At 33.6% G+C, this 144,179-nt stretch overlaps 6 protein-coding genes, 2 long non-coding RNA genes and 3 pseudogenes across 8 annotated transcripts in view; 2 read left to right on the top strand and 9 right to left on the bottom strand.

The window, feature by feature from the left end:
* The window catches only part of LOC120138158, a 12,745-nt gene extending 2,304 nt beyond the window's left edge, over positions 1-10,441 (bottom strand). The window contains exons 1-2 of the long non-coding RNA XR_005517498.1: positions 10,297-10,441; positions 9,960-9,961 (exon numbers count right to left, since the gene is read on the bottom strand). This is a non-coding gene — a long non-coding RNA (uncharacterized LOC120138158). The remainder of the gene's footprint in view (positions 1-9,959; positions 9,962-10,296) is intronic.
* A 12,863-nt stretch (positions 10,442-23,304) lies between these two features.
* On the top strand, positions 23,305-25,727 carry LOC120138214 (annotated as a pseudogene).
* Positions 25,728-42,097: 16,370 nt separating this feature from the next.
* Positions 42,098-42,800, bottom strand: LOC120138166. Its single transcript, XR_005517500.1, has 3 exons — positions 42,656-42,800; positions 42,417-42,458; positions 42,098-42,179 (listed from the first exon to the last, which is right to left on the bottom strand). It is a non-coding gene; the product is annotated as an uncharacterized LOC120138166 (long non-coding RNA).
* A 4,650-nt stretch (positions 42,801-47,450) lies between these two features.
* LOC120138055 (putative glycosyltransferase 7) lies at positions 47,451-48,914 on the bottom strand. The gene has a single exon (XM_039153665.1). It carries the CDS (start codon positions 48,814-48,816, stop codon positions 47,455-47,457), a length of 1,362 nt encoding a protein of 453 aa, XP_039009596.1. The 5' UTR covers positions 48,817-48,914; the 3' UTR covers positions 47,451-47,454.
* Positions 48,915-75,273: 26,359 nt separating this feature from the next.
* On the bottom strand, positions 75,274-80,194 carry LOC120138213 (annotated as a pseudogene).
* A 98-nt stretch (positions 80,195-80,292) lies between these two features.
* Positions 80,293-82,639, top strand: LOC120138212 (annotated as a pseudogene).
* A 5,684-nt stretch (positions 82,640-88,323) lies between these two features.
* Positions 88,324-109,455, bottom strand: LOC120138238 (adenylyl-sulfate kinase 3-like). The gene is made up of 7 exons (XM_039153775.1): positions 109,227-109,455; positions 108,338-108,478; positions 107,867-108,016; positions 89,115-89,233; positions 88,905-88,989; positions 88,775-88,821; positions 88,324-88,466 (listed from the first exon to the last, which is right to left on the bottom strand). The coding sequence occupies exons 1-7, from the start codon at positions 109,450-109,452 to the stop codon at positions 88,368-88,370; spliced, it is 867 nt and encodes a 288-aa protein (XP_039009706.1). The 5' UTR covers positions 109,453-109,455; the 3' UTR covers positions 88,324-88,367.
* On the bottom strand, positions 104,349-120,434 carry LOC120138237 (mitochondrial outer membrane protein porin 2-like; the record flags this gene model as incomplete). Its single annotated transcript, XM_039153774.1, has 8 exons — positions 104,349-104,360; positions 113,011-113,016; positions 118,345-118,717; positions 118,821-119,029; positions 119,110-119,196; positions 119,288-119,398; positions 120,114-120,181; positions 120,275-120,434. Coding segments are annotated over 6 exons (942 nt in total), but the record flags the coding sequence as incomplete, so codon positions are not given.
* On the bottom strand, positions 113,414-116,916 carry LOC120138236 (BTB/POZ domain-containing protein At3g49900-like). Its single transcript, XM_039153773.1, has 4 exons — positions 116,541-116,916; positions 116,374-116,443; positions 115,408-115,923; positions 113,414-114,305 (listed from the first exon to the last, which is right to left on the bottom strand). The coding sequence occupies exons 1-4, from the start codon at positions 116,678-116,680 to the stop codon at positions 113,568-113,570; spliced, it is 1,464 nt and encodes a 487-aa protein (XP_039009704.1). The 5' UTR covers positions 116,681-116,916; the 3' UTR covers positions 113,414-113,567.
* Positions 120,435-120,635: 201 nt separating the features above from the next.
* On the bottom strand, positions 120,636-121,013 carry LOC120138211. Its single transcript, XM_039153765.1, has one exon. The coding sequence runs from the start codon at positions 121,011-121,013 to the stop codon at positions 120,636-120,638; it is 378 nt and encodes a 125-aa protein (XP_039009696.1).
* Positions 121,014-132,751: 11,738 nt separating this feature from the next.
* On the bottom strand, positions 132,752-134,560 carry LOC120138126 (probable N-acetyltransferase HLS1). Its single transcript, XM_039153713.1, has 3 exons — positions 134,110-134,560; positions 133,810-133,985; positions 132,752-133,717 (listed from the first exon to the last, which is right to left on the bottom strand). The coding sequence occupies exons 1-3, from the start codon at positions 134,482-134,484 to the stop codon at positions 132,850-132,852; spliced, it is 1,419 nt and encodes a 472-aa protein (XP_039009644.1). The 5' UTR covers positions 134,485-134,560; the 3' UTR covers positions 132,752-132,849.
* Positions 134,561-144,179: the final 9,619 nt, after the last annotated feature.

The following is a 144,179-nucleotide window of genomic DNA, read 5'->3' as shown; positions in this document are numbered from 1 at the left end:
TAGAACAAAGAAAAGAACACTCAAAAATGAATACAATTGAGCACAATAAGTGTTCTTGAAAGCAAGATGAATAATGAATGAAAAATAGGCTTGAAATGCTCAAACTTGAGGTTTGATGCTTTCTCTTTGATTCTCTCTTGATTCTAGTTGCTTGATATTTGTTGTTTTTGATCAATGGCTTCTAAGCTTGCTTAAATACACCTTGAATCACTTCTTAACGTTGGGGATGATTAGAGAAGATAATATAGCCGTTTTAGTGTGAAAACAATTAATAAAACAGCTTGGAGCGTGGGGGAAATCGGTACCCCCTATGGGGAATCGGTTCCCTAAGTGTAAAATTCAAATATTTCGACCGTTACACAGGGGGGAATCGGTACCCCTGGGGGGGAATCGGTTCCCTCCGAGCATACTGGAATTCTCGGAGCCAAACCATTAAGGGGGGAATCGGTACCCCCTTGGGGGGGGAATCGGTTCCCTCTGAGCAATCTGGAATTTTTGGCTTTGAAATGGTTCGAAATACGTTGTAAAATTAATTTGAAATTTTTTTAAGATTAAAACTTAATTTTACACTTGAGTAAGGATTAAAAATGATTTTTAAAAGATTTAGAGTAATGTTTTGATATTCGAATAATTATATCGAATATACTTAGAAAACCTTTATTGCACAATCTTAAAATTCATTTAACTTAATTTGTTATATCGAGATATCAAAATGTTTTCAGCAATCTCCCCCTTTTTGATATAACAAAACATTTTAGTAATTTTAAGATTTTGAAATCAAAAACCGACGTTTTTGAAAATTACTCCCCCTTACTTTAACACTTACTCCTCTTTTAAAACATTTAACACTTCTCCCCCATTTTGTTAAATCAAAAAGACATTTGTAAAGAATTTAAACAAGGTTTTGAAATCATTTAGCCAATTGAATATAATTTAAGCTGCTAAGATCACAATCAAGAGAAATGTTAGCCATTAGTTTCATAATCAATATTCATAATTAATGTGACATGGAAAAATTGGTCATATTGCTAAAATAATGTAAATGATGCAATAAATTTAACTAAGCCAAATATATAAGCTCAAACGTCCAAACAAATCCAAAGTCTAACAATCCTCAAATTCAAACATTCCAAAATATTCAAAATGTTCAAGCAATAATCCTTTAGTTTAAAGTTTTAAAACTAAGCATAGAATCAAACATCCGGATCGGGAGGAGGAAAACGAGCTCGCATAGCGGCCATTTCGTGAGTGAGTTCATTAATACGCGCGTTGGTTGCTTCGTTGTTTTCGGCTTCATCGATGTCTCGCATTAATTGTTGAAGCTCGGGATCATCGTCAGCTTCTGGTTGAGCTCGTGAAGAACTAGCTCCTGGAGTATGTTCAGACGATCGAATCCATTCACCGGTTTCCTTAACCTTTATCCATCCTTCTCTTGTAAGGAAAAAGATTAATTTGTTTTCTTTAGAGGAAATGAGGCATTTAGACCAACTCTAAGCCCGCTTTAGAAATAGGTTACTCAAATGCAACCGTAAACTAGAGATGAACAGAGTTTCTTGTTAGGTACAAGGTTTACGGTTTCAACAATTTCAGCAAAATGATCTGAGGTAGGTTTATTTTAATACCGTTTTCAAAACAATGTAACCACCAAAGATCCAGGCTCTAAGAGTAGAATAACGACATCCGGATGGTCGAACCACCAAGAAATCATTAGATGAAGAAACGTTCCATGAAGGTCTAAGACACTTGCACTATCCCTTCTTTATAACGAGATCCTAAGATTTGTTTCTCATTTGAAATACCATCATTATCTAATCCGAATGCATTGGCTATGTAAGCCAAGTCAATATATAAGAATTATCCTAGGAGGTAGGAACGAATTCCTATGGTTTCGGTTTCAGTTCGGTTTTTAACACAAACGGAATTAGAATAGAAAATACGAACAAGTTGATGGTAGACAATGGGTTCAAGATCAAAAAGTTTATCAAATTTCCACTCCTGTAAAAGAGGAAGATATTTAAAATTAATATCTAACATAGCTTGACGAGAAGGAATACGTTCTTCTCTAATTTTGTAAGAGTCGAAATATTGATAATACCAAAAACGATGATTTCTAGGACCAGGATGATTAAAGCACGAATTTTGGATAGTCAAATTAGGATCAATGGGATTAGGATTAGGAATTGGATTTTCAGGAATAGGAGGAGGATTTGGAGAAGGATTTGGAGGTGGATTTGGTTGACGGTGTGAGCGACTAGATGATGACCTAGCACGTTTAGGATTGGACATGGTTTAGAAAATCGGAATAGAATGGATAACCTGCAATTTAGAAAATACATGTATGCAATTCAATCAATCCCAAAACTGAATTGAGTCCTTAATATTTCAAGGTTCTCTAAATCAATCCTAATGGGCAAGGTTTTTGAAAACTTTTGAAAAATACGATTTTGAGAAACAATATATGTATAGTTTCAACAACATAATTCAATCAAAACACAATAATGTGAAAACATTGTTTTTTCAAAAATTTCAAAATTATTGAACAATTCTTGTGTTTTTGATGAAATTAGTTGTAATACCTAGTTTCTAATCACTGAACACTCAATGCCCGATCTAAAGTTCAACCTAGAACTAATTAAAACTAGTTCTATGTTCATAAATTGATGAAATAGAAGTTTTGGAAAACTACCTTGAAGGATTTCGGATTTGAGTGAGATTAGATGAAGTTTGCACGTTTTTTATGATTCCAACAGGTTTAGAATATGATATTTGAAGTGAATTCCGATTAAAAACGTTGATTTGAGGCAAGAATGGAGATTTGAGAGAGTAGAGGGAAGAAACGGCGTGAAGAGAAGAGGATTTGAGCAAAGAAAATGAGGTTCTGCCTGATAAAACCAAAACCCCATGGGGGTATCGATTCCCCTGTGGGGAGGGGGAATCGGTTCCCCTTCAAAGGGGGAATCGATTCCCTCATGGGGGTATCGATTCCCTCTGCACCAAAATGCTAAAATCCGATTTTAAACACACAAAATGCTAAATTAATTTTCTCTAGTGATATTGGCAACTCATATATTGAAAATTAATCATGTTCAAACAATCAAATTATTCTTTAAACGATATTTGAACATAAAATTAATTTTTCATCAAGAATCCTAAACTCCCCCTAACTAATAGCAATGAATGCAATTAAAAATTAGCATTTTTCATTTAGTCTTAAAAGTGCTAAAATTATTTTAAACACTAAGTGAAGATAGGTTGGTTAAACCTAATTCTCTCCTAAGTGTCCAAAATCTTTCCTTGTCTAAAGGTTTTGTAAAGATATCCGCTAATTGGTGTAAAGTATCAACAAATTCTAGAACTACATCTTCCTTAGTGACATGGTCTCTAATGAAGTGATGTCTTATTTCAATGTGCTTAGTTCTAGAGTGATGGGATTTTTTTAGTGAGACAAATAGCACTAGTATTGTCACACTTGATAGGATGGTACCAACTTCAATTCCATAATCAAAAGTTGTTGTTTCATTCATAAAACTTGTGCACAACAACTACCAGCTGAAATGTATTCGGCTTCAGTGGTAGATAATGATACACAATTTTGTTTCTTTGAAAACCAAGAAATCAGCATATTTCCAAGGAATTGGCAAGTACCGGAGGTGCTTTTCCTATCTAATTTGCATCCTCCATAATCCGCATCAGAAAAAGCATGCAAGTTAAAGCTAGAGTCTCTAGGATACCAAAGACCTAAACTAGGAGTGTCCTTAAGGTATCTAAAGATTCTCTTAACAGCTAGTAAATGTGATTCCTTAGGACATGATTGAAATCTAGCACATAAGCAAACACTAAACATAATGTCCGGTCTACTTGCAGTTAGATAAAGTAGAGATCTAATCATTGACCTATATAATTTAATATCTACATATTTACCTCCTTCATCTAAGTTAAGCTTTGTTGAAGAGCTCATTGGAGTGTCATGAGGTTTGCCATTTTCCAGTCCAAACTTCTTGAGCATATCTTTGACGTACTTAGCTTGATTGATGAAGATGCTATCTTTTCTTTGCTTGGTTTGGAGTCCCAAGAAAAATGAGAGCTCCCCCATCATGCTCATTTTGAATTCACTTTGCATTAGCTTGGAAAATTCTTGGCAAAGAACATCATTAGTAGAACCAAATATTATATCATCAACATAAATTTGAACTACTAATAAATCTTTACCTTTATGCTTTAAAAACAATGTAGTGTCAACCTTCCCTTTTGAAAAACCTTTTTCAATTAAAAAATTTGACAATCTTTCATGCCAAGCTCTTAGAGCTTGTTTTAAACCATAAAGTTTTTTTGTCAATTTAAGAACATGATCCGGAAATTTTGAATCTTCAAAACCTGGAGGTTGTTCCACATACACTTCTTCTTTTATAAAACCATTTAAAAATGCACTTTTAACATCCATTTGATATAATTTAAATTCATGAAAACATGCAAATGCTAGTAACATTCTAATTACTTACATCCTAGCTACGGGAGCATATGTTTCATCATAGTCTATGCCCTCTTCTTGAGTATACCCTTGAGCAACAAGTCTAGCCTTGTTTCTCACTATATTACCACTCTCATCAAGCTTATTCCTAAATACCCATCTAGTACCTACAATAGATTTATTACTAGGCCTTTCAACTAATGTACATACTTTACTTCTCTCAAATTGATTTAACTCTTCTTGTATAGCCATAATCCAATGTTCATCATTTAATGCTTCTTTAATATTCTTAGGCTCTATGCATGAGATAAATGCAACATAATTACAAATATTTCTAAGAGAAGATCGAGTTGTTACCCCTTTGGATGGATCACCTATAATTTCACCATCCTTGACATAGTTGTACTCTCTTGGATAAGATATTTCCCTTTCTTCAATGGTTGGATTCTCAAGAGGATCATGAGTTTCCTCATTTTTCGTTTCTTCCTTTGATGATGGTTCTCCAACGTCATGTCTAACGTCATTTGTATTTATAACACCTACATCATCATTCACACAAGAATCCTTCCTCGGAAGGGGATTATCATCGAAAACAACATGTATAGACTCTTCTACAACTAAAGTTCTTTTATTAAATACTCGATAAGCTTTAGAATTTAAGGAATAACCCAGAAAAATTCCTTCATCACTTTTAGCATCAAATTTGCCAAGTTTCTCTTTTTCGTTGTTTAAAACAAAACATTTACATCCAAAAGGATGAAAATAACTAATATTAGGCTTTTTATTTTTGAAAATTTCATATGGAGTTTTCTTTAAAATTGGCCTAATCATTACTCGATTTATAACATAACAAGCGGTATTTGTGGCTTCCACCCAAAAATATTTTGGCAAATTATTTTCACAAAGCATGGTTCTAGCCATTTCTTCTAAAGTTCAATTTTTCCTCTCAACAACTCCATTTTGTTGAGGGGTTCTAGGTGCTTAAAAATTATGGCTAATACCATTAGAATTACAAAACTCAATAAATCCAAGATTTTCAAATTCAGTGCCATGATCACTCTTAACACTAGTTATAGAGTAACCTTTTTCATTTTGGATTATTTTTGAAAATGTGATGAAATATTCTAATGCTTCATCTTTAGTACTTAAAAATAGAACCCAAGTATATCTAGAATAGTCATCTACCAAGACAAATGCATATTGTTTTCCACCCAAGCTTGTAGTCTTAGTTGGCCCAAAAAGATCTATATGGATCAATTGTAATACTCTACTAGTTGATACATCATTAATGGATTTAAAAGAAACTCGCTTTTGTTTTCCTTTAGCACAAGCATCACAGATTTTATCATTATCAAATTTAAGCTTAGGCAACCCTCGAACTAAATCACCTTGAATTAGCCGTTGCAAAATACTCATACTAGCCTGTCCTAGTCTTCTATGCCATAACCAACTATCATGTTCATCCTTAGCCACTAGGCACAAATTAGTCATATCAATAGAATCTAAATGCACCATGTATATGTTTCCTATTCTATGACCAACAAGTATAATCTGATTAGATGCAATGTCAATGACTTTACAACCATTAATATCAAACATGACATTGAATCCTTTATCACAAAATTGACTAATACTCAATAGATTACGCTTTAATCCATTCACATATAAAATATTCTTAATTTGTATGGTAGATGTATTACCGATAGTACCAATACCTTCAATGTGACCTTTTGAATCATCACCAAAAGTCACTTCTCCTCCATTTTTGGCGTTAAGCTTAATGAACCAACTTTTGTCTCCAGTCATGTGTCTTGAGCATCCACTATCAAGGTACCATGAGTTTGAATTTGTTTCTTGTGCCTTGTAGCAATGCTCCTTTTCCTACAAACATAGATTAATTTCTAATTTTTGGTACCCAAATTCTTTTGGGTCCATATTCATTAGTTTCCAAAATCCTAGTCCCCTTAGGTATCCATTTGTGTAGGATATCCTTATCTTTAGTAGTAATGAGCTCCTTAGGAACCCATATACTTCTAACGATTTTTCCATTAGAGGTTCTTTGGGGACCTCTATGATTGTAGTTTTTAAAACTTTTTCTAACAAAGTTGGATTTTGAATTTTCTCCACTTTCAAAACGTTTTGTTCAAACTTTATCAAAATAAGCTTTAAGATCATCAATTTTCTTTTGATGATCATCATTGACCTTTGAAAGTAAATTTTGCAAATCTAAATTTTTCTTTTCAAACTCTTCTAGTTTGATTTGCAAATCTTTGATTTTACTTTCAAGATCGTTGTTGGTTTTGGATATGAGTTTATTTTCATTTTTTAATTTTGAAACATCATTTTTATATTTTAAAAACAATTTCTCATAATCCGAAGCCAACCCATTATATTCCTCTAATAGCTCATCATAGGATAAATCATCAAAATCAGATGAGTTAAAGGTTACCTTAGAATCTTCCCCGAATGCCATTAAGCACAAGTTTGCTACTTCTTGTTCCTCTTCATCGGAACCTTCTTCATCGCTCCATGTAGCCATATGAGCCTTGTGCTTATTATTTGATTGACCTTTTCTCTTTAATTGTGGGCAATCATATTTGACATGCCCCGGCTTTTTGCATTCATAGCAAATGATCGGGTCATTCTCTTTTGGTTCATTTTTGAGGCCTTCATTTCGTTTGAATTTTCTTCCTCGGTAAGGTCTCATCATTTTTCTGAACCGTTTGGCAAACAATGCCATTTCCTCGTCATCGTCATCTTCATCTGAATCACTCTCATTTTTTGTGGATTTGAGAGCAACTCCAATGTTTTTCTTCTTCTCCTTCTCCTTTGGTGTCTCTTCAATCTTATCAAGGTCCACCTCAGCTTCAAGCATCTTTTCATGAGTGAGGAGTGAATCGATTAGCTCTTCAAGAGTTAAGGATGTTAGATCCTTAGACTCGATGATTGCCGTCTTCTTTGATTGCCACGATTTTGGGAGGGAGTAGACTAACTTCCTCACAAGCTTTTCATTTGAAATGATCTCTCCATATGATTTGAGACCATTGACAATCGTTGAAAATCTATCCGTCATAGCTTTGATATCTTCATTTGGTTTCATCCTGAAATTTTCATAGCTATGCGTTAGAATACTAATTTTAGATTTCTTTACCTCATCGGTACCTTCATGAGTGACTTAAAGTTTGTCCCATATTTCTTTGCCGGTTGTACAAGATGAAACTCTTTCGTATTCATCTGGTCCAAGAGCACAAAATATGATATGGATGGCTTTGGAGTTGAGCTGTAACATTTTTGTCTCTCCTTCACTCTATAATCTTGGATGAGTGAGAGGCTTGAAGTATCCTTCTTCTACGACATTCCATGCTCCCATTTCACTTGCTTGAATGAAGTACATCATCCTATTTTTCCAATAGGCATAATTATCCCCATTGAAGAAAGGAGGCTTGTTGACGGGCATCGAATCGAGACCGGAGTCGAAGTTTGAAGTAGAGGCCATTGATGACTTTGATTATCGATGTAACTCTTTCCCGAATTGACTCAAGAGGCGATTAAACCTTCAAATGAGTTAGGCTATGATGCCAATTGTTGAGTTAATCGATTGACGGAATTGGCCAAGAGGGGGGTGAATTGGCAAAAACAATTTGGTGGAAGCTTTTGCAGAAAATTGAAAGAAATTGCACAGCGATTTAGAGTGGTTCGACTTTCTCAACCAAAGTCTACGTCCACTACCTTAGCTATCCACACTAAGGATTTTCCACAAATTCACTAATTTTTCTTTCTTTTGAGGACAAAGAGTAACCTTACAAACCCTCAAGAATTATACCCCAAATTCTTGAGAACACTCTCTTCCAAAGAGAACAATACAAAATTTGCAAACTTACAAGGAAATCCTCACAAGGTAGATTGTTTGCACAATTCTAGAACAAAGAAAAGAACACTCAAAAATGAATACAATTGAGCACAATAAGTGTTCTTGAAAGCAAGATGAATATTGAATGAAAAATAGGCTTGAAATGCTCAAACTTGAGGTTTGATGCTTTCTCTTTGATTCTCTCTTGATTCTAGTTGCTTGATATTTGTTGTTTTTGATCAATGGCTTCTAAGCTTGCTTAAATACACCTTGAACCACTTCTTAACGTCGGGGATGATTAGAGAAGATAATATAGCCGTTTTAGTGTGAAAACAATTAATAAAACAGCTTGGAGCGTGGGGGGAATCGGTACTCCCTATGGGGAATCGGTTCCCTAAGTGTAAAATTCAAATATTTCGACCGTTACACAGGGGGGAATCGGTACCCCCTGGGGGGAATCGGTTCCCTCCGAGCATACTGGAATTCTCGGAGCCAAACCATTAAGGGGGGAATCGGTACCCCCTTGGGGGGGAATCGGTTCCCTCTGAGCAATTTGGAATTTTTGGCTTTGAAATGGTTCGAAATACTTTGTAAAATTAGTTTGAAATTGTTTTAAGATTAAAACTTAATTTTACACTTGAGTAAGGATTAAAAATGATTTTTGAAAGATTTAGAGCAATGTTTTGATATTCGAATAATTATATCGAATATACTTAGAAAACTTTTATTGCACAATCTTAAAATTCATTTAACTTAATTTGTTATATTGAAATATCAAAATGTTTTCAACATTCTAGACGTTGGATAATGAAATCACTTATGAAAGACTTCGCTTGTCGAAATTTTCACAAATTAATTTATGAATATTTAGGGTTTTCGAACATAATTCTGATTCTCTTAGCCATTAGAGAATTCAAAGTTATTCTTGAAAATTTAAAAATTCTTTATTAATCTAAAAGCACATTAATTGCATACATGAGTCGAGATGAAATACTTGTGATCAAGTGAGCGCCATTTTTACGGGCGTGGTGAGGGTGCTAACCCTTCCTTACACGTAATCGTGCCCCCGAACAAGATGTTGGTTTTCGTAGACCCTAAACGTTTTTGGTGATCCAATCACACCTAAACTGATTGTTGACGACTCTCAACATTTCTTTAAGTACGAAACCAAATTTCTTATTCTCCGGGTAAAAGATGGTGCGTACAATTATAATATGTTTTTTATTGAGTATTTAAATTATAAAAACATAGAATGCTCATTTGAGTTAAAAATAGGGTAAACTACACCAATGGTCAGTAATGGTTGAGTAAGTTTTTCGTTTTTTCCACTAAAGTTTCAAAAGTAACAAATTGTTCACTAACATTATCGATTTATAAGAAATCAGTCACTCGTCATTAAATGCCGTTAACATGGGTATGGGTGACTGAAAGCTTATGTGGCCGTTAACCACTTACCTGGAAATGTTGAATGCCATGCTAGAAAGTCATTGGCCCATCTAGAATACATGTTTGGAAATTCAACAAGCTTTTGTTCTTCTATTTGGAGAAGCTTGTTACTATTGGAAAATTTGTTAAATTGAAGACATTTAAGCTTCCGTCGAAGAAGACAACTCATTTTGCTCTAATGAAGAAGAAGCTGACTGCTACTAAGGTGAAGTCTAAATCTGTTGCCAAATCCGAGAAGAGTTCTAAACTGACTTCTAAGGCTCTGGCGAAGACAAAATATGTTTCTAAGCTGAAGTCTAAAGCGGAGGCAAAAGAATTTTTTGGATTCTTCCCTCTATAAATTTCTGCGTTAAAAAAATCTTGTCTCGTTTTCTCTATATTTCTGCAATATTTTTTCATACATGTTGGCTCTGAGATAAAATTTAAATAATTTGTTACCTTAGCTTTGCAGTGGTTAGAAAAGAGGGAAAGTGGTAACTGAAATTGTATGCTTTGCTCTGATGATGGCTGCCATTTATGATCTTTCTACGACACTATTGTACTGAAACATTTTACGAGTTTCTATGCATCAAATTATCACCTTATGCTTTTGTAAGGTTGTATTTATGACTCAAATGCTTCTAACTCATTCTTTCAAAATCCTTGATATATATGAGTTCCAGAATCAACATGCTTTGTAAAGGATTTTTTTTTCTCAGCAGGGGTTGATATATATGAGTTCCAGAATCAACATTTATAATTCAAGGATTATATATAATTTCAAATCGATTTTTTTAATTTAATTAATAATTTTATTTTTTTATTGAAAATAAAATGTAAATCATTTATATTTAATTAATTTTTTTATCAAAGTTTAACAAAAATCTACTTTAAATCACATAATTTAAATAATAAAAATGAAATTATTAATTAAATTAAAAAGATTCGATTTGAAATTATATATAATCCTTGAATTATAAATGTGAAAAGAAAAATATTAAAATTATTTTAAAAATAAATAAATAAATATTAAATTTAATTTTTATTTTAATAATGTATGAATCAATTTATAATATATATAAAAAATCTAGGTTCAATTATCACTATGAGAATATTTCTTTTTTTCTCTGGTATTAACTAAAATATATAGGGTATTGTGTAAAATATAATACAAACCTAAAGAGGCCAGTAGTAAGGTGTGTGCAAGCATACCCGAGGTCCCAAGTTTGATTCCTACCCCATGCATCCTTTGTTCTTTAGCCTTTATTTCCCATTTGAATTTTGTCGGCGTCTGATTGGATAGAAAAATAATTTAATTAAATAAATTTAAATTAATAAAAATATATCATCCAATCATTTATTGACAAGTGTCACTAACGTGACATGTCATTTTCCTATTCTGACACATGTCAGATCCTGATTGAATGATTAATTTATTAAATTATGACCAAATTGAGTGAATATATAAATATTAAGGATTAAATGTAAAAATATACCAATTCTTTTAACTGTCACATTAGCATTTTCATCAAATATTAACGACTAGTGGTCTAATTGAACAAATTAAATAGTTAAATGGATTGATTGATAGAATTGAAAGATCGGTGGCAAAAGTAAAAGGGCTACATAGTGAAGTGGTCAACTGAGTAGTTTACCCTAATAATTAATTAAGATTTTAGGAAAACAGAAATTAATGAAAAATATAACATTGAAAAATAGAAAAATTTGTATCACACAAGATAATTTTTAACTACTTTTATAAGAAAAAGGAAAATACTTTGTTAGAGTGTGATTCGAATTCAAAATGATAGAAATTAATTAATATTTAAATTTAGAAAAGTAAGAATCCTAGTTTGATTAAAAGTAGATAACCTTATTAAAAGTAGATTTCTAATTTATTTAGTTTTCCTTTGTAATAAACTATCTCCTTATAAATAGATATTAAGGGTTAGAGTTAGAGATTAAGTTGCCCACAAGGACTCCTCTTGTATTCTTCTTCTCTTGACATTAATGAATTTTCTTCTCTTTTGCATGTGGGCTTTTTTTCTCCCTTTTCGACTTTTCACATAAAATCTTGGTATCTATTTTTTTGGGCGATCATTATGCTTGTCGTTTATTTTATAACAAATTGATATTAGAGCATTTGGGTTGTTTGACTTGATTATGATAATGAAATCTTCAGAGTATTAGAAGTCATTGTTGGATCGCAACACCATATTCAAATCATGGAACGTAGAGGTACGTAAATTTGTAAGAGTTCTCTTATTTTGATGAAAGGGTAGAGGAAGATTGCCAAGTTTATATTCTACAGGGTTCAACAATTATAGAAGATGAAATATTATTTTTTTCCTTCGTGGTAAAGGATGATTTTGTGTTGAACAAAACAACCATGGGCATAACGGTTTAGGGAGCAAAAAAGTGGTTCATTCCTTGGACATAACGGATTTGAGAAGAAAAAATAGTTCAGTTTTGTGGGCATAATAGATTCGAGAAGAAGAAAATTTAGTTTCATGATTATATAACAGAAAAAATAGAATTGCCATTGATGATCGGAATGGTGTTATGCATGATATTGCTTGTAGTAAACAAGTTGTGAGCATAATTAGCATTTATTATTTCCTTAGCGATGTGAAGACTAAATCCAAGTTTCGGTAAGCTATGGATTTAGTTGACAATCATTATTGAAGGATAATCCTTTAAGGGATTTCGTGGAAGAAGTGGAGAGTATGTTCTCAAGGTGGAGAACTTGTTCGTTGCAGTGAAAATTGTTTTTTTGTTAAGTTTTAAGTCATCAAATTTGGGTGTTTTGTCTCAAAACATTTGCACTGTCAGAATTCACGTCAAGGTGGAGACTTTTTAGAGTTTGACTTGAATTCAAAGTGACGTAAATTAATTAACATTTAAATTTGGAAAAGTAAGAATCCTAGTTTGATCAAAAGTAGATAGCTTTATTAAAGTAAATTTCTACTTTTTTTAGTTTTTCTTTATAATCAACTATCTATCCCTATAAATAAATATTAAGGGTTAGAGTTAGACATTAAATTGTCCATGAGGACTCCTCTTCTATTATTCTTCTCTTAACGTTAGTGAATTTTTCGCTTCTTGTGCCCGTGATTTTTTTTCTTTTGAAGTTTCCACGTAAAATCGTGGTATTTATTTTATTGAGCAATAATTATACATGTCATTATTTTATAACATACTCATTAAACAAAGAATTTTAAATCTACAAAACAAATCATAGATCTACAAAAGAGATGTTGATGGCCGATTCATCTGCGGATTTGCCAATATCAATAAGATCGACATCAACTATGGATAAAAATACCTTTAAAAAACCTATGGATAAAAATGAGAAAAGAAAGAAAACAATGAATCAAACAAAAGAAAATATTAGATGAAAGATTAGTTGCGGATGGATAACTATCTAAAAATTTTAAACAGAAGGGAAAAAAATCCAAGAAAAATATAAGAGTTTGTTTTCATTAAACAATCCTACCCCAAGATTATTATTATTTTCTCATTGAAAAAATATTAACAGAAAAATGGAAGGTCCAATATTTGAATGACTTATCTTAATCAATATTGATTGGTTGAATCAGAAATGAAATGCTAAAGAAATATTATCTTCAATTAAACCAGTTTCAAATTTAACCTTTGAATAATTTTTACCCTTTCTCTTATTAAAAAAATATTTATATAAGTTCTAAATTTAATTGTAAAATAACTAGTAAATATTCAAACTTATAATATATCACTCTTCTTCATATTTGAATGTAAAAAAATTAAAATTTATGTAATTATTATGCGAACTCTTTCATTTATTCTAATTTTAATTTTATTGTATTAAGAAAAAATAGTTGAGAAGAATATACATGAGATAATAAATGCCCAATAAGGCACCTTTAAATCTGGAGGGCATACAATTATTTCATGTTGTATTTCATGGGCCACGCCTCAATGGCTAGATTGAAACTAACAACTTGTGTGGATGTGGTTTCTCCCACATTTATGTAACTTGGTATTTTCGTCATTATTCAGAGAGAAGGATAGTTCATAGTAGTCACTACAGTAAAACTGTCTTTTTGCGGCGTTTTTTTACCTATAGCGGCGTTTATAAGCGCCGCAAAAAACACCTGCGGCGTTATGACAAATGCCGTAAAAAGCGTCGTTGAAAATAGCGTCGCTAAAGTTTGAGGCGTTTGTGAACCAAAATATCTTCATCAACGTCCTCTCGAACCCATTGAAATTGTGTTGTATTTATGATAGTTTCATCTAAGTTTTGTGGTAGTAGAGGTAAACATTCTGATCTTGTTTCAATTTCATCTCTTCTTCCATCTTCGATGTCTATCACGTCTCTGGGAGTATTTCGGAACACAACATACCAACTGTTATCCATTGGATCCTGAGAATAAAATACTTGTTTCACTTGAGAAGAAAATACATATGGTTCATCCATCAAACGTTGACCCGTATGAATTAATCAAGAGAAATTCACCATTGTAAACCCAAATTTATCTCTTTTTATGCATCTGTTTACATCAACCCAGTCACACCGAAACAACACAACCTTTCGTTTTCCATAATAATCTAACTCAATAATGTTCGTAAGATTTCCATAATAATCGACCTCTCCCTCCTGCGAATTATTGTCCCTGACAGTAGCATAACTTGTGGTTGACGAAGTAACTACGACTCCATAATTTTGTGTCCTCCTTAATCTTTCACGAGATTTTGTGGAACCTGAACCCATTAATGAGGAAGACATTATATCTTTTAATTATTCTATTTGGACCTTGAGAAAGCCATTTAACATCTTCACTAATTTCTCTCCCACTCCAAACATATTACAAATGAATGGTGAATTAATTGGCATTGATGTCGATATAAAAAGCAAGACATATATTATGTATAAGTATTCCATAAGATGTAGTTGCTTACCGTCTGGCCTAACCATTCATGAAAAGTTTCTGTGAATAACTTATGTAGCTCTCGCTGATTTAATCTTCGGGACCGTGCACGAGATCTCAAGACTTCTTTAAACTCACTATAAAGTATATTATGTCGTTAAAAATTGATATATATAAAAGATTAAGAGATTTCATATAGCTTGGGTCCGAAAGACTTACGTGCGAAATGGATCTATTGAATCGTGATGGAAAAGAACATATCAGTGTGCTTGTGCCCATGACGTGTCATCTAAGTGTGCAATGATGGAAAAGAACATATCAGTGTGCTTGTACCCATGGCGTGTCATCTAAGTGTGCAATTTTAACTTTCCCTAATGGTTGACCATAACTTCCAAACAAATAATGTTGAGGTAAGTCATCAGTACTTAACACATCATTTCAATTTGGTCTATTCCATCTTGTTTCAACATCTTCCAAATATCTAGAGCAAAATTTCATACATTCCTCTGCCAAATACCCTTCAGTAATTGATCCTTCTAGATAACGCTTATTACGACAATAAGACTTCAACTTGCCCATGAACCTATACATAAAACAACATACTACGTAAATACATTTTATTAAAAGGTATAATAAGTAGTAATTTGAAACATGTAATTCAATTAAAACCTCTCTATAGGGTACATCCATCGATAGAAAACTGGTCTACCAACTTTTGCTTCGTGAGGAAGATGAAATAGCAGATGCACCATAATTGTGAAGAATGAAGGCGGAAATATCTTCTCCAAGTTGCATAAAGTCAAGGCGACTCGATCTTGTAGTTTATCAAGTTCTTCAACCATTAGAACTTTCCCACATATGGCTTTCATTATATTAGAAAGTTCAATGATAGAAGACGTCACCTTACTCGACATGCAACCACGAACAGCTACTGGCAGTAAATCTTGCATTAATATGTGATAATCATGTGACTTTAAACCATAAAGTCTTCGGTCTTTAACACTGACATATCAAGAAATGTTTGATGCATACCCATCTGGGACTTTTATATCCTTCAACACCATGCAAAACACTTCTTTTTCTTTCTTCAAAAGAGAAAAATAGAAGCCGGTAAGAAATATCTTCCATTCGGATGTAATTGCGGATGAAGATCATGTCGAATTCCCATCTCCACTAAGTCAAGTCGACTCTTAAGATTATCTTTAGATTTTCTGGCATCATTCAGAATGGTCCCAATAATATTCTCACAAACATTCTTCTCAATATTTATTACATCAAGATTATGTCTCAAAATTTGTTTTTTCCAATAAGGCAACTCGAAGAATATACTCATCTTTTTCCACAAGTCTAGCTCATTTAGATCATCCTCTTCATCAAACTCATCATCAGTTTGTTCGTCAACTTCAACCTCTTCATTTACCTGCTTTGCCTTTTTCTTTGATCGTGTACTACTTTGTTGATTCATCTTTCCATAAGTAAAATTGATATTTTTCAACATTCTGAATATTTCAAAGGCGGTTGTTTGCTCAGGAGCATTTCGAAACTCTTCATCACCATCAAACATATTCTTTTGACATCTAAATCTATGATTATCAGGTAACCACCGATGATGTCCCATATAACATAACTTCTTTCCATTAACCAACCACTTCGAACATGTTTGTGCAGCACAACAAGGACAAGCATAATGACCTTCGGTACTCCAACCAGATAAATTTGCATACACAAGAAAATTATTAATTGTCCATAATAAAGTCGCATGTAAATTAAAGTTCTCATTCATCAACACATCGTACGTTTCAACCCCTTCCCATAATTGTTTCAACTCTGCAATTAGCGGCTACATGTAAATATCAATATCATTTCTGGGGCCTTTCTCGTCGGGGATTATCATGGATAAGATGAAAGATGATTGTTTCATGCAAATCCATGGAGGCAAATTGTATGGAACAAGTACAACAGGCCAAGTACTATACGAAGTACTCATGATTTTGAATGGATTAAACCCATCAGTTGTAAGACCGAACCTGACATTTTGAGGATCTCTTGCAAAACTTGGATACTTATTGTCAAATGACTTCCAAGCTAAAGAATCCGCAGGATGCCGTAATAATCCATCATCGGTTCTGCCATCATGATGCCACCTCATAGACTCAGCAGTCTTGGAGGACATAAACAATCTTTGTAGCCTAGGTATGAGAGGAAAATATCAGAGAATCTTTATCGGTTTCTTTCTTGATGGTGCTTGAGCTTCATCCTCAGTAACATTTTCTGCCTCCTTACTCATCCATCGAGATTTTCCACATACATGACAAGACTCCTTATTTTTTCGATCACCCCAATACAACATATAATCATTCGGACAACTATGAATTTTGTCATATCCAAGACCCAAATCTTTTATCATTTTCTTCATATCTTTGCATGATTGAGGGATTTTTGTAAAAGAAAACATTTCTCCTAGTAACTCCAACAATTGCGTAAAGGAATTCCCAGTCCACCCTCCCAGGCATTTTAAGTGGAAAAGACGAATGCAGAAAGAAAGCTTTGAAAACTTTGATCCGTCATAAAGATGTTCACTCATTTCATTCAGCAACTTGTAAAACTTTGCCGCTTCTCCATTTGGCTCTTCATCGCATTCAATTCTTCCCATCTCAATGGAATCATTAACATCATTCTGCCAATAATTTTCTGTAACATACGGCTGACTACTGTGCATATTAAATGCATCTCGTAACATTCCTTCCATGTCATCTTCTCTAAAAGTTGGGTGGTGAGAATGAGCAGGATATGTCGAATAACTCGTGGAAGCATATCTATCTAATAGAAACTCTCCATGAAAGATCCATTTTTTATACCCCCGAATAAATCCAAAAACAACTATATGCTCGTACACAACTTCACGAATATGCCAGTTAATGTTAACACAATTCTTACAAGGGCAAAGAATCATATTCTCTTGGCTTGCATTCAAAAAAGCTAAATTTAGAAAGTTTTCGACTCCATTTTGATATTCGACGCTCACCCTTGAGAAATCCATCCAAGTCTTATCCATTTTTGTATTTCTTGAGTTTCAATTTCAAATGTGAAATGCTAATATTATAGAAAAAGTTAGAACCTAAACATAAGCATTAAACTATCCGATTTAGTGCATACTAATATTTTCATAGTATAGAACTAATTACTCCTAAATTATAAGACTTTTAAAATTAGAAAATGTTATGGGAGAAATTGTATCTATGATATTTTATAAAAATTATAAGGGTGTATATATAAAAATACATAATATAGAACTAATCACTTTCACAGATGTTTCATCGAAATCAATATGCATTTATATCTAAACAAACTCATGTTTTATTCTTAAAGAGAGAAGATTACCTTTGTTTCCTGAGAAAAGTGTTCCTCATAATCGAATTAAATTTGAGCTGCTCAATTCAATTAACACCTATAGAGAGAATTCAAACCGATGAAAGTGTATAACAAAATATGCAATAAAATATCGACATTCATCTTATGCAAAAAAAAACCAAAAAAATGGTTTATTTTATTGCAACATCAGATTTCTTATTGAGAGGGTAGAGCCAATTATATTTTGTGAAATGATCAACAAAAATAATATAAAACAAATACCCATCAAGAGAGCGTACATTCATTATGTGGAATAGAAAGCAAGTTAATGCTTACATAGAATTTAAAAATGAGCTAATGATATTTTGTTGTTGCCTTTAGTTGAGAAATGACATGCATACATTCATTACTGAAGTGAAATTGAGTATGCTTTCGCTTCCTAGTAGAGTAATTATGTGGACTAAAACTTAATATTTATATATGTTGCTGTAAATTGGAGCATAAATGTGCCTAGGCTCGTTGCATTTTTGGAACATGTTTGAAAAATAGAGTTATGAACTGCTCCATGACTGTCTAGCTATGCATGGGCATGGATACAGGGCTAGGGGTGTTTGTTTACAAATGTTAAATCTGCTAGATTATAATTAAAAGAAAAACTGGAAAAAGTTTGATGTTTCTTTAAGATGCTAGATTAAGGTTGGATGAAGAAGTTCAGTACAATGAACAAATTTATGGATGATAGCTAGCTTCCTTTTTGGTGTTGCCTTGCATGTAGTGGGAATTTGATTGTTAGGTAGGTATTGTCGCTGACTAAGTTATTAGGAATATTTATAAAAGGTTAATAGTTAGGAATGTCACATTGATGTATTTGGTTGACAATATAGATAAAGCAATTCCATGGTTAACTTCCAGCAATATCCTTTAGTTGAAAATACATTTTGAAAGAAACAATGGACAAGTCCGAATGAAGGCATCTTAACAATAATATAGTAGTACAATTAGCATAATTTTTTTAGCTAAGTTATAATCAAATTATAATCTTCGTTTATTCATCTATTCGTACGTGTGTGGGTGTATACAAGGTGATAGAAAATTTCCACGCATTTGAAATGCATTGCATGCAATTTCCTAATCATCGAGTGGTTTTAATTGAACAGTTATTTAGGGATAAAATGATCAATTATTTCTTTTGTTTTGATGTTATGCTATATTTTTGCTCCTATGTTAAGGACTAATGGATCTCAGTATGGATGTTAATTTCAACTATGCAAGTACTAGGCAATATTTATTTATTGTTTAATCAGCTCGATCCCCATTTAGTTTTCTTTCCTAATTGTACAAGATGAGGAATCTAGTGAACTTGTTTCTTGTATTGTTGCTTATTGTTAGTATAGAATTCATATAGTAGCGTAGTGGTATATTAGTTTTATGTATGTCATGTAAAGATATATCTGATAAAAACCAAGAATCAAAGCAACACAGTAGGAAAACTAAGAAATGCAGAGACATTCGAGTATTTCTCCATTACAACATCTGAGAAGAAATGGTTAATGGATATATATCTATTGTAGGAAGTTCGAACTATGACCTATAAAATCAACCAAGATACAAAGTCTCAATATATCCTACTAAATGGCAAGCAAATGGAGAAATGTGCACCTTAAAACAACAAAGTAAAGCAAACCGATCTATCAAGACAATCGAGTCAGCATTGCAGAAAAGTGTTGGAATAAAGGAAATCCGAGGCAGATTAACAATTGAAGCCATGGCAGATTGACAGCATGATGATGAGAATCAAGGCAATGAGGTTACCCAATACAATCAATTTTATCTTCATATTCTGAAGCCACATCTTTCTTCTCATCTTCGTTCCCTGTTGACTAAAATCTTGGGCCTGTAATCCAATTTTAAGTTCAATGCATCATACTTTTTGCATTCAACATTTATCGGAGTTAAATGCATTATATGATGTATCAAAATAAGAGGAATAAAGAGGCCATCATAGACAATATTTATAATGGAAAACTTAGACCTAGAAGTATAATGATTTCTAGAACTGAAGAGGAAACAACTTGATCAAAGCACAAAGAAGCCATTGTTTGGTCACCCATTAAATGTGGTTTGAATAGGAGTATAGGACTAACCTGTGAGTGAAGGTTCTCAGTTTTATCCACCAGCAACTCAATCTTCTCACCACGATCAAGGACCTGGTCAAAGAAAAGTGTTATTAATGAAAGAAAACAGCATGCTACAAGCCACCAGCAACTCAATCTTCTCTGTTATTTTGTGCATGTCTCCTTATCCTCTCCTTCCGAACAAAATAAATAGAAAACTTTATCCCTCTGTTTCAAAATAGGAAATGCTCACTTCTTTTCAGTTTTGGATCTTTTTTGTTTTTTTATAATAAACCCAAAAAGGCAAACATCAGCTTGGATAACATTGTTTACATATCTTCTGAAAGCCCTATTTTAAAGAAGGAGAAGGGGGAGGGAAGGAGTGAACTTTTCAAGTTCAGTTACTCACTGGTCACAATGATCAGCTCTCCTCCTCCGCCACCGTCAGCACCGACGCCCGCAGTGTCGCTACAACCACTTCAAAATAGTAGCTCCCATTGTTGCTTTTGAAGTTTGGTTTCAAATATTTTGGAGTTTTGAATGAAGAAATGAAAGATGGCTTGAAAGAAGGAGAATGAATCCGAAAGAGTTGGACATATAGAGATTTAGGGTTTTGATCTGAGTTTGCGGGTAAAATTTAATTTAGGGGTGTTAGGGTTCGCCGGTAATCTATAAAATGAAGAGGGAGATGAAAATTTGCGGGTTTTGGGGTTTTTTTATCTAAGTTTGCGGCGTTTTAAAAAAACGCCTTTATACTTCCGATATATTGCGGCGTTTAGGTAAAAAACGCCACTATTGTTCAACTCTATTGTGGCATTTGTACAAAAACGCCGCTAATGTATAAATATTTGCGGCGTTTGATAACCAAACGCCACTATAGATTACACCTATGGCGGCGTTTGTATAAAAACGCAAGAAAAGTAAAAATATTTTGCGACGTTTCTTCATAAAACGCCACTATACAGTAAACATATTATGGCATTTATTGATATAAACACCGCAAAAGTCAAGTATATAACGGCGTTTATTGATACAAACGCCACTAATGACCTTTATTTTATAACTTGATAATTTAAATATTTTATTTAGGCTCTACATAAACTAAAGTTACTATTATGTAGTTTTATGTAATTACCAAAAACCATACATTTAATTTTAGGATACAAAAGTTATGCATAAAAATACTTAACAACAAAATACATTAAAATTTAGAAACATTAAAGTAATGCATAAACAATCTTCACCATATTGTTTACTAGAATTTATTCTTCATTGCTCCTTTGTGGGGAAAGGACGTAAGAAAGTTGTTTTCCTTGTTTGACGACGCATCGTTAACTTTTTCCTCTGTGTAAACTCTATATGGAGAAACTCGTCATCCATTTCATCAATTAAATCCCTTAAATCCGGTTCACCAAGAACACTCATTGCTCGCTGCAGTGCTTCACTTGAAACAGATAACGACCTTCCACCTACAATAGAGTAATCATTGGAGGTGGCTTTGAAACTGAAGCAAACATTAAATAAATTTAAATAGAAGATAGAAATGTTTACTTAGAGTATCAGTAGAGCCAACGTCATCTTCATTGAGGATAGATATTGCTTTTGCAATTGAAGATTCTTTCAATGCCACTGAGTTACAAATTTCGGTTCTTAATATCCGGTATTTATCCACTCCTCTATTATCGTTCTCAATAAGCTTTGAACATCCTACATGCCTGCGATCTATGAAATTTTAGAGTACAAAATAAAAATATAGTGACATACAATTTCAGCGATTAATCATTACCTTCACTTAGCAGATCGGCCATGGAAGGGTATTTTACAATAGGAGGGCCTTTCGAGTCATCATCGAGTTTCGACGGCAAGTTCGGACTGATAGCCTCCCAATGATAATTTGATCCATCATCAGAGCAAAGACGCCACGTAGACATTCCGACTATATTTTCTGTTACTTAATAACTTATCCTGCTCTTCCTATAGATATTCACGTTTTCAGAAGCTATTATTTTCCTATTCGAAAGCAATTATTTTTCTATTCGAAAGTAAAAAAACACTTCTCCCAAGCAGTAAACCAGTAAAGCAATATGTATAAATATTTTTTTCCTATTTGAAAGCTATTATATTTCTCCATTACGTAGCTTTCTGAGTTTTCCCCATTTTCAGCATACCAACAAAAAATAAATGAAAAAGTTCAGTAGTGAGAGAAGGGATCAAATCGTGCAATTGTGCGATAATTGTTCGCTAGTGAGAGGGCAAATTTGGTCGCCAGGACATACAGAAGATGACGTCGACTGCAATTGTGTGAGGGTCGTTGTTGTACGAGAGAAATCCCTTTTAGGGAAGTAGCACTGAAATGAATTTAGGGATTGGGCAGGAGAAAAGTGTGGAGCATATATTGACCCTTTTACGGCGTTTTTAAAAAAAACACCACTGTAGTTCATATTTTTGCGGCGTAAACGCCGCTATATTATTACTCTATTGCGGCGTTTTTCGCACAAACGCCACTATAAACAATACTATTGCGACATTTGTTTAGTAAACGCCGCTAAATTACTCCTCTATAGCGTCGTTTGTTGAAAAAAACCACTATAAAAATTACCACTCTATTGCGGCGTTTGTTGAAAAAACGCCACTATAAACATATCTTTTGCGGTGTTTTAGCTATAAACGCCGCTAACTTACACTCTATTGCGGCGTTTGTTTAAAAGACGCCGCTAAAGTATCATTTTGTGGCATTTGTATTGTAAACGCCGCGATATACTTAAATTTTGTGGCGTTTGCTCTTAAAACGCCGCTAAAAACGCCGCTACATAACACTTTTGATGTAGTGAGTTCATATTTAAGACTACATATATAGGTTTGTTGTGGAGCAGAATAGCTGCAAAGATGTCGATAAAATATTTGAAGGCTGTATGCTTGTACTTGGTGTTTCTAAGGATTTGGTGTAGGCCTGCAATTTCATATTCAGAGGTCACCTCTCTTCCTGGTTTTAATGCTTCACTTCCTTCCAAGCTTGAAACTGGGTAAGCTTCTTACATCCTTCTGCTAATCTTTTCCTTTTATTCTTTGCATAGGTTATGATAATATTTCAGATATATGAAACTGGAATCTGGATAACATGGAATTGTTTTCTTCAACTCTTAGAACTGGTCATAACCAGTTCGATAATTTAACGTGTCTCAGATACATAGGGGTGGATGATTCGGAGCTTTTCCTATTTTATTGAATCAGAAAGGAATCCAGCGGAGGATCCTCTCTTGCTGTGGCTCACTGGAGGCCCTGGCTGCTCTAGTGCTTCTGTGTTGTTCTTTGAAGTAGGTAATGTGATTCTTTGATTCCTCTTATTATGTCTTAATCCCAGCCCAGGGGAGTCTGCAATTTAGTGCACTAATATGTGATATGGTGATAACTTAGAATCCAAATCCATATAGGTCCCTTGAAATTTAACATGGTGGAGTACAATGGCAGCTTACCAACTTTTTCGCTGAACCCATATGCATGGACGAAGGTGAGATCTAATTGATTTGAAGCATACTGTAGTATTATGTCTCGTTATTTCCATTTGGTGATATTTGATTTGTGAACATCATTGGTAACTTTATAGGTTTCAAGTATAATCTTCTTAGATGCCCCTGTTGGTACTGGATTCTCTTATTCAAAGACACCGCAAGGTTTCAAGACGGGAAACGAAACATGCTATTAGTCGTTATAAATTTTGAAAAAGGTCTACACTAATCTCAACTTCATCTCTTGTACTTAAATATGCCATATATATTTGGATAAGTAATATGCCATATATTGTTCTTACTGCAAAAACGTCAAAATTTTATATTTCCGGTAAAATATAAACTTTATAACCATTGAAAGGGTATGATTTTCTGTTCAGTGGTTGGAGAGCCATCCCAATTTCATCAACAATCCACTTTATATTGTCGGTATCTCGTAGTCGGGCTTGGTTGTACCTATAATTACTCGAGCAATAGCAGATGGTAGCTACATGTTCATCCCCATAAGATTTGCATTTCATATATAAATTGTTAATCAAGGGACAATAACCAGGTTACTCATTCTGCTTCAGATATTGAAGAGACAGGCGTAACAGCATTCAATCTCAAAGTAAGTGCTCTACTTGGTAACTTCTTTCACTTCAAAAATTTCTTTTTATCCTACGGGGTTTTAGATTCCAAGATGCATCAACATTTCTAGCAATTTTTGCAGGGTTATTAACGCAAGGAGTCCATATTATAATCATATGGCACTTATCTCCGATGAACTTTACAAGGTTATTGGACGTAAATCCCTTCTTTTAATGCTTCTAATATGGAGTAGCATATACGGATGACCACTTATATTGAAGCATACAGTTATCTATACCCTTAATTCTAAATGATTCTTCAAGAAAATCGTATATATTTATGCTGATGTTGTTGAGAATTTTTTGGCTTTGCAGTCAGCCAAAAGGAATTGTAAAGGAGAATACACAGAAGTAGAAGTCGGTAACAAAAGGTGTGCAAATGATCTTCAGGCTATCTCAGAGGTAGAATTGCAACTGAACCTGTTTCTCATAGGTTCATTTTTTGGTAATGCCTTAAATCTTTCTCCGTGTTGACAAGACATGATTAATAACACTTTTGGCTTTTTCCTTTCTAGTGCACTGCACAAATATACTCGAAGCATATCTTGGAGCCTATATGCTGCCCTTCCGAACTTTGAGATGTGGATGTTTTTGAGAATAACCGAAAATATCTTTTAGAAACTAATGAAAGCTCTTGGCCTTCTGAATGTTTTGGATGTCGCGTAAATCTTCTTGCTCTTTATCTCTCTCACTCCATAAATGTTTTTACGTTTAGATGATTGAGCTTCTGATTCAGCCATGTTACAGAACTATCCTTCTTACCTTTTGAAAGTTTGGGCAAATGATATCGGTGTCCAGAAAGCACTCCACGTCAGAATGGTAAGAATTGAAGCTTTACGGAAGAAACAAGTAACATATCTGAGTTAACATTAATGTAATGTTGTTGAATACCAGGGAACAATCAAAGAATGGTTCAGATGTAACGGAAGCCTGGATTATGACGAGGATCTTTAGAGTTCTGTAAGCTATCATGTCTCAATACTAAAGGTTACCGAGCTCTAATATAAAGGTTATACTTTTGCTTGCTAACCTCTCTCGGTTCTCGCTTTCCTATTTCTCCTGTGCTGAATCTTAGTTTCTTTACAGTGGCGACTGGCGACCATGACGCAACGTTTCCATAGTGGGGAACGGAATCATGGATTAAGTCCCTGAATTTATCCATTGCTAATGATTGGAGGCCAAGGTTTGTTAATGGTCATGTTGGATATAAACAGATGTTTCCCATATGCATAGGAGTTTCTCTGATGCCTTGGTTCTTACAGATACTCGAGAGAATATGAAAACAAAGTCACATTTGCAACTGTGAAGGCAAGAGTTGTGAACGAAAATGTTACTTATTGACAGTGATTTTTTGAAGAAATTACATGTAATGGAGTTTGGGTTTTTGCAGGGAGCAGGTCATACGGTTCCAGAGTACAATCACAAGGAATGTTTTGCCATGTTCAGTGATGGACTTCCCAACAGCCTCTGTGATTAACTGCTACTTGGAATTTCCCATAATTAAGTTTGAAGTTTGGTTTGTGGAACTCATGTTCAAATATGGAATTGATTTTCCATGTTCGTGGAGTTTGGGAATTCCATATTTGCCAAACTTTGAAAATGAATTCCACTAAAGAATTGATTTTCCATGTTCGTGGAGTTTGGGAATTCCACAAGAAATTAAGTTGGCAAGTTGGAAATTTCATCTTGGTTGGTGGTCAATTTATTAGAAATTTCATCTTGGTTGATGGCCAAACTTTGAACATGGGAATTTCATATTTCGTGGCTAACTTGTACACATTGGAAAATTCTTTGGTAGGTGGCCAAACTTTGAACATGGGAATTCCATATTTGATCCCTAAAATATTAGGTTATTTATAAGTTTAGTCCTTAAAATTCAACTATAAATAGGCCTAAGTATTTCCATTAGAAATCATCTCAAAACAAGTTCTCTCTTCCATTTGTTTTCTTCATTCTCTCACTTTGGGAATTCTAAAGAATTCCATTTGTTGTAATATTTTGTTTATAGTGAAGTTATCATCCAGTGTGGTGCTCGAGGAGTAGACAATATTCTCGTTGAAGCTCGTAAATTTGGTGTGTTCTCTCCTTTATTGTTTTTTTATTCAGTTTTTCCATTGTGTTTCAATATTCAATAGTTTGACAGGTTTATCCACTGTGCAACCTTTGGTGGTTTTGATCTTGACATTTTAGGTCAATTTTGAAACTAAGTTCGTGTGGGAAATAACCCGATTTCCCTAACAATTGGCATCAGAGCTTCGGTTGAGGTTATCCTGGTGGTTCCGTTGCTGAAAAGATATAGTTTGTGATATTGAATATTGTTCGTTAGAATTAAAATGCCAAAATACTGATTAGTTGAGACATCAAGCTCTTCATCTGGACCGGTGAGGAGGGTGATGTCAAATACAAATTTCTCGGTGGAGTTGTTCGATGAATCCGGTCATTTTGGCATGTGGCCAGGCGAGGTGTTAGACGCTTTATTCCAACAAGGTCTAGACATCGCCATTGAGGAAGAAAAGCCCGAATATATGGAGGAGAAAGAATGGGGAACAATCAATCGTTTGGCGTTCAGCACGATTCGATCTTGTCTTTCCAAGGAGTAGAAGTATGGCTACAAGAACGAGACTTCTGCAAGTAAGATATGGAAAGCATTGGAGGAAAAATTCTTAAAGAAAATCTCTCAGAATCGTCTCCACATGAAGAAAAGATTATTCAGATTTGATTATCAACCAGGCACCAGTATGAATGAACACATCACTGCATTCAATGAGCTAGTGGCAGACTTATTGGGCATGGATGAAACCTTCAAAGATGAAGATTTGGCCTTGATGTTGTTGTCATCTCTTCCAGATGAATTTGAGCACCTTGAGACAACGTTACTTCATGGTAAGGATAATGTTACCCTTAAATATGTAACTGTTTCTTTGTATAGTTATGAGCTCAGGAAGAAAACCAAGAAAGAGAGTAAGTACGAAGCAGTGGAGGCCACGGTGGCAAGAGGTCGCTCAAAAAGTCAAAAGTCAAAATGGAGAGGGAGATCAAAGTCGAAATCCATACTGGGAAAAGATGAATGTGCCTTTTGTCATGAGAAAGGCCATTGGAAGAAAGATTGTTCGAAGCTGAAGAATAAAGGAAAAGTTGCTCCAGATGCATGTGTTGCAGAGCATGATGCAAATGAATCTGACATATCATTGCTTGTTTCATCAACAACATTCCATTCAGATGAGTGTATATTATATTCGGGTTGTACCTATCATATGTCCCCTAATCGAGAGTGGTTCTCCGATTTAGTAAAATTAAATGCAGGAGATGTTTATATGGACAATGACAATGCCTGTGAAACTGTTGGGATAGGTTTAATTCGATTGAATAATCAAGATGGATCAACCAGAGTTCTGACTGATGTCCGATACGTGCCCAGTTTGAAGAAAAATATCATCTCGTTGGGAGCCTTGGAATCCAAAGGTTCAGTAGTCACTATGAGAGATGGAGCTTTAAAAGTCACATATGGTGCACTTGTGATGATGAAGTGTAACACCCCAACCCATATCCGAGTCCGAGGTGTCACATTGACCATTCAAAGCATATACTTTTATAAAAAACATAGAAAATTTAAAAACTTCTATTCTATAAAGTAAATATTTTACATAAACATGTTTAAAACCTTAACACACTCCATCAGAGCGTACATATATAATGACTTAGTTACTTGCCAACATACTAAATTATATGAAAAGACATACTTTACAAAATATTTCTGATCTGAACTTTGCACTGGATATGCTGCTTTACGGATCCGAAGCTTGATCTTCTGACTTATCCACACCTATGTGTAAAACACTTAGACGCTAAGTCATAGACTTAGTGAGACATGTGTTGAAAACATTTTGATGTTTCGATATAACAAATTAAGTTAAATGAATTTTAAGATTTTACAAAAGATTTTCTAAGTATATTCGATGTAATTATTCGAATATCAAAATATTACTTCAAGTCTTTCAAAGTTCATTTTAATCCTTACTAAAGTGTAAAATTGTGTTTTATACTTAAACTATTTTTAAAACAATTTTACAAAGTATTTCGAACCATTTCAAAGCCAAGAAAAATTCAGATTGACCAAGGGGTACAGATTCCCCCCAGGGGGAACAGATTCCCCCCCAAGGGGTACCGATTCCCCCTAGGGGGAACAGATTCCCCCCCAGGGGGTACCGATTCCCCCTAAGGGGAACAGATTCCCCCCAGGGGGTACCGATTCCCCCTGTCTAACGGTCAAAAATATATTGCACTTAGGGAACCGATTCCCCGTGAGGGGTACCGATTCCCCCATGCTCCAAGCTATTTTATTAATTGTTTCTCATCCCCAAATGGCTCCAAAACATCCCCAATGACTATATACGACTTCAAACACATTCTAAGCTATAAATACAAGCTAAGGACACTTGAAGAAGCAAGAGAACAACCATCCAAGCAATCAAACACAAGAGAATAGTTTTTCATTCTTATTTTATCTTTCTCTTGCAAATATTTTGTTCTTGTGAGCTTAATTCTTGTAAACACCTACCTTTGAGAAGTTTTCTTGTTTACTTATTTTATCCTATTGTAAAGGAGAAAGGTTCTAGCTTATTCCGTGTAAAATCTAGGGAAAGGTTCTAGTTTAGCCCGGAAAAACTAGGGAGTTTGTAAGGTTACTCTTTATCCTCAAAAGAAAGAACAAATTAGTGAATTTGTTGGAAAATCCTTGGTGAGGAGCTAAGGCAGTGGACGTAGACTTTGGTTGAGAAATTCGAACCACTATAAATCGTTATGCAATTCTCTATCTTTCAATCTCCTTACTCCCTAAACACAAAATCATTCTGAACCCTCTTTGTAAACCGTTCTGGTTATCAATTCGAGCTTCCGAAAATCCCAACAATTGGCATCAGAGCCTAACTCGTTAAGAAGGTTTAACCACCTTGAGATGATCCTTGAAGAAGCCCTACCAATTCCCGACACAACCGAGAAGATGGCTTCCACCTCCGGCTCATTCCACATGGAAGACTCCCTACCAACGGACAAGCCTCCATACTTCAATGGAGTCAACTATCATCATTGGAAGAAATTAATGAAGGTATTCATCCAATCCAATGATCTTGATGCATGGGAGATAATCGAGAATGGTTACTCTTCTCCAAAGAAGAAGGAAAAGAAGAGGAGTGACAAAGAACGGAAGAAAGCTCAACTTAATGCCAAGGCCATGCACATGTTGTTTTGTGCATTTGGTCATGAAATCTATGAAGGGATTTCTTCATGTTCAAGTGCCAAGGAGATTTGGAACAAGCTTGAGGAAATCCATGGAAACAAGAAAGAACAACCAACAAAGTTGGTGTCTCTAATGGCTTGTGAAGAGCCTGAGATATCTTCTAACTCAAATGAATTTAATTCATATACGTTTGATGAGTTACAAGATTCTTTTAATAGGTTATATTCGGAGTTTGAGGCCATGAACTCCAAATATAAGAAAATGATTTCAAAATTTAAAATCGAAAATGATTTTCTTTTGAAAACAAAAATAGATTTTGAAAGCCAAAATTAAATTTTGAAAAAGGATTTAGAGCTTTCAAAAATAAAAATTGAAAGTTTTGAAAAAGAAAATTTTGATTTAAAAGTTAAGCTTGAATGCTTAACAAAAGAAAAAGAAATCATTTTATATAATTCATTTAGTTCAATAATGACAATATACTCACATTGTCATTATCATGGTCATAAGGAACATACTTGTCCTTTGAAGAAAGGAAAACGTTTTAAAATTAGACAAGTGTGGATTCCTAAAGGAACAAGGGGCATTGAAACTAACGTCCAAGGATCCAAAGCAATTTGGATACCAAAATCAAAATGAATGTCTCTTGTAGGTGTGTGGAAGCAATTGTAATGAAAATGATGATATTCAAGATGCTCTAGCCACACATGAAAAGGAATGGGTAACCTCTAAGTTTAATGTTTTTAATTTTAGTTATTTGGTTGCACATTTGATTTTAAGCATGCATGAGTTTTGTTTTTAAATAATTATACATTATTGTTTTAATCTCATGTATGTTAAAAATGTTTTATGATGAACATTTTAAAGTTTTAATGATTTTTTTAGAATTTTTAGTTCATCATAAGGAATTTTGGTCAAAATTGGTTTTAATGCAAATGATATCTCTCTAACAATTGATATCAACTTTTCAAATGTTTTGATTTTATAAATTTTAAAATTTTTGACCTAAATTTAAATGTTTATGCATGTGGTTTAAATGAAAATGATATCTCTCTAACAATTGATATCAAAATTTTCAAATGCATAACATTTTTGGAAAACTTTATGCATATGCACTTAATTTCAATAATTGATATTGCATAAAGTATTTTAGACTTGGAAGTATTGAATTTCATGTGCTACTAATATGTTTGTTATTCTTTGTTAAAATTCAATTTTGTTTAAGTGTCAAGATCATAAAAGCATAATTTTATTTGAAATGCATTTATTGAGGGGGAGCTTTGATTTTTTCAAATGATTTTTAAAATGTCAAATTTACTACTTACTCTCCAAAGTTATTTTGAACTTCAAAGATTAGAGACTTTTTGATTTAACCAAAAAGGGGGAGAAGTGTTAAGGTGTTAAAGGGGAGTAGTAAGGGGGAGTAATTTCAAACTTGATTTCAAAATCTTAAAATTACTCAAATGTTTTGTTATATCAAAAAGGGGGAGATTGTTGAAAACATTTTGATGTTTCGATATAACAAATTAAGTTAAATGAATTTTAAGATTTTACAAAAGCTTTTCTAAGTATATTCGATGTAATTATTCGAATATCAAAATATTACTCCAAGTCTTTCAAAGTTCATTTTAATCCTTACTAAAGTGTAAAATTGTATTTTATACTTAAACTATTTTTAAAATAATTTTACAAAGTATTTCGAACCGTTTCAAAGCCAAGAAAAATTCAGATTATCCAGGGGGTACAGATTCCCCCCCAGGGGGTATCGATTCCCCCTTGTCTAACGGTCAAAAACAGATTGCACTTAGGGAACCGATTCCCCGTGAGGGGTACCGATTCCCCCCACGCTCCAAGATGTTTTATTAATTGTTTCTCATCCCCAAACGGCTCCAAAACATCCCCAATGACTATATACGACTTCAAACACATTCCAAGCTATGAATACAAGCTAAGGACACTTGAAGAAGCAAGAGAACAACCATCCAAGCAATCAAACACAAGAGAAGAGTTTTTCATTCTTATTTCATCTTTCTCTTGTAAATATTTTGTTCTTGTGAGCTTAATTCTTGTAAACACCTACCCTTGAGAGGTTTTCTTGTTTACTTATTTTATCCTATTGTAAAGGGGAAAGGTTCTAGCTTATTCCGTGTAAAAGCTAGGGAAAGGTTCTAGTTTAGCCCGGAAAAACTAGGGAGCTTGTAAGGTTACTCTTTATCCTCAAAAGAAATAACAAATTAGTGAATTTGTTGGAAAATCCTTGGTGAGGAGCTAAGGTAGTGGACGTAGACTTTGGTTGAGAAAGTCGAACCACTATAAATCGCTATGCAATTCTCTATATTTCAATCTACTTACTCCCTAAACACAAAACCATTCCGACCCCTCTTCACAAACCATTCTGGTTGTCAATTCGAGCTTCCGAAAATCTCAACAATTGGCATCAGAGCTTAACTCATTAAGAAGGTTTAACCACCTTGAGACGATCCTCGAAGAAGCTCTACCAATTCTCGACACAACTGAGAAGATGGCTTCTACCTCCGGTTCGTTCCACATGGAAGACTCCCTACCAACAGACAAGCCTCCATACTTCAATAGAGTCAACTATCATCATTGGAAGAAATTAATGAAGGTATTCATCCAATCCAATGATCTTGATGCATGGGAGATAATCGAGAATGGCTACTCTTCTCCAAAGAATAAGGAGAAGAAGAGGAGTGACAAAGAACGGAAGAAAGCTTAACTTAATGACAAGGCCATGCACATGTTGTTTTGTGCATTTGGTCATGAAATCTATGAAAGGATTTCTTCATGTTCAAGTGCCAAGGAGATTTGGAATAAGCTTGAGGAAATCCATGGAAACAAGAAAGAAGAACTAACAAAGGTGGTGTCTCTAATGGCTTGTGAATAGCCCGAGGTATCTTCTAACTCAAATGAATTTAATTCATATACATTTGATGAGTTACAAGATGCTTTTAATAGGTTATATTCGGAGTTTGAGGCCATGAACTCCAAATATAAGAAAATGATTTCAAAATTTAAAATCGAAAATGATTTTCTTTTGAAAACAAAAATAGATTTTGAAAGCCAAAATGAAATTTTGAAAAAGGATTTAGAGATTTCAAAAATAAAAATTGAAAGTTTTGAAAAAGAAAATTTTGATTTAAAAGTTAAGCTTGAATGCTTAACAAAAGAAAAAGAAATCATTTTATATAATTCATTTAGTTCAATAATGACAATATACTCACATTGTCATTATCATGGTCATAAGGAACATACTTGTCCTTTGAAGAAAGGAAAACGTTTTAAAATTAGACAAGTGTGGATTCCTAAAGGAACAAGGGGCATTGAAACTAACGTCCAAGGATCCAAAGCAATTTGGATACCAAAATCAAAATGAATGTCTCTTGTAGGTGTGTGGAAGCAATTGTGATGAAAATGATGATATTCAAGATGCTCTAGCCACACATGAAAAGGAATGGGTAACCTCTAAGTTTAATGTTTTTAATTTCAGTTATTTGGTTGCTCATTTGATTTTAAGCATGCATGAGTTTTGTTTTTAAATAATTATACATTATTGTTTTAATCTCATGTATGTTAAAAAGGTTTTATGATGAACATTTTAAAGTTTTAATGAATTTTTTAGAATTTTTAGTTCATCATAAGGAATTTTGGTCAAAATTGGTTTTAATGCAAATGATATCTCTCTAACAATTGATATCAACTTTTCAAATGTTTTGATTTTATAAATTTTAAAATTTTTGACCTAAATTTAAATGTTTATGCATGTGGTTTAAATGAAAATGATATCTCTCTAACAATTGATATCAAAATTTTCAAATGCATAACATTTTTGGAAAACTTTATGCATATGCACTTAATTTCAATAATTGATATTGCATAAAGTATTTTAGACTTGGAAGTATTGAATTTCATGTGCTACTAATATGTTTGTTATTCTTTGTTGAAATTCAATTTTGTTTAAGTGTCAAGATCCTAAAAGCATAATTTTATTTGGAATGCATTTATTGAGGGGGAGCTTTGATTTTTTCAAATGATTTTTAAAATGTCAAATTTACTACTTACTCTCCAAAGTTATTTTGAACTTCAAAGATTAGAGTCTTTTTGATTTAACAAAAAGGAGGAGAAGTGTTAAGGTGTTAAAGGGGAGAAGTGTTAAAGTAAGCGGGAGTAATTTCAAACTTGATTTCAAAATTTTAAAATTACTAAAATGTTTTGTTATATCAAAAAGGGGGAGATTGTTGAAAATATTTTAATGTTTCGATATAACAAATTAAGTTAAATGAATTTTAAGATTTTACAAAAGATTTTCTAAGTATATTCGATGTAATTATTCGAATATCAAAATATTACTCCAAGTCTTTCAAAGTTCATTTTAATCCTTACTAAAGTGTAAAATTGTGTTTTATACTTAAACTATTTTTAAAACAATTTTACAAAGTATTTCGAACCGTTTCAAAGCCAAGAAAAATTCAGATTATCCAGGGGGTACAGATTCCCCCCCAGGGGGAACAGATTCTCCCCTGTCTAACGGTCAAAAATAGATTGCACTTAGGGAACCGATTCCCCATGAGGGGTACCGATTCCCCCCACGCTCCAAGATGTTTTATTAATTGTTTCTCATCCCCAAACGGCTCCAAAACATCCCCAATAACTATATACGACTTCAAACACATTACAAGCTATAAATACAAGCTAAGGACACTTGAAGAAGCAAGAGAACAACCATCCAAGCAATCAAATACAAGAGAAGAGTTTTTCATTCTTATTTCATCTTTCTCTTGTAAATATTTTGTTCTTGTGAGCTTAATTCTTGTAAACACCTACCTTTGAGAGGTTTTCTTGTTTACTTATTTTATCCTATTGTAAAGGGGAAAAGTTCTAGCTTATTCCGTATAAAAGCTAGGGAAAGGTTCTAGTTTAGCCCGGAAAAAGTAGGGAGTTTGTAAGGTTACTCTTTATCCTCAAAAGAAAGAACAAATTAGTGAATTTGTTGGAAAATCCTTGGTGAGGAGCTAAGGTAGTGGACGTAGACTTTGGTTGAGAAAGTCAAACCACTATAAATCGTTGAATTGTATAAATCGTTGTGCAATTCTCTATTTTTCAATCTCCTTACTCCCTAAACACAAAACCGTTCCGACCCCTCTTTGCAAACCGTTCTGATTGTCGATTTGAGCTTCCGAAAATCCCAACAACATGTAAATACATAAAGTATACTAACAAATGCATGAACACCTTATGTAATACACATTATACTTATATACCTATTGAACTCATCACTAACATGTTTATCTTTACTTATTTCCTTGTCATTAATTCACTTCCATCATATGAGCATATATTGAACATAAACGTATAATGTAATCTCAACCACAACAATACATGAATAATTGCTATGATTATATCCTACATAACTATATAACATCTCATATTACCATTACACATATGCACTTGTTACCATTATTATCATATGATTCTAACTTATCACTTATACATATCACATATCACATATCACATATCACATATACCATTTCACGAAAAATACACATAGCATTATATCAAATTATGTTTTCTTTTCAAAGCCCATGCACACTATTGAGAACTTAAGGTATGTGAGTACATAGAGGTTGTGCACAATGCTATCACCACAGCTCGTATAAATCCCACTAGGGGCGCGTAGAATTTGTCCCGAATGATCACTTAGATGTCCCGAAGGACCACATATAACACATATATCCCTAAAGACCACTATATTCCGAAGGACCGCGTAGACCCTCGACTCTTTGCATGCCAACTATACCTATAGCTCTCATAACACATGACATGGGCATTATCTTTTACCTCATTACACATTCACATATTCATATGACATAGTTCTTTCACATAGCTCTTTATCACATTTCATATGATCACATAGTCACGTAGTTTACTTTCACGTAGCATTTTTCCATGAAATTCACATTATTCATCCTTTTCACACATAGTCACATCACATAGTTCTTTATCCCATTTCATATAGTTCACATATATCTTTTTCTCATATGCATATAACATATTCTTTCTTATTTTTTAACTTATATTACATATGCATGTAATCTTATGACTTATTATCAATATCTCCTAGATCACTATCATACAACACATTTTCGCACATACATTTCTCATACAATCCCTTCATTCAATTATAACATCTAATCTATCTTATTATACTAACATGTATTCATATCATCCATTTCACATACATAACTGATCATATAGCATTCTAATAGAAACACATATGAGTCATATTATTTTCACATATATTTTATCATATATCTCATGATCACATGACCTATTGTCATAAATACAGGCATTGACATAGTTCACCCATAAAGATGCATTCAACAATTAGACATATGAATTTACTCATATACCATACATCTAACACCATATCACTACATGTTTATGCTTTAGTACTTATATCATATAATATCAGAATTAGACTCATCGCAAGTCTTAATTCCTTAACATAATGTACACTTATTATCATGTACTCACCTTGTCTTAACGAACACTCTTAAGCTCTTGTTTTCTTTGTGTATCTTACTCTGCCGACCTATTCGAACTTTGCTTTCGATCGATGTCTACACAATTTGTACTATCAGTATCCCATTGATATACTATAATCTATAATTTCTTAGACTGAAAGAAAGATTTATTTCATATCCCATTGAAGTGCATCGGTACATTCTACCATGTATCGATGTATCCCTTAACATGTGTATCGATGCACTACCCATGCATCGATACACAAATCACCTTCGATGTTTTCATTTTAAGGGGGTGCATCGATACACTTCTTATGCATCGATGCACTACTTATGCATCGATGCACAAATGGTATTCGATGTTCATTTATTTGAGAGTGCATCGATGCACACAGCCCAGAACTTACATCTTGAGCACGAAAATGTCTTGTTTTGACCCTAAATTCTACTTATTAATCCCTCCTTATACCTTAAAACTTATTTATACCTATGTAAACCTTCTTATAACACTATAACACTTTACCATCTCTCATAATTCACCATAATTCTTGAATTAAAGAATTTTATCAAATTTTCCATGTGTTCTAAATTCAATTCTATCACCTTTAACTTCTCAATTACCCATTGACCTTCGATGTTTTCATTTTAAGGGGGCATCGATACACTTCTTATGCATCGATGCACTACTTAGCATCGATGCACAAATGGTATTCGATGTTCATTTATTTTGAGAGTGCATCGATGCACAGCCCGAGAACTTACATCTTGAGCACGAAAATGTCTTGTTTGACCCTAAATTCTACTTATTAATCCTCCTTATACCTTAAAACTTATTTATACCTATGTAAACCTTCTATAACACTAACACTTTACCATCTCTCATAATTCACCATAATTCTTGAATTAAAGAATTTTATCAAATTTTCCATGTGTTCTAAATTCAATTCTATCACCTTTAACTTCTCAATTAACCCATTGACAAGTCAAATCCATCCTTAGAACTTCAAAAACCTTTCTATAACAAAAGTTCATTTCTAAACTCTTAATAGAAATTCCTTTCTAATTCTTTCCTCTTGGTGTTTTAATGTTATATAAGCTTTCTTTAAGCTTATATAACACCTAATTATTCCAACCCAACCCATAAATTCCAGAAATTAACCAATTAAATCAACTTACCTTTGGGAGCTGGAGCCACGAGAGGAAGAAGAAGAAAAAAAGAAGATAAGCTTCTGAAGTTTTTTCCTCTTTCACACGTGTTATCTCCCTAAATAAGGGAGATAAAATATCTTCCAAGCTAAATTACCATAATACCCTTATAATCATCTCATATTTACCCTTTTATCCAATAATAAAATACTCCTATTTAAATCCTTAAACTTTTAATTTTCCTAAATTAATCCCCAAATTTTAAAAATTCTCATTTTAGTCACTAACCCGGATTTCAGGATGTTACATGAAGGGCATCAGGAAAAATAATTTGTATTACTACCAAGGTAGTACAATTATTGGAGCAGTTGCAATAGCTTCCGGAGGTGATGATTTGGACGCAACCCAGTTGTGGCATATGCGATTGGGACATGCTGGTGAGAAATCCTTGCAAATTCTGGCAAAGAAAGGATTGTTGAAAAGTGCAAAGGCTTGCAAATTGAACTTTTGCGAGCATTGTGTTCTGGGAAAGCAGAAGAGAGTGAAGTTTGGCACCACTATACATAATACAAAAGGTATTATGGAATATATACACTCAGATGTATGGGGTCCTTCAAAGACATCGTCTTTGAGAGGAAACCATTATTTTGTAACTTTTGTAGATGACTTTTCCAGAAGAGTTTGGGTGTATCCGATGAAGTCTAAAGATGAAGTGCTTCGAATTTTCCTTAAATGGAAAAATATGATCGAGAACCAGACTGGTAGAAAGATCAAACGTCTTAGGTCGGACAATGGAGGGGAATATAAGTGTGACCCATTCTTTTGACGTTTGTCATGAGTATGGTATTGTTCGACACTTCACCGTTAGAAATATACCACAACAGAATGGGGTGGTAGAGCGTATGAATCGAACATTATTGGAGAAAGTTAGATATATATTGTCTAATGCTAGGTTAGGCAAGGCATTTTGGGCTGAGGCTGCGACATATGCTGACCATCTCATAAATCGTCTGTCGTCATCAGCGATAGGAGGAAAAACACCATTGGAGGTATGGTATGGAAAACCTACTACTGATTATGATTCCTTACATGTATTTGGATCAACTGTTCATTATCATATGAAGGAATCCAAGCTTGATCCGAGAGCAAAGAATGCTCTATTTATTGGAATCACCCATGGTGTGAAGGGATTCCGCCTTTGGTGTTTAAACACCAAGAAGATAATTTGTAGCAGAGATGTTACCTTTAATGAATATGCCCTAGTAAAGAAGGTAACAAATGAAGCTGTCCAGACAAGTAGTACTTCGCAGTAGGTGGAGCATACTCCAAAACAGGTAGAGTTTCAGTAGATGATGATCTCATAAGTTGATGTAGCTGATTCTTCAACTCCAATAGAAGAATCAGAATATGAAGAGGTTCAAACCCAAGAACCATTGGAGACACTAGAACCACTTGCAGTTACAAGGCCAAGGAAAGAAATTCGTAGACCAGCTCGATTTGTTGATATGGCCTATGCTCTTCCAATTGTTGATGATGATATCCCTATCACTTACCAAGAAACAATATAAAGCTTGGAAAGTGATAAGTGGAAAAGTGTCATGGATGAAGAAATGCAATCTCTCCAAAAGAACAACACTTGGAAACTGGCACAATTACTGAAAGGTAAAAGAGCAATTGGATGCAAGTGGGTATTTGCAAAGAAAGATGGATCTCATAGCAAGAAAGATGTTTTCTACAAGGCACGGTTGGTAGCTAAAGGCTACGCTCAAAAGGAGGGAATCGACTACAATGAAGTATTTTCCCTTATTGTGAAGCATTCCTCCATTAGAATATTGTCGGCCTTGGTAGCACAGTTGAATTTGGAGCTAGCTCAACTTGATGTAAAGATGGCTTTCTTGCACGGTGATTTAGAATATGAGATCTATATGAATCAGTCAGAAGGATACAAAGATGGTGGTTGTGAGAAATGGGTTTGTAAGATGAACAAATCGCTATATGGATTGAAGCAATCTCCGAGGCAGTGGTACAAGCGATTTGATAGCTTTATGAGGAGTCAAAAGTACACTAGAAGCAAATATGATAATTGTGTGTATTTGCAAAAGCTCAAAGATGGATCTTTCATTTATCTTCTCTTGTACGTTGACGATATGTTTATCGCTTCGAAGAGTCAAAAGGAGATAGACAAAATTAAAGGCTCAGTTGAATCAAGAGTTTGAGATGAAAGATCTAGGTGAGGCCAAGAAGATTCTTGGTATGGAGATAAGCAAAGATAGACAGAGAGGGAATCTTTGTTTAACACAGAAGCAATATCTGAGAAAGGTATTACAATGTTTTGGCATGAATGAAAATACCAAACATTTAAGTATCCCACTGGCTTCTCATTTGAAACTTAGTTCTCAATTATCTCCTAAAACTAACGAAGAACGAGAGTATATGGCAAAAGTTCCATATGCTAATGCAGTTAGGAGCTTGATGTATGCAATGGTGTGTACGCATCCTGACATTTCACAAGCAGTTGGAGTTATGAGCAGGTACATGCATGATCCTAGAGAAGGACATTGGCAAACTGTGAAATGGATTCTACGGTATCTCCAACAAACCGTGGATGTTGGTTTAGTTTTTGAACATGATGAAGCACTTGGTCAGTGTGTGGTTGGATATGCTGGTGATTTGGATAAGCTTCAATCAACTACTGGGTATTTGTTTACTCTTGATAAAGCCCCAGTAAGTTGGAAGTCTACATTGCAATCTACGGTGGCATTGTCTACTACAGAGGCAGAATACATTGCAGTTTCAGAGGCTGTAAAGGAAGCAATTTGGCTTAACGGGTTGATGAAAGACTTGGGAGTTGTTCAAAGTCACATTAGTCTCTATTGTGACAGTCAGAGCGTTATTCACTTAGCGAAAAATCAAGTCTACCATTCAAGGACTAAGCATATCGACGTGAGGTATTACTTTGTGCAGGAGATCTTTGAAGAAGAAAATATTATACTTCAGAAAATTGTGACATCAGAAAATCCTGCAGATATGATGACCAAGGTGGTAACAGTAATCAAGTTCAATCATTGTTTGAACTTGATTAACATCCTGAAAGTATGAACACCTTCAGGTATGTGGCGCTTGTGAGCGCAATTAGAGGCACTACAAATTTAGGGAGTTAAAGAAGTTGAGTAGGCTTGGTTATTTCAAGCCAAGGTGGAGATTTGTTAGATTTGGCTTGAAATTATGTTGCAAGTTGGAAATTTCATCTTGGTTGGCGGCCAACTTATTGAAAATTTCATCTTGGTTGGTGGTCAAACTTTGAACATGAGAATTCCATATTTGATCCCTAAAATATTAGGTTATTTATAAGTTTAGTCCTTAAAACTCAACTATAAATATGCCTAAGTATTTCCATTAGAAATCATCTCAAAACAAGTTCTCTCTTCCATTTGTTTTCTTCATTCCCTCACTTTGGGAATTCTAAAGAATTCCATTTGTTGTAATATTTTGTTGATAGTAAAGTTATCATCCGGTGTAGCGCCCGAGGAGTAGACGATATTCTCGTTGAACCTCTTAAATTTGGTGTGTTCTCTCCTTTATTGTTTTTATTCGATTTTTCCATTGTGTTTTAATATTCAATAGTTTGACAGGTTTATCCACTATGCAACCTTTGGTGGTTCTGATCTTGACATTTTAGGTCAATTTTAAAACTACGTTCGTGTGGGATATAACTCGATTTCCCCAACATTGATTACAACCGAAAACCATCCTTTTAATACCCTTAATTAGGGGTGTAAAAAGCTGACCCGGCCTGTAAAACTGACTGAAACTGACTCGAGTTAAAATTGTTTTTGACCTGCGCTGTGACGATCCGAAACCGACTTGAGTCGAAACTGGTGTTGACCTGAACCCGAGTTGGACCTGAAAATTGTGGATCTGAACCCGACCTGCATCCGACCTGAGAACGACCTGAACCTGAATTGAACCGAAAATATGATACCCGAACCCGAACTGCATCCGACTGATATGAACCCGAACCCGATATTAACCTGGTAAATAACTGGTATTACCCGATCTATTTTCAACCTGACCTGTTATGAACCTGACCTGTAATTAACTCAACCTGTAAATGATCTGACATGTTGTTAAGTGATATAATATTATCCTGACTTATAAGTGAAGTTACAATTAATATAATTATATTATTTTAAATTTATAATAAACTAATGATAATTAAATTATTATAATAATTAAATTAATTGGTTACTTTTGAAATTTTATCATAAATTATTATGATTAATTAATATGATTACATTAAAATTTAGTTTTATATTATTATAATTTGTATTATAAATTTGATTTTTATGTAAATTCCAATTCATAACTTCTTTATTTTATTATATTATAAATTTTTTATAATCAATAAATTAAATTTAAATATTATCTTATGAATTTTATTTTAAATTATATTACCTGAGTTAAATATTCATAAATCTAATTTACTTTTAATGTGAAAATTGATAATAATTTAAGTAACTTAACTTGAAATTTTAAAATCAAAAATATTAATCGAAATGATGAACTTTTAAGATTAAAAAACTTGAATAACATTATAAATACTAAAAAATATTTATAAATGAAGGTAATTTTATTACACTTGAAAACACTAAAATTACAATAAAATCAACTAAACAAAATAAATTTTGTTGAAATAAATACTCTCGATCTTATAGCTAATGTTTTACAAGGCTAAGCCTAACTATACTACTAGAAAATATCATCATCGAGCTTTTATACCTAAATGTTACGAACATGTTTAATTATGGACAACTTTCTAGCTTTAAAGCCAAAATGTCACCATAATTCACATGAGTAACTATTTAGATAAGAATTTATAAGGTTCTAAAATTGATTTAAGTCATACCAACAACAAATTTACAAGACATCAGTGAGTAATAAACAGCAGCAACATCAAGCATCAATGTACCAATTCAACAAGCATCGTTGCATCGATTCAACAAGCATCCTGTATTAAGAAAACATACAATCAGTGGTAAAGCCAAAGGGAATTCGATGGCCAACAGTGCCAAACATTTCCGACTTTACCAAACCCTTACTATAGCAACATATAAATGATTACAGCCTGGTGTAGCAACAAGACCAGAAAAGTTACTTTCAACATATATGATTAAATAATTTGCATATTTCAACATAAGAGGATATCAAAATTGCTTGAACAACTTCTCATATACGTGAAGGGTACCTTCCATCCTGGGAATAGTCACCAGCTCTACCACTGCTATCCCTGCAGAGAAGATGTTCATGTAATCACATTGTTCATGACAAGCATACCATGAAGGTAAGAGTAACATACTTAAAATGCAATAAGGAGGATCATAAAACTACTAATGTGTTAACGCAATAAATATTGTTACTATTATATTCCTAAACCGTACAACCAAGTGATATGCATTTTAAGGAAAGAAAGGAACAGAGAGGCACCTGATGGAGTTGACAATTGAGACCAGCCAAGTGTTTCAAGCTTTTGCAGTTAAGTGTTGAGGATTCACCTACAATATTTTCATCGGTGCTGAATACGAGCTCAGCTTGGCAGGAAACAGTCATCGGAATGAAGAAAGGTAGAGCTTCCAATTAGTTGCACAGGGGATATTGTTTTCACGATTTCCCCCCTTAATTTTAGGTTTTCAAAGATGTTATACACCATGTTTTCAACTTTACCATCAACAAGACTCTCACTTTGTGCAGAGGTACCAGAAGAAAAATCTTCTCAAAAGATCACTTGAAAGATGAAACATATATAACATTTAAGTGTTTCCTTAATGTTTAAAGTCCACTAACTAAACTGAAAATAGAACTAAATACTCATTTGCAAGTGGAAATCTTTACACTATCTATGAAGCATTTCAAATCAAAATTGATTTATTAGATCGTAAGATGAGATCCAAAAATAAGGTGGAAGTGATGGATCTAAGAGGTTCTGACTCCATCATCACCAAAGCTAATGGACTTCACAGTGATGGATTCTAAGCCATTCTCCACATCACTGCATTTAGCAAATGGGCAGGAAAAGGAAACACCCATCCGACGACAACTCACTGATTTCTCTGCAACAAAACTCAACTCGGTTAGGCGCTTTATATGGTAAAATATATTAAATTTATTGATGTTACAATACAGCAAACCAAAACAAAAACTAGAACACAGGTTGAACAAAACGCATCAAACAAAACCACCATATTAGAATCAAATGCATATTCATTCGTTAAAAAGCAATAAAGAAACCCTTTTATGAGCATTCTAGAACATGGATTATGGATCTATCAAAAGCATCAAATAAACAACCAATTAACAACCCATTTCATCAAAGCAATAACCAAAACATAAATAAATGGGTAACTATAACAGAGAATATACCTCAGATATGAAGATTAAATAATGGGCTACAGTAACAGGTAAGAAGAGGATTGTTGATGATTTTCTCAGCTGGTTGTTGATTTTGATTTCAGTTCTTCCCTTTCACTTTTCCCCAGTTCTTTCTCAGAATAAACAAGTCTCGCTCCAAAAATCAATCTACAGATACTAAATTCGACCTCGGATTATATATATACATATATATATATATATATATATATATATATATATATATATATATATGTATATATATATGACAACTATTCCATTTAGTAACAGCTCTGAACTGTAAATCGCTGCCTCTGAAAGCATAACGTAACGGCAAAACACTCAAATAAAAACATTCGAACTGAAATCAACTAATTTACAGAACCCTTATTACCTTTTTCGAGGAAAGGAATACAATTCACAATCTTCTTCACATGATAGAACCAACAAATCATCTGGGAATCTGTCATTCTTCAGCAGATCTGCCATTTCTCTCAACTGCCTGGAATTGCTGATCAAAATAACATAAAAAAGGAAATAAACTTCCGTGATCAAACATCCGAAGATATGTATTTTCGAGAGATTTTCAAGGGAACCGCCCACATACCTGACCATGAACTGCAGTCGCCAAACGCGAGATCGTTGCTTTACGTGGTTTTGTATTTGGGTGATTCAAACTCTTCGACCTCTGAAGAAACCCCTGAATCATCAGATTATAACAGCACTACCAGGCAAACAATCATTATCTCTCATGCTCCTAAACAATCATTATCTCTAGATTTAAAAATAATAACAACCCAAAAATTACACTTCAAATATATAAAATCAGCTTTGAAGAGTAGAAGAGAGTAACCGTTGTTAAAATTAGCAGGAGAAGAATCAGAAGCCATGGCAAAGAGAAGAAGAGCGGCAAAAAACGAGGGGAATTTTTCTGAGACTCAAGTAATGAAACGGACTGCTGGTTGGAGAAAAGAGACATTATTTGACGAGAAATGATGCTGATTTTGGCGCGTAGCCTTGTGCTTAAGCGAGGGAAAAACCCGCGGCTTTTTAACTTTATTTGATATTGTAGTGTTGTCTCTTAGTTTTAAATTTATTCAATTTAGTTCAAATTTAATGATTTAATATATTAATTTAATCTTCATATTTCAACCTTTTTTCAATTTAATCCAAATTTAATGTTACAATTTATTAATTTAAGCTTCATATTTAAAATTTGTTCAATTTGATCATTATATATTTTTCAATTCTTTCAATTAATATATTTATATTAATAAATTAATATATAGTTTATATATACTATAAATTTATATACTAATGAACTATATAATATATAGTTTGTATATATCTATACTATAGGTTATATATACTAATGAACTATACAAATATAGTTTATATATACTAATGAACTATATAGTATAGTTTATATATACTAGTGAACTATATAATGCATATTTTATATACCATATAGTCTATATATCTATAGTTTATATACTAATAAACTATATAATGTATAGTTTTAGGGTTTAGGGTTTAGGATTTTTATATATTCATATATGTAAATTATACTATAGTATATAGTTATATATATAATATATAGTATAAATATAAACTATAGTATGTAGTATATAAATAAACTATAGTTTTTATATAGTATATAGTATATAATAGTATATATTCACTAATAAACTATATATAGTTCATATGTAAACTATATAGTTTATATATATAGTTCATATGTAAATTATAGTTCATATGTAATATCAACTATAGTTTATATGTAAACTATAGTTAGTATATAAACTATATAGTTTATATGTAAACTATAGTTAATATATAAATATCAACCTTAGTATATATATATTTATATATATAGTTCATATGTAAACTATAGTTCATATATAAATATCAACCTCAGTATATATTTATATATATAGTTCATGTAAACTATAGTTCATATATATAGTATATAAATATAAACTATAGTTTATATAAATAGTATAAAATATAATATATAAGTATAAATTATAGTATGTAGTTTATATAAATATAAATATAAACCCTAAACCCTAAATCATATATACTATATATATATATATAAACTATATAATTTATATTAATAAACTATAAATTTATACAATATATTATATATAATTATACATAAATATAAATAAAATTGTATATTTTATATATATTCATATAATTTATATATAAATGTAGTTTCTATATAGTTCAATAATTCATATATAACTATATATTATAGTTTTAAACATGGTATATAGTTTATACTTTATATAATATGTAAACTATAGTTTTATATATAATACATATACTTTATATATAAATTAGGGGTGAGCAACGAAACCGAGAAAACCGAAAAACCGACACGAACCTAGTAAAACGGTTCAGTTCGGATCGGTTTGGCTTTAAACGGTTCGGTTTTGGTTCGGTTTAAAGGCTTCATTTTTTTGATTCGGTTCGGGTTTTCCATATGGAACCCATTTGTTCCATATTGAACCGAATAGGCAATTTTTGTAAAAAAAATATAGTTTCAAGTGATTTTTTCATTGAAAACCCGAAAACCCGAACCGAAAAACCCGAACCGTTAAAAAACCCGAACCGAACCGAAAAAACCGATTTCGATTTTTTAACTATTCGGTTTCGGTTTCGGTTTAAATATTGAAAACCCGTTTATTTCGGTTCGGTTCAGTTTTTGGTAAAAAACCGAACCGAACCGAACCGAATACACCCCTAATATAAACTATATAGTTTATATTATATATCTATATTAGTTGTTTTACTTTTTTTCTCAACTTATTACTTATTTCTATTTATTAATTGGCCCATAACTTTTTAAATGAGTATAATTTAGTACATTTTTGTATTAATTTCAACCTCACAATTTAAAATCATTTCGATTTGATCCCTCATCAATGTGTGTTGTTTAATTTATTTAAATTTTTATTTGTAATTTCATATTTGTTCAATTTAGTACTCCAAATTTTATTTGCATATGAAATTGATCTATACTTATTACTTAATTCTATTTTTTAATTGGCCCATAACTTTTTAAAGGGATATAATTTAGTACTTTTTTATATTAATTTCAACCTCAAAATTTAAAATTATTTCAATTTGATCCCTCATCAATGTGTGTTGTTTAATTTATTTAAATTTTTATTTGTAATTTCATATTTGTTCAATTTAATTCTTAAATTTGTATTTTTCATAAAATTGAACCATGATTATTTATATTCTTAGTAATTTACTCTAAATCATATACAATTACAAATTGCAATTCAACGTTCGCGAAAAACGAAAATAATTAATTTAAAAATAAAAATTAACCCAATTTAAACTCAATCCGTATCTGATAGAGATCCGACCTGAATTTAATCTGCCAATGATGTGACCCGATCTGAACGAGATCCGCCTGAAGTCTATCCGAACCTGAATTAACCTGCTTTTTAACTGCTTCGGACCTGAACTGTTTTGACCTGAACTGAAAACGATCCGAACTGAAAATGACCTGACCTGAACCCGATCTGGATCTGGTGTCAAATCAACCTGAAAATAACCTGAACTGATTTGACCTGACCTGAACCCGATATGGATCTGGTGTCAAATTTACCTGACTTGACTTGTATCCGATTTTACTCGACCTGCCAGGATCCGACTGAAACCTGAACGATTACCCGATTTTACAACCCTACCCTTAATCTACACCTACTCAACATACAAGTAAACAATATTATCCTTCAATCATGCATTACTTCAACACCCGAGTCCCCCACCTTTAGAAAAAATATAATTGAAATCAGACACTTTTACATGGTAATAAAATACTGAAAAACCATTCCGTTTTGATGTTTTGTTGTGTTTTACCATGGAATTTCATCAGCGGGGTAATCAAAGGGGACTTCAGTGACGGTGGAGGAATCATGTAGATCCTGGTGCATGAAGCCATAGTTACGCAACACCTGATTATCAGCAAAGTTCAAAGCTTTGACCATCCCTTTCCAACAAGACTCGCCAGCATACATCTGATTATGGTCACCGCTACAAGGCTGACAACCGGTGAAATGTGTGATCAACGGTCTCCTCCAACTCCATCTCCCATTCCCAGCTACCTTCAGGAACTCTTCCCTAAACACAGCGTATTGCTCACTCACTTTCTCACCATGTCTCCTCCTCAACTTTGGAGCCCCTCTCTCGATTTCCAAATACCTCTCCGTTGTGTTTTCGTACCCTCCAACAATCTCAACCCAATACCCTTCCAAATAAAACTCTCCTTCTAAATAAATGCGGTCATAATATTTCTTTTTCTCTGTGTAAAGCAAATATATCAGAGCCGATTGATCATCTGATTCTGGGAAAAGCTTATCTTGGAACGTTGATCGTTGAATCTGACCCCACTTTTCATAATCCTTGCTGATTGGACCCATGCTAGACCAAGTATTAATCAAATCCATAGACCATTGGCAATTCCTAATCAGAAAAACCCCAGCGTTTAAACTGGTCCAACTTTTACTGTCATAAATCAACTTAGGCCAACCATGAACAACCAAGTCATGGTTTTTGTACCTTTCTAAGGGTAACTTAAACTCCATGTCTGTAAACAATGCGTCCGAGTCAACCCACCAGATCCACTCGGCTTCAGGGTGAGCCAACATGGCTGCTTTAACGACCGGTAACTTTGCCCAAAAAGAACCCATTTTGGGGTGTAATAACAAGTTGCTGTAAAAAATATCGTAGCCATGGATTCTACAGTAATCAACCTTGTTCTTGAAGAAACGCAAAAGTAAATAATCTCCAATGGGATTCTTACATGGCTTTGGCTGGGACCCGGTTACAAGAACGATTCTTTCTCGTGATCCGGCGGCGAACGAAGGGTGATGCTTTAACCATTCTTCGCGTTTTGCATCCCAATCTTTTACCGGCTTTTCAATGGAGTAACTCATCTCTGGATCGTCGTAAAAGTTCGGATCTTTCGGGTCCGATTTTAAGTTAACTCCGAACCCACTTTCCGAGCAGTCCCCTGGGTTCTTCGACGAGGAATAGGTTACTGGGGGTTTGAAGTTTGGTGTTGGAGTGAAAAACGACCAAAACGACCATACTAATAGAAGAGCTAAAAATGCACTACCAAAGAAAAGAAAGCCGTCGGGAAGGCACCAAAACGACCAGTTCCGAGGTTTCGCCATGGAAGAAGAAGATTGAGGATGAGAGAACTCGGGAGGCACCATTTCTTAAAAGCAAGAGTTTAAGAGAACTGGGTTTGGGGGTTTATGCGTTTGGTAGTTCAGGGCATTTGTTTAAAAGGTTTTCAAAAAGGAAAAGTGAAAATGGGGTGCCCTCCAAATTAGGTTGGGTAATAAAGGAAGAAACAGAAAATGAGACACTGTTTTAAACTGTGTTTGGTTTTTTAAGACAAGATTCGGTCTGCATTACCAAAGATTCATTTAAATGGGTTCGGGAGTCGGTTACGTGCAGGGAAGGGTAAACACCCCCACAACGCCCAAAATTGGTACTGTGTCGCTTACACCTCGTTGTAAATGGTGGAAATTATAAATCAAATATAAAGTTAAAATATGATCTATTTATCGAACGTTGATTAATTTGCTCGAATTAAATAATTAGAGAAAATTCTTAACTCGAAAAGAAATCTCGAAATTAGCAATCCTCCATCGGGAAAGCTAACTCGACTATTTCTCATCCATAAAGAATATTTCTCTCTTGATAAACTGTGATCGAATATAAATAAAATTGACGTTTGCATACAACAAAATAAATTGATTAACTAAAATGTGAATTGAATACAATTGCAAATTTTGAATTGACATTTACATAAAATAAATTACTATTTAAAATAACACACTTGCATCATTTTAATTAATTAGTGAAAATATACTCGACTTGTTGCAAGTTCCTATGTCGTTAAAATGCCGTATCGGATCGCACCACTTCGACCAAGTGATACTTTCACGCTCATTACGCATACGTGTTCTTAAAGTATAATCGAATATTTCATACATAGATAAAAATATAATGAAAATAAATGTAATTGGAAATACAAAACAAATATTCACTTACAAAACATTATTATAATACAAATAACCGAATAACAAGTACAATAAAATCATACAAATGAATAAAATAAAATATTCACAAATGTCGGGGATAAATTTGAACATTAACAAAAATACCTAACATATAAAATCAATGACTAAAATGAACTTTTACAAACATGGGACCAAAGTCAAGTATCCACAAAAATGATATAATATACATTAGTAGGACTAAATATAAACAAGGAAAACATAGATGCCCAAAACAAAGAAAATAAAATAGACATTAAACCAATATATTAAAAAACAGAAAATGACTAAAATAAAGGCAATTAGAACTTGAAGCCAAAAATTAAAGATGCCAAAGTTATATTCAGTGATAAAATAAAATAATTACACATATGAGATCAGATTTAAACATCCACGAAGTAGTATAATACAAAAGAGTAAGGACTAAAATGAAATAAACATAAACATAAAAGATCACAAAGTAATTAAAACCAAACATCAAACATGACTAAAATAGAATATATAGAATATGGTGACCAAATTCAAATAACAGTAAAGATAATAAATGCATGGGATCAGTGATTAAATTGCAATATTTGAAAATATTAAATCCAGAATCAATAGACAAATATGATATAAAACATGAACAATGACTAATATATAACATTTGCAAATTTATGACCAATCCGAATATCAAAGGAAAATGCACAATAACTGAGACAATGACTAAATAGAATATATACAAATATGGTGACCAAATTATAATACCAGCAAACACAATACAAAAATTAATGACCGAAATGAAATTATTAAAACTAAAAGGCTCGAAATCGAAATACATAAATCTCATTTAATGACTAAATAATGCGGTTACAAAGGATAAGGGACCAAAGTGAGGTTTACCCCTTTTAATAGGAAACACGGTAAGATGTTACAAAGATGCGAGGACCAAATAGGCTATTTACCCTTTCAGGCTGAAAACACGCATACCCTGAACCCCTAAAACGGCGTCGTTTTGGTTCCAATTATATTTATTTTTTTAAGGCTAAAACGGGCTAAACTTCTCATTTCTCAGCTAGAGAAACAGGGAGGAGAGGGATTTTAAAACTCTCTCAACTCCCTCATCGGGGAGAAGAAAAGTCTCCGCCGCCGGCGATGCCTCACGGCGGTGCGCGGCGGCCCACGGTGGCCGGAACGGGCCAAAGACCCTCAAAATCATCCTCTCATCTCCCTCCACCTAGATCCTAATTAGTTTAGTCTAAAGCAACCCCAACTCCTCAAATCTAAAGTTTACCTTTCAAAACAAAAAGGACCAGTGACCTTTGGGATGCTCCTCCGAACAAGGTATGATCTCTTCTTCTCTCTTTGCTTGTGGTTCTTTTCGGTTGCTTGGTTGACTGAGATATGTGCTTTCGTTTTTTCTTCGATTTTATTTCTCTCCCCTTCCTTATGGTTCCTCTCGTTTTTTTTTAAACCCCCCCATCGTCCCTTCTGTCATTGCATGTCTGTTTTTTTATGGTCCTTCATGAGAATCATCATCTATTTGATAGGATGATGTTCCTAGGCTCGGGTTAGTACCAAAAGCCGAATATTTAGGATTTAGGACAGCGAATATTTAGGAATTTAGACTATTTAATGGGTTTCAGATTTGGTATATTTTTTTTTGACTGATTTGGGCACTGTGGATGACGTTCAGTTACTGTTTGGAAGCTGGATGACAACGGCGGTGGCTTGGGATCGTCGGCGGCAGCTCACTCGGGGAGGGACTGGTGAAGACCACGCAAGGCTGGGAAGCTAATAGCCAGAGGCGGCTGGCTGGCTGGCTGATGAGTTAGGGTTAAAAACCCTAATTACTTGGGCTCGTGTTTGGGCCTGGTTGGGCCTTGTTGTATTGGGCTTTGGCCTGCAAAATATGAAATGTAATATTATAATATAATATAAATAAAATAATAATAATAATAATAATAAAATAACGATAAAAAACCCGGACAAAAACGGGTGTCCACAGCTGCCCTCTTTGCACATTCTTGTGTTAACAAGAATAGGGCAAGATGATAGACAACACGTTTTTGTCTGGTTCTCTTCCATTTATACATAGAAATTGGATAATATTGGTTGTTGGGGACGACACTGCTCATACGTGATGAAGAGTTTGGGTCGTCTAAAGGTGACACGGCTCCTACGTGATGAAGAGTTCTGGTCGGGGAATGACACGGCTCATACGTGATGAAGAGTTCTGGCCATCTAAAGGTGATAACACGGTTCCTACGTGACGAGGACGGCTGGTTATCTCTAGGATAATGGTTTCAAAGAAAACCAACTCAAAGATTGGATTTTGACAAAAATTGTTTCAAGGGAGACGAAATTCATTTCAAGAGAAACGATCTCAAAGATATTTGCTTTATTTCAAGTGAAATAAACTCAAAGATAAGTTTTTCCAAAGCAACTGACTCGAAAGAGACAAAATTCGTTTCAAATGAAACAACCCAAAGACAGCGTTTAAAGGGAATTGTCTCCACCGAGACAAAATTTGTTTTTTTAAGGGAAACGTTCTCAAAGATCGGTGTTCATGAGAAATTGGCTCAAATGAGACAAAATTCATTTCAAGAGAACGATCTCAAAGATGTTATTTTGTTTCAAGGGAAACAGATTCAAAGTTGGTAAATTTTATTTCCAAAGAAATAAACTCAAAGATTTTCTCAAAGACTGTCTCGAGAGACACAAAATTTTGTTTCCAAAGAAAGAGATTCAATGATTTTTCAAAAGAAATTGTTTTAAGGGATAAAACATTGTTTCCAGAGAAACAAACTCAAAGATGATCTTGTTTTAAGAGAAAATGTTTCAAGAGAAAATGTTTCAAGTGAAACGACTCAAAAATGGTTTTATTTCAATTGAAACAAACTCAAAGATTTTGTATTTCTAGAGAAACTGCCTCAAGGGAGTCAACATTGTTTAATAAAAACAATCTCAAAGATGGGTAGTTTTAAATAAATGGTCTAAACGATCTCAAAGGTTGGTATTTTCAAAAGAAGTTGTCTCGAGAAATTTTTTCAAAGGAAACAAACTCAAAGATTTTCTTCTCAAAAAGAAATTGTCTTTAAGAGATAAAATTTTGTTTCAAAAGAAATAGACTCAAAGATGGATTACATCTTAAGTAAGACCAAATTTGTTTCAAATGAAACAATCTCAAAAGTAGTTTTTAATTAGAAACTGTCTCAAGAGAGACAACATTTGTTTTTAAAGAAATAGACTCAAAGATGATTTGTTAAGAGAAACAAACTCAAAGATTTCAAAATGAACATATTCAGAGATTTACTTCAAGAGAACGGTCTCAAGAGATACAAAATTCAATTTAAGAGAAACAGATTCAAAGATTTTGTTCAAAAGAAATTATCTTAAGAGAGACAAATTTTGTTTCAAAAGAAACAAACTCAAAGATTTTTGTTTCAAAAGAAACTATCTTAAGAGAGAAAGAATTTTGTTTCCAAAGAAACAAACTCAAAGATTTTTTTCGCAAAATTGTCTCAAGAGATACAAAACTTTGTTTCAGACTCAAAGATTTTCACGAATTGTCTCAAGAGAGACAAAACTTTGTTTCAAAATAAATAGACTCAAAGTTTTTCAAAAGAAACGACTCAAAGATATTTATTCAAAAGGAACCAACTCCAAGATTTTTATTCAAAAGGAACAAACTCAAAGATTTTTTCAAGAGAAACTGTCTCAAGAGACAAAAATCGTTTTAAAAGATTCAAATATTGTCGATTTTGTTTATATGGAAATAATCTCAAGGGTGTTTTCAAAAGTGTTTATTTGTTTCAAATGAAACAATTTCAGGATTTGTTAAAAGGGAAAACTGTCTCGTGCGAGACCAATCAGCTTTGAAAATCCCAAGTGATATTAATTTTGCTTTAAGTACCACAACCTTGAAATTTGTATTATGAGAGAAAATGATGTCTCAAGCGAGACGAAATTTGCTTTAAGATATAGTCTCAAATGAGACAAAATTTGTTTTTAGAGAAATTGTCTCAAGCGAGACAAAGTTTGTTTTTGAGAAAACGATCTCAAGTGAGATCAACTTTGTTTAATGTGAAACAAATTCGAAATTTGGATCTCAAAGGGAAAAGGTCTCAAGCGAGACAAAATTTGGTTTTGATAGAAACAACAATCTAAGGTGAGATTAATTTTGTTTTTAGTGAATCAAATTTAAAATTTGTATCTCAAAGGAAAAATGTCTCAAGCGAGACGCAATTTGTTTTAGAATTCTCAAAATTTGTGGAAAAATATCTCAAGCGAGACACAATTTGTTTTAAAGAGAAAGTTGTCTCAAGCGAGACAAAATAAAATTTGTTTTTAAGAAAACTATCTCTAGCGAGACGCCACTTTATTTATTATATATATATTTTAAAAGAAAATAATCTCAATAGCTCAAAGTTTGTCTATTGATTCCTGCATGTTGAGGAAACGTTTTCAGAAGATCTGATTGTTGACTTCAGGAAGCCAAATATGTGGATTGCATTGTTCTTTCAAGCTGAAACATCTGGTTATTTCCGAGCTCTTATTTCCTGAAAAGATCAGAATGATGCATTTTTGACTACTCTCTAGGATGTTATGATGGATGTCGATTTTTTTTTTTTTTTTATCGAATTTGTCCTCCAGTGAGGAGAAAAATGTCTTTAATACACATGATGATAAATGTTTGATACAAATTTTATGTATCATGTATGTATGTGTGTATGTATGTATGTATGTATGTAAGTTTGTATGTATGTGTATACTTTTCTCGATCTAGAAGGAGAATGATCGCGAGAGCAGTCTTCACTCTATCATTGATTTAACTTGTCCGTATTTCCACCAATGTGTACTCTTACAAACCTTGACCTGAGACCATTTGTTTATTCCATCAAATTTTGCCCTAAAATTTAGCTTTCTCTTGCCCCAGCTTCGGTTCTGAGCTTCGGAGAGATATTTATTGAATTCCAAGATACGCCTCCAGAGAGATTTATTGTTTAAAAATGTTTTTCTTCTTCTTTTATTTTCAAAAGTCTGAAATATCAATAGTTTTGAAAAATGTTTAATCAAAAGTTTTGAAAATATTGCTCCTTTCAAGGTTTCACAATTGACAAATCATAAAACAAGAGTTCATTGGATATCAAAGAATTAATTACTCTTTTAATCCTTCAACAAATTATAGCTATTTGACAAGTGTCAAGGTCAATGCTATCTTTGAGAGATGGTTAAGTAAGGAAGGATAAAAAGTCTCAAGTGGTTAATTTTGGTCAAAAGTATAGTGTTCTCATTATTTGATGTTCTGATATGATGGAGTAGCTTCTGTACTCAGTTATTGGAAGTGTTCTCTGACTCCCAACTCTCATGTTCTCATTCATGTTGTGTGTGCCTCATCAAGGGATTTGAGCAATCGTCTCCTATGTAATAATTCATATTCGAGCCGCCTTTTCAGGTTTTCAACTCGAATCCTCCTTTGGTTCAAGACGTTACTCAGAATTTTACGTCTTTAACCCCCCTTTGTTATTTTCTCTATCATGCATTAAAGATTTTAGAAATCTTTATAAGTAAAATATTAATCCTGATAGGCGGGATGAAATATGAGGATAGTCTCTTCCGCTTAGAAATCCATGTATGATTAGAAGGGACTTGTAAGGCACGTAATGTAGGTCTTGGTTCAGGGTTATGAAAGAAAGGGATAAAAGGCCTAAACATGTGTTTTAAGGGTATTTGAACCAAGGATCAATTAACTCTGATGCCTTCAATCTTGTCTTGCTCAATTTGGATCTACTCGCATGTCTTTCTCTTGATGTTTTATGATCTTCGAGTCAAGTGATTCTAGAGTGATTGTGTTTGATTAATCTCATGGTTTGAAGCTCAATGCGTCATTTAAGTCAGGAGACTCTTTGTCTGTGTTCTTTGTCCTCTTTTGTTCTTTGCTTTTTCTTTGATTTTTGCTTTGATTTTCTCTTTGCTCTTTGTTTTTTTTCCTTTGGTTTGATCTTTGTACTCTGCGTCTGGTTCACCTTTCGGTATCTCATTTGGATCAATTTTCTTCACTCAGATTTCCTTCACATTGCCCCCCAGTGTGGAGGGTGATCCTTGGTTAGGGTTGAATCGAAAGAAAATATCATTCAGGCTCAAAGGGGACACAAGGGATATATTTTCTCCTTTTGTGAAGGGATAAAGAAAGAAAGCCGTTCATCACCTCATACACAGAAGTCCTTGCAGAAGAGGTATCCCTAGGGGGATAGATTTTCAGGATTAAATTTTATTTAAACGAAAATAGTAATTAATGCATGATAGAATTATCTTGAATGAATTCTATTTTTTTTCTTCGCTTCTTGCTCTCAACATGTCTCAATTGCTCATGCTCGTCTTCAGAAAATTGATGCGAGATGCCCCACACTGTGTCTTCTTTGTAGGAAGGTTTATGTTCAATTGAACATCTTGTACTCAATGTCTGTAGGTTTTATTGGTAGAAAATGTTGGTTTTACGTCTAAGAAGACGATGATGACTTTATTGGCTCAAAGAAAGGTACGGGTATGACTTTTGTGTCTTAAAAAATAAATACAGTGTTTCAAGGTGGAAAGAATATTTCAAGGTCTCAAAGAGATTTATTGGTAAAAATGTTGGTTTTACGTCTAGAAGACGATGATGACTTTATTGGCTCAAAGAAAGGTACGGGTATGACTTTTGTGTCTTAAAAAATAATACAGTGTTTCAAGGTGGAAAGAATATTCAAGGTCTCAAAGAGAGGGAATGTTTCAAGGTCGAAAAATATTTCAAGGTCTCAAAGAGATAGAATGTCAAAAATTGGTTATTTGGTAGTGACCAGGAATTATTCGGGTAAAAAAAAATCGAGAGATTTTATTTTGGGTTTTAGACAGGATAAAAGAGGTCTAATCTTGCCATATGTCAAAATCTATAATTCTTGAAGAATTAAAAATATGTAATTCATTCGATATTCAAAGAACTAAAGATTAAAATTTGTTCAATTATTTAACCTTAGAAGGTAGCATCATTTCAGTCATCAAAGATTAAAAATATTTAAGCAAATATTGAAGAAAGAACAAAAACGAGTTCAAACAAAACAATCTATATGGATGCAAGTGGTTGATGCAATGACTTCTCTGGCTTAGTATTAGGATACCCCTGAATAAATCATATTATGGATTTTGTGCTTAGTGTCTTGCAGTTCTCAGTGGAATGTCTGGAGCTTCTTAGATGGAAATGGTGCACTGGATCAACATCGTAGACCTTAGGAACGCTGACTCTTTTCCCGAACCATCCTGGAAGACTCAATCGAACAAACTTCTATCGTGTTGATTTCAGCTTCTTGTTTATATTCTCAATATGGTCACGTGATCAGGATTACTTCCACTGACTTCTCCACAAATTGATCTCATGTTTTTATGAATGATGCATATGAAAATGCTTAAAAATAAAAATAAAATATATATGCAACATAAAAATGCAAATGCAGATGGAAAAATGTTGACCCCAACATGAATATCATAGAATAGTCTTCACCCAGAAATAAAGTTTTCACTTACAAGACAATCCAATTACAAACATGTCTTCGCTTAGATGGTGAGCCTGGAATGGATCACTGCTTCATCTCGGATCTTCGTCCTCAATAATGATGCCCCTCAAGCGCTCTGTAATCTGACTCCGTTAATGCCTCGGGTAATGAGGTCGGTGTGTCGCTCTTTGATAACTAGCGATGAAATGATTGTAGATAAGACTCCACTGCTAGATTACTCCTTGAATCAGTGGACCATCATCTCAGTATGAATGATGCACGATCTTCGAGCTCACTGCTTCGTCTCGGATCTTTGTACTTGGAACCGATGCCCCTCTATGCTCTGTAAACTAACTCCATTAATACCTCGGCTATGCTGAAGTTTGTGCTTCACTCCCTGATAGTTAACGATGGAAAATTGTGGATGAGAATCTACTGCTGGATTACTCGTTAGATCAGTGGATTATCATATCAGCTTGATGATGCACGATCTTCGAGAAAATCTCATTCTTGTACTCTGGACTTCTTTTTAGCCCTCGATGCATGTCTGTGCATGCGATCGCTTGATTGAAACTTTATCTCTTCTTGTGAAAATTTTCTCTCGAATATCCCCTTACGGATCAACACTTTTGCATTATGATGATGCAATGCAATGCAATGCAAATGACAAAATGACACAAACAAAGAGAAGAAATAGTATACACAAACAAAAGAGAAAATAAGTTAGTACTGTAAAATAATTGATACAAATAAAAATGTAATTCAGAGATGGATATAACACCTACCCCGTCATGATATCTACCCAAACATGCTTTCAATTAAATAACAATCCTACCCGGACATGCTATCTACCCAAAATGATCTATTTTCAAGATATTGGTCCTAACCGCATGGTATCTAGTTCGCATGCTTTTATTCAAAAAGAAAACAAATTCTACGAAATTAAAACAAAAGATAAGGGTTTAGAAACACTCCTCCTTTGTGTACACCTAGTTTGGGTACCTACTGACGGACAGAGGTTCGATATAACTATACCTAGGGTGATCGTTCGACGGTTCACTATATGCTTGGTTTCGGTTCTAACGAAAAAAGGGACTCGAATTGTCCTTGATGTCGGTGCCCCCTTGGGCTGCCAGACCCTCGATCCTCACCCATTATAGGTTTCAAACGGAACGGGTTCAATTCGAGGGGATTCACTGTCATATACCCGTACGAGGAATAAATCCCTACGAAGGTATAAGGTATGTATCCCATGGGTTACTTGCTAAAACTCATACGAAGAATAAATTCTTACGAGAGTAAAGCATTCACCCCGACTAACTTGGATCGAAGCTCGTGTCTAGAGCTTATGTTATACCAATGCGAGTGATGTGTGTGAAGAGGAACATACATACCTTTGACTCAAAATGAAAAGAAAAAACTCGACAAAAAACTTGGACAGAGCTGAAAGCAAAAAGATAAATGTTAGTATGATAATTAAAAATGAAGCAATTAAAAATTTCAATAACGGATCATAAGTTAACTATGTACTCAAACTTATAATTTCCACTAAGACGACAATGTGTAAACGACATACACGCCTGACTCTCTAAAAAAAGTTCCCCAGCAGAGTCGCCAAGCTGTCATAACCAATTTTTAGGTATTACAATTAAATATTATTTTTTAAAAACAATTATGACTTTAAATTGAAAAAAATGGGTGATTTTGAATTGATTTGAATAAAATTAAAAAGAGTCGCCATCAACCTTTGGGTTAGGTAGGTCGAATACCTAAAAACGTCTTTTAAAACAATTTTAAGAAAATCATTTTTAAGACAAGATTCGGTCTGCATTACCAAAGATTTAAATGGGTTCGGGAGTCGGTTACGTGCAGGAAGGGTAAACACCCCCACAACGCCCAAATTGGTACTGTGTCGCTTACACCCTCGTTGTAAATGGTGGAAATTATAATCAAATATAAAGTTAAAATATGATCTATTTATCGAACGTTGATTAATTTGCTTCGAATTAAATAATTAGAGAAAATTCTTTAACTCGAAAAGAAATCTCGAAATTAGCAATCCTCCATCGGGAAAGCTAACTCGACTATTTCTCATCCATAAAGAATATTTCTCTCTTGATAAACTGTGAATCGAATATAAATAAAATTGACGTTTGCATACAACAAAATAAATTGATTAACTAAAATGTGAATTGAATACAATTGCAAATTTTGAAATTGACATTTACATAAAATAAATTACTATTTAAAATAACACACATTGCATCATTTTAATTAATTAGTGAAATATACTCGACTTGTTGCAAGTTCCTATGTCGTTAAAATGCCGTATCGGATCGCACCACTTCGACCAAGTGATACTTTCCACGCTCATTCTACGCATACGTGTTCTTAAAAGTATAATCGAATATTTCATACATAGATAAAAATATAATGAAAATAAATGTAATTGGAAATACAAAACAAAATATTCACATTACTAAAAACATTATTTATAATACAAATAACCGAATAACAAGTACAATAAAATCATACATAAATGAATAAAATAAAATATTCACAAATGTCGGGGATAAATTTGAACATTAACAAAAATACCTAACATATAAAATCAATGACTAAAATGAAACTTTTACAAACATTGGGACCAAAGTCAAGTATCCACAAAAATGACATAATATACATTAGTAGGACTAAAATATAAACAAGGAAACATAGATGCCCAAAACAAAAGAAAATAAAATAGACATTAAACCAAATATATTAAAAAACAAAAATGACTAAAAAAGGCAATTAGAACTTGAAGCCAAAATTAAAAGATGCAAAGATATTCATGATAAAAATAAAATAATTACACAATATGATCAGATTTAAACATCCACGAAGTAGTATAATACAAAAGAGTAAGGACTAAAATGAAATAACATAAACATAAAAGATCACAAAGTAATTAAACCAAACATCAAACAATGACTAAATAGAATATATACGAATATGGTGACCAAATTCAAATAACAGTAAGATAATAAAATGCATGGGATCATGATTAATTGCAATATTTGAAAATATTAAATCCAGAATCAAATATAGACAAATATATAAAATGAACAATGACTATATATAAACATTTGCAAATTTTATGACCAAATCCGAATATCAAAGGAAAATGCACAATAAACCGAGACAATGACTAAAATAGAATATATACAAATATGGTGACCAATTATAATACCAGCAAACACAATACAAAAATTAATGACCGAAATGAAATTATTAAAAACTAAAAGGCTCGAAATCGAAATACAATCTCATTTAATGACTAAATAATGCGGTTACAAAGGATAAGGGACCAAAAGTGAGGTTTACCCCTTTTAATATGAAACACGGGTAAGATGTTACAAAGATGCGAGGACCAAATAGGCTATTTACCCTTTCAGGCTGAAACACGCATACCCTGAACCCCTAAAACGGCGTCGTTTTGGTTCAATTATATATTTATTTTTTTAAGGCTAAAACGGGCTAAACTTCTCATTTTCTCAGCTAGAGAAACAGATGGAGGAGAGAGGGATTTTAAAACTCTCTCAACTCCCTCATCGGGGAGAAGAAAAGTCTCCGCCGCCGGCGATGCCTCACGGCGGTGCGCGGCGGCCCACGGTGGCCGGAACGGGCCAAAGACCCTCAAAATCATCCTCTCATCTCCCTCCACCTAGATCCCTAATTAGTTTAGTCTAAAAGCAACCCCAACTCCTCAAATCTAAAGTTTACCTTTCAAAACAAAAGGAACCAGTGACCTTTGGGATGCTCCTCCGAACAAGGTATGATTCTCTTCTTCTCTCTTTGCTTGTGGTTCTTTTCGGTTGCTTGGTTTGACTGAGATATGTGCTTTCGTTTTTTCTTTCGATTTTATTTCTCTCCCCCTTCCTTATGGTTCCTCTCGTTTTTTTTTTAACCCCCCCCATCGTCCCTTCTGTCATTGCATGTCTGTTTTTTTATGGTCCTTCACTGAGAATCATCATCTCTATTTGATAGGAATGATGTTCCTAGGCTCGGGTTAGTACCAAAAGCCGAATATTTAGGGATTTAGGACAGCCGAATATTTAGGAATTTAGGACTATTTTAATGGGTTTTCAGATTTGGTATATTTTTTTTTGACTGATTTGGGCACTGTGGATGACGTTCAGTTACTGTTTGGAAGCTGGATGACAACGGCGGTGGCTTGGGATCGTCGGCGGCAGCTCACTCGGCTCGGGAGTGACTGGTGAAGACCACGCAAGGCTGGGGAAGCTAAATAGCCAGAGGCGGCTGGCTGGCTGGCTGATGAGTTAGGGTTAAAAACCCTAATTACTTGGGCTCGTGTTTGGGCCTTGGTTGGGCCTTGGTTGGGCCTTGTTGTATTGGGCTTTGGCCTGCAAAATATGTAAAATGTAATATTAATAATATAATAATAAATAATAATAATAATAATAATAATAATAAAATAACGATAAAAAACCCGGACAAAAACGGGTGTCCACAATAGGTTGGACCAATTGTCCGTTATTTCCGTTTAATGCTCAATTTTTAATTGTCTCATCAGTCTTGTACTTATTGAAGTTCAACGGTTTTGAAAGATTTTGTCAAAAAGGTGTCACTTGTTTAGAGAATATAATTTAAACAAAACCCCAAAGTGATTTTTTTAATCAAAATAGGTATTTGTGTGTGTGCGTGTTTCTGTCACGTATTGTATTACTGTGAATGTGAGGAGAGCAATTTTATTTTGAAATTGGAAGCGCTACCCAAATTTGAAGTACAGATGAGATTTGTAAAAGCTACCTGCAGACACAGTTACGGTTCAAGCCATTGCAATGGGCCACCATCATGTGAGTCTCTGACAAGGGGCCACGTATTTGTAGCTTAAACTTTCAAAATTTCCAATATCTTGTACCCCCACCGTCAAGCCCCGGTTAGTTTAATAAGCCTCGATTTGTATATCACTGTTAATTCCTCTTCGTTTGGTTTGCCATGCTGTCCATGCATCAAGGACATGAACATCTTCATCACAGCATTTGGAAATTATACCCATAGCTTCTGAGCAAAAACTTGCAGGCATTTATACCCTCTCCTCTTTCCTATAAACATGAGACTACTTGGAGAAACTTGTCAACAACAAGCGCACCATCAATTTGTATTATGTATTTCTTTTCCTTGGGTATAACTAAATGTTCTAAAATTCAGAGTTAACACTTGACTTGCAAAATGCCTTTGATTTATAACTTCATTTTGCAGTACTTTGATTTCTTCATCTTTACACTATAATCTGTTTGTACTCTATCCTTTTCTTGGTAGCTTTGCAAATATTTCCTGATAATACACCAAATTGCCTATTATGTTCACACTTCAGATGACCATATTTCTTCTGGGTTTTCCTGTTCTAAATGGAGGTTGGCTCGGTTTCTGGGTTGTTCGCAAACTTGTCCTGACAGAGGACGGTCAATTGACATAAAGCCATTCTCAATCCGCATTCCTACAACTATCGATGCTTAAAATGGACTAAACTGTTGAGAAGTATAATTGTGGATTGTAGTTTGTCAAAAACTTTTTTGCTTAAAAAATTGTAGCAATAGCATGAGAATCCTACAACTATCGATGCTTGATGCGATTTGAGGGGTCTTTAAATGTTCTTTTAAAATTTTGTAGGAGATAATACATGAAATGTGGTAATATTGTTAAATCTTGCTTGGTTTCACTTAATTCATTGAGATGCATAATATTTAATTAATGCATTTGAGTTTGAACTACTTTTTTTCATATATGCCATGTTTGAATCTCAAAAGCAAATAATAAAAGAGAACGGGAAACAAAAAGAAAAAGCATAAATAGATGTGTTTCTCACTTTTACCAAGTGGAATTCAAATGAAAGTGTACATATTCCATCATTCTTTTCCTGCATATAGCTTTAATCAAATCAAAAGATCAAAGCTTTAAAGGTTGACCAAACTCACCGACACTTGGGGAGTGGGTGGGTTCTAATGTTTAACACCCACTTTACTTACCATCTTTCACTGAAAGTAGAGAATTTATATCCCGTGAGAACAAAAATTGGAGATGATGTCCCATAAAACTCAGAGAACATCACACGAAGTTGTCGATTAGATTAATTCAAGAATTAGATTTCAGATACGTTTGGTAAGGGGTCCATAATGACCAATTTTAGCTTCTCTGCAACTTGGAAAAAGCCATCGATTCTCAAAAGTAACTTTTTGGCTTCGAATAGCATCGAACCAATAACGAGGAAGACAACTTCAGCTGCAACATCCAAAAAAAACATCGCCAACTAAATCATCAAACTCACCTGTTTTGTCCCCATTTTAACAGCTGGTGAACCATCATTTTTTGTCCAGCTGCCCATATATAATCATATTGTCTCTATTGTTCTTCGTGCAAAACTGTGAGCAAAAATATTTTTTAGTAAATCAGGGAGGAAACAAGACAGCTTTGGAATTGTAATGCATTATATATTAGGTATGAAAGCTGGTTTTTCATTCTTTTAAACACCTGGAAAATATAATTTCACAACCCCCACCAGCATTGAATCTGACTTTTCTGTCGTTGAATCTCTCATTCCCATAGTTGTTGCAGAAGTGGTTTTGGTCGGAGCAGTGTTAAAATGCAAATTCAAATTTGAGCACTTCTTGCTTCTGAGCTCCACAACTCATTTTGTACCGTTTAAAAAGATAGTGCTGTGAATTCAAGAGCCTCGCCGGTTTACTAAGCAGAAAAATCTTTAAATTCTCTTAAACCCAATATAATCACTTATTGTTATGGACCCAAAATGAACTAAATGTTGTTGATTATGTTGGGTTAATTGGTAGGAAAATTTAGCATTTAGGGTTATGTTTTGAGAGTTTAGGGTTGCTACTTCAAGTTCAATTTGTTATGGCAGATTTTGAGAATGGATTATGAATTTTGAGTTTGAGTTGGGCATATAATTGAAATATTTTGGAATTTGAAGTTTAGAATGTAATTGAAGTATTTTGGAATTCGGGGTTTAGAATGTAATTGATTAATGTGTAGCAAGTTTTAAAAGTTGGGGAACCTAAATGCAAGCGCCTGAAAAGTTCAATGACTATTTATATAATTTACCCTAACAGCAGTGAAATGACCGTTAGCCGGGAACCATATTGCAAATGAACTAAATGTTTGGTGACTGTATTTCAAGTTTTAAAAGTTAGAGGACCTAAATGCAAGTATCTAAAAAGTTCAGTGACCATTTATATACTTTACCCTTAGGGTATGTTTGGTTGGGGGAATGTGAGATTCCCATGGGAATGAAATCCACATTCTCCTGTTTTGTTGGTCGGGAATATCATTTCCGGTAATCTTACATTACCAATAGTGGATTTTTGGGGTATATTACCGGGAATGTCATTACCTCCCTTTCCTTAGGTATTGTTGGATTACCAGCGTTTTGAACTAAAATGCCCTTAAAAAAATTTTCTTTCAAAAATATCATTGAATAATAAAAATTCTACGAATGTTAAATTACAAATTTATCCTTAAACTATTTTAGATTTACAAAAAAAATTATAATTAAAATTTTATATGAAGTTCAGGAGTTAAAATAAAATTTTACCCTTTCATTAAACCTTTTTATATTTTCAATTTTGTAAAAAAATTATATAAATTTTATGAATTTAAATTTTTAAAATAAATTATATAAATATTTTTTAACTTGTTAAAAAAATAAATATATAATAAGGACAATTTGGTCAAATATACATTCCAATAATCTTTTATTCCTTTAACCAAACACGGTAATCTTACATTCCTGCTAAGCCAACCAAACACAAAATACAACATTCCAGTAATCCTATTCTCTGGTAATCTTACATTCCCACTGGTAATCTTACATTCCCACTGGTAATCTTACATTCTGTGAGTGTGTTTGGTTCAAGAAATGTGAGATTCCAATGGGAATAGAATCTACATTCTCCCGTTTGGTTGGCAGGGAATGTCATTCCCAGTAATCTTACATTATTAATAATAGATTTTTTGAGGTATATTACCGGGGATGTCATTATCTCACTTTCCTTAGGTACTGTTGAATTACCGGCATTTTGGACTAAAATGTCTTTAATTTTTTTTTCTTTTCAAAAATATTCTTATTCTGTCATGGAATAATAAAAATTCTACGAAGGTTAAATTACAAATTTATCCTTAAACTATTTTAGATTTACAAAAATAAGTCTATAATTAAAATTTTATATGAAGTTCAGGGGTTAAAATAAAATTTTACCCTTTCATTAAACCTTTTTATATTTTCAATTTTGTAAAAAAAATTATAAATTTTTTAAATTTAAATTTTTTAAATAAAATATATAAATATTTTCCAACTTGTAAAAAAAACAAATATATAATAAGAACAATTTGGTCAAATATACATTCCAATAATCTTTTATTTCTTTAACCAAACACGGTAATCTTACATTCCTGCTAAACCAACCAAACACAAAATACAACATTCACAGTAATCCTATTCTCTGGTAATATTTTATTCCTACTGGTAATCTTACATTCCATGAACCAAACACATCCTTATTTCTTTATGCAAAATAAAAATAAAATGTAAGATTATCAAACTAAACAGACAACAATTTATAAATGGAAAAAATAACTTGCATTTGTATAATGAAGCGGTTAACCAAGCTGACGATATTAGGCACATCCTAACATAGCAAAATATACAAGAGAAAATCACCTCAGTGACCAAAAATGCCTTATAATATACGATTTTAACAAACTCTTTTTGGATTTGCCAAAATGACCAACAAAATCGCAACGCGAAATAAAAATCGCAACGCGATCCCCAGAATCGCAAATCAGTTTCCAAAATCGCAACGCGATTCTTGAAAATCGCAATGCGATAGTACAAATTCGCATTACGATTTTCAAGAATCGCAACGTGAATATGAGAATCGCAACGTGAATATGAAAATCGCAACGCGAACACATAAATCGCAACGCGTATCCGTAAACCGCAACATGTATCCGTAAATAGCAACGCGTATCCGTAAATCGCAATACATATCCGTATATCGCAACGCGTATCCGTAAATCGCAACGATAATCCGTAAATCGCAACGAGAATCTGTAAATCGCAACGATAATCCGTAAATCGCAACGAGAATCTGTAAATCACAACACTGAAATTTTGGGTATATAACTACGCAACAGCAGCAAATCATAAACTAAATCCCTAAATCGCAACTCATTCCATCTCCATCTATCACTCTCTCCGGCGACATCCGTTCCTATATCCAACGACATCCTTCCCAATCCGGCAACAGGTTTTAGTTTCGCAGCTCGTCTGTTTAGTAAATTAATTTACAACCATGAAATCATCTAATGTTGATCATGTTTGGAGATTTGTGTTTTGGAGGGTCATGGGATAATGTTCATGGTGTTTTCAATATATGCCTTTACCCATGAATCTTCAACTAAAATTGTCTTACAAAAGTTAACTTATGAAACTCTAATGCTACGTGTTTCAAATAAATTGAATTTAGAGCCCCTAAGTGGATTTAGGCTATCTTATCAGAGAAATGGTAAAGTTTATTTGTTAACCGACAATGAAGATGTTGAACGATTCATTGCTTACATTAGTGTTTCACAAGATGATGTTACATTGTATGTTGTTGAACCTAGAAGTAGTATTGTTGGGTCAGTAGCGGGTAGTAATCAACTAAGTTTTTCTCAAAACCCACAACCTTTCTCTAATCAAAATCCCAATCAACTTTCAGCACCAAATTCCGGTTTTCGTATTGACCAGTTAGACGATGATGAGCCAACAGAAAAAATTGTGAGTACTAGTCAGTATTCGAAATTTGGTCTTGGTCAATATTCGGACTTTGATATTGGTCAATACACGGATTTTGATGATGTTTCAGAAGAAGAAACAGACCCTGCGTGTAATGATTTTGATATTGGTCAATACCCGAATTTTGATGATGAAACAGTCGTTGCCGAAGAATGTATTGTTGATGATAATGAGGAGGAAGTTACGACTGTGAATGAACATGTTGAACATCCATTCTGTAATTCATATAATCCTGAAGAAGAAAAAATCCCCGAAGAAAAGAAAATGCCACGGGCGTATAACTGGAATATGCCAGAATTACTTCAGATACCGGAAGAAGAGTTAGTAAAGAAAGCAGTTGATTGTACACAAAAGTTATTCGTATCAAGAAAGATGATTGTTTTGATACAAAGGAAGACTTGAAGAGCTTTGTATACGAAATGTGTGGAAGATGGCTATCAACTAAAAGTTAACAAATCAAGCAAAGATCGTTTCGAAACAAGGTGTATGATTGACAAAAACTGTACGTGGCGTATGATTGAAAAGAGAATAAAAGATTGCGAAATGTTTCAAGTTAGGACTTTTATTGATAAACATACATGTTCAAGAACCCAAGTTTTTCCTCACCATAGACAGGCAAACAAAACGGTGTTGGGTGGTTTTCTGGCTGAGTTAATGTTTTTGAATGGCAGGGTATATCGGGGACATGAAATTATGACTGACATGAATGCTCGGTTCAAGATTAGTATATCATATTCTCAAGCTTGGAGAGCCAAATGTTTATGCCTTGGAATTGTTGAGGGGGTCGCCAGAAGCATCGTTTGCCCAACTGCCGGCTTATTGTCACAATTTAAAGCTGAAAAATCCTGGGTCGGTAACTCATATCAAAACAGATAGAGATGGACACTTTGAGTTGCTGTTTATCGCCATTGGTGCTACGGTTAGTAAATCAATATAATTTTGTTGACTCATTTTTGTTAGTTACAAGCATTTCACATTTAAATGATTATATTTCTTGTGTATTATTTTGTAGATTCGTTCGTTTATTACTTGCATGCGCCCAGTTATTATAGTTGACGGAGCACATTTGAAAGGTCGATACCTTGGAGTAAACTTATTAGTAGCCATGGATGCTAACAATGGGATATTGCCAATAGCTTACGGGGTTGGCAAATCTGAAACCTCTGATTCATGGACATGGTTTATGGGGCATCTTAGGGATTGCATAGGTCCTATTAGCAATCTGACAATCATATCCGATAGGGCAAACTCAATTGACAACGCTGTTAGAAGGTGTTTCCCAGATGCTTTTCATGGACTTTGTGGTGTTCATTTGTATAGAAATCTAAAATCAAGGTCTGCTGGTATAAAAAAGCACAAATGGACATACTGGAAGGCTGTAAAAGCTTATCGGGAAGTGGATTTCAATAAGCATATAATTGTTTAAGACGTGTTTTGCCTCAGTGTGCTCAAACACTAGATGTCGGGTTTGAAAGATGGTCAAGAGTACATCAACTTGGAGCAAGATATGGTTTCATGACGTCTAATAGTGCAGAATCAATCAACGCTCTAAGTCGTCATTCTTGGAAATTACCCATTACTATGTTAATGGAGTTTTTTCGAGCCTCTATTCAACAGTGGTACTACAAGAAAAGAAACCATGCAGGTATTATTTCTTTGAATTCGTAACTTATCATATTTATATTTTACTAAGTATTGTTTATTTAAATTTACAGGAACATTGGAACATCGTGTTACACCATGGACTGAAAAAAAGATAACGAAACGTGTTGTGAAGTCAACGTCATGGAGAGTTGAACCATGTTCAAACACTTTGTTTCAAGTACTGGATAATAACTTAAATGGGCTAGTCGATCTAAATGCAAAGACATGTAGTTGTATGAAATGGCAAACATCTAGTTATCCGTGTGGCCATGTTATAAAAGTTGCTCTTCATTTAAACCAAGATGATTCAAGCGCATACGCTATGGATTGCTACACTACAGAAGTTTATCGACAGACTTATGCCGAGATTGTCTACCCTATTCCACATCCTTCTGAGTGGGACATACCAGATGACTTACAAACAGTTTTGCCACCAGCCATGGACAGAAGGCTACCTAGCCGACCAAAAAGTCACGATCGTATACCGTCTAAGGGTGAAGAGAAGAAGAGATCGACATGTAGTCGGTGCAAGGAAAGTGGTCATACAAGGTTGACATGTGGATCACCAGTGCCATCAAAATCATCTTTTCCTCTACTAAAATATGGATCCTCATCAAAATCCAAAGCTCATATGGTGTCAAGCAAAAGGCAATCATCTTTAAAATCCCAATCACAATTGGCTTCACCTTTTGGGACTGTTAACTTAGGTGATTTTTAAATGCAAACGTTATTATGTGGATTTTATGTGTGAACTTTTAACATTTTCAGTTGAATTAATGACTCAGGCCAACCATTTTGACTTAACCAACTCTTGTTATTCAGTTGTTATCACTTATTAGGCATGCATTTGACTATCGCAACACGGAAATGAAAATCGCAACGAGAGAATCGCAATGCGGAAATGAAAATCGCAATGCGAAATGAAAATCGCAACGAGAGAATCGCAATGCGAAATGAAAATCGCAATGCGAAATGAAAATCGCAACGAGAGAATCGCAATGCGGAAATGAAAATCGCAATGCGAAATGAAAATCGCATTGCGATTCTCTCGTTGCGATTTTCATTTCCGCATTGCGATTTTCGTTTCGCATTGCGATTCTCGTTGCGATTTTCATTCGCATTGCGATTTTCATTTCGCATTGCGATAGTCATTTTTGCCTTCAACATAATGCAGATTGAAATCAACAAAATCAACCATTACATTTCAATCAATTAAACAAGCACAAATAAGAATTATGTTCGCATCAATTACACAAATCAACTTTTACAAATCATCTTTTACAAATCAATTAAACAATCAAAAAATAAGCAATAATTCTTATTTCCAATCATCTACTATTGAATCAACTTTTACAAATCAATTAAACAATCAAAAAACAATCAATTAAACTATTGAATCAACTTTTGCAGCCATACATCATTTTCACGCAGTTCACTTCTGAGATTAACCTGCAGAAACCAAACATTTTCTCAAACAACACTTTCTACACATATAACCTACAAACAGCAAATTATTGAATTCTAGGTACTTAACCAAACATTTTCAAACCAAAAGTCTATAAACTTACCAATTGTTTATGGACATTTTTATAACGCGGATGCAGGTAGGCAGCGTCGTATATATCGATTTAGCCATATAATGCCGAAACCACAAGCCTACTGCAGCTCTATCTCTATCTGGGAGGTAGATACTTGGTGCTTCCCGTCGTCAACCGCTCCAACGCCAAGCATACGAGAGGACCACAATCTCCTCTGGCTCCTTCCGTTTGTTGTGGCGCGGTCTCGTCTCTAATAACTGTAATATTGAGCTTCTTTGGCTTCTTGTTCCAGAACGAGTCCAATAATTGATCGCATCCAAGAATTTAGCCAAATGAGAGCTCCCTTAATAACATCTCTTAAATCAGCCAATGATATGTAATTTATCATGCTGTCATACACTATTGTCTTAAGGGATGGGAGCTGAAGCTCGACGAGAATCCAATGTTTACGTTCCAAAACAGGGATAAACACCTGCAATCATAAGTAATAATTCATTCATTTGCGCACTTATTTCATAAAACCTTTAAACTCAATCTAAAATAAATACTAACCTTATCGACCTCCCACCATGCAGGATAAAGTTTAGCTTGTCCATTGCCCAAATCAAATGATTCATCTCGTGCATTCTTCAAGTGAACGGTGTTAAAAGACGTCGGCATAATTGTTATCGTATATTTTTATTTTTCTTAAGTTTTTCTTATTATTAGAAGACGTGTCACCCCGCATCGATATGCTGTTTTACAAAAAAGACATATATTAGTGACTTACATAAATTTAAAAAAAATTAATCAAATTGAATATAAGAAAAATATAGACTTACCCCCCCATCGAAATAGCCATTGTCTTCGACCCCTAATATACGCCCCACCAAGACCGATCAAGCAACAAATAGATATCATCGGTGAGCTTGCATATGTCAGTGAAACACCCCTGGCTCCGCTCATGTAGATAAAAATCAACTGCGGTCTTAGCCCAAAGGGTGTTATCCAAATTGTGTCCGGTAGTTGTTTCATCTCCTCTTCAGATACTGGTATGGTACTGGCCGGTAACTCATACGAGAGCCAACTTGAATCCATCATGTCCGGCACGTCAGGGTTTCTCAAGAAGCCTACATATGACGCCATGTGAATCGGGCTCTTGAATGGTGGGAGGGACCTCTTCAATGATGACAGTGGCCTCTTGAACGGTGGAGGGGACTCTCGAAGAATGATAGGGGGGGCCTCTTCAACGATAGGAGTGGACTCTTGAGGGATGACAGGCGAGTCGGGCTTCTTCTTGCGGTGTCTTCGCACTATTGGGGTGTACGGACTTAATAGCACGTGCACGCTGTCTGATGCGTGAACTCCGTCGTGCAAGCATAACCCGACGTAAAGCATCCACTCTATCGGGCCGCTAAATAATTAAATACAAAAATCAGTAAATAAACAGACATGATATTTAAACAGTGAAAACAAAGACAAATATTTTCAAACTTGCATTGTATTCACCCAAGTCATTATTCTATCATAGTTCACAAAATGCATCAGATAACAAAGAAAAATATGTTTCAAACTAATACCCTGAAGTTAGTATTTGTCTTTGTTTTGTCTATTGATTGAAGTAATGCAATCCATTCAAGTTTCAATTTGCAGAAGAAGAAATAGTTTACTTTCGCAACACGAAACTTAAAATCGCAACGCGAAATGAGAATCGCAACGAAAACCAAAATCGCAACGCGAAACCAAAATCGCAACGCGAAATGAAAATCGCAACGACAGAATCGCAATGCGAAATAAAATCGCAACGCGAAATGAAAATCGCAATGCGATTTTGGTTTCGCGTTGCGATTTTGTCGTTGCGATTTTGGTTTCGCGTTGCGATTCTGTCGTTGCGATTTTCATTTCGCGTTGCGATTCTCTCGTTGCGATTTTAAGTTTTGTGTTGCGAAAGTAAACTATTTCTTCTTCTGCAAATTGAAACTTGAATGGATTGCATTACTTCAACCAATAGACAAAACAAAGACAAATACTGACTTCAGGGTATTAGTTTAGCAGAATTGGCAGCAACCGAACAAATTTACTTTCAACCAAAAGACAAAACAAAGACAAATACTATTCACAGTGTTAAAGAATACACAGTTTAGCAGAATTGGCAGCAACCGAATAAATTTACTAAGCAATCTAAGTGAAATGGCTAATCTAAGTGAAATTACGAGTAAATTTATCATTAAGTTAAATATGGAAAATCTTAAACTTACCTCGTTGCGTAGTATGAACCTCATTCTGCAACGATACTATCATCTCACGTAGAGCGGCAACCTCACCACGTAAAGTTGACACCTCCACACGCCATGCACCATCGTTATCGCGTAGAGTACCGATCTCCTCACGCAAGGCATTGACCTCATCACGTAACTCATCCCGTGAAGGTGGAGAACAAGAAGATAAATGTCGTGGCCTCTTTACCGGCCGCCTATCATGAGGTGATGGTGGAGAAGAGGCTCGATGATGTGACGGGATAGGTGATGGCTCTCGTTCTAGAGGTGTATAGTCGGGTCGATCGGGTGATGGCTCTGGGTGAGGTGATGGCTCTCGAATTGGAGGAAGTGGATGCTGCTCATCATCCGTGCCATCAAAAAACTCTGATAGCTTGCCACCAATCAGTGGCAAGCTCTTCCTCCGTGGGTGTCAGTCTTGTAATGGAATGTTGGCCTCCTAACAATATAAAAACTCAAACAAAGTTAAACGTCTACCATTAATAACTTTTTTATATTATATGAAAGTATTTGTGTTTAACTTACATTATTTATTGTCGCATATGGTATTAAGTCTTCCCAATCCAACAGATTTTCCTCTTCCAGGAAATAGCCTTGGGAATATCATTTGACGTTTTTATTGCATATGTACGCATGCTGGGGAAAGCCTCGAATATCCAAATCTACAAACAATATAATAACAAAATTAGTAATTGTTAAATAATTAATTATAATTTTAGAAACATTATATAGAAATTCTTACCTTAAAGGCCCAAACAAAGCCTGACAAAGTGTATTTCGACCCATCGCCACGCAAACTTTTGCGGTCATCAAAGGCAGTAGACAACTTAGTCCAGGTAGCTTTCCATATATACGAACCCCACGGAAACAGATTCCATGCATTCAGGTCCTCTACCAATATTATTAGCTCACGAGGAATAGGTTGTCTGGCCTCTCTGCCTAAAAAGACATACACAAGTAGTAGAAGGCATACTCGGACAACATCGACGTCATCCATCCGAGTGAAACCAGCTTTCTTATTAAACAATTTCTTCAAGTCGTCGACGTGTAGGTTCGGCTTCTCCATTGACTCATCCGGAAAAACCCAGGATAACCATGATGGGCGGGCGATATGACGAGTGTACCGGCCTACATCATCGTGTCCGAATCGTAGACCAGTGATTAAGCAGAACTCCTTCCGCCCAAAACAAGTATACGCTGGTGGAAAATGAAACCATATCTCTTCCTCACCACGTTGTATACTGTCGGGTAGATTTGATGTCATGGTCTGAAGCCACAAATGGGTCAAATTAGCATCTCCACCCGGATGCTGTACTCTCAGCCATGGCCCGAAGCAGGTTTCCTCAAACAATTGTCTTTGTGCAGGTGAAAGCTTCGAAGCAATTGTAGTGGCTAGGCTAACTTTATTCCTTAATGTCAATGAAGCCGAAAAAAATTTCTACAAAACAATAAACATACCAAGTATACCAAAAACACTGTGAAGATATACCAAAAACAATAAACATAAAAAGTAGTAGTTTATTCTTGAAACTAAAATTTGCAACACTGTTTTGTCTTTTGGTTGAAATGAAAATCGCAACGAGAGAATGACTGTCGCAACGAGAGAAATGAAAATCACAACGAGAGAATCGCAACGCGAAATGAAAATCGCAACGAGAGAGTCGCAACGCGAAATGAAAATCGCAATGCGATTTTGGTTTCGCGTTGCGATTCTCTCGTTGCGATTTTCATTTCGCGTTGCGATTCTCTCGTTGCGATTTTCATTTTTCTCGCTCTCGTTGCGATTTTCATTTTCTCGTTGCAGATAGTCATTTTCACGTTGCGATCTCATTATCTCGTTGCGACTCTTCTGCAAATTGAAACTTGAATGGATTGCATTACTTCAACCAAAAGACAGAACAAAGACAATACAAATACTAACTTGAAAATCGCAACGAGAGAATAGCAACGCGAAATGAAAATCGCAACGAGAGAATCGTAACGCGAAATGAAATCTAAGTGAAATGGTTAATCTATTATTGAAATGACCAGTAAACTTATCATCAGTTTCAATATGAAAAAACCTACAATAATGCAAAAATTTCAAAATAAAAATAATTAAAAAAAAACTAACCCTCGGAGGTTGATTTTCCATTTCTGAATATTGTGAGGGATTTCGCCGGAGATGGGGACGGAAATCTTCGGAGATGGGGACCGGATTTCGCCGTAGAGAGTGAGAGATGGAGATGGGACTGAGTTGTGATTTTAGGTTTTAGGTTATGAGTTGCGATTACGGGATTTTGTCTTAATATTCGTTTTTGTAATTTGAAAATAAAATACGCGTAGCGATTATAATGGCGCTTTAAAAATCGCGTTGCGATTTACGGATACGCGTTGCGATTTTACGTATTGTCGTTGCGATTTACGGATACGCGTTGCGATATACGGATACGCATTGCGATTTACGGATACGCGTTGCGATTTACGGATACACGTTGCGATTTACGGATACGCGTTGCGATTTATGTGTTCGCGTTGCGATTTTCATATTCGCGTTGCGATTCTGGAAAATCGCAATGCGAATTTGTACTATCGCATTGCGATTGTCAAGAATCGCGTTGCGATTTTGGAAACTGATTTGCGATTCTGGGGATCGCGTTGCGATTTTTATTTCACGTTGCGATTTTGTTGGTCATTTTGGCAAATCCAAAAAAAGTTGGTTAAAATCGTATATTATAAGGCATTTTTGGTCACTGAGGCGATTTTCTCAATATACAAACTTAATTATCCAAAAAAAAATATATACAAACTTGAGAATCGCTAATCATGGAAAGAATATTGACGATCAAAACTTACCAGGGGTTCTTATCAAAAATAGAAAAAAGAACTCACCAGAGGTTTGTCGTTGTCATCCACAGAAACCTTCTCCATAGCTGATAGTGTCGTCAAGCCACCAACAACTCCACCAAAAACAGTATGTTTGAAGTTTAAATGATTTGCAGATTTGTAGAGGATGAAAAACTGTGAACCATTCGAGTGAGGGCCACTGTTAGCCATACTAGCAACTCCTCTTCCTGAGTGAAGCAACTTAGTGTTCAATTCATCATTAAAAGGCTTTCCCCGTATAGATTCACCCCCTCTCCCAGTACCACTTGGATCACCACCTTGAATCATAAAATTCCTAGAAACCAGAGAATAACTTCATCAGTATGAGTCGATAATGTTAAGCCAAGTGATGAAAAACAGTACACGGTGTTTGAACTGAGCGATTAGCACCATACCAAATGTTTCCATGGAAGGCCACACCATCGTAATAGCCACGTTCACAAAGGGTGATGAAATTCTCACGTCCTCGGAGTAATATCACAGTGCAGCTCAATGTTCAAATCACTATGTGTTGCATGCAGCTGAACATAACCCTTCTTTTTGGGGGTTTTTTCAACTTTAACATACTCAAATTCATTTTTAGAGACTGGATCATAATTGGTAGAAGTGAAGGATCGTGAAGCAGCACCAGTTGTGAACAGGGGCATGGCTGAGGGTGTGCAAAGTGCGCGACGGCACAGGACCCCGAAATCGAGTATATCTATCAATTGTTGCTATAAGAAGCCCTAAAAAATAGGGGACCCAAAAAATAGGAGCCCCTATCAATTGTTATCATAAGAAGCCCCAAAATAGGGCTCAAAAATAAGTTCGAGATCTAAAACCTAGCCATGGCCCTGGTTGTGAAACAACTCTTCACCTGATAAAAAGATACAATGTTTACATTGAAGGTTAAATTGGATAGAGATATCTTGAGGCATTTTGTACAAACTAAAAACCCATCCCGATCTGCAATGATGACCAAGAATATCCACAACCACAAACATCTTCATTAAGGAATGATCATTTTCAATTTTCTAGATAATCAATATACAAATTCTCAAATAAGCTTACCACTTTCAAGGATTCATAATAGAATCATAATTATCACATGTCACTATGACCAGAATGTCTAATCAACAATTTGACACCAAAAAAGGTCTCTGAAGAGTACTCACACACAGAATGGGATAGAAACTCAAACAATGATAAACATGGCACTAGTTTAGGATGAAATGAAGCTCTATGATAAGTGGTAAAGCCCAAAAGAAAAGGCAAGAACCAAGGAATTTACCATCTTAGCATTCACATGTGTCCTCTCTCCAGCCATGTGCACAGCAATCTGAGCAGCCGTTTTATCACTTGATGCAGTTTTTGCTGCTGCTGCACTTCTACCATGTACTGAAGCAGATGCAGAATCTACAATACTAAATGCCGATTGACTTTTACTCTCCCCATTTGCATCCGACTTAGAATCCTCTTTGATAAGAGATCTGGCAGCTAAAATGGCAGCAAGAGCAGCATCCCTCTCGTTTTGAGCCTTACGGCACCACTCCCAAGCAGAGCAGTTTGCTTCGCTTTGTCGGTTCCATGCTCTGCTAGCATCTGTTTGATATCTCCAGCAACACTTATAAGTTGGAACTGAGCACGTTTTCCTAGTGACAAATGTAATACCTTCATCATCAACCTTCAAACTATTTTTGACATGATCAAAATCTAGGGTATCCTTACTGTCTAGTGCATTAGGATTCTGCAGAACATAAGCAGCAAAACAAGAAGCATCTTACAATCATGATATCACACTCACAAACCAAATAATAATGTGTTCAGGAAAGATAAATAGAAAATAAATTAAATGTACTGCTAACCTGAATTGTAATTATATTTTCCTTAGTGAAAGGCTCATCTGTAAGAAGTTCTTTCCAGTTTTTGGTCTTGATGTTTAATTCTTTAATTGCCTGCAATAGGAACAAGAAGGAAGAACATTATAGTGCTTTAACAAACCAAATATAAGAGGAAAACCTTGGCAACAAGAAAAAAATTATACCTCATAACAGAACACATTTCCCGAAGTCTTCACAGCAACTATGTGTGCGTACTCGGTAAATACATTGTTCAGAACGGGGCAATGATGCTCTCCTGTACGAATGGAAGGCACAATTTAATATCCTCGAGGCATCAAAAGTAAACCAAACATGAAAAGATTAAAGACATTGAAAATAAAGTTATTCTAAAAAATGTAAAATCTAAAAGAAAAACAATCAGTATACCAACACATCTGCACAGAAAACAAGAAAGCGAAACATGACAAACTAAATGACAACAGTCATAAGAAGAACTAGATCATTACAGCAAGGTTTACATGTATTACGTATGAGACTTAATGGCCTTTATTCACACAACCATCAAAGAGAATTTCAAACATTTATTCCATTTCTCAATTAGTTGAAGTTGATCTTAAAAATAAGTGATTTCAATCTATAATAGGATTTATTACCATGTGCACTTTCCCCTACTACCCTTCATTACCAACTTCACAATAATGGGAGAAGGTTGTTTTGACATAAACTACAAAAATTATAATGTGACACTGTAGAACAAAGTTGTTAAATAGAAGAGTCTACTTCCAACTCCTTTATATTTTTAGGTCAAAATTTAAAAAAGAGAAAGTGTATTCTAGTCTGGCAGGACATTAACTACATAAACTAATAAAAGAGCAGGGAATAATTTCCAAAGCTGGCAGAAGTTGCATTCTTTACAAACCAGTTTATAGAGAAATGAGAATAACCTAAATATAACATGCAACAACCATCCTGTGGTTTTGTCTATGCAACCCAAAGTAACTATATAACATCTAAAATTCATATGCCATAACTAAAAGAATAGACACACACTCAAGTTCTACCTTGTTGAGAAAGTTATAAAGAGTCAAGTAAAGGATAGAGTACTAAAATCTTGTCTTTCTTAACATTGCTGTATCATGTGCAAAGAATACATCCTCCATTAGTCTCATGCACCAAATGAATCTAGAAATCTATTAATGCAATCTAAATGTAAAACAAACATGGAATAACATCTTTATTACAGAATATTTTGTACTAAAAGGAAGAATATTTCAAAAAAGCAAGGCCCTTTCAAAATGAACTTTACAAATTTTACTTCTAAATCTAAAGCATGCCTTGCTGACAAATCACAGTGACAATATATCATATAGCTGCTCAAGTACTTCAAATGGTTCATTTTATTAAAAATACGAATTCGTAAAAAAAAACCCTAAGCTTCAGAATTCTTGTGGGAAGTAAGATTGATAAGATCCTCTTGCTTCAATGCATCCCCAGTAACCGGATGTTTCCCATACTTCCTAACATAAGGAATTATATTCCTTCACCAGAAAACAATGAATAAACCTTAATTGCACTTACACTTACAGATATATCAAGCTAAAATAATTCAAATTGAAAATAAAAATATACCAACATCAAATCGAAGACGCTGCCATCCTTAGTGCATACAGGCAACTCAAAGGGCGCGAATGTAAGACTGAATGAGAAAACGAAAAAGGAAAAAAAAGTTAAAATTTTGCAACTAAATAAGCATGAACTTTATATAGATACAAGCAAATATGGGAACGGAAAGAAAGGCATACGCGTAGCAATAGAAGGGAAGGCGTTTGAAAGGGGCACGATCCTCTTTGGATTTAGCGCCGCCCCACTCGGTAGCCCATTCCGTTTTCGTTATGAACATTCGATCCTTGCTGTGCTTTTTCTTCCCCGTCTTCACGAACTTCTCTGGGACGATTTAATTGCGTTGGGTGCTAGGGTTTATGATTTGGGGGAGCGGGAATTGGATCGTTTTCTGATTTAGAGATTATGGAGGGAGGTTTTGACTTTTGACCGTTTTGAGACGGTGAGTTCCTGCCGAGTGCCTGATCCGATGATTACCGACTTTTTGAATTGGCAAAAAGACCCAATTGAAAGCCCGTTAAACTATTGGGCTTTCTAAACAAATTAAGACTTTATGATATGTGAGGTTTATTTATTTTTTTTTGAAAAATTTTGCTGTGATCATTGAAATAAAATAAAAATAATTTTAGATTTGAATTTTAAAATATTACATATTAAAAATTTTAAAATTTTAAATATTAAATAATTAAATTTAAAAAATTAAGAAAGATGATGTTTAATTTAACAAGTATTCAAATTAGTAGAGATTGAAATTACCATTACATAAAAATTTGGGGGTGTGTGCCTCTCTCTTACTCTTAGAGTGTGTTTGGATCAAGGATTTTATCATTCTCGACCGTCATTTTTTTTCCTGATTAAAGATGTCCATGTTTAGTTGTGTAAGATTCACAAGTGAGGGTAATCTTTCAATATCAACATTACATATTAGGGTTTTTATTCCTGGGAATGTTATTCCCACAGGTGTCTTAGGTATTTTTTCATTCCCTTAAATACCCTTATTTTCCCGTTTGTCTCTGTATATGTTCTTCTTCCCGCGAGCTTGACACTGCAAAAAATTTCGTTTTCCCAGTGAGATTCTCCCGGTAAGATTACTTCTTACTCCCTTTGTTTTATTTTCTCAGCAGTAAAATTCATCGTTTTATATGAAATATGGGTTTGTTCTGTTTTCTGTTTTCATTCGTATTATATGACTCTATGACTTCAGCAAACGCGTTCTGATTCATCAACACCTTCTTCTTCTTTTCCTAATCTCTTATAATATTCACCTTCTTCTTTTTTTCCTAATCTCTTATATTATTCACCTTCTAGATGTAGACTCAAAATCAAATATTTTTCATATAAAACCAAAGAAAAATGCTTGTGCTTTCCCATCCTCAAAGCAAAGTAACAACCCATTCATTGTATGAACTGCTCTCTCCATGGTTCTTCCAGTTTGATTTCGATAAAAATGGTGGAAGAAACTAACCAACCCGAATTTCAATCCTCTGCATCAACCACCGTAGTCAAACGAAAATCCTCATGGCCGTCCGTTCTCCGTTGGATTCCGATATCTACCGATCAAATCATCGCCGCCGAGAAACACCTTCTCTCCCTCGTCAAGTATGTAAACCTTCAATTCTGTTTGCTTATCAATTTACTTTGGATTCCCTAAGCTTATGTTTTAAAAAGCTGGAAACTTCGATTGCACATTAATTGAATTCTCATAGTATTTCATATAATTCTTTTGTTCTTTTTAATTTGGATTATCATAGTTATACTTTTAATACTGAAAGCTTTATACTGAGAAGGAGATAGGTTAATCAAGAATAAGACAAAGAAAACATATGCCCATGGTAGAAGTTCAACATGTTTTGTACAAAATAAATGCAAGTGATTGAATTTCATTATCAACATATTTTCTATGTAATTTTAGGCTTCTGTAATGATATACATTCTACCTTTTTAATATGCTGCAACCTGCCATGTGGGAATTTGATTACCAAATAACTTAAGGTGGTTTATATTGTAATGATGTGTGTTTTACTTTCTGTAAAATATTAGCCAAGACAATGATTTGTTAAGCTTTGGGCATTGTTTTCTTGATGGGAAGCTTTGGAGCAGGGAGTGAATATCCTATGTTCATTTATCTGTACTGATGCATGTTCTACTGCCTGTAAAATATTAGCCAAGACAATGAAAATAGATCAGTATGAACCTGTTGTCTGAAGAAGAATCTGCAAAGTTAAAGGATAATTCTTTTTACAGTTATGATATTTATGCTTGTATAAAGGGGAATTGAGGGCTAAGGGTTGGAATAATGCAGGAATTAGGATGGACATGGAGATGGAGAGTTGGGTTTTTGAGTGTAACAGATTGTTGGAGGTGGTGATGGTGGAGTTCTTAGGGAGATTTCTCGGCACAGCTCCGTTGAGCACATTGATATATGTGAAATAGATAAGATGGTTATAGATGTATGTTGTATTTTAGTATCTATTATTGTTTCATTTTCCTTTTACCTTTTGTATGAAAACGCTCATTTAGTATCCATATATAACTTTTTTATAGGTTTCCAAGAAGTTCTTTCCAGAATTAGCTGTTGGATTTGAGGACCCTCGTGTTCATCTTCATGTTAGTGATGGTATGTGAAAGCAATATTGAATATTTTATGTGTTTCATTTATACTCTTTTTTTATGTGAATTTTTTGTCGAGTGGTCAAGCATGATGCTTTAATTCCCAAACTGATGTTTTACTTGCATATAATCTTAACAGCTATTGAGTTTCTTCGTGATGTTCCAAAAGCGAAGTATGATGCGATCATTGTTGATTCATCAGATCCTGTAGGCACGTTGTAATGTATGATCTGATAAAATTTTATTTTTAGCATTGATGGTTTCTTAAAGAACATTTACATGGTATTTTTGCTTTTAAGACTCAACATCATTCAAGCTTTTACTCCTTCGGTTTGCAATTTAGGTCCTGCTCAAGAGCTTGTAGAAAAACCATTTTTGAGACTATAGCTCAAGCATTAAGGCCTGGTGGTGTCCTCTGTAACATGGACAAGTGTTCCCACTTATCCTAGGCATTTAATTAAGCTGTTGTTTCCCCTTGGTTCTCTTTTAGATATTAATGATGCTTTTGACAATGGTAATTTTATATGGTATCATTTACCAATTGCAGACTTGTCTTCGAATCATAGCCTATCTCATTTCCAACTTCTGACTTCTGTTTTCCTTTTCTTTTGCAATGCAGTGGTGTGATTGGTTTCCTGTAATGCTCCACAGAGGGACTAGTGGTTGATTTTCTAAACCCCATAAACCCTATTGAGAAGCTAGATGGAGCTTACCATCATAAGAGAGAACTTAGATTTTACAACTCTGAGGTGAGAACTCATTTCATCAAGTTCAGTTTTCACTCTTTCACTCTTCTGCAGAGTACCTGGTATTTACTTTTGTTATGAACATTGACTCCTTGAAGTTATTATAGTTTGTTTCGTGCAAGGAAATGAACCCCATCGAGTTAGAGTGATGGTCCATTTTATTTCTCGATGGCTTCGCATCTTGGCATGCAAAGTCTGATCTCTTTTACTGTAATTTCTTTTGTGATCTAACCATTTTATGGTAGAAATAAAATATTTATTCTCTATTGACAGATGCATAGGGCTGCTTTTGCATTGCCTCCATTCTTGAAGAGGGAGGTGAGGCTACTTCGAGACTGATGCGGCGGAACAAGGAACTTGCCTATCCTTAAGCAAATATGTAGACTTGCGATTAGTTAACTTATTCCCATAAACTGAAATACTTTCATTCAGGACATAGGCAGTAAATAAATGTTTTCAACATGTAGGTGCAACTGGAGCCATTCTAGTATGTATTATGGTTTTATTTCAAGGAACCTCTATCTAACTTTGTTAAAATGGCACCTACAATCCCTATCTCAACATTACTAGATCGAGTGTTCTTGACATGCCACATTTATTTGCCTAAAACCAACAGATCTTACTGGAAAATAACCTCTAAGCTACAGAAAACATGCTAGTATTTGACATTGCACTGACTTGCCAACTTCTACAAACGATATTACCGGTTTACGAGTAAAAAGGCAAAACAAACACATGCATTTCATATCACCTAAAGCAAAACACATATCATAACATACCTCAATTTCAATCATTGGGATGTCATGAGCACTGTTTTCTGCAATGTTTGTTGAAGCATCATATCATCAGCCATTGTTACCAAAGTTAATTTTTCTATAGAAAATAAGGTCTCTAGCGTAAAACTGAACAAGGGAAAGTTGAGTTTGTTTACTTAATGAATCGATTAAACAAATCCATAAAAAATCATTCCCTATTATCAACTAATACATTATTTATATACCTCAATTTCAGTTTTTGGGATGTCCAAAGAATATTGCTGAGCTCGACTCGAAAATTCTGAAATGGAGCTCGATTTGACTTGAAGATTCTTAGATAACAAAAATCATTTACATCTTTTTATTATTATGAATATCTATGAAGAATTTTCACAATGTAAACATTTAGTTAAATGTTTATGTAAAATTTTAATATATTTTTAAATAAATTATGTAAAATTTAATATTAATTAAAATTAAAATAATACATTATATATTTAAATACTCAAGTAATATATTATCAACAAATAGAATTTTTATATAAATAATTTTTATTTAAATATTTAGAATTTCACTTGTTAAAAACTATAGAACAATGACAATTTGGTAAAATATACATTTCAGTAATCTTTTATTCCTTCAACCAAACATTGTAATCTTACATTCCTGTCAAACCAACCAAACACAGTAATGTAACATTCCAGTAATCATATTCCCTGGTAATCTTTTATTACCACTGGTAATCTTTTATTACTACTGGTAATCTTACATTCCGTGAACCAAACGTACCCTTAATACCTATGTCATTAGTGACTATCCATCTAATCAATATCCTCTCCAATCTTTCAACTTGTGTTTTGTCCTCATAGAGTGTAATATGACTTATAATTGTATTTAAATGTGTAATGTCAAAAATTAATTCCTCAATATTTTTTGAATGATCATTTTTGTCCTTTTTTAAAAATATTTTAACCCTCAACGTTTGAATTTTTTTGTCAAAGTTACTCATACTGGATGGGAAACTTTAATTGACTAATGATCAATACATGTTGTTGACATAACATTTATATATGTACCAAATTGCTTATGTGGTACATGTCACATCAATTAAGGTGATAATATGATATGTACCGTATCACCTAAGATAATTATATGATATGTGTCACGTCAATAATTAAGCACATGTAAAAATGACATGTCAACAATTAAGCATACGTGAAAACGTTGCATTAACAACATGTGTGGATTATTAGTTAACTAACTGTTTCTATCTGACATAGACTATTTTGACTAAAAAAATAGTCAAAATGCTAAAAAAATGCTAAAGTAACTATACTAAATCTCATACTTATAATTGTCCAGGCCTTCAAATTCAACTATCTTACCCATTTTAGAGGAAAGAATGAAATTCTAAAAAAATGTTCATTTTGTGGGTCATTAACGTATTTCTAAATCAGTTGTTGGCCTTTAACTTTCCAATAAGTTCTTTTTCGTCTTTAAAAAGTTAAAGCTGAAGATAGCATAGTTGAAAGCAAAGTCAACTCTTTTTGTTATCAAGAGGTGAAAGATAAACAAAGTCATTAAACTTTGGTTGTGCCAAAGATTTTGTTGAATCTATTAACCACCAAAAGTGTCATCTTTGAAATTATACAACAATGAAACTACCCCTTATATTTTATAACGAGCAAACCAATAAAAGGACGGCAGTCTCAACCACTCAACCCTTACCTTCACTTGCACTCCACACTCCAGCCTTTCTCCTTTAAAGCTGAAAGAGATAGTTTCTGAATTTTTCTGATCAATATTTCTTTTGAAGATGGCAGTGGTGCTGGCAATGGTGATTGATGGCTTGGGATTGCTTGTTAACACTCTCCAGGGCATGCAAGAGAGGCGGTTCTCAGCAACTTATGATGCTGTGAGTTCAGCTGTTACGTCCATTACAATGGCATTTGTTGTCTGCCTTTTGTCCATTCATAGGCATGCAAGACCAGGGATTGGTATTGGTTTTTACTTCACTTGACCATTGGTTCCCTCTCCGTTTCCATCCTTAATTTCCATTATTGAAATTTTAATAGTGTCCTTCTCTTTAAGATCATGTTGTTTTATGGCACTGTTTATTGCTGCAGTTCAAGCTTTTTATACTGATCAACAAGAATATGTTTGTGTGTGTTATATCAACATTTCTTTTCATGGATTCATGCATTTTCCAAGTTGCAGTGTGGTCGTTAGGTATAAACTTTGCTGCTGTTCAAGCTTATTCTGGTTGGTTCTTGCATAGCAGACCCGAAGTTAGAAACTGAAGATATGCAATACTGATTCTGGCCTTATAGGAAGAAGAAAACGTATAGACCGGTTGTCTGTGCAAAATTAAGATCAAAAGGCGATTTTCCCCAAAAATCACATTTTCCTTTTATATTTCACTCTCACCCATTCAGATATATTTTTTTATCTAATACCCTTTGCACAAAGACGCGGCCCATGTACCGAGCCTTACGCTGATGTGGCGCCACGTGGAATAAGACGCAGCTCATGCACCGCGCCTTATGTGATCGTGTAAAAATTAGGTGCTAATTTAGTAAATATTTTTAAAATAATGACTAATATGTTAATTTTTCAGCTCATGCACCGCGCCTTATGTGATCGTGTAAAAATTAGGTGCTAATTTAGTAAATATTTTTAAAATAATGACTAATATGTTAATATTTTTTTGTTAGGATGATTTTTGTGTAAAAACATCAATTTTTTTTAATTTGCCAAAAAAACTTTCTACATTAAAATCTTTTAAATATTCTTTTACAAATTATTTTGTAATTCGACAAAATTTAATTTTTTCATGAAATTACACAATACATATAATCTAGTATAGTAAAACTTTAAATGTAAGTAATTTAAAATATGAATAATTTTATAAAAGTTTTATAACTAGTATTTATTATATGATGATGATAAAAACAATAAGAAATATTTTATAATTTAAAAATAATAAATTTTATATATTTTTGAAAAAAAATTATTGAATTTTATAATTAATTGTTTAAAAATAAAAAAAATATTAAAATAAACTTTTAATTACAATTGCGGGATCAAATGAATTATTATTCATTATTTATTATTTTTTAACAACAGTTAATATTGTTTATTCATTTTTAATAATGAATGAATAATAATTCATTTGATCCTGCAATTATAATTAAAAATTTATTTGATCTTGCAGTTTTAATTAAAAGTTTATTTGATCCCACAGTTTTAATTAAATATTTATTTGATCCCGCAATTCTAATTTTATTAAAAAAGAATAAACATTATTAACTGTTGTTAAAAAATAATAATTAATGAATAATAATTTATTTGATCCTGCAATTGTAATTAAAAGTTTATTTTAATATTTTTTATATTTTTAAATAATTAATTTTAAAAGTCAATAAATTTTTCAAAAATATATGAAATCTATAATTTTTTAAATTATAAAATATTTTTTTCACCATCATCATTTTGTAAAAGAAATACTAGTTATAAAACTTTTATAAAATTATTCATATTTTAAATTACTTACCCTCAAAATTTTTATATACTAAATTATACGTATTGTGTAATTTCATGAAAAAAAATCAAAATTTTTCAAGTTATAAAATCATTTGAAAAAGAATATTTAAAGATTTTAATACATAAAGCTTTTTTCACACACAAAATAAGTAAAAAAAATTGACTTTTTATATAAAAATTACCCTTATAAAAATATTTATATATTAGGCACAATTTTAAAAAAATTACAAAACTAACACTCAATTTTTATGGCATATGGTGCGGTTAATAGACCTCGCCTTTTGACACATGGTATAAGGCGCGGTGCATGAGTTTCACCTTCTTGCAAAGGGTGTTAAATCGAAAAATATATTTAATAGAGTGTCTAACAGAAAAATATAAAAGGAAAAAGGTGATTTTTGTGGAGAATCACCAGATCAAAAGGGGATGGTTTTGCACAATAATTGATATGCAGTTGACACTTTTTTTATATGATTAGACTGGTAGTTGGGTAGATGAGCATGCTTTCGGTTCTTTTATTAGGTTTGAAATCAAGAAACCTATATATTTAGCTATTACTTTGTGTCAAAAAAAAAAATCTCTTAAACTCAAGTATTAAACAGTTTGATATCGATTAAATAGGTATAATGTATACAGAATTTTTACACAAAAAACCTCATCCGTACCCATCAAAATGAGGTGCAAACCTCTAGAACCGGGAGGGGAAAAAATAGTAATGCCTGGCTTTAACAGAGTTTTCGTGGGGATCACCAGACAAGTTTTATCTCACACCAGAGTATATCCCTGCCACGTGCTTCGGGAAATTAACTTAAAATTTTGAATATTATATTTATGTTAATATAGGGTAAATATAATAAATTAATTTTTAAATAAATCAATTTAAATTGAGTTAAACTAGAATAATTATAATGAATTATGTAAAATATAAATAAATTAAGAAACGATCCAAAATTAACATAAAAAAATTAATTAAAATGCAAATAATATAGAAAAGAACATGAACACAATATGTATATATATATCATGATAGTTAGTAACAATTAAAAGATGTACAATTATAATAATTTGAGCATAAAAATAATATGAAAATGTCACGAATATAATTTTTTTTTTAATTTTAATTATTATAAAAAATAGGTCATAGATTGAAATTTAAAACACGAAGTGAACATATAATTTTATTTAAATTAAAACACAATAATAAACTATACAAGATATAAAACAAATTAATTCATGATACAAAACATCATAAAAATAATAATTAAAGCACAGCAGAAATATAAATAAAACATGAATACTCCCATGTGTGTGAATATTTAATAAAATAAATTTTTGAAATTTATATTTTTGGTATATTTATAATACTTCAGATATACAAAATAATAAAAGCACCAACAAACAAAAATTTATCGTTTCTTTTTATCTTCTCTTTTTTTTCCGTTATAATAATAAATTCAAAAAAAAATCCTGGATTACTGCTATACAATCTGTAACACTTAAGTGCAGAGAAGAAATCAACAAATCTAAGGTAACGATCAGTGAAACCTTGAGATAGCCTTTTATTCAAAAAGCAGTCGTTACAAAGCTATAAAATACAAATTTATACACCAATGTAACAAACTTTAGTGCATCTTCATTTCTTCCTCTTAAAATGAATGAACCAATTCACTCACTACGAGTCTTTTAGAAGGCCTAATAAAGGGCACTAACAGTAATTAATCAAGCGATTAATTATCTAGTACACAATATGAACTACAGATAAAGGAAACAAGGAGTTTCCTTGATGCCAGAAACAGGATAAGGACATAGGAAACAAGGTTTCACTAATAAAGGAAACGAGAAACGTGCTTAGTCTAGAAAAAGGATCAAATTTAATGGATCCAGCATACTAATTTTACATATGATTATGGGAACCTGGAATTACTGGGTTTCTCTCTTGTTAGGCCTGCAGATACCCCTTCTCCTCCAGGTAAGATACCACAGTTTCAGCCATTTCGCATGGAGAAGCACAGATGTTTCCCTTTTGTGGCAATTCTAACTGCAATATAGGGGGGAAAGGGTTGAGCTTCAATTTAAACGTCGGAATATGAGATTCAAAGAAAACCAAAGTGGAAAGCATTGCCGTTCTGAAAACTAGTCTCAAGTATGGCCTTGACATCTATCATACTCATTTAACCATATCCATCCACAATACCACGCTAGCAAGTAAGCATGGACAGTCTTAAAGCCATTTCAAGATTTGTGCGAGCTGAATTTTTCATGTTCGGAGCATAAAGGATAGGTGGATCTTTGAGCAAATATGAGCCAATGCCAAACAAGAAAGGTACCCCAATAATATGCATATACCTCACAATTCAGGGGTGGTTCATACGGATCATCGATACCAGTAAAACCTACAAAAAGAATATGACATAAGCTGTTATTCAATATGAGCTTCTACCAATCTTCAGATACAAAAACCAATGGGGAGATGCACCTTTAATTTTTCCAGCTCTTGCAAGCTTGTATAGGCCTTTTGGGTCCCTTGCCTCGCATATTTGGAGTGACACATTCATGAACACCTGCATGAATCATTGCCGAGTATTTTCTTAGAGCAATGTAGAATAGAACCTTCTGATGCAAAGCCCTTTCTCATAAATAAGATCAAAGCTCTATATATTTCAGGTTTCTTAAAAGCAGCATGTACCTCAATGAAAGCTCCTTCCGGCAACAGTTCACGAGATGCATCCCTGTCTTTTCTGTAGGGAGATATTACACTGGCAATGCAGATGATGCCTGCATCAGCAAAGAGTTTCGCTACCTCTCCTGTAGGTAAACCACAAAAACAAGCTGTAACTTGTAACCATCAGAATAAGAGAGCAAAAGTGTCGTAACCGGTTTTCGCCCGGGCACGAATTTTTTTTTACTCGGCGGGAAAAGTGATGTGAATAAATGGTTTAAAATAATTTGGGAGTCGTCATCGGCCTTTCGGGTCAGGTAGGTCGAATACCTAAAAATCATCCTTTAAAAGAGTTTTTAAGAAAACATCGATTAAAAGATAAACTGATCTGCGTTTTAACCAAAAATTCGTTCTTTTTAATAATAAAAAGGGATTCGTGGTCGGTTACGTTTAGGGAATGATTAGCACCCCGACAACGCCCAAAATTGATACTTTTTAATTATAAATTGTCTCTATTATTGGAAATTTAAAAAATTCAAAATATATTTAATTTATAATCCTATTATTTTAAGATTATAACTATGAAAAATATACATTAATTTATATATATATTTATAAATAAAATATTTATTTATTTAGAAATATCAGAAAATGACTTCTAGGTGCCTTAAGACAGCTCTTTTCTTTGATATTAATAAATATTATAATAATTAAAAAATTTTATAATATTTAATTTTAAAATACCAGAATAGAACATCCAGTTGTATTAAGACTGTCCTTTTCTTTGATATTGAAAAATAAATAAATATTAAAATAAAAATAATTTATGACTATATAATAATAATAAAAATAATATTTAAATATATAAATAAAATTAAAACATAAATAAACAATAATAAAAATACGATTAGAACTATATATTTAAAAGAAATGAAAATATTTAAAATTAATTACTAAATTATAATCTAATAAAATTAAATACTTAATTTAATTAATTATTTAAAATTATAGGGATTAAACATGCTATTTTTTCTTATTTATTAATTTAGTGACTAAACTAAAATTATATAAAATTCGAAAATCAGATTAAAATAAATTAAAACATATGATTTGGGGTTAAAATAATAGTTAATAAAATTAGGGGACTAAATATGTTATCCTAAATATTTAAATACGGTTAAGGGCTAAAATAAATAAATAAATTTAGAGACCAAATTAAAAGGATTATAAATTCGATTTAGTGACTAAAATGTAAGGATTACAAGTTTAAGGGATTGCGGATGGGATTTAACCTTTAGTTAATTACACAAATAGCCCTCCTAAAACGACGTCGTTCGGGAAGGGCTATTTAAAGCCCGAAACGGCTGGCCCTTCGGGCCAGCTCTCTCATTTCAATTTATCATTCTCTCTCTAGCTGAGAGAGAATGATAATGCTCTCCCCTCTCTCTAGCTTCCCTCACCGGAGGGAAGCCGGCTATCGGACGACAGTCGTCTGCCGCCGTAATTCCCACCGCCGGCCATCGCATCCGGTGGCCGGAAAAATTTATTTTTACACTAGAATGTAGATCGGACCGTCTTAATGACGGTTCCGGTGTTCCTTTCTTTTAAATAGCTCCCGATCGGAGCAAATCTAAGAAAATACCTTCGGTATTTTTGGTTTTCCAGCGCCGTTTGGGGTTCTCCGGTAAGGTAAACTCCTCATTCTCTCTTCTCGGTTTGATTGCTAGTTGTTGTGAGTTGGTCTCTTTTTTTCCTTTTTGTATCTTTGCTCTCGGTTTTTTGGTTGCTCTTTCTATGGGGTTTTTTTTCTGTTCTCCGTTCTTCCTCTCTCCTTTTTTGTTGGCAGGGGACTCGGTGGCTTTTATAGCCACCACCGGTGATGGCTTCGGACCGGTCCAAAAGGGGTTCTTCGGTGAGTCACCGGACTTCCATTGGTGACTCACCGTTTGGGGGAGACGTGTGCGGCTGGAGTGGCTCTTTTGGAAGCCTTCGACGAGACGTGGCAACGGTGGAGATGGTGGGAGCAGCTGCGGCGGCCGCGTGGCCCTAGGGTATCATACCCTAGGGTTTGTATTTGGAGGAGTATGGGCCGTTGGATCTCTCAGATCCAACGGCTGAGATTGAGGCGGCGGCTAGAGCTAGGGTTTAAAAACCCTAGCTGAAACCACAAATGTTTAGGGTTTCCTTTTGGGTTTGGGCCGGTTATGGTTGGGCCTGGGATTTGGGCTTGTAACTATTATTTTTAATAATAATAATAATAATCTATATTATAATAATAATTATTATAATAATAATAATTATAATAATAATAATAAATAAAAATTGGTAAAAAAGTTAGTATCTTCAGCTGCCCCTATTTGCTTATTCTTGTGTTAACAAGAATAGGGCAAAGACGAAAAGATAATAATTTTTTTTATCCATTTGGCTTCACTTGATTATGATGGAGATGTTTGAATAAATTCTTCTCTTTCTTCAGATGAGTTCTTCTCATTATGAACTTTCCGCTGGGGATGATGTTGACCTATTTCCTTCTGTGATAGAGTCATTCAAAAGGTTGAATAAGCTCTTCTCATTATGAACTTTTTCTTTCTTTTTCATATGAGTTCTTCTCATTATGAACTTTCTCTGGAAAGGTTGATGCTAATATATCTTCTTCTGTGATAAAATTATGTAAAAGGTTGAACAAGCTCTTCTCATTGTGAACTTCTTCTTCTTCAAATGAGTTCTTCTCATTATGAACTTTCTCTGGAAAAGCTGATCCATCAAGTGATGGATTTGAGCAAAAGGTTGAACAAATTCTTCTCATTATGAATTTCTTCTTCTTCAGATGACGAGTTCTTCTCATTATGAACTCTACCTGGCAATGTTAATCCATCAAATGATGAATTTAAACAAAAGGTTGAACAAATTCTTCTCATTATGAACTTCTTCTTCCTTCTTCAGATGAGTTCTTCTTATTATGAACTCGAACTGGTAATGATGATCCATTGAATGATGAATTCAAGCAAAAAGTTGAACAAGTTCTTCTCATTATGAACTTCTTCTTCCTTCTTTAGATGAGTTCTTCTCATTATGAACTCTAACTGGTACTGCTGTTCCACTGAGTGATGAATTTAAGCAAAAAGTTGAACAAGTTCTTCTTATTATGAACTTTTTCTGGAAAAGCTGATCCATCAAATGATGGATTTGAGCAAAAGGTTGAACAAATTCTTCTCATTATGAATTTCTTCTTCCTTCTTCAGATGAGTTCTTCTCATTATGAACTTTCTCTGGAAAAGCTGATCCATCAAATGATGGATTTGAGCAAAAGGTTGAACAAATTCTTCTCATTATGAATTTCTTCTTCCTTCTTCAGATGAGTTCTTCTCATTATGAACTTTTTTCTGGAAAAGCTGATCCATCAAATGATGGATTTGAATCTTTGCTAAAATCTTTGAAATTCCTGTCGAAATTCAACATGGATGAGAATGAATGAAAATGCACCTATTTTTGCAAATGCCTAAATATGATGCATGAATGTTAAGTTATTTGATTTCAGATTGGTGAACTGAGTATTTCTTCAGTTGTAGAAACCCAATAAATCTTTCTTCTTCAAATCAGAGAATCTATCATCTTTGACAAATGTAGATGTAGATATAATGTCACAAAATCTCTTGAGAATAAAACTCAATAGTATAGGCTCTTGAAAAGCTTGCATTCCAACATGTTGATTCTGATAACAACTCATCTGATTATGAAGTGATCTTTCAAGATGATTTCGCAGATATCGATAGTTCTTTTAATACCGAGAAAATCTTGAATTCTGATTCTGATGAGGAGAGTAAACTGTTATACTTGAAAAGAAATGGGATTCTCAGAGGCTGAGGCTTCAATAGCCATGAAGAGATGTGGTTCAGATTCATCAATTATTTATATGTGATGCTCAAATGGCTAAGGCTGCTGACACACTTCTTCCGGTAAAAGATAGGAAGCCATTATGCATTGATCCCAATTACAAGAAAAGGTGAAACTTGGGCTATGATTTTGGGAAGGAATAAGCAGAAGAAACTTGAAAAGAAGCTTTAATGAAGACGATCATGCAGTTCATCTTTTAATTCCAATGATTGGTTCTGTGGTTCCTACCGAACCAGATCAGATAACTCAAAGAACACTTCCAGAAGATGCTATTGGGTCTCTTTATTTGTACTATGAGCAAATTCATCTTTCAAATCTAATGATTGGTTTTTAGGGTTCATACCAAACTAGATCAGATAACTCAAAGAACACTTCCAGAAGATGCTATTGGGTCTTCTTATTTCTACTATGAGCACATTCATCTTTCAAATCCAATGATTGGTTTTTGGGGTTCATACCAAACCAGATCAGATAACTCAAAGAACACTTCCAGAAGATGCTATTGGGTCTTCTTATTTCTACTATGAGCACATGGCACTTGCTCCAATTAATGTTGGACTGGAATATATAGTACTTATTCGATGTAGCAAAAGTATGTTCTTGATGAGTGCTGAAAATGGAATCTGGTATGGGTTGAAAAGAATAAAATGTTCCACTTGAATCTGATGAGGTGGAAATGCTTCTAGGTTTCCCTAAAAAAACATACACAAGGATCTGTATAGAGACATGTTCCATGGTGGTATCAAGTCCTGTCTCTTTTCTCTGGGATCAATGATGCAGAGGTTGCCTTTTACTGTCTTGGCATACTTTTGAAAACAGATGTGCAAGAACTGAATGATGATCGGTTGGAGTAATTGATGAGTAGTTTTAACGGACTCGACCTTTTTGTCGGTGGCATCCAGCGTAACAACCTTACTGGAAGAAATAAACATCATTGTGATGGGCTTGAAGATTTTTGTTGGTGCATTTACTTGCAATGATTGCTACAACAAACTGTCTCTTCTGCTGCTCCAATATATCCCATCTTTTCGAATCATGGAACGGTTTAGTTGACAAGAACTGAATGATGATCGGTTGGAGTAATTGATGAGTAGTTTTAACGGACTCGACCTTTTTGTCGGTGGCATCCAGCGTAACAACCTTACTGGAAGAAATAAACATCATTGTGATGGGCTTGAAGATTTTGTTGGTGCATTTACTTGCAATGATTGCTACAACAAACTGTCTCTTCTGCTGCTCCAATATATCCATCTTTTCGAATCATGGAACGGTTTAGTTGACAGTAAAACTTGTATCTTCAACTTTTGGAATACTGTAACCAATGTTACCCTATATAACCAGAGTGCAGATAATGACTTGTTCATGGCTTTATGATGGTGATAATTTGCTACTTTGTATTCCATGCCTTTAAAAGTAAAAGTGATATTCAGAAATCTTAAATTATTTCAAAATTATGTTAATCATTTACAAAATAAAAGAATAAATTGAATTTCAAAAATAAATTGAATCTCAAATAAATTGAACTTGGAATTTATTAATAAATAGATAGAATTGTATTCAAAGTTATGGCAAGCATAAGAATGATAAAAATTCAAATGACTCTCAACAAATTATTAGCATAAGTATTTCTAAATTAATCAAATTGACAATTTAGAGTAATGATGTAAGCTTTTGTCTGGAAGATCTCAAACGTTGTCAAAATGCTTGTAGATGTGAAGTTTCTCCCAAAACTGTCAAAAATCTTAAGAGGGTTCAATTCCAGATGCCTAATATCAATATCATTGAGCGCCCATTCAGATTTCAACTCAAATCCTTCCTTTGGTTACAAGATGCTTGTGGGTTTTCATCTTGACCTTTTTTTTTCTTTTTTTCTTTTTTCTCTTTCTTTTTTATTCTTTTTTTTCTTCAAGCATAATATTTCTTGACAGAATCCGAGTATTGGATTTCTCAGAATTTTTCCATCCATTTCTGCCAAGATCAACGCTCCTCCGGAAAAGGCCTTTTTTACAATGTATGGCCCTTCCCAATTAGGCATCCATTTCCCACGGAAATCTTTATGTATAGGCAAGATCTTTTTTAGTACTAGATCACCCTCTTGGAATTCTCTTGGATGTACTTTTTGTCATGAGACTTCATCATCGTTTCTGATACATCTGTCCATGGCAAATAGCTTTCAATCTTTTCTCCTCAATAAGGTTTAATTGATCAAATCTAGCTTGGATCCATTCGGATTCATCCAATTTTGTTTCTCTCAATATTCGAAGCGATGGAATCTCAACTTCAATTGGTAAGACTGCTTCCATCCCGTAGACTAAAGAAAAAGGTGTTGCCCCAGTAGATGTTCGAATAGTAGTTCGATATGCATATAAAGCAAAAGGTAACTTCTCGTGCCAATCTTTGTAAGTTTCAGTGGTCTTTGTAATGATTCTCTTGATGTTCTTATTTGCTGCTTCAACTGCCCCATTCATCTTTGGACGATATGCCACTGAGTTTGCATGTTTGATCTTAAATTGTGCACAAAGTTCGGTCATCATTTTATTGTTCAGGTTCAGAGCATTATCTGTAATGATCCTTTCTGGTAGGCCATACCGGCAAATTGTCTCTTTCTTTATGAATTTGCATACTGTGGACCTCTTAATGTTGGCATACGAAGCAGCTTCAACCCACTTGGTAAAAAAATCAATTGCCACAAGGATGAAACAATGTCCATTTGATGCTTTTGGTGTGATTGCCCCAATGACGTCTATTCCCCACATAGAAAATGGCCAGGGTGCTGTCATTACATGTAAAGGAGATGGGGGTACATGAATCTTATCTGCATATATCTGGCATTTATGGCATTTCCTTGCATAATCAATGCAATCTGTGTGCATGGTATCCCAATAGTATCCATATCTCATTATTTTTCTGGCCATGGAAAGACCATTTGCATGTGTTCCACATATTCCACTGTGTACTTCTTCAATGATGCTTCTGGCTTCGCTGGTATTTAAACATCTCAATAGCATTTGATCATTGCTTCTTCTATACATAATCTCGCCATCAAGAAAATATCCAGCAGTCATTCTTCTCAAGGTTCTTTTATCAATTTCAGATGCATTTTGTGGATAACTTTGATTTTTGATATATTGTAGGATATCATGATACCATGGTTTACCATCTACCTCTTCTTCTACACTATAACAATGTGCAAGAATTTCATATACTTGCATTTTGATTGGCATCATATCAACTTTCTTAGTTGCCTGAAACATAGCAGCTAATGTAGCCAAAGCATCTGCCATTTGATTTTCTTCTCGAGGGAGATAATTGAAGGTGACTTTCTCAAATTCTTTCACTAATTTGAGGGTACAATTTCGGTATTCCAACAATTTGGGATCTTTTGTTTCCCATTCACCTTGCAATTGATACACCACTAACGATGAATCTCCATATATTTTGAGACATTTGATTTTTCTTTCTATAGCTGCTTTCAATCCCATGACACAAGCTTCGTATTTCGCCATGTTATTGGTGCAAAAGAACTCCATTCTACTTGTAAAGGGATAATAAATATTTTCTGGAGAAATTAACACTGCCCCAATTCCTCGTCCCAATGCGTTGGATGCTCCATCAAAGTAAAGCTTCCAAGATGCATCATTTGTTCCAACTTCTTCATTCATGGATATGCACAACAAATCTTCATCTGGAAAATTAAAACTCAAAGGCTAATAATCATTCGATACACGACTGGCTAGAAAATCAGCTATGATACTTCCTTTTATTGCTTTTTGGTTGACATATACAATATCAAACTCGGATAATAACATCTGCCATCTAGCCATTCTGCCTGTTAAAGCTGGTGATTCCATTAAGAATTTCAAAGGATCAAGTTTGGATATCAACCAAGTAGTATGATATAACATATATTGTCTGAGTCTTCGAGTAGCCCACACCAGGGCACAACATAATTTTTGTATTGGTGGATATCGAATTTCACAATCAGTAAATTTCTTGCTCAGATAATAAATGGCTTTTTCTTTTCTTCCAGATTCATCATGCTGTCCCAGTACACATCCCATCGAATTTTCAAAGACTGTCAAGTAGAGAATTAACGGTCTATCAGGCATTGGTGATACTAAAATGGGGGCATTGGATAAATATTTCTTAATAATATCCAAAGTTTCTTGACATTCATCATTCCAGACTTCAGGATTGTTCTTTCGAAGTAATTTGAACACTGGATCACATTTGCCAGTTAATTGAGAAATGAACCGAGATATATAATTTAATCTTCCCAAAAAGCCTCGAACTTCTTTTTTTGTATTGGGTGGTGGAAGATCTTGAATTGCTTTTACTTTATCTGGATCAATCTCGATTCCTTTTTTGCTGACCACAAATCCTAAAAGCTTCCCGGAAGTTACCCCAAAAGTGCATTTAGCGGGATTGAGCTTTAATTGATACTTCCTCAATCTCTGGAAAAGCTTTCTCAAATTTTGAATATGTTCTTCTTCGGTTCGGGATTTGGCAATCATGTCATCTACATATACTTCAATCTCTTTGTGCATCATGTCATGAAACAAAGTTACCATGGCTCTTTGATACGTTGCCCCTGTATTTTTCAATCCAAATGGCATCACTTTATAGCAGAATGTTCTCCACATGGTTACAAATGTTGTTTTTTCCATGTCTTCAGGATTCATTTTTATCTGATTATATCCTGAAAAGCCATCCATGAATGAAAACCATGCGTGTCCTGCAGTATTGTCCACCAAGGTGTCTATGTGGGGTAATGGAAAGCTATCTTTCGGACTAGCTTTGTTGAGATCTCTGTAATCCACACACATTCGAACTTTCCCATTTTTCTTTGGTACGGGAACAATGTTGGCTACCCATTCTGGGTATTTGGCTGCCTGTAAGAAACCTGCATTAATCTGCTTCATCACTTCCTCTTTGATATGCAACAACATTTCTGGCCTCATTCGCCTGAGCTTTTGTTGGACCGGTTTATATTCTGGATTGATTGGAAGCTTGTGCATTACTATATCTGTACTCAAACCAGGCATATCTTGATAAGACCAGGCGAAGATATCTTTGAACTCTTGAAGAAGATTTATCAATTCTTGTTTTATCTGGATTGTCAGAGTAGTACCAATTTTCACCTCTTTCATTTCTTCATTTGTTCCCAGATTTACAGTTTAAATCTCTTCTTTGTGAGGTAGAATTTGTTTATCTTCTTTTTCTACCAGTCTTAATAATTCAGTAGGAACATCACATTCCAGTTCATCCTCACACCCATTGATTTCTTCCAGACATATGGGCTGCTCTAAATTTATCTCTCGATTAAATTTAGGAATAAACATGCTATTAACATTGTGACACCTGCAAATTTAAGTCGGACATATTTCCGAAAGAATATAGTAAATTTATGAAATAAATGTAAAATGTAAGAAAATGTAAAGAATGATTGACATCTGAAAATTTTAAAGAAAATTTCTTATATTTAATATTAGGTTAACATAATTTCCTTTACAAGATAACAAAAAGTTTTCATACTTTTGAGCTAAACATAAAGATTAGTTCTGAATATTACTCTGTTTTAATATTAAAAACTATATGAAGGTCTTCAGTGGTCCAATTGTTGAGTGTTTCTCCAGGAAAACATGGGCGAATCCTATCCAAATATTTGCCAGTCTTGTTGTCATTCATGATCATGTTGATAAATAATCCATTCATAGCTTCTTCAACTATGCTTTGATCTTTCATCAACTTTTCTTCTTTAAAGGCCTCAACAAGCTGTTGTTCTACATTAATTCTACATTAATTGTTCCTCCTTATCTAAATGTGGTCTTCAACTGTGGGAAAAATATGTGTTCCCAAAGGATTTCTTTTTCCTTTCAACCTTGTCTTTCTGTCTTCACACCTTCTTTTCATCTCTTTGTTCTTTTGCTGAAAATTGGGCTTAAATCCAAGCCCAAAACGATCTTTCTTCATCTTTATACTTACAGGAACTGAAATCCCTTGAAGATTCTTTCCTAAACCTTTCCCAGCTTTAGCTCCGATGCCTAAAGTTTGTCGTACCGTCATCTTGGTGCAATCAGATAATCTGGGATATGGAATTTTGCTTCCTTCTGCAATAAAGGTTGCATTGACAAATTCAAGAGCTAGGAAAGAGCATTCAAGAGCATCATCATTGGTTTCAATATATGGAACATCACTTGTTATAGACGCAATGATTTCTTCTTCAGCTCCTACGCATATTAGTTGTCCATCAACAACAAATTTCAATTTCTGATGTAATGAAGAAGGAACGGCTCCTGTTGAATGAATCCATGGCCTCCCTAATAAACAATTATATGTAGGGTGGATGTCCATCACCACAAAGTTAATATTGTACACGACTGGTCCGATTAACAACGGTATTTCCATTTTCCCAAGCACCTCTTTTTGAGTACCATCAAAAGCTCGTACTACATTCTGATAACTCTTCATGTGTGATTTATCCACATGCATTCTTTGAAGTGTGACTAGAGGCATCAAGTTGAGAGCGGATCCATTGTCAATCAATACTCCTGGAAAAATATGACCATGACAATGTATAGTGATATTCAAAGCTTTTACTGACCCCATTCCGCCTTCAGGTATTTCATCATCCATGAACGTTATGTAATTGTCAGCGGCTATATGTGCCACAATTCTGTCAAGTTTATTGAGGGATATATCTTCAGGGATAAATGTTTGATTAAGCATTCTCATCAAAGCATTTCTATGTGCTTCTGAATTCATCAATAGATCAAGAATAGAAATTCTCGCTTGTTGTTTGTGTAGTTGTTCAACCACACTATACTCACTATGTTTCAGGAATTTCAAAAATTCTTGCGCTTGTTTTTCTGTTACAGGCTCATTGAATGCTGGAGGGGATTCATCATCAAATACCTTTTGGGGTATTACCATGGTTTTTCCTTTTGTTTTCACTTGTTCCGAGGCATTGGATGTTTCGGGAGAGTAACATCTCCCACTTCTTGTAAAGAATCCAACTTCACTCACTGCTTCAGATGTCGAACCCAGACTCTGTATTTTCTCTTCTGTTTTTTTCTAGAGAAACAGATCCTCCTACCATTGAAACGTTGGTAGTATAATTCCAAGGTACTCTGCGGGTATCCTTGTATGGAAATGGTAGAGGAGTGGTGATAACTACTTTCAGCTTTATTGGTGCAGGAATCACCGTAGAAGATTTTACATTAATGATCACAGGATCACTTGTTCTCTGACTAGGTTTAGAATCTTCTGATGAGCAAACATCATCTTCTTTTTTCCTTGGTTCTTCTTCAAAGAATTCTATCTCTCCGTTATTCATCAATTCTTGCAACAAATCCCTAAACTCAGGACATATTTGAATTTTATGCCCCTTCTCTTGATGATATTCACAATAATTCTTGTCTTCATTATGCTTTGGCCTGAATTGTTGTGGAATTATACCGGCTAAAGAGAGTTGTTGAAATATCCAAACAAAAGGAGATTTAATTTCAGAAATGTCAGTTTTTGTTTTCTTTCTGTTCTCTTCCTGAATTGCATTCACGTTTTTATCTCCATGATTTGGCAATGGATGATTTGATGTAGATGGTGAATTGAATTCCAACTTTCCAGTGTTGATCAAATTTTGAACCACCCTTTTGAATGCCAAACAGTTTTCAATAGAATGATCCGTAATTCCTTCATGGTAAACACAGTGTGCCTTTACATCATACCATGGAGGGAATGGTGGTTGCATGGGAACCAAAGGATAGGGCCGTATGACATCTGCTTTTATCAGCGAATCATAGATCTCTGTATAGGGTACTGGTAAAGGTGTAAAAGACAACCTTTCATTTTCCTTTCGAGATCTTCTGGACTCTGCTCGATTAGTGTTTGTTTCCTCTTTCTTAACCCTTGGCTGGGTTATTGTAACACTTTTCGATGAATCCTTGTTGAGTTTGCATTGTTGATTTCATTCTCTTTTTTTCAATACATAGGTCTTTTGGAACTAGACCCTTCATTCGATTCAATTTTGCCACTTTTCAATACATTTTCAATGAGTTCTCCAGAAATGACCAAATCTGCAAAATTTCTGGTTGCATTCCCCATTAGATGATTTAAATAAGGAGCTTTCAATGTATGGACAAATATTATTGTGGCCTCTTTTTCTGACAAAGGTGGTTGAACTTGGGCTGCTGTGTCACGACATCTCTGAGCATACTGTCTGAACGTTTCGTTATTATTCTTCTCCAAATTTTGAAGAGTCCATCTATCAGGGACCATGTCTGTTACGTGGCGGTACTGCTCTAGGAATGCTTTAGCCAGATCTTTCCAAGATCTAATGTTGGCTTTGGTCAATTGAGTATACCATTTTAAGGCTGGTCCTGTCAAACTATCTTGAAAGCAGTGAATTAACAATTTCTCGTCTTTCACATATCCTGCCATTCTGCGACAAAACATAGTAATGTGGGATGAAGGGCATGTGGTACCGTCATATCTATCAAATTCGGGAACTTTGAACTTGATGGGGAGGATTAGGTCTGGAACCAAACTCAACTCACTAGCGTCAAACCCATAGAATGATTCAGTTATTTCCACGGATTTCATTCGTTCTTCTAAGCTCTTGATCTGTCTGGTCAATTCTTCATTTACTTTTTCCTTCTCATTCAGCTCATTCAAATCTGGGATTAGATGCTCAGTATTAAAATCCCCTATTTTCACATCTGATATAAGTGGATTTTTGCTTGAAGATGCAGGATCCACTTGTCGATTTTCATGTGGTTTGGTTTCTTGAAATGCTGATGTGCGGGCATTGATTTGTATAGGTGTAGTACCATAATGATAAATTGGTTCTGGTGGGAAACCTAGAGGATACATAGGTTCTTGGTCGAAAGATACAGGATTTTCATGCATTTTTCCAATGATAGCCTGTCTTTTAAACATGTCTTCTATTTTCTGCATCATGTTGTCTTGTGAGTTTGCAATACTGGCTTCAATTTTCTCTAGCTTCATTCTCATTTCTGCTTGTTCTTTATTATGTTGTTCCTCAATACGTTGTATTTTATCCTCCATAATTCTCTTAGTAGCTTGTCTAGTACCGTAGTGATGTTGTATTTCTCTTTTGGCCAGAATAACTGCGATTGAAAAATCTTCTGATATTATTATATTTTTTTCAAATTTTAATTAATGAATTTTATCTTAATAATAAAAATTATACATAAAGAAAATCATGAAATGAATAATGAATGTATGCAAAAAGGTATTGATCCCAAAAAGTTAATTGTCATAGAACAACTTTCATCGGCATACAAAAGTTTCTTTATAATAGTTCATAACTACAGATAAGGCGTAGCTTTCCTATTAAGCTCTATAATTTCTTTCATTAACCATGACACCTTCTTTCTGAACTTAGAAACTGGATCAACGTGATGCTCAATTATTTTAGCTTCAACAGCTAGTTCCCCAACATATCTAGCAACTTCGCTCATTTGTACCATGGCCTCAAATACCATATTACTTCTTTCTTCACTTCTTTCTACATAGAAATCAGTTGACTTTTGCCATTGTTCATTAGTTCCTTCAAGAGTTTGATCTAACTCAGTGATTCTGACTTGACAATTGTGCAGAGTTTTTTCAAGATCTCTAATGCGTCTTCGCAGTGAAGCACTTTCCTCATTACTTTCTTTGAGATCATTAGGTCCTAGACGAACCTTTTCTTGAAATAATGACTCTTCAAGTTGCAAAATATAAGCGTTAAACTCTGAGTTTTTGTATCTAGACTGATCCATATCTTCTTCAAGTTTTGTTCATGCTTCTTGCGTTCTTTGATTAAGCTTCTGGATTTGAACATTCTTGTTTCTGCATCTTTGCATCCAATTGCTAGCCATTTCTTGCTCTACCTCAAGTTTGGTGTTGAAATTCTTTCTTTCCAGCTCCCATTTTTCTTTTTCAACATTGAACTCTTCAATCCTTTGGCCCCTGACTTCAAGTTCGGCAATCAGATGGTTCATTTCAGATTCAAATCCCTTGAACATGATATTTTTCTCACCTTCAAATTTATCAAAGATATCATTCTTCATTTCCTCTAAATCTTTGGCTCGATCCCTTTCTCTTTGTATTTCATTCATGATCTCGCGATGTTCAGCTTTGTGTTTTATAATTCGCTCTCTTCTGTCAACCTCAAAATCTTTCATTTTTTGCTTTCCTTTCTCAAGGCTTTTGAGTAGACGGCTATTCTTTCCTTTCAGATCTTCAACTCGACTTTTCTCGATGTTCAATTCTCTGGTCATTTGTGCTGTTGATCGGCTTGATCCTGATGCTTTCCGGGATTTATATAACTTCTGGTATTTTTTTCTTTAATGCTCTGAATTCACCATTAACTTTTTCTTTGTTTTCTCTCAACATTGCACATTGTGATGAATGAAAGTCAATGTCAACACCCAACATAGCTTTATCTCGTCTCATTTGCTCTAATTCTCTTGACCAATCTTCTCTTTCTGCTTCAAACTCAGCTCTCAGAATTTCAATCTCTGATGGAACCACCTTAATGCGATCTTCCATAGAAATATCCTCAGTTTGGTCTGGTAGAGGAATATTTTCATTTTTCCTGACATATCTCCATTCCTCATAATCATGAGTTAACATTTCTTTTGCTGCTTTAGCTCGGATACAAAAAGTTATTTTCCAAGCTGTAAAAGCCTCCATAATATTTCTTTTATAATATTTTTCTGTGGAATGCGAACTCAGACGAATGTAATCCAAAAGTGACAGGTACAAATTGACGACCTTCATACTGTCTTATGACCAAAAGTGGTGCATATCCAATTCCTCCCCACAATCCGAGCAGCATTATCCAATTGTAATCACCACATTTGTAAAAGAATTCTCTTTGGATTTGCCATGGGGCTCGCCAAACAATGTCATTGCTTTGCAGATTTCGAAAGGCATTAATCCACATATCTTTCTTAATTTCTTTCGGCCATTCTTGCTCCAGAAATTCTTTTAATGGTGAGTAATCCGTATTAAAGCGCCGGTATGAAACCTTTTCTGTCCTCCAGAAATGGCTACGGATCCAAACATATAACAATTGGGCACACCCTGAGAATCGTCCACCTCCTAGCTTTCTACAAGCATTTAACGATCTGAAAGTCTCTGCTAGAATTGCAGAAGCAGGATTAATCTTTTTTGGTAGCTGCTCAAACAAATCTACTACTGCAGCTTCAATATATCCCAATACTTTTGGGAAGATGACCACACCATACATACCCAGAGCAAATAGATCGAATCGTACTTTAGTGTCAGGATGACTCTGAATAAGTTCTTTAATGTTAGTCCAAGCAATGCCTTCGCTTTCGTCTTTTTGTTTTGTACGGGATGCCACCCATTCTTCTCGTACTCCGGCAATCTTTGCTAATTTAACTCGAAAGGGTTGAGTTTTAATTGACTTTGAATAAATTCGATTCTCCAAAGCCCCTTCTATATGTAACAAAGTTGTGTATTCTTCAATAGTAGGGACCAAGTCCTCTTTATTGAGAGTGAAGCAATTGTACCCGGGATTTCAAAATTGAATTAGGGCTCGAAGTAAGTCATCATCAACTTCAACATAGAGCAAATATGGGATGTCTCCGTAAGTCTGATAAAACTGCAACTTTTTGTTTGAGTCCCAACTTTCCCAAATGCTTCGCAAATCTTGCATATCATTTCTTTTTAGCGAAACTGGAGCATAACTGGCAAAGTCCGATACATAGTCATCTTGCAGACTGTCTCCTCCTTGTCTTTGTAAGTCCTCAGCCCACTGTCTTACTTCTGAGTTTAGAATTATTTGATTTGAACACTTTTTATCCATGGATGAAGGCTTTCCAATGAGACAATTAACACGAGGATCAATGCCTTTTATCCTGTATGATGCTATGCAAACAGAAGAAATAAAGAACACACAAAAAGAAATGAATTAGTTTACATAATAAAGAAATTTAATAATAATGTCTACCTAAATATCCTTATTTAAACATGCTTTTTTCATAATTTAAATAATTTAAATTCACATGTAATTTAATCAGTAAGAAAATAAATAAATAAATTAAAAGGAAAGTTAGAATTCATTTCTCCTGTGAGTACACCTATTTTGGACAAAATTTCGGCATGGCTTCAGATCGGAAGAGTTTCTAGGGTTTATTATATGCAGGGTTTCAGATCTAAGAATAAAGGTACTCGAACTGTCCTTGTTGATGCCCCCTTGGGCTATCAAACCCTCAATCCTAGTCCATTACAGACTTAAACGGATCGAGTTCAATTCGAGGGGACACATTTCTCTATGCCTGACACTGAGAATAAATTCTCACGAAGATATAGAGCATATGAACCCCGAAAGTTACTTGCTAGGTCTGACACGGAGAATAAGTTCTCACGAAGACGTCGCTTTCACTCCTACTTAAAAGGGACAAACTCAATTATAGAGCTTTATGTTATGCAATGCAAGTGTTGTGTGTGAGGAGAAATGTTCAAACCTCTGACAGACAATAAATAATAAAATTTAATACTTGGAAAAAAAACATTAATTAAAATAACGTATAAATATTATGAAAATAAAAAATTTGAAAAGAAAGAATTAAAAATTAAATATATAAATTTTTAATTTTCTAATTGATAGAGACAATTAATAATTGGTTTTAAAGTTTGACCGTCCCCAGCAGAGTCGCCAAGCTGTCGTAACCGGTTTTCGCCCGGGCACGAATTTTTTTTTTACTCGGCGGGAAAAGAAATGTGAATAAATGGTTTAAAATAATTTGGGAGTCGCCATCGGCCTTTCGGGTCAGGTAGGTCGAATACCTAAAAATCATCCTTTAAAAGAGTTTTTAAGAAAACATCGATTAAAAGATAAACTGATCTGCGTTTTTAACCAAAAATTCGTTCTTTTTAATAATAAAAAGGGATTCGTGGTCGGTTACGTTTAGGGAAGGATTAGCACCCCTACAATGCCCAAAATTTGTACTTTTTAATTATAAATTGTCTCTATTATTGGAAATTTAAAAAATTCAAAATATATTTAATTTATAATCCTATTATTTTAAGATTATAACTATGAAAAATATACATTAATTTATATATATATTTACAAATAAAATATTTATTTATTTAGAAATATCAAAAAATGACTTCTAGGTGCCTTAAGACAGCTCTTTTCTTTGATATTAATAAATATTATAATAATTAAATTTTTTTTATAATATTTAATTTTAAAATACCAGAATAGGACATCCAGTTGTATTAAGACTGCCCTTTTCTTTGATATTGAAAAATAAATAAATATTAAAATAAAAATAATTTATGACTATATAATAATAATAAAAATAATATTTAAATATATAAATAAAATTAAAACATAAATAAACAATAATAAAAATACGATTAGAACTATATATTTAAAAGCAATGAAAATATTTAAAATTAATTACTAAATTATAATCTAATAAAATTAAATACTTAATTTAATTAATTATTTAAAATTATAGGGATTAAACATGCTATTTTTCTTATTTATTAATTTAGTGACTAAACTAAAATTATATAAAATTCAAAAATCAGATTAAAATAAATTAAAACATATGATTTGGGGTTAAAATATTAGTTAATAAAATTAGGGGACTAAATATGTTATTTATCCTAAATATTTATAAATACGGTTAAGGGCTAAAATATAAATAAATAAAATTTAGAGACCAAATTAAAAGGATTATAAATTCGATTTAGTGACTAAAATGTAAGGATTACAAGTTTAAGGGATTGCGGACGGGATTTAACCTTTAGTTAATTACACAAATAGCCCTCTCCAAAACGACGTCGTTCGGAAAGGGCTATTTAAAGCCCAAAACGGCTGGCCCGACCTCTCTCATTTCAATTTATCATTCTCTCTCTAACTGAGAGAGAATGATAATGCTCTCCCCTCTCTCTAGCTTCCCTCATCGGAGGGAAGCCGGCTATCGGACGGCAGCCGTCTGCCGTCGTAATTCCCACCGCCGGCCACTGCATCCTGTGGCCGGAAAAATTTATTTTTACACTAGAATGTAGATCGGACCGTCCTAATGACGGTTCCGGTGTTCCTTTCTTTTAAATAGCTCCCGATCGGAGCAAATCTAAGAAAACACCTTCGGTATTTTTGGTTTTCCAGCGCCGTTTGGGGTTCTCCGGTAAGGTAAACTCCTCCTTCTCTCTTCTCGGTTTGATTGCTAGTTGTTGTGAGTTGGTCTCTTTTTTTCCTTTTTGTATCTTTGCTCTCGGTTTTTTGGTTGCTCTTTCTTTGGGGTTTTTTATGTTCTCCGTTCTTCCTCTCTCCTTTTTTGTTGGCAGGGGGCTCGGTGGCTTTTATAGCCACCACCGGTGATGGCTTCGGACCGGTCCAAAAGGGGTTCTTCGGTGAGTCACCGGACTTCCAGTGGTGACTCACCGTTTGGGGGAGACGTGTGCGGCTGGAGTGGCTCTTCTAGAAGCCTTCGACGAGACGTGGCAGCGGTGGAGATGGTGGGAGCAGCTGCGGCGGCCGCGTGGCCCTAGGGTATCATACCCTAGGGTTTGCATCTGGAGGAGTATGGGTCGTTGGATCTCTCAGATCCAACGGCTGAGATTGAGGCGGCGGCTAGAGCTAGGGTTTAGAAACCCTAGCTGAAACCACAAATGTTTAGGGTTTCTTTTTGGGTTTGGGCCGGTTCTGGTTGGGCCTGGGATTTGGGCTTGTAACTATTATTTTTTTAATAATAATAATAATATATATTATAATAATTATTATTATAATAATAATTATTATAATAATAATAATAAATAAAAATGGGTAAAAAAGTTAGTATCTTCAGGATAAAGAAAAACAGAACTGTGATGAGGAATCAGACAGCCTTTACCAATCCTTCGTATGTTTTCTGCCCGATCCTTTGCTTTAAAACTAAGGTCACGGTTTAAACCATGCCTAACATTATCACCATCAAGGACGTAAGCCAACTTCCCCCTTGAATACAAGGCATGGCACAGAGCACACGCCAGAGTGCTCTTTCCTAATTCATAGACCATAGTAAGAGAGGGAGGGAGGGAGCAACACAAAGTGAAAAGGTTATGACGTTTGAACACACTTTTCAGTTTAGCAAGCAGAAACTAACAATGAACAAGTTTTTTTTTTGTTTTGACTTTACAGATTCGTCCACAGCTAAAAGACCAATCTTTCAGTTTTTTGTTGTTTTAACACATAAAAAAAGACTACTAAAGCTTGTCATAAGCAAGCACCCATCTTATATACGCAGGCAAAACAGAAAACATTATATAAGATAATGGAAATAAAAAAAATTGGCATGAATTTCACTATTCAAAGCTAAACAAACCTGAGCCACTGAGACCCGTAATCCATATGACACAACCCTTCTGCTTAAGCAACTCTTGCCAATTAAGTTTACCAATCAAACTTTTGTGCCATACTATGTTTGTTGCCTTGCCGTTAGTAGGTATCTGGTGGAGATTTTCACCTAGTTAGACGTTTGAAATCAGAACCCTAAGTGGATCCAATTGGAAAGAAACCAAATACTGAATAATTCACGAGTTTGCGCTGTCATCATTGTCAGTAATTCCACGGAATGGCCAAGTGTTCATACGAATATTATAGAACAGTGTTTCCAAAAATGAGGAATTCATTACTAAAATGATCGGCATATAAAGATACTGTAAAAATTATAAATATTCAAATCTGAAAGGCTGAAGCTTAAGGATTCAGACGTATACAGGTGATTTATTCGGCACTGTCATCAGAAAAGCAAGAGCCCAAGCTAAGATGTATAATCAAGGGGTTTATGTAACCAATTACTTCCCCTTTTTGAACAATATTATTAATCTTTCAGATGAGGTGTTGTGGTTGTTCTCCTAATCTCCATTTCAATCTGGAATATCTACCATTTCACAAAATTGGCCAAACAATTTTACTTGACGATAACTAATTTACAGCAGAGTCGTAAATGTTAATGCTTGCAAGTCTGCAAAACCCAATTCAGCTGAAAATAACTTAGATATATCTCTTCATCATTCTACCAAATTTCTTTTAAATATACTCCTAACATAAAAGTTCTTTTATATGTAGAAGATTTGGCCCTTTTATACATAAATAATAGGGGGGGGGGGAACAAATATGTTCTTTAATTTTCTTTAAAATGGTATAAAAATCCTGAACCAATAAAATTAAACACACGACCCATGAAATTTTCTTTTTTAAAACAATAGTACCAGAAATAGCAGCAGCGGGATCAGGCGCAATCGGCATAGACGATTCCTCCGTCGCCTGAACCAAACTCAGCTTGGCATTGTTGCTTCTGCTCAACCTCACAGAAAGCGACGACGCCAGCAACGGAAACTTTACGAAGCTAGCCTTATCCACTGGTACCAAAGGCCCATCATCGAAAATGGAAGAAGAACAACAAATTGCCGGCCGTAGAGCCTTGAGCACAACCATCTTGATTATACTTTTTTAAAAGAAAAAAAAACAATGGTTGTGAGTTGAAACAGCCAAACAGGAGGAGTTGACGGCAAAAGACGTGATTAAAAATCCAAATTCCTTTTGATTCCATGATTTATAAGATGAAGAAAGGACGTAGAATGGCTGGGTTCTATTATTTTATTTTACTCGATTTTTAATCCACCTGTAATTCTCACATTTCTGTTTGGATAAACTTCCAATTTGGGTCATCCATCTATTACATAGTTTCTATTTTGGTCACTTAACTATTATTTTTCCAAACTCAACATTATGTTTTAATTCTATTTTGGTCACATATTGTTAAAAACTTAATGGTGATGTTGATGTATCATCATAAGATAATGTCATGTCAATATTAAAATATAATAATAAAAATGATAATTTGGTATCAACGTTAATATTTTAACAATAAGTAACTAAAACGTAACATTATCATAATTTTTTTAAAAGTTATAATTAAATAATCAAAACAAAAACTAAATAATAGGTAGAAGACCAATTAGAGAATTTACCCTTCTTTTAAAGACCGGAGAGAGTGGTGTACACTGGAAATGTGGACAATGGAGAGTTGATGGGTTTTTTAAATTTAAAAACCTTTTTTTATTCATTTATTACAAAAATTACCCTCATCAAGAATAACTTAGAAAAATGTCCCTCAAACTATCCTCGTAAAAATACCTCACGTTCTGTAAAATACGTTGAAAGATTCTTTGAAGAACACGAGATCCATTATTAAATTTAGTAAAAAGACTTCGCATTTTGCAAAACATAACGTCAATGAGGATTTAAATTTAACATAAGACTAGGCTATATCAAAACAAACTAGTTTTGCTCAATGTGATTTAAGCGTTGATGTTTAACCCATGGGACACGATTTCATGTTCCATACTTTCCTTTTGTGGGATTCATTTTATTCTACTAATTTTTCATCTAATCTAGGGTGACACGTGTTACCATATGATTGGGTGTAAAATAAAATAATTAAATTAAAAAATATCTTCATTCATGTTGTGACACATGTCACAATCGGAATAAAAAAATAAATTTATTTAAATTAAAAGTCTGTTTATATCGTTGTAATTAGTTTTCTAGAAAATGAATTACATTTTTGAAAAACATATTCCTTTGTTTGGATGTTGTTGTGTAAAATGTTTTCTACTATTTGGTTAATTTTTCTGAATATAATTTCCAACCATCCATTTTTTATAATTTTTTTATTTTTTATTTTTAAATTTTATTAAGTTCATTGTACTGTTATAAAATTATATTTTATAAATTTTTTAGTATGAAGTAGAACGTATTATTTCTATAAGTATGTTAAAAGATTAAGTCATATTTGAAGATATCTAATGAGTATATACGTATTTGATTAAAAAAGCATTCCAATGAGAATTGTTCAATATTTCACCATATTGGTCCTTTCTGAGATTTCTAAAAGTTTGACAATCAATAAAAGTCGGGTAAATAGCTATAAAATAAGAGTATATACGTATTTGATTAAAAAAGTAAAAACAAGATTGAACTTAAGGTTAAGTTACATATCCAGTGTTCACAGCAGAATCGTGATAAACATCGCCCAACAAAGTAGTATTTACATTTTCTGGTGTTGTTTGAAAGGTATAAAGACTAAAAGTTCGAGTCGAAGCCATTCGATTACAATCTGCAACATCATCGACGAGCCACCATTTGGACCTACTCCATAGCCAATCGTGACAAGCTCAAATCTGTAATCAGGGTCTGTAGTTACTTCTAAAGCATCCTCAATCATTCCTCGTGCTTCAAGGAAATGAGTCACACTATAAATCAAAGCAAATCATCAATTAAATTAATGAACAGTAAATAATCACAAACTTAAATAGAGAGAAATTGAACACAATAAAACTTTAAAATAAATCCTTTCAGAGAATCGATACCCAAAGACAAAGACCAGTGAAGTTTTGAAGCCAACACTACATCTATTTCAGCCTCAATATCATTAAAAAATCAATTTTCTCTCCTTTTTCCAACTTAGCAGCATCAACAATGAAAAAAATATGCAAACAAACAATACCCAAATCTTCATTTAGAGTAAAAATTAAGAAAATAGGGAAAATATGAAGGAAAAAAAAAAGATTCAAGATGTTTACGGTAAAACATATTTAGGGTAAAACAAAGAGGTGGCGAGGAACTAGGGATTTTAAAACGACTTATCAATTTTAAGATGTTATGGTTACATGAGAAGATGAACAGAAGATATCGCTGACGAGGGAGAGGTGACGGTGATGACTTTTGGTATGATACTTTCGAGGCGTTAAAGAGAAACTGAAGTGAAGAAGTGAGGAACTGAGGATTGTAAATAACTTACCAATTTTCACTCGGTAAGTCATTTTACGGGAAAAAGAGGATGTTTTCCGTTGACCCGTAGTTTTCCTTGAAGCAAACATTAGAAAACTGTGAAAATGTTTTCCGTCATTGGTTTTTCTAAAAAAACACACCCTAAATTAAAATTAAGATCAAAATGATATAATATACAAATAATAAGGATTGAATGTGTAATCATGCCAATTTTTTAATTGTCACGATAGCACAGGACAATACTTCCGTCAACTGTTAATGACATGTGGCTTTATTGATACCAATTATATAGTTAAGTATTCTGGTTGATACAATTAAAAGAACGATAGTAAAATTAAAAAAAGCTAAATAATTGAGTGATTAATTATATAGTTTATCCAAATAAATAAAAAGGTTTCTTCCTAATAAAAAAGTCGAGTTGATGATGAGGTCCAAAATCCCACGTCACGGTCACTCATAATTGGGCAGACTCTAAACTCCCGACGCAAGGTTAAATTGTTAATATGTATTTATCATTTACGTTTTATAATTACGTAATTATTATAATCAGTTAATTCAATTTAATAAGTTCAATTTTTAAGGACGGTAATGATTAAATAAAATATATGATTTAAAGTCACTATATATTCCGCAAAAGCTTTAAATAAGAAAAATATATATTTATTATGGTCACAAAAATATAAAATATTGATCATTAAATTTATTGTAGGTTAGAGGGTGGGTGAGACTGTAAATAAAAAAATACGAAGGATTTTCTTAAAATTTTATAATTTATAAAAATATCAAATTTATAATTTCAAAATATTTTAATTTTAAAATTAAAATATAAATTTTCAAACAGTTTTAAAATTTGTCTTATTTTTAATTATTATTTAAAAAAATTAAAATAAAAGTTTTGTTATAATTAAGAAGTCAAATATGATATTATTTATCAATTTAATAGGTTACATTATTCACTTAATAACATTTGAGACTAATAATGCAGTTCTCATTTTATTTTATAAATTTTATAATAAAAATATCATTTTTAATAATTATTTTGTAAACTTAATCTAAAATATGTGAAAAATGGGCCTTCTATGTACCAAACACAGCACTAAATTATTCACGAGGTAAAGGTGACCCAACCTGATCATCATAAATCCATCAAATTCAAGATGAACCCTTCAAAACTGGAAACAATGGTGCATCTTAGGGGACTTCAGTCTTTACATCTAGGGAAACCCTTAACAATTTCAAAATTTGAAATTTTTGAACTATTTTTTTCTGGTTAAATACTGAAAACTGATGAAAATAATAATTGTATATAAAAAATGATGCAATAAATATGTTACTATTGAGGTCAAGGATGAATGTTTATGTAACAGAATTTGAATTAGATTTGACATCATACGTGAATAATTTGAAAACACTACTTACGAATTTAATTATTTAACTTTCTTGATTTTAATAGTGATAGCAAAAATAATACTTGATACATGAATTATGAATATGGTTGCACAGAGAAAAACATCAGCTATAAAACCAATGTAAGATTCGAACACTATTTATACCAAATCAAAATCTCTAATCTTCAGTTTCACATCAAATCTATTTTCCCTACTCTATTCTCTAAAAAAAATGGACTATTTCACGACTCAATATCAATATGGTTGATAGCTGGGTTGGGTGAGAAATACTGCTGCTTTTAAGACTATAAAAATGGAAGTCAATATTTCACCTGGTTAGTTCTCTTCTATTCAACGGATAGATCATCCTCAACTGGAATGCACTATTCCATTTTCTGATATTGTTGAACTCTTCTTGTGATTAGTTCCATTTTCTGTTGCAGAATTTGATACCCGCAATGCGCTTTTTAGCCCTTTGATCAACCTCTGCCCAATATTTCTCTTGATTCTGGGACTGGCAATGGCTGAAGTCTCTGGTGTGGAAGATCCCAGGGCTCTTTCTTTTGGACCACCACTGAACCGGAAACTAGCTGAGGAAGGAGCTCCAAGATATGCTCTTTCAATTTTATTCCCTGAACCGTAATGGAAACTAGCTGACCGGCCCGACTCCAACACATCTCTAGACCCACCACCGGTTCCTTCAATAACATTCTCATCAGACTCTTGCAATATCTTTTTCATGCAAAGCAACTGTTTTTCCAGGGTTTGGATCCTGGAACTCGTGGCATCCATTGCTGCCTTGAGTTGAGCCGTTTCCCGCTTGGTGGCATCGCGTTCGAGGATTTCACCGAGGGTGATGTTGTCGTCAACGTCGTCGTTGTTACTGCTGGTTCTAGGGCGATGGCTACGCGATAAATGGTGATTGGCGGCCGAGAAAATGGTGCGGCGGGTATTGAGTTGTTCCACCAACATGGCTCGGACTACGAAACGCAACGGCATTCGAGGGTTTTGCACTGCATGTAAGAGGAGTTGAGGCGATAGCTTGTTGCAGTCGATGGAGTTACATATCTCCGTCTTCTTTTCCTCAGTCATCTTCTCGTTATGCTCCTGCTCAAGCAAGTTTTAGTACAAACTATAATCAACTAAACCATTTGCAAATCCATATGACCTAATATAAAATTATGTTTCTAATATCGAATTACCCTTTTAAAATGTTGAGGTTAGAAAATTTAATCTTTTCATAATTGAGAGGTATTTTGTTCATTTTTACTTGGAAGTTATCTCTACTTATTTATTCTTTTAAAAAAGATAATTCTTTTATATATTACATTGAAATTGAAATATAATAATTACATGATTTATGTATGAAATAGGCTCCTTTAATTGTACCCTAAAAAATCAAGTGAGCCCTTAATTTAAATTATGTAACTCATTGTTTGAAAAATAGTGGTTAAACAAGATATCCAACATTGAAAAATTAATAAATATTTAGTTATGAATTTTTAAATAAGAGTTCATATGATCTATGATTTTTCAAAATAATGACTCATTTAATAATGATTTTCTATTTAAGTACTTTAGATACAATTAGAGATTTTTTTTGATATACAAGCTTAATAATAAAAAATCAAGTCAATTAAATAATTGATTGATAATCTTAATTTGATTGTTGCTTGACACTATTGTTATTATAATATATAATATGAAATACCTAATAAATTTGTGATGATTTTTAATTTGAAATTAATAAGGAAAATTAAATATTCAAATTAATCAAAATCTAAGCATTACTAAAAATAATAGATAGAGACCAAAAAAAAAGCTGGTCCAACCTACACAATCTTAAATATTAAATGGACCACACACTACACCTAAGCTTCTAAATGCACCTATTAAAGAAGTTCATAAATGATTTTTTTCCCTAGTTGTTTAAACACTCTCATAAATACTAGATATATGACGAAACAATTAAATGGGAAATTATAATATTCTTTCAAAATATAAAAAAAAAATATTTATTATTTGTGATTTATTAATTTATATTTTTTAATTAAATTATGATCACTTTATTCATGAGAAGAAATTAATTAACATAAGTTTTTTTATTAGTATAAATCTATACAAATGTATTAATATTAAACTAATCATGTTATTAGTTAAGGAATAACTATGATCTAACATAATTAAAAACCAGTAGCAGTGTTCTTACCTCGAGATAAAAATCGACGATTCTATAAAGTAAATCGTGGTACTCAAATCGATGGTGCATAGACTCGGTAACGATTCTGAAATCCTCGGCGCGCAAAGAAATAACATCGTCAAAGTAACCGTCGAAGCCGTTCCCATCCTCCGCTAAATCCATAGCCTCTACGCATCTACTAACGAGGAACGACGTTGTTTCCGCCTCCGGGAGCAGCGTCAGGCAAGACCTGAAAACAATCGCCGCGTACTCTCCGTTGACGGCGATGAATCGATGGAAGTAATTCTCGGTCATCTGCTTCAAGTTATTGTCGCCGTCACCTTTGGTCTCCGTCATCCCGAGGAGCTCCGCTGCTACCAGGAGGGACGCGACGTTGAACGGCGTTACGAGGAGATGTGTCCCGTAACAAAAATCGACAACGAGAGAGAAGGTTTCGACAGTTATGTTTAACGGCGGGGATAACGTGAATTCAGATTGATGGTTTAATTTCCGCCTTAAATAAGTGCTCCTGTACGACAGAGGATCCTATGAAGAAAAACAAGATTAGTTAACCGGAAATCATTCATTAATAACATAATAGCCAAAACGCAATAATTTATTTACTTTGTTGGGGGTTGGTAACGTAACATTAAACACTATATCGTATGGTATACCCCTTTAACGTTATACGTTCGGAATTAATACGAAAATGACTATTCTTTCACTTCATCATTCATCCAACATTTCTTGTTATTACAAAATCTGGAAAAATAAATCATTAGAGATACAAGAATGTTGCTATTTTCCCTTACAATCTGGGTTTAATTCAAAATGTTTATATTCTTCAAATAAATTAAAAAACTTTCTAGTAATCATTAAACCCAAGAAGGAAAAAAAACACATTTTGGATGAAACTCAGGCAACCAATCCAGATCAAATCAATCAAGTAGTACATAAATATATTAGAAAATTCCCAAATTGAAAAAGAAAACATACCTTATGAAGATGAAAAGCAGTTCCCTGTACATGTATCAATACGTCAGTTTTACACCCCATTGCCGATGACCTTTCAATATAGAATACCCAGAAATAAAATAAGATCAAAATTGAGAGAGAGAGAGAAAAAAAACTCATGAAAAAAATAATTGAAGTAAAAATAATACCAGGCTTCTACTCTTGAATGGAGTGGTGAAGGAGGAGAAGAGACAAGTGAAGGAGAGTTATCATCCTCGTCATGGTTATCATCAAAAGCTTCTTCTTCATAAATGGTTTCTACGACTCCTAAAGTTCTCCAGGGCTTCATTTTTCGAAGGAAAAAAAAATCTTTTGTGTTTTGGTTTCAGAGAAGCAGTTTAGGGTGGTGATTTTAATTTAATGGTGAGTAGGGATTGGGGGTGGGAAATTCTTTTGCCGGTAGGGATATTAATGGTTGCATGTGATGACTCATAAATGCTAGCTTTTAATTCCCCTCTTCTTCAAATCAAAATGTTTCGGAATTCATACTACTCTCTCGTCTAAATGGTTTTGGAAACTTTACTTTTTACTGTAAATTTAGAAATGACAATATGAGAACCATTCTTAGGTTATGCAGCTAATATTAAAAAATTGACATATGCACGAATTGCTAATAAAAATCTAATAAATCATTGCACCAAACTAAATATAAAAAGTGGTAGGTTTAACCAAAATAGGATGATCCATTTGGTGAATATGTTTCCAAAACCTAAAGATTGAGAATAGACCTATATGCTTGCTATTGGCTCATTGCACCTGATTTTCAGTGAATAATTTTATTACTTGGGCAAAGAATCAAATCATAGATTTTTTACAACCATCTTTAGATCTATTACCAATAAATTAAGCAAGACGTGAAGGGTGTCTTCCACCTAAAAAGAAATTAAGCTTAAGGGCGAACTTTGTCCCTGTAGTAGATCTAATTTATTATTTTTGTCTATATCGTATTTTCGCATTTATTTAACCCTCAAAATTATTTAATTGAATCAATCTATATTCTTCTCCTAACTTAAAACCCTAAATTTTAAATCATAAGTTAGTATTTAAGGGTTATGATTTAAAAGTAATGGCGAATGATTTAGGGTTTATAATTTAGAGTTTTAAATTAGGGGTAGGGTATAAAACGATACAATTGAGTAACTTCGATGGCTAAATAAATATGAAAATACGATAAGAGCGAAAGTGATAAATTTAATCAGATAAACAAAAGTCATCCTTTTTGCCAAAAAATTGAAACGGAAGTTAACAATTCGACTCTTGGAGTCGGACTTTATTTTAGTTACACACATATCATTATTTTGGAAAGGGACTTATTTGTATTTGTATAAAATTAAGTGGCTTTTATATAATATAAAGTGTACTGTTTACAAAACTGTTAAGGTTGGATGAAAATGTCACTTATTTTCTGTAGCTGAAAAATACTCTGAATTCTCCCTATTTAAATAGAAAAACAATTACACTCCTATTATTATGTATTTATATTTTTTTTATTTCTAAATATAAAATAATAAAATTCTAACTACGTTGAAATTATATTAAAAATTGAAAAGTTCAAATTACAGTTAGATTTTTTTTAAAAAGAGTATATTGATTTTAATTATTTAATATTTATTACACATTATAACGTCTTATTAGATCCATTTAAATTTTTTTTTAAATTACGAGTGAGTTGGGGTTAGATGAAATGGAAAAATCTTGCCCCACCCACTTAACTGTTGGGGCAATTGTAATATTTTAGAGAAAAGGGCATTTCCAATCAAGATATCTTGCACTTCAGATTTATTGTTGGATGTTTTATTAATCAATAACAAGTTAATATATATATATATATAATTATTTTTATCATGCATATGTATATAACATAAAAGAAGGCAACTGGAATAAACAAAATCATCCATTCACAGCTATGGAGCACTAGAAATGAATAATCATCTGTGAACCATTTGTTGCCACCCCCAGGAAATTTTGTTGAAGTATCAAATCCCAAAAGCATCATTGAATAGCAAATGAAAAATCTAATTAGGGTTTGAGAGCAATCGCCAATCCGAATCGGGGACTTTTTTCCAAGGCCTTTGTGTCAAGCTCACCAGAGATTGTCAACAATGACTTCGGAACGACTTCATGCTGCAGCAGTGCTCCAAGCCTCCCATGATTGTTGAGCTTAGCTTTAATCAGTGTGAGATGATCAACAGCATATGCCCCTCCAACAGTAAATGTGTTATCGTTTGTGGAAAACCTTCGGCTGATCTCACCCACAGCGGCACTCTTCTTTAGCTGATCCAGATAATGCACGTATGATGCTTTAATACTGTCTCCCTTGTCCCCCCTGAAAGTAAAATGAGAGACAAATCAGGGACAGAGATTAGAAAATTCTTGATTAAATTCGCTTCTGAAACCTAGTGGAATAAATATAGTATACAGAAGCTTACAGAATTATCGAAGCACACGAATCTGGTTTTGTCACACTAATACCAGCAGTGTACTTCGTAAATTTGCCATAGGTGGTATCATAACCTGCCTCTGCACCAAAAGCAATCGTGGGTGTCCCAATGGTTGCGGTGACATCAACACCTGGTGTCTGGTTCAAACCAATTGTTGTTGTAAAGGTAGCATGGTGATGGAAATACTGAACCTCCAACTGTAACATAGCAACTTCGAAACTTTAAACATCAAAATCATCATGATAAAAATCATTTCACAGAAGGGGCAGCTTTATACCTTTCCAGAGTTATAATCAGGTACTTTGAATGACGCAATAGTCTTGGTGGATGGAAGAATCTCAGTGAAAGTAAGTGTTGTCGTGATCTGGACAAATAATGTAAGATGCTCCGCTGGATTAGGCTACATGTTATTTAATACTTTCAAAAGAAAGGAAGTAAAAACCAAAATAACCCACATTAGAGTCAGTATCGACTTTAACATCAAATTGAGTGTTCCTGTACTTGTATAATGCAGCAATATCCCCAGTTGAAAGACCTCCTTTATTAAGAGCAGTTGATGTAAGAGCCTGAATATAAGGGGACGAAAAGTAGAATAAATTAGAACAACAAAGACCTGTGTGGTGTTTAATTTGTAGGATATAGCTTAACATAAACTACATGAAGATTCACTAACCATTGCAGACAAACCAAAATACAAACCGCCCAACAATAAATTAAAAAAAAGTACGAACTAAAACATTTTGTTTGGTTATCTATAGCATTCAGTTTGAATTACACCTTTTGAATAAAAAAAAGTGTAACAGAGCATGCCTATTCAGATGAAAACTATCTGAAGTTAGACACAGCTTCACCCAACAATAACTTGGAACAAGTGTAGATGTAAATAAATTACAAAGTTAAATTACAATCATGATGTCCAAGTTCAAAGATAAAGCTGATTCATGAGAAAACCAGGGAAATCACCCTAAGACAGATTTCTTTTACATGCAAAAGGATAAAGAACAAGAATATTGATTACACATGTACTATCTACATTGAATTATTGGTTAGACCTTTTTCTACTCAAATGCACAATTTACATGAATAGAGCCTGAAATATAACAATTGGATTAAACATATATAAAATTGCATAATATTACGCAAGCGTTAGTTTTACACCAACATAGATCCCTCTGTGTATCAAGTGCTAGCAAATCCGCATCTAACAATAAGCTATCAACCCCTCGCTACTGCTTAAACATTAATCAAATTCAAGGTGTGAAAGAGATGATTTTGGCGTACCACTCCAGCGCCAGTGTAAGTAGAAACAGTGAACTTCTGATCCGAGGTATAATCTTTGGTCAACAGATCTGAACATTCAAAACAAAAAAAAACGAAAACAGGTAATCAAAATATCGAAAGATCGAACGGTGGAGGAGGAAGGAAATGGAGGATTCGATTACCTTTGGCTTTCTTTCCGATATCGACGAAGAGTCCCGGTCCCTTATGCTTGCACAAAGCCTGGGAAAGATCTGAGAAATTGAGAAGAACAACAAAAATGGTGAAATCGAATCGAATCGGAAAACGGAAGGGCTTATTATTGGTAGAGACGAAAATGAAAATTCAAAAAACATTTTTCAAGTGGGTGACTATCGGGTGTTACCGTTCTCGGGAATTGCCAGTGTTTCGTGACCGTTTGATTTGATTGAGACTGATCAAATTCAATCTTCGTGAGCTACATTACATGTGTGTGTGTTTTTTTTTTTTTGAATTGAAGTGGAAAAAGGAAAACATGTCTTTTACGAAAAGCTCAGATTGAGCTTGTCATTTTCCAGTAAACATGAGATGGCAGAAGGGGGGGGGGTCTTCAAAGAATCTTAGATCATAAGCGAGAGGGCTTGAGAGCTTAGCAATGGCATCAGCCGAGGAGTTATCTTGCCAAGGAATCCAGTGGAGAGTCGTTGCCCAAGCACGCTGCCGAAGCTTAACAATTGCACGAACCAGAGGGATGGAGCTGGAGGCCGCATCATGATTGTTAATGAGTTTGGCAGCTTCTAGGGAGTCCGTTTGAACCATCAGGAGCTCGAAGCCATGATTCCAAGCTACTTGGAGTCCGATGAAAATTGCCCAGAGCCCTGCTAGAAGGGGTTTAGAATTGCCGATCGCCTTGTTGAAACCAAGGATCCAAGAGCCTTCATGCATGGATTTAAATAGTTTTTGTGACTACGTTTTTAGTTTCGTCGCGTTTATCACGATTGCATAAATAATGAATGTCATTATGATTATTGCGAGTGTCACGATCGTGATTTTTTTTAAGTTTCGCACAACTTACTTTAAAACATAATAATTATGATTATAATTATAATAAACTATTTTTAATGATTTTTAAAATATTTTCTAAACTAAAATGATATATATATATATACAGTTTAACCAAATAGATTACTAAATATTAAAATAAAAATAAAGATCACAATATTAAATGAAATTTAAATAAACTTAAAGAACAAAAAATGACTAAGTTAAATATAATTAAAATAAAAATGTAAAATTTGAATTGCATAAATTTATATTACTGAAATTAGATCTAAATTAAATTAAAATTAAAATTTACATTCTAATCTAAAGATTAAATTATAGATTAAATTATAAATTTTAAAAAGTAAAATGATGACAAATTAATATATCATTTAAAATTAAATTTAAAAATTTATTTAAAAATTTAAAAAAATGGAATTTGGAGTGGAACGACCCAAAACTCTTAAACTCTTCCACTTTAAAAGGGTTGAGAAAGCTCTAGAAGCTTTCATTGTTTTATTCTCTCCTCAACTTCCCTACCCTTTCATCTTTTCTAATCATAAAAATAATCTACTTTTACAGAGTTGATAACTCTTGATATGCTCTATTTTTTTAATTTTAGAATTTAGAGATTTTTTTTTATAATACATGTTTGAGACTTTATTGTTGGATTCAATTCAGTGTCATTTAAACTGAGTTTGGATTTTGGATTGGTATTTTTTTTTTCTTTTGCAGGGGTATTCCTTGCATTTTTAGAATGAAAATTTCAGTTTTTCTATTTTTTAAGTAGCAGTCAATTAATGTTGATAGCATCCCGTTACCGACACTATATACCGGTACCTGTTAAATTACGAGCACAACGGACTGCTAATGACATGAATCTACTACCTATCGTTAAATTCATCAATATTGGTTTTGGTCAGGACGTTATTGTGTGTTTCGTTCCGCTATTTGAATCCCTGCCTTAATGGTCACGGAAGATGCCACCAATCGAGCCTTTACCTGAAGAAGAGCAAACCTCACCATCCACACGTAGACAATTCCAACTAGGAAGGGGGTTCTGCCGGACTGGAATTATTGGGCAAGTGACGTTGGGGCTGGAAGTTTTGAGCTTGTTGTCTATATGGTAGCGGGACCAGGTGATGCTTTTGGAGATAAACGTTTGAGCAACCTGCAGATTATTATTGAAAACATACTCATTCTGATTCTTCCAAATCTGCCAGAGAGTTCTAAGGGATTTCAGCCGAATAAGCAACAATATTAGAATTTATAATTGTAGACACCCAAGCTTGAAGATCAACATTATAAAATTTGGGAGAGATAAGAGAAAGATAGATGAGCGACCAGACTTCCTTTACGTATTTACAATCGCGAAGAGCATGGAGGATCGATTCTTGAGCATCGTTGCAGAGCGAACATGAGGGGTCATGGCTTAAGGTACGGTGGCAACGTTCAAGGTTTGTCATCAATCTTTGTTTAAGAACAAGCCATAAGAATAAACGCAGCCTCTGGGGAACGGGGAAGGACCATTAGAGTTCCAAATCGGCAGCGGAGTATCCCAGTAGGATTGTGACCAGTGTAAACAGATTTTACATTAAAATCATGTTTGGCTGAAGTTCTCCATATAATGCAATCATCAAGTTTAGCTGGATCAGGGCATTTCACATTGATAATATGAGAGACTGCTTCGATAGAGAAAATGGAATGAAGCATCTCGATATTCCAACTACCATTGGGCGTCAAAAGATTCGAGAAATGAAGATGGTCGATATTAGCTATGGGGACACGGACATGGTCCCGAAGAGAGCCCAGAGAGGGGAGCCGAACATCATCAAACAAGTGGACGATTTTCCCATTGCCGATGGACCAAGCTATGCTATCCTTAAGAACATCCCAAGCCTTAGCAATTGCTCTCTCCAAAGAGGGGAACAATTTTTTCGAGGGATTGAATCGGGACAAATAGCAGCTCGTATTTTTGCCTTCTTACCCACAAAGTATCCAGATTGGTAACCAAGGAGTAACCAAGCTTTAGAATAAAAGCCATGTTGAAATTAAAGACTTTTCGAAAGCCCAGGCCTCCATTATTAATCGGTTGACAAATAGTTTCCCAATTAACCGGGGAGATTTTTGGGTGAGAAGAAGTGAAGCCCCATATAAATTGCCAGATAAGCTTTTTGATCTTATTACAAACAGTGCAAGGAAACATCGAAGTTTGCATGAAATATATCGGGATGGTTGCAAGGACATATTTGGCGAGGGTAATTCTACCCGCCGTAGAAAGGGACATGGCTGCCCAACTACTCAGTCGATTGCACAATTTTTCAATGATGAAATTGTAGTCCGAACACTTTGGTCTGCTATGGAGGACGGGGACCCCTAAGTACTTCCCAAGAGAGTCGACAACTTGAAACCCAAGAAAACTACAGATATCACTCTGAACTCAAAATCAGTGTAGGGGGAAAATAAAGAAGTTTTCCGATCACTAACACGATGATCAGAAAAGGATCCGAAAACTTGCAGAATTTTCTGAATGCAAATAGCTTGGGAGATGTTCACCTTGGAATATAAAATAAGATCATTGATGAAAAAAAAGATGATAGATCAGGATGCCATTTTTCTCAAAAGTAAAAGGAGGCCAACGACCATCAGAAACTGCATGATTTATTAGATGCCCCAACCTTTCCATCACCAGAACAAAGAGATAGGGTAACAGTGGGTCCCCTTGCCGGATACCTCTCTCAGGGATAATAGTTTGGAAAATGAGACCATTCCATTGGACCTGGAAAGTGACCATGGTGATACATTCGCAAATGATCCGACATATGTTTGGAGGGAAGCCAGCCTCAACCATAGAGTCCTTGATAAAGTCCCATTTGACTTGATCAAAGGCCTTCTCGAAATCTACTTTGATTGAGGATTTCATACCGTTTTAATTAAGTTTTCTCAACTCTATTACATAGGAGCAATTTTATTGGAATTGATGATTACTTGAGTAAACCCTCTTTGTTGCTTTCTTCAACTAATACAGCGAAACACTCTTCCTTTTCTTGCAAACTTTCTACCTTCAAGTACTTCCTACAAGGTAAAAAAATTAAATGAAGATTCATTCTTGGTTTTGGGGTTTAGAAATATACATAGTTTTCTTCTGATCCCTCTTTCCTGGTGTTGAAACTGAAATATAGTGCGGCTTTGATACTAATTTTTGCCTCTGGAATGTGGATGGACCAATGTGGGGTGAGTGGGGACGGTCGCCCCCTAAAAATTTAAAATTATATTTTAGATTTTATCTATGTATTTTCTATTGAAAATTTGTTTTCGCCCCTCAACATTTAACAGGAAGTGGAGTATTTGAGTGTTTAGAAGAGGCTACAATTTTTGTTCATGAAACTGGGATCCAAGCGTGAGTCATTTCAGACTGATGGAGACAATGTTAGATGCTTTCAAATATGAGAGAAGTTACGATATAAGTTTTGTTTTTCTCTTTTCTCTCTTCTCTCTTCATTCCATCTGTGTGCCGGAAAGATAGCATGCATGTTTAGATGATTATGCTGGGTGTGAAATTCTATCTGCATGCATAAGGTATGAACTATGAACCCACATCAATCTGTCATCGATCTCATAGCAGCTCCACGTCCACTACGACCAACACCCAAGAGGATTGGGATTCGGAGCCAACAGCAGAAGCATACAATATTTATTGGTCCAAAAATCAATAAAACATAAGCCCAATTTCATAAAACCAGACATTTAGGCCGTGGGTCGAGAGTTCAAAATCTAAACAGTCGACAGTTCCAAAATTGGACCAGACAGGAGACCATGAAAGAAAAACAATGAGGTATATTTTAACTAATATGGTATGATGTGAAAGATGTGACTCAACATAGTGTAAGTTGTTACATTGAAAGATATGGTACACTTCAATTTCTGTTTTTCTTGACCTTCTCTGTCTCGGTTGTGTCAAAATTTCCACTCCTTTTACGGGGGCAACGTCGGTCTTAACGCAAAAACGCAGCAGTAAGAAAATTTTGATTTTGATGTACAAGGAAAGAGAAAGTGAGCCTAACTTTGTTTTCTTTTGGGGTTTAAGATGCGCCGAAGCTTTAGCCTTTTGTTATTGGGTATGAAATAAGGTTACCCTGACCCACAAATCAAAGCTAAGTATTAATTAAACATCAAATTGGAAGCCCTAAAAGATGGGTTGGAGTCAATCTAGGTTGTTCTTCATCATATCTTGAAAGATCACCATAGACAAAGTGGGAGTGGACTCACCTTAAAAGATTCTCATTATTGCCTCTTATTTATTTATTTTTTTAATGGTCATTTGTTTCACATACTTAAACTCTCACATCACTTTATACCCACCATCAATCTTCACTGTCTTCCTTCTTTTTTTTATTATTTTTATTTTATCATTGACGCATACTTATTTGATGCATTAACGATAAAATAAAAAATTTACAAACGAATTTATCAAACTCAAAAAATTTGCCGACCATAATTTCCTCCACCTTCGTCATACCTAAACCACCCACATCTTTTCAAGTATAGGCCGAAATAATGACATTAACCCTATTGACTTTTGCCTAAGCTTTTATTTATTTAATTATCTTGAGAAAAAAAAAGAAAAAAGAACATGATGTGAACTTGAAGAAAACCTGTTCACATAAGAGAACCTGTTCACATAAGAGAACCTGTTCACACTAAACATATATTGTTAATTAATTAATCAATCATTATTGGTTGAGTTAAGCATGCTTAAATGAAAACAACCCCAATTGGAAGTTGGGAACTACTTGCCTAACCTCTTTTTGCCTACTTGAACCCCCTTTTTGGGGGTGATTTTAGACTAATCATCATTGTCAACGTGTATGCTTTAATTGTTAAATGCTTTTTGATGTCATTGATTAAGTGGATAATTCATAATTAAAATCAGCAATGAGGATGTTGCAACAATTAAATTTGGGATATCTATTTTGTCGTCAACTTTAAAACTTAAAAACAGTCGAAAAGCTTTTGAAGTTGTTGGTTCATCGCATCAACCTCAATAGTATCAAAATAAATACATAATAATAACAAAATCAAACATTGTATTTCGACAAGTCTTTGCCCCCTTCGGCAATTACCCATCAATTTCTTTGTACGTCCATGTCTGCTTTGATGTTACAGTTTGGAGCCTTCGAATGTAATCCTTTTGAGTAATACTAAGGTGACGTTTGGTTCATTAGAATGTTTATGAGGGAATTGGAATCTGTGAAGAAATTGGAATCTGAATATGAAACCTGTTTGGTTGGTAGAAAATTGAATTGGAATACAATTCCATATTCTGTTTGGTTCGCAACCATGTCAGATAAATTTGATTTTAGTAATGTAAAATGACAGAATTGCCTTTCTTATTTTTTTGCTTAATTTTACTTTGTGTTATAACTTACATATATCAATATATTATAAAAATTTAAAAAATATTAAATTTTCATTTTATTGATTGATTATTCATTTCAATAAATTATAAAAATCATGTTAATAAATATCATACGTTAAAATCATCACAATCTAAATATGTTAATAAGTTACCAAAAGATAGAGCAATATTTCGATACATCCCAATCGAAGTATGTCAATTAGTTACCAAAATATATACCAAAAACCTACAAGTCAAGGAAGGGTTAGCACCCTTGAACTGCCATTTCGGTACTACGTAATTTTCAGTTGTCTTTAATTAAGAAGATTGTAACTTTAAATTAAAAGATAAAAATAACGATCTCAGTCACTTACCCCTGATAGATTCGGAAGTGTACCCTTAAAAGAGTCGAGAAGCATGTTAGAAAAAAAGGCAATGAAGATAAATAAACTAAAGAAAAATAAAATAAATGAAAAAAGAAAAAATAAGATAAAGAAAATACATAAAAAAATAAAATAAAGATAAAAAACTAAATAAAATAAAGAACATAAAAAATAAAATAATCAAAATAAATAAAATAATCAAAATAAAGATAACGAGCAAAATAAAATAAAAATAAGAATAAAATAAAAGAAATTCAAATAATTATATATACATAATAAATAAATAAATAAATAAACAAGAGGAAAGTACAAATGAAAACAAAATATATAAATAAAACTAATATAAAATAATAAAAATAATAAAAATAATAAAAAGAAAAGAAAAAAAGAAATAAATAAAATAAGAAAAATAAAAAGTAAATATATGGAAAATAATAATGAGGGTAGTATGGTCAAATTTCACATTTCCTCCTCAAAAAGATTTTCATTCCCTCATGTTATGGATGAAATTTACTTTCCCTCCCTTGATAGAAAGTTGAAGTCATTTAGGATTCTAATTCTCTTTGAAAATTTAAACCAAACATGAAAAATTGATCGAATTTGATTTCAATTCCCCTTTATTCTAAGGGATTACTTCGAACTAAACGTCACCTTAAGAATGTGAAGGTTAAAGCTATCCCATTTTGTTGGTAATAAAAAGATTACATAGAAGGTTTTTGCGTAATGTTTACTTTTAAATTTACTTTTAGGATAAATTATGTATTTAATATTTAAACTATTAGTTTTAATATGTTTTAGTATCTAAACTTTCAAAAAAATTCAAAATAATACCTAACATTCATTTTTGTTTTATTTTAGTACATTGTCATTAAAAACTTAACACGTTTAGTACTTAAACTATCAATTTTTGTCCATTTTAGTGTATAAATTTTTTATTTTTTAAAAAATTTAACGTTAAAAATTTTGAACAGTGGAACTAAAGTGAAAAAAACTAAACTTTAGATATGATTTTGAAAAAAAAAATTAAAAGTAAGGTTTTAAAATGGGTCAAAACTGATAGTTTAAGTATTAAATTCGTAATTTACCCTTATATTTATTAAGCGCTTGATGTTAAATTTATGGCGTTTCTACCTAAAAATCATCCTAACAACGAAATATTACCTGTCAGTCACATTTTCTTCAAATATTATCGAATTAGCACAATTTCTGACAAAGTGCGGATCATGAAGCGTGTCTTCATGGGGTTCTATCCTAGTTGGCGCCACGGTGGAAAGGCGCAGATCATGAAGCATGCTTTCGCGACGATCTGTCCGAGTGGTGCCACGTTGGAAGGCACATATCATGAAACGCGCCTTCGCGAGGAAATCTGACACGAATGCGTGTATCATGAAGCGCACCTTTCATTATTACTCGAGCCTTAAATCTCAGCTATTGACCCATCACATCCCCTATAAATACCCCCGAATGCAAACATCAAACCACTCTAAAATTACTTTCACATTCTTCCTTCTATCAAGCTAAGTAGATTTTGATATAGTTTTTAGAAGCTAAAATTATTTTTATTATATTATATTATATTTATTTTATATTTAATTATTTGGCCAAACTTTATTGTACGAATTATTTTCTATTATTTTTGCAGTTGTAAAATGGAAGGTGTGATCATATCTCGAGATATTTTATCGATAAGGTAATAATATTAACTTGTGTTATTTAAATTATTATGATTTTTTTAAATTTTTTAGTATTATTTTATATTTTAATTCGTATACTATTTATTTAATTAGGTTTATTTCAGTTTTTTTTGTAAATATAGGACTCTTATTCTTTCAAACTCCCAAACTCTCAAAATGAGGCGTATTCAACTATTGTTTACTATGATAGAGAAATTCGGGAAGATGAAACCGGCGTTGTATTCGCATCAAATCATTCTGTCAGAATATCCTTCAAGAGAAACATCACTCTTGAAGAGATGATCACTAAAATTTCAAGGAAAGGTTCATGTTGAAAGTATTAGAAGATTGTCTTTACTTCAGTACAGATTTCCAACTGCACTATTTCCGTTAACTTATACAACGTTCGAACTCTCCAATGATGACGATGTTGCTATGATGGTTGATGCTTGGAATCAAAATTCAAACGCTGATACACAAATGTATGCCATATATTTTGAAATGTTTGCGGTTCGTGGTATGCCGTTATGCTTCCATATAGGATGACTCAACAAGTTGATCAAGTTGACAACACAACTCAAGTAATGTGTAAGAATTTTAACTCGTTAATAGGAAATTCACATACGATACAATCCCATCAAGTTCAATGTGGAGACATTCATCATCAACTTATTACGATCTCCATTAAGGTGGCTCCATGAACAATCCGTATGGCAACATCGCTTCCAATTCAAGGGGAAGGAATTCATCTGCCATTTCTTTTACCTAAATATGGAGATGCCCTCGACACATCAATCTGTTCAGTACCCATTTGACACGATACCTTCAAGTTCCAGGGGAGGCATTCAACTGCGAGCTTCTTCGACCTCAATGTAGAGATGCCTGCGACACAACACTCAGTTCAAAACTTGTATGACACGATGCCTTCAAGTTCAAGGGGAATGCATTCAACTACCAGCTTATTTGACCTAAATATCGATATCATAGAGGAACCCTCATTTCCACCAGAAGAACATCTTCCTGAGCCAGTACGGATGGCAAAATCGTAGAACCCCAACTGAATGAGCTGACAACTCAAAAATCTGCAAGGTGACGCAACCACATACAATGAACTTGGTTGCGAGATTTATCGGGCATCAAGATCCCTTCTATGAGTTGTAATATGCAAACCCGGACAAATATTTTAGCATGTTCCTCGGAACAGTCTTCGCTCAATTGTAAAAAAATTGTAGCCAACCATGATAATTATATTCAACCACCTTTGAAATTAGGTGGGATACCTCCAAGATACTCCTCGCATAATGAATGTCAATCAATATTCGCCACACCAGAAATAACATCTACATTTACAGAAATCCCCAAATGTATGAAAACATCCTCCAGTGTAATAGTACACTCCCCACATGGAAGATGGAATGTGTGTATCTCTGGTCTCTATCTCTCAATCAGTGCAGAAATAAGGTTGGATTCAAGGTTGCAATGCCCTTAATATTTTGCTATGTCACTGAATCCAGCCAAGGCTAAGTACAGCCGAACACGACTCGATATCTCCAACTTAACGTTACGAATAAATGTATTTAATATAGGGTCGTTCACCAAATTAAATAAATAGTATACAAATTAAAATATAAACTAATACTAAAAAAATAACTAAATAAAAAATTCATAATAAATAAAATAAAAAAGTTTAAAATTATTATCGTATCAACAAAATGACTCGAGATATGATTGTCATATAAACACAAAAACCCACATGTTGTTTTATAACTGCAAAAGTAATAAAAAAATTAGTACAATAAAATATAATATAATAATAAACTATTAAATGATTATAATATAATAAAAAATTAGCTTCTAAAAATGATAGCTATACCTTCTTAAAACTTGATAGAATGATAAATAAAAGGAAGAAATATAATATTTTCGTTTGTGGTGTGAGTGTTGAAAGGGAGGGGGAGGCGGACGAACGGTTGGGCGGTATTTATGACGAACTGTTGGATTTAAATGAGATATGCGCCTTTTGCCAGCATGGATAGAACCCTGCAAAGGCGCGCTTCATGACCTACGCTTTGTCAGAAAAAATGTTAGATCAATAATATTTGGAGAAAGGGTACCTGACAAGTAATATTTCGTTATTAGGGTGATTTTTAGATAAAAAAGCCTAAATTTAGAGATAATTATCTTGTTTGTGTCAACATGTAGTATATGCGTATCGTGTGTTTTATACTTCATCATTTTAACTTTTTTATTAAATTTTAATGGCCATAAAGATGAAGAAAAATTAAGATTAAAATAATTATTTTTAAAAATTCAGAAATAAAAAATATCATTGAAGTTTTATAATATTGTTTTTATGATTACAATTTGGATAATGTTTAGCGATATTAAATTCAAACACTATAGAATCAATTGCTTTCCTTTCCCCACAAGAGAAATGTTGGATTAAATGACTTTATTGACAAAAACACGCCTTTACTGCCGAAATTCATAATCACAAAGCAAGAAATCAAAAACAATAACACGCAACTTTTTTCTAAAAAAAAATTCAATTCTATCTATATGTACGTAATATTTCGTACATATTGGCCAACGACTTGCCAACTACTGTTGAAACAATTGGTTAGAACTTAAGAATTTAAGCTTATAAGATTAAGTTTAAATCTTATCACCATTATTCTTAATGAGTATTTTATAAGTTCTTATATAAATACTAATTAGATTTTATATATGACACGATCCTGCACTAGGGAACCATCTCTAATCTAAATTTTTACGCATTAAAAAAATTTGTACACATATGGTAACATAAATAAAATATTTTTTTTTATATTTTATTAGATCTAGACATGTTCAAAAATGAATTAGTTCAAATCGAATCACAATCTAATTTTAAAATAAAAATTTAAATCCAAACTTAAATTTGATTGGATGTATTCAAAATCGAATTATTATGTGAAAATTGAGTTTTGATGAAAAATAATGTCAAGTCATCCGATACAACCAGTTACTCTTTAACAGCGGTAGATGCCCATTTCGTCTAATAGAAACTATAGTTCCGTTGTTTTTTCAACTAATCGCTTTTCAACACACCAACCAGTCCAGTGCCTCATGATTCTTATGAATTCTTGGGGTGCAAAATCCCGTGAAATTCAACTTTAAAAATTGAAATCCAATCCAATTTAGATAAACCAGCTGTGCTTTGCCATTCTTCGTTTGGTAACTCATCACTCTCCCCCCCCCCCCCTCGCAAGCCGTTTATTTCATGACCACCCCACATTTTCCCATTTAAGCTAATGCTTGTTTAAATCCAACGATAGGATATTTTAACATTATTATAGTCTATTTTTATGGGGTATTTCTGAACTTTTATATCAATTCGTGTGCATAATCTAATATGATATATTTGATTGTTTGTACCGGTAATATAAGTAACTGTATCTGTTCGTGTGTGTAATCTAATATGATATACTCAATCGTTAGCACATGTTATATATGTAATTGTATTCGAATCTCGTATCTATCCGAATAAATAGATAAAGATAACAACCTACTACCTTAACTACAAGTTACTCACACATGATGATCATGAGCTATGTTTTGTTACTCACACATGATGATCATGAGTTACGTTTTTTTGTCTTTTTTTGAAGGTTGGGTTTTGTTGTTATGAAGAAAAGGAAAAGGAAAATCACAATCCTAGAATCTCTTTTTCTCCTCTACATGGCCCATGGTTGCCAACCAAAACCATATAGAGAGAGAAAGACGAGCATTGAACAAAAAGATAAACACTTCAAATATTTCCTTTTCCTATCAATTTCAATCTTTTGTACCTTCCAAAAAGCAAATAGCAGCTAAACGCCAAATCTCCCATCATCCATCTCCTTAATTAATTAACACACAAAAGGTGGTGAATTATGAGTACATCTCCTCATGGTTTAATTTCTATTTATGATCATCTTGTCCATGTGATCCAAACTTAATTGCCCTTGGGTATATATATTAATGATGTATTAGGAATAGGTAGGGTAATTGGGGAAGAATATTATCTTTAAAGGGATAGTCCGATGAACAGAAGAAGATCTTAAAAGATAAATCCACTTACAAAAAACAAAATCCAACGACCTAACATTATATATTATAAAAACAAAAAACAGAGGATATTCATGTTCTTCTAGCTTACACCAAAATACCCATATCTTTTCATTCCCTCTTTTACTCATGTCCCCAAGATTTAAAAGAAAATTAAAAAATATATATATATACCCATCAGATTTTGCCTTTAGACTTCAGAATTCCCTGGGGTCTACAAATATGGAAAATCCAGGTGGTGATTTAGTCCAGTCACCGACATACCCGTCACTGTAGTCTTCCCCAAGCCGTTTGATGCACCATAAATCTTCATTGCACGATAGCATCTTCCAATGTGGGACCCCGACTTTCAACGGCTCACGATTCGCCACCTCCGTCGCCACTACACTGCACCCTCCTTCTTTGGCCAAGTTATGCGCGTGTGCACACAACGCATTAACCAATTTGGCCGCGGATGGCCCTTCCCCTCCCAACCCGTACAGGAAATGCAAACCGAACGGCCTAAAAACCTCCGGAATCGACGGTAACCTCAAAAACGGCAGCAACTTGTCCACAATCCTGGTCGTTTTGGCCAACGTTTTCCTCATCCTCGACGCGCCACGAACTTCCAACCTGAACACGTCCTTGCAGTTCCAAACACTCAAAACCGCCCACGACTCTGGGGGTTCGGATAAAAACTTATCCGACCCGGGCCACGATCCTTGAGTGTAACAACATCCACGTGGCACAGCCAGGAAAGTCCCCAGGCTAAGCCTATTACTGAGCACCGAATCAATGTCGCGAGGGAAGAACTCGGTGGTGGAGAAACGACGGCGATAGAGCGACTCAGCGTCGGACGGGGAGAGTTTGATGAGGGTGACACGGTTGGAAACGGGGAGCCGGTGAGCGAAAACGGGGTTAACCAAAACCGAAGGAGTACGGAACTTGGAGTAACCGCATTTATCAGTGAAGAGATTAACGGAAGCTTGATTGTCGTTTTCCGTTGCCAAGTAAGAATATTCAACGCCGTTTTGAACAAACCAGTCCTCCATTCTTCGTACGAGCTTTAAACCGATTCCCATTCTCCTGAGAAGAAATACAAAAACCCGAATTAAAACCATTAATTACTATAGTTTTTAACGTATTAAATTTCAAAATTTTCCTCGGACAGTAAAAACCTGTGCGAAGGAGAGACCCTGAGGCCTAAAATGTAAGCGACTTTGGTGTAAATCGGTAGAGCTTCCGATGGATCACTGGTTTTGGTATTCCGATAGAGCTTTTTGCCACAAGTTACGGTTTTTATGCAACCTCGAATCATCCCAACTGTTTCTTTCGTAGAACTCAATTCAGCCACCTGTTTGATTACCAAAACGAAAGGCTAAAATGAGTGGGGGGGGGTTTCTTCTTTAAAGGGTAGTCATTTACATAAGGAGCAACAGCTAGAATAATAAGATTTTAGTAATGAAGGAAAAGGGTACCAGCATGAGAAAAGCAGGGGAGTGGCGAACCCGGCAAATAGGGTCACCCAAGAGGTCGGTAAAGAGAGAGAGTTTGCCGCCTGGGCCAACTTCGCAGCGTTTTTCGACTTCTTCCACGCTCGCTAAATCTTTCCTATGATCAAACTCTCGTACCACTATAACACACTCCTCGTCTCCCATTCTTTGTTCACACTCGCTGTGTATGTAGTGAAAAATGATGGGTTTTGGAGCAGTGGAGATGGATGCAAAACCAAACAAGGGTTTATAAAGGTGAAAACGCAGCTTTTCCAAGGTTAAAGAACAGGCTGGTGGATAACTTCTGAAACATGCAAAGAAGCAGAAGAGGAGAGGACAAAGCTTCGGGCTTGGAATCATATAGGAAAGACAAGGAAATTGAAGTATTTTATTGGGTTCGCCTCTGTACTAAAAGAGAGAAGAAACTGATAAGTTCATGGCCAGAGCAACAATTGGTTTGAAGCTGCCTTTAAATACTGATTTTTCGTTGGGGTTTTTTAAAAAATATTTTTAAGAGAATAAAGAAATAAAGGACTTTATCACTGGAAACCCCGAACCCTTTTCTTTTATGGTTTTTTATTTATTTAATTCAGTGCTTTTAAAAGTCCCTATCTCTTCGTCCCTCTTGTCTTTCTGCCTGTCTATATATCCAATCTCTCTCTCAAATTAGTAACAAAATATTATCATTTTTAAAAAGGGTTAAATGGGAGGGATAGAATATCAGGAGAAAGAAAAGGAATAATAATGAAAATTTTTATTATTAATCATCACAAAAAGAGTATAATGGAAATGGCGGCTATGGCTGCGCAGTCTTGTGAGTTTATTTATAATTTTTTATTTATTTTCCTCTTTTTGGTTTTAATCATTTAATTTCTACGGATGGAGGCGTTACCATCATGACCCCATTTGCAATCATTTCCTTTACTCTTTCATCTTCCCCATCCATCCATCCATCCATCACCATCATCATTATTATGAACATGATGAATATCATGAACATCTTTTCCACATACATAACCACTTTGTCATTTCACGGAAATGAATAATTTTTTTTATTTAGAGGATGTTTGTAATGAAACAATTCGACTATGAATAAAATCATTTAACGCTGAATGTTGAACCGTTCAGTATTCGGTGCGTTTATTTCTAACATCTAAATGATTCAATGATGACTGATTCAGCAAAACAATGCTGAATGATTCAGAGTCATTATCAAACAACATGTCACATTCAGAGCTTATTTATACAGAGCATCTGAATCATTCAGTATTTGAATCATTCAGTATTTGAATCATTTAGCGTTTAACCATTCTGAATAAACAAACAACCCTTTAGTTTATTTGAAATTTTTAGAATAAAAAAATAAAACATTTGAAATTCAATACATTATATAATTTTTTTGGTCCAAATCATTATATAATTCATACAGAACCTTTGAATCATTTAGCATTTGAATCATTTAACGCTTAATCATTCTGAATAAACAAACAGCCTCTTAGTTTATTTGAAATTTTTAGAATAAAAAATAAAACATTTGAAATTCAATACATTATATAATTTTTTTGGTCCAAATACATTATATAATTATTTAATGATATTATTTTTAAATCTATTAATAGATGTTAGTGATGAAAGAGGTTTTATTTTTCTTTGAAGTCGAATTCAAGTAACTATATTTATAGAGTAGGTATATAAAGAAATTTATAACTATATATTGTTTTATAATTATTTTAAATTTATAAAAATATTAATTATTTCTTTAATATATTAATACAATTAAAATCTATTATGACACTAGATAAATAAATGAATTAATTATTAAAATATAAATTTAAACTTAAACACTCAAATTTTGAAGGTTCTAACCTTCGTTAACACAATCATATTGTAAGTAATTTTCAATCGGTTAATTAAGCGGGAAACGGGCAACGTGGCGAGATGGGAACCGTTAATCACGGGGGAATGAGGCAACCCTGATATCGGCCGTTCGAGCGAAGTGGACCGACTCTGCATAAAACGGTTTTTTATTTTTCATCAAAAGAATAACTGCTGCTTCATCTACATTGTAGCGTAGATTGGATTTTTCGATCAATATCGGTTACCCTCAATCTCTTTCAATTTGATGAGAACCCAGACCGACGGTCGCGATGGCTCCCCTCACTTGTAGCTAGATTCTTCACACTGCCATTACCTATAGCCTAAAAGCCTAACCTCTCTTATGCTTATTAGGTTTCAATCAATTACATTCTCATTTGTTAATATTTTTGGTGTTATTAGTTATGGTAATTGTTTGAATAATTTTAAATTTTCTGGAGGGTTTATAACTAAAATGTCCGTATAATATTTAATCTATTATTTTACATGAACACATGTCTGTCCCAGTTATGAGAGTAAAAGAACGGCATTAGAGTACTGATTAACAAACCACATAATAATATAATGATTAACCTTGATCAAGAAGTTTGTTACATTTAATTTATTGTTTTCACTCGGTCAAAAAATTGATTAATAAATCATGTTTGAATCACTTTATTCGGTACTACAACACGTTAGTTACAGTTTAGTTTTTTTTATGTGACTATTTAAAGATACAAGTTTCAATTATGATGAAAGTACTGATAATAATAAATTCATTTCATTATTAATAGAAAAATAGCTTATTGAAAATGACCTAAAATTATTTAAGATTTAATCAATTTAAAATGAACAGTTGGGGGAGAAGGGAAAATGAGAGGAAAGTCGGTGACAAGCCATGTGAAGTTAAAACCAAGTATCCTAAGCTTGGGAGTTATAAAATAATCTTTTTTTTTTAAATATATTCGTAAACTTTTTTTTATCGAGAAAATGTATATTGATATACTAGTAATCTATTTTAATTTTACATTGTAATTATTTTATGGACCCTAATCTGATGGATCATGTTGAAATATATATATATTGAAGGATCATGTTGAAATATCTATGGGGGCTAGTTGGGGTTTGGCATGTGATTATGGGGAGTTGATTTTGACTCATCTCCGATGGTAAACTAGCAATAATTGCAGCCAAATATATATACTTTTAATTAAGATTAATGAATAAAATTAAAGGTTTTTTCACTTTTATCTATAATAATATGAATTATATTTGATACATTATCAGAAAAATAATTTCACAAATAATTTTAAGACCATGATAAGCTTATATTTATTTGATTTTAAAAAAAATTTAAAATACTTAAAAACATATGTCATGATCTTACAACCGCTTATGAAATAGAAAGAGACTCTTCAATAATTTTCCCTAAAGTCTTTGTGAAATAACCTTCTACCTGAATATATGAACACAGAGGAAAGCTGATTAAATGGCATTAGCCTAATTAAATTGGTTTATTATGTTAAAAGAGAATAATTGGATTGGTTAATTAAAATCAATTAACTAAAAATGAAGAGTCGCTATATTCCCTATTTAATCAAACATAGTTAGGTAGTTAAGACAAATAAAGTATATTTGTACCCGTAACTCTCTAATTAAAATAAGTCGCTAAAACGCAAAATCATTTCCTTGTCTCCAATGCGAACACGTCACCTTCTTAATATAATAATCTAACTCTCCTTTCATTATGAAAAGGCCAAATTACACAAATTGAAATCCTTAAAATTGTAGGGATTACGTCTGGTTGTGATCTGATTTTTTTAAATTTTTTTTATTAAATTGAGGTGATTATAAAATAATATTTATTTTAAATAATTTTAATTATTTGATAATAAACGTTTAATCATCTTATTGCAATTGTCGATACTTAAATCTAAAATCTCTAAAAATAACAACTATTTTTAGCCGTAAAAATAATTTGGTTCGTGTCTGATTTTAAGTTTATATGTCTATCTCATATATGCATCTTAAAGTTTGTTAATTTTCATATACTTTAGTCATATTAACAATTATATATTTTTATCATTATTATTTTTTAAAAAAAATAAATAAATCTAAAAAAAAATCACTCATTTAAATTAATAAACTAATTATATTGGTTATTGTATCTTTTTTATTAATAAAAAGGGTAAACTACATAAATGACCACATAACTATGGGACAAGTTGCGAAATGACCATCATTTTCAAAATTGTGACAATATACCACTGAACTATTTAAATGGGTTCAAAATGGCCACAAGACGTATAATTAGGACGCGGGTCCTTGTAAAGTTACAAATTTGCGTCACTGGCAGCCTACTTTGTTTTCTTCCATGTTGGTCACTACTTGTATATGATTTGTTTCCTTGGATTTTCATTTCACCCAATTTGATCTTGATTTTATTTTTTTTAATTTGTCTAATCCCTTAATTTGAGCATTAACATTAAAATCTTTTATTCTAGTCATGTATTAAATTTGTAGATTAAATCCCCTAGATTTTAGAATTAATCAATTTGATCACAAAGATTAACTTTAATTCTTAATTTTTAATTAGGTCCTATTTTCAATTTAATTTAATAAATTTATTTCTCCAATCAAATTGTGACATGTGTCAAAATGGTATGATTTTAGAAAATATTCTTTTTCCATTAGTTTTTTTGGTAATAGTTGAAGGCAAGGAAAGTTCGTCATCTCTACTATTGTGCTACTGTAGGTCATCATCTAGTTGTTGTATCTTGGGAGACAGACGACCAAAAGATCTCGATCACAAAAAAGTGACTGTAATTTGAAATCAAATACGCTCTTCCTAAAGACCACTTTAATCGAGATCAACTGATCTGTAATCTGGTCGACATTAAACACCAAGTCTTTCTTCTATATGACCCAAATACGCCCATTAACAGCATACGAATAATTTGATATCAAACACCAATCTTCAAAATTATTCCTACAAATATCCAGCATCTTACTCTCTTTAACTCTTGTCTCCTGAAGATAGATAACATCCACCGGTAAGCTATTAATCCTTCTCAACACCGCTTCTTGTTTGGAGGGGCATTGAACCCCCTTACATTCCAAAAACAAATTATCATTACAACGAGGATGAACTTCCTGCCCCATCCATCATACCCCCAATACCTTTTTTACCTGTGTCAAGATGCTCCTTCTTCTTGGCTTTCATCTCGTTATGCAAAGTGGCAACACTCAGCGCAACAGCCCTTGGCTTCTTAGAATTCGACTCAGAGATTACTGCATCCTGGTAAACTAACTCCAAAGCGTCAAACTTATTCTTAATCGCAATACCTACGTTGCTCCAATTCCTAACAAGTTTCCCTTTACTTCGGAAAGGAGGTGGAGGGCAATTGCCGTCCTTCGACACAGCGCCTAAAGGAGCACCAACAATTTATTTTTGATTACCGAGAAGCGAGGCCTCCATAGCCACAACACCTAAAGGAGCACCAATAGACTACTCTCCATTAAGAGGCGAAGCAATCACGTCTTTTCCCTCAAAATGTAAATTATCCACTAACTTTACGTGTGAGTTATATATTATATACCTTTAAATTTTAAATTTTAGAATTTGTCTATATAATTATTTTAAAAAAATAAAAAATTATGAATTGGGTACCCATGACCCAAAAATACAAGTACTCAAATTTTACGAATACCCGACTTAAAGGTACGAAGATGCAACGGGACGAAAGACTAGCTAAAATTTTGGTTCCCGAAAAATTCGGGTACATAATATTTCATATACTAAAAATATGAGTACCCGATTTTGAAATAATTCACACATAATGTGTCTAATTATGTTATAAATTTATGGTATTGTTATTTTATTCTTGATGATGTCTAATTAATAAGTAGTCTTTATTTTGAGGTAATTATAGCATAATGTGTATTTCAACAAGTATTATTATATTGACAGTTGTAAACTTGATTTTCTAATATATGTATATAGCAAGTGAGTTATAACCATTAAAGATAAATCTAAATTGAAAAAGGTGACTATGTTGACAATGACAGAATAATGAAATTTACAACGATGAATACTAATGAAATCATGGATGACATTTACATGTTGGAATTGATAGTAATGTTACCCAACGATAGTGACAACGACAATGATCGTAAATTGATGATGGAGGATAGAGACGTTATAAAAGTTTTCTAAATAATATTTTTAAACTATTTAACGTATCAAAATATTATTTAATTATAACTTTAATTTAATCCATGTATTGTTTTAAAATTAAGATATAAAAATTATTTGCGGAGTTTAAATTATAAATTTATCAGATATTTTATATAAAATTAAATTATTTTTTATAGTTAATCAACAATTAATTGATTTATTGAGGTGGGATATTATGTCTCTAAGTAAGGTTAGAGTAAATGGGTGAGAAGATCGCCTCATAATGAGGCTCTACAAGATTCAATCGAGATTAGTTTGTCGATAGATCAAATATTCATGATTATACAATTAAATTATTTAATTATTATAAATTTCAAAAGACAATATAGTTAAAAGAAATAAAATAAAATTATTAAAATATTATACATTAGGTGATAAATACGTTATTATATGTTTAATGTTTTCTATACTTTTTATTTAGAAATTTTAACATATAATTTTAGTTTTAGATTATTTAAAATATTATAAAAACTATTAGTGCTTAATAGATAAAAAAGTAATGAATTATCAAATAACCCTTTAATGAACATCAACTTTAACAACTATATTGCACATGCATATAATATTTGATATAAATGATGTATAAACTTCCACGTTTTAAATTAAATTTAAGTATATTTTTAATTTTTAATATATTAATGACGTGCAGTAAGATTCATTAGCCAAACCGAGTTGAGTCAAAACAAAGCATGAATAGACGAATAAAAGAAATTAAATTACAATTTCATTAAAATCTGACTGATGAGCACTTCCAAACCTTCATGATTAGTGGAAACAGGAAGATTCTCGCAAGCTTGTCATTTTAATCCCTTATTCAAGAGAATCCCCAGAATTACTGATAAAATATTATTCTTTGTCTAAAAGATGAGCCTTCATTAGATTTGGAATAAAAAAGATGTGATTTTGTAATTTACAAAAGGCATTAGAAACCCTAATTTATTGACCAACTTTCAGAATAATGAACTATCTGGCCTCCTCCCCACTGTTGAAGATGGTTAGGAATCAATCTTAATAATGAATTATCGATTTAAATAGCGATTATGCTAAATTAATCTATGATGACGAAAGAGCTGATGAGCATCATTAATAAAAAAAATACACTCGATTCTGGCGAAGTTTATGGATATTCTTCTTTAACGGTCAAGATTTTGATTCATAAAAGATTGATTAGGATCGAGATGTTTAGCCATGTTTCTGATAATAAATAACTTAATTTAAACCGAATTTAGACCACACAAACACTAATACCGAGAATATCATACCTCACCAGTCATATCAGGCATCATTGATGTCAAACTTTTACAAATTAATGTATGTTTAAAATACGGGTCAATATATTCTCGATAATCTTAATTATATCATACTGAAATATAATATAATATATATAATAAGTATACGAACGTAAAAAGTTTTGAGTTTATATCAATTGATACAAAAATATAAAATATAACAAGTATATATATGGATGATCCAATCTCGAATCTGTCTCGAATCATATTGATATTTCGCTTACGTCTGTTTGATGTCTTTAAATTGTGTTTATAATCTCCAAAATATTTATGATTGATGAATAATTTTAAATAAATAATTTTGATTATAACTAAAAAAATTAATTTTTATATCCAAAATATATTTTTTTTATAAATATAGAGTGAATATAATGTAATATATGTTAAAAAACTCGTAATCATCTGATAATAAACGTTTACACTCTTACATACGCGATGCTCGAACTTGAGATCTCAAAGAATAATAATAAATCCATCAACTATTGCTATCGCTTAGTTCATGTATATCTAAAATCGACTTTGAAATTAATATTATAATTGTGACTATTATTTTATTATGTTATGATATGTTTATTAGAGAAATTCTACAGTGCAACAGCTATAATATACAACTAAAAAATGTTTTACCAATTTTATTATTATTTAAATAATAAAATTAGTATAAATTAACTAAAACATTATTATTTATACCTAAAACATTAATATTTTTTAACATTTTCGGTAAAGTGCCCAACAATAAAAAAATTGGTAGAAAAAAATAACAAAATCGGTAGAAATAATAATATTTACGGTAATTTTTTATCGATTTTGTTATTTAAATAATAACACAACCAGTAACATTTTTTTAACTGTATATTAAGGGTATCACAAATAATCAATTTTCCGTTTATTGTGGTAATTATAAACTCAAATAATAACAAATAAGTAAGAAAGCGTGAGTGACAAATTTCACAACAATTACCTGGAAATGTTAATTGCAGGGATCTTGTTCCCTTCCTCTTTTAATCTAGTTTATGCTATCCGTACGGATCTTTTAGACCGATCATCATGTAAATTACAAATTTGTAGGGCCGATTTGGGACATGAAATCTTCATAGTATGCAATGTGGGTCGTTGTTTTTTGTTTTTTTAATAAAAATCTAATTAAGATCTTCGATTAGATATGTTATAGGGTAACTAGGTTTTAGATGTCGAATAGCTAAAAATAATCCTCGTGATTTGTGGGAAACCAAACATGTTTATCTTTCCTAATTGTCTTGTCTAATGGGAACGAAGAGATAGCAAGTTTGCTAATGGGTTGATTAAAAATTTCATTATGACAGTTGTAAAGCAGCGTTTAGCCATGTTGACCATTACATATTATTATTAATACCAACAAAAAAAAAAGGCTATTCCGATGGTGTGGCTCGAGGAGAGCATTTGGAATAATATAATACTGTCAGGCTATGCTATGAAATTTATGAAATAATATAATTTTATCTAATTACAAGGTAATATATGTTTAAATATATGTTTAAATATAATTCAAGAGGAATATAAATTAGAGTTAATTTTTTTTATTAATCTGAGGTAATTACAAGGTAATATATATTTAAATATAACTTTTAACCTTTTGATATTGAACGTTCATACCCCTAACATCTATGATGCTCGAAACGAATTCAAATCCTCATGAAATAACAATAATATAAAATATATTTGAGAAGAATTTTTTTTCGAAATTAATTATATAACAGAAGGGAAAGCCGTGATTCAGAAGGTGCACGCTTCAATTTCAGCTCCACCAAGGTCTTATTTTTTTTAAGTCATCGAGACATTCAAATATTTGACCTAAGGCAGAAAGCAGAAGCTGATAATTTTGGGGTCGAAAGAGTAGGATTCGGTCAATATTTTAAGGTTTAAGACAAAAACCTGAAAACCAGACCATTGTTTCCTTATCGCTGCATGTTTTTAGGGTGGGTGACATACTATAGAAACGTGATCCTCATAACCCTCTACAAAGACCTATAAAAAGCACCTCCAAATTTTCCACCTAAAACACAATATACATGTTAAAAAACACCAATCCTACTATTAATTACACCCTCATTTGTTTCAATATCTTACGTGCACTTTTTTAATATTTTAAAATGATTATAATATAATACATTTTCATGATTGTTTTTAGTCATTAATAATACAAATTTTTTTTACTAAAATATGGATTTTGATAATTCTCAGAGTAATATATTTACTAATTAGGGAAAAAGTAAGCAATTGATGGAGTACAGCTTAGGGTGTTGGGGGAGACAAAGGTGAGGAGTGGTCATTTCTCACAAATTGTAAAATTGTTTGGTTTAGGGCAAATTGTATGGGAAGAGACCGACAGCAGGGTGCGGCCCTGGCTCTGGTGAGTCCCCCACATTGTCCCCTCGTTCAGACGTTTCCAAGTTTTGACCCATCCCCATTTCGCACTATTTTTATGAATTCAATTCATCGTATGCCGATGTTATATATTATTTACAAATCAATTATATGCGTATAGTTCCTGTGAAATGACATTTCATATAATCAAGTTATGGTGACACGTCGGGAGCATGCATTTCACTACTACACTCATGTAGGGGTGTAAACGAGTCGAGTCGAGCTCTACTCGACTTGAAAACTCGCGAGCTTAAAATTTTTAAGCTCGACTC

Source organism: Hibiscus syriacus, unplaced genomic scaffold, assembly GCF_006381635.1.
Source record: "Hibiscus syriacus cultivar Baekdansim isolate YM2019G1 unplaced genomic scaffold, ASM638163v2 tig00110678_pilon, whole genome shotgun sequence".
Taxonomy (NCBI): Eukaryota; Viridiplantae; Streptophyta; class Magnoliopsida; order Malvales; family Malvaceae; genus Hibiscus; species Hibiscus syriacus.
This window is presented reverse-complemented; position numbering and strand designations above follow the sequence as displayed.

Bases quoted from the DNA above. Each gene is read 5' to 3' on its own strand.
- LOC120138055 (XM_039153665.1), bottom strand. From the start codon at position 48,816: ATGGTGCCTCCCGAGTTCTCTCATCCTCAATCTTCTTCTTCCATGGCG.
- LOC120138238 (XM_039153775.1), bottom strand. From the start codon at position 109,452: ATGGTTGTGCTCAAGGCTCTACGGCCGGCAATTTGTTGTTCTTCTTCC. The intron at 108,479-109,226 runs GTACTATTGTTT...ACGTCTAACTAG, and splicing joins TCCCGCTGCTGCTATTTCTG to GTGAAAATCTCCACCAGATA. The intron at 88,990-89,114 runs GTACATGCTGCT...TGATTCATGCAG, and splicing joins CGGAAGGAGCTTTCATTGAG to GTGTTCATGAATGTGTCACT.
- LOC120138236 (XM_039153773.1), bottom strand. From the start codon at position 116,680: ATGAAGCCCTGGAGAACTTTAGGAGTCGTAGAAACCATTTATGAAGAA. The intron at 116,444-116,540 runs GTATTATTTTTA...CTATATTGAAAG, and splicing joins CATTCAAGAGTAGAAGCCTG to GTCATCGGCAATGGGGTGTA. The intron at 114,306-115,407 runs GTAAGAACACTG...TTGCTTGAGCAG, and splicing joins TCGTCGATTTTTATCTCGAG to GAGCATAACGAGAAGATGAC.
- LOC120138211 (XM_039153765.1), bottom strand. From the start codon at position 121,013: ATGCATGAAGGCTCTTGGATCCTTGGTTTCAACAAGGCGATCGGCAAT.
- LOC120138126 (XM_039153713.1), bottom strand. From the start codon at position 134,484: ATGATTCCAAGCCCGAAGCTTTGTCCTCTCCTCTTCTGCTTCTTTGCA. The intron at 133,986-134,109 runs GTACCCTTTTCC...GTAATCAAACAG, and splicing joins CCCCTGCTTTTCTCATGCTG to GTGGCTGAATTGAGTTCTAC. The intron at 133,718-133,809 runs GTTTTTACTGTC...ATTTCTTCTCAG, and splicing joins AGGGTCTCTCCTTCGCACAG to GAGAATGGGAATCGGTTTAA.